At 45.3% G+C, this 144,179-nt stretch overlaps 3 protein-coding genes across 4 annotated transcripts; 2 read left to right on the top strand and 1 right to left on the bottom strand.

Moving 5' to 3' along the window:
• Nucleotides 1-24,657: 24,657 nt before the first annotated feature.
• LOC120995395 (myotubularin-related protein 9-like) lies at nucleotides 24,658-91,492 on the top strand. Of its 2 annotated transcripts, none has more exons than XM_040424567.1 (10): nucleotides 24,658-24,765; nucleotides 55,235-55,394; nucleotides 58,295-58,420; nucleotides 58,496-58,669; nucleotides 64,841-65,058; nucleotides 65,130-65,291; nucleotides 66,913-67,054; nucleotides 67,166-67,386; nucleotides 90,653-90,804; nucleotides 90,885-91,492. In XM_040424567.1, exons 1-10 carry the CDS (start codon nucleotides 24,662-24,664, stop codon nucleotides 90,971-90,973), a joined length of 1,548 nt encoding a protein of 515 aa, XP_040280501.1. In that variant the 5' UTR covers nucleotides 24,658-24,661; the 3' UTR covers nucleotides 90,974-91,492. The 2 variants fall into 2 exon arrangements, with proteins under 2 accessions (XP_040280501.1, XP_040280500.1); XM_040424566.1 differs by having other exon boundaries at nucleotides 24,664-25,012.
• A 1,230-nt stretch (nucleotides 91,493-92,722) lies between these two features.
• On the bottom strand, nucleotides 92,723-117,113 carry EIF3I (eukaryotic translation initiation factor 3 subunit I). Its single transcript, XM_040424564.1, has 11 exons — nucleotides 117,022-117,113; nucleotides 113,328-113,420; nucleotides 113,133-113,220; nucleotides 110,026-110,091; nucleotides 106,613-106,762; nucleotides 101,721-101,848; nucleotides 101,277-101,387; nucleotides 100,808-100,897; nucleotides 93,830-93,903; nucleotides 93,657-93,749; nucleotides 92,723-93,576 (listed from the first exon to the last, which is right to left on the bottom strand). Exons 1-11 carry the CDS (start codon nucleotides 117,022-117,024, stop codon nucleotides 93,495-93,497), a joined length of 978 nt encoding a protein of 325 aa, XP_040280498.1. The 5' UTR covers nucleotides 117,025-117,113; the 3' UTR covers nucleotides 92,723-93,494.
• A 7-nt stretch (nucleotides 117,114-117,120) lies between these two features.
• On the top strand, nucleotides 117,121-126,438 carry TMEM234 (transmembrane protein 234). Its single transcript, XM_040424565.1, has 5 exons — nucleotides 117,121-117,385; nucleotides 119,596-119,662; nucleotides 119,735-119,827; nucleotides 124,067-124,189; nucleotides 126,218-126,438. Exons 1-4 carry the CDS (start codon nucleotides 117,218-117,220, stop codon nucleotides 124,135-124,137), a joined length of 399 nt encoding a protein of 132 aa, XP_040280499.1. The 5' UTR covers nucleotides 117,121-117,217; the 3' UTR covers nucleotides 124,138-124,189; nucleotides 126,218-126,438.
• Nucleotides 126,439-144,179: the final 17,741 nt, after the last annotated feature.

The raw sequence follows: 144,179 nt of genomic DNA, 5'->3' as shown, positions 1-144,179 counted from the left end.
AGCCCGACCATTCAATGGGAGGCCCTAAAATGTGTTATTAGAGGTAGATGTATTCTGCATGCTTCTAGACTTAAGAAAATCAGAGCTGGGGAGATCAAAGCATTATTGCTGAAATTAGCGGGTCTGGAACAGAAACATAAGGGGTCATTGTCCAGTGAGGACTTCCAGGAGCTTTGCGACACTCGTAAAGCTCTCTGTAAGATAATTGATCAAAAATACCTGGGCGCTAGGGATAAGTTGCAGAAACTTTTCTACGGCCACGGGGATAAAAGTGGTAGATTGCTAGCGAGAATGCTGCGGCCCAAAACGAACGCCTCATATATTCCAGCCCTAAACCGTAGATCGGGGGGACGTATTCACGCAACTGGGGACATACTCCAGGAATTCCGCTCTTATTATGAGGAATTGTATAACCTGAGAGGGAAGTTTGCAGATATTTCCAATGATACCAAAATCAAAAAGATTAGAGACTACATGGCTGGTTTACTCGGTCCTAAATTGTCCTCTGAACATAGGGAAGAACTAGAGGGAGAGATAACGGAACTGGAGGTCCATAGAACGATCAAAGGATTAATAGTTGGCAAGAGTCCAGGCCCCGACGGCTTTACGCCTCGTTTCTACAAACAGTTTCTGGAAGAAATAGCCCCTCCCTTCACCAGATTGTGTAACTCCCTAACAGATGGCTCGTCTTTCCCACCCCAGGCACTAATGGCCCATATATGCGTTATACCAAAACCGGGGAAAGACCCGTTAACATGTAGCAACTATCGCCCTATATCCCTGATCAATGTTGATGTGAAGATATACGCAAAAATTCTTGCGGACAGAATGAAACCATTTATATCATCCTTGATTCATGTAGATCGGGCGGGCTTTGTCCCGGGGAGGGAAACGCGCGATAACACCATTCGATCTATGGCCATCATTAATAGAGCTAACAGATTGGGGTCGCCTTTGTGTCTTTTATCGATCGACGCAGAGAAAGCGTTTGATCGCGTGGACTGGTCCTTTCTGCACGAATCCTTGAAGGCGTTTGGGTTTGGCCCTAGCATGATTGATAGAATTTTGGCACTTTACCGCGACCCTAGCGCCCAGGTCCGAGTTAATGGATCTCTATCGACTCCTTTCCGTATCCATAATGGCACCAGACAAGGGTGCCCTCTCTCCCCTCTGTTGTACATTATGGTCATGGAATTTTTAGCTAGAGCTCTCAGGGCTAATGAGTCTATCAAAGGCCTTAAGATGGGAGACTTGGAGTCGAAAATAGCCATATACGCTGATGACCTCCTTATCTACTGCACAGACCCGCTAATTGGTTTCCCAAATATATTGAGGGAGTTCTCGACCTTCGGAGACCTCAGCAACTTTAAAGTTAATCTCCATAAGTCAGAGGTCCTTAATATCACCTTACCCCAAGACCTGGTTAACAATTTACAAGCCTCTTTTCCTTTCCGGTGGGCGCGTCGCCATATACAGTAGCTTACCTGGGTACGGCCATTCCCTCTGACTCGACAGATTTATTCCTCCTGAATTTTACTCCCCTTATTGAAGACATCAAAAAGGACTTGAAAAATTGGAAGGGGCTCCCACTATCCTGGTTGGGTAGGATCCATACGCTCAAAATGAATATTCTCCCTCGCATCCTATACCTCTTCCGCACTATCCCCATACCTCTTCCGGTCTCCTTCTTTAAAACCCTTAGATCTATGTTCCTTAAATTTATTTGGGTGGGCTCCTCTCCTAGGATAGGGATGAGATTTTTGGTGAGATGTAGATCAAGGGGGGGCGTGGGGGTCCCAGACCTGCCAAATTATCACAAAGCGTCCATCCTCTCATACATACTGGATTGGTTTCATAACGGACAATCTAAGAGGTGGATCCAGTTTGAGAAACACGAGGTTGGGTTCCCAACACATAACCTGCTCTGGATTTCTCGGTCTAAAAGACCCCCACGCCTCCCCCTCTTGACCTCGGGTGTTCTGAAGATTTGGGATAAAATCGCAATACCACTTGGTCTCACTCAATCCCCTAGTCCCCTAATCCCCCTTTTTAATAATCCTGATTTCCCTATGGGCATGAAGAGTAAGTCGTTTTTAGGTTTTGAGTTGGCAGGCAATCCTACTCTATCCTCAGTTATGGAGAAAGGATCTTTACGGCCGCTGTCCTTCTTTACGGAGAGTTTGTCGCAAGGGGCGTGGTTGCAGCACAATAGCATTAAAAATTACATATCCTCTCTAGGCCACAAGTCAGCCCTGGATAGGGATCTTACCTCTTTCGAATCATTGTGCACTCAAACATCCCCTCCTACACATTTAGTGTCTCTGGCTTACGGGCTACTCCAGGGGAAGGACGATGCCATCTCCACCTTACCCTATGTAAAGGTGTGGGAGAGAGAACTGGGGAAGACATTTCCTGTTGATCAGTGGGAGAAGGCATTTGAGCTTTCTTATAAGTCTTCTATTAGTTGCGGACTCCAGGAAAAGAATTTTAAAGTGTTATCTAGATGGTACAGGACCCCGGCCCTGCTGCATTCCTTCATTCCCACATGCCACAATACTTGTTGGAGATGTGGTAGTGAAGAGGGTAATATGTCCCATATTTGGTGTTTTTGCAAAAAAATTACACCTTTCTGGGAGGCCATTAATGACCTTTATGATTTGGTTTGTGGTAGTTCTACTAGGTGGACGCCAGAGGGTGCTTTACTCTCTATGTTCCCCGGCTCTACTTCCACCCTGAGAAAGGGCCTGTTGCGATTTTTTGCTCAGGCTGCTCGTCTGGTCATACCTAGGTTCTGGAAGTCCACATCTGCCCCTCTCCTTAGGGACTGGCTAATTACCTTTGAGAAAATCTATAGAATGGAGGAACTCTGGGCGGAGGACTTGGGCAATTCCACCAAATTCTTAAAAATCTGGACTCCCTGGATTTTGTTTAAGGGTTCTAGCGAATTTATCAATTGGCTGAACAGGGATGTTGCCAGTCCCTAAGGAGATTTTGGCTCCCTCCCTAGATCTTCACTACCCTATTCCCTTTTTCAGGATGCTAACCCCACCTGAAATGGGTATATTTTACTTTATTTATTTATTTATTTATTTATTTTAGACTGGCTCACTCCATTTGGAATCTATTACTCCGACTTTTGTCTTTCTATATCTATGGTCAGGACTTTTCTCCCCCTTCCCCCTCCTCTGTTTTTCTGTGTATGTCCTCGTCTTTGTCATCTGTTTATCTGTGTATGTATACCTCTGAGTGCTTACTCTTATGCGTCTGCTAACAGACTACGTTGCGGCACTTAAATGTAATGACTGACCTCTGGTTGTACCCTTCTATGCATATTATTGCTCTTTGTACCTTTGAACATTTGAGTGTATACTCTTATTTGTACACAGCCACGACTTGTCATCGAGCTGATTTTGTCTTTTGAGGTATTGTCCTTTTATGCTCTTTTCAATAAAAGAAATTGAACAACAGATAACAGAAAGACGGGAAAGAGGACGTCAATGAACAAGTAGGGAAACCCACAGAGCACAGACAGACAGACAGACAGACAGACATGGATCCCATGGGTCAGCAGCATGGGAGAGTGAGTACAAACAAGGAGCAGGACAAGACAACACACACCAGTAAAGCTGACCCAGAACTGAGGAAACCTCAGCCTTATATACAGGTTCCATGGGTGCAGCAGAGAAGCCACACCCATGGAGCAGACAGAGAGGATTAACTCCTAATAGACACACAGGGGAGTTAACCCATAAAGAACCACAAATGACACACAGGAACGGAGCTGCAGCGAGAGCATAGACAGAAGGTCACAGCCAGAGGTAACGACTGTGACAAGAATCTTTTTACCTTTCTTTATGAATCAAATGTAGTCAAGTGAATATAGTAATTGATTTGTCTACTCCATTCTACAGGTTATGGAGGGCTATTAGGTTTTGTGCTGATCCAACAGAGTTTACAGTATAACACCTGTAAAACGGTTTTTCAAAACCTTATCCACAAATATTTAAGGGTATACTGTACATTTTTCAAATTGCTAATTATGTAGCATTTTCTTGGATTTTCACTATTGGTTTCAAGGCAAAGGGGAAGATCCACAGCGATATCTGTGGCAAAATCCAAATGTAATGCATGTAGATTTTGAAGCTAATTCATTCCAGATTTCTGGTGGATTTCTGGTATAGTGCTGGCAGAGAGTCAGACCCCACCCTTAGAGATCCATTGCTTTGATACCAGCCACAGAGAATTACAAATGTGGTGATCAGTCTGGTTAAAGCAATTCACCAAGCGCAGCAGCCCCTTTCTTTTAGTTGTATGCAATCAATCTCTATTAGTATGGAACCCATTAAAGTGATCATATTTAGGATGGAATTTGGAATTGGAATTGGAACCATTCATTTTGTGAGGGATTCTCAAGATTTGCCTCCTTTTCTGGCTTGATAAATTTTTCCATCTATTATACATTTCTTGTTTCCATGGTTATGACCATCCTGCAATCCAGCACTGTCACGGTCCCTCCCATGACAGAGGTGAGAAGATCAGAGAGACTGGCGGCATGTGAGGTTATCTGACAGTCTCTCTGTTTTCTCCTTTCAGTGTTGTGTTTGGTAATGACCACACCTCTTTTCAGGTGCAGCTTGTAGTTATTACTGAGGCCCTATTTAGTTCTAATCCTCACTGCTTACCATTCGGTTGATATTTCCTGCTGGAGTTGGTTGAGCTGGTGTGTTGTTCCTTTTTGCTCTTCCATTCTGCTTTAAGCTAAGTGCATTTTGTCTTGCATTTTGTTGTTCGCTTGTGTGTGTTGCTGTCTAGGCCTCAGGGAGACGCTAGTTCCTTCATCTGGGAAGTAACCAGTAGTCTCATTCTCTGCCACCATTCCTAGGGCTTTCCAGGGTCTTCAGGGCCTAGGTTACGGTGTATGAGTATTTCCACCTTCAGGGTCTAATCATACTGGCAGGAGTCAGGGAGAGGTCTAGGGATTTCTAGGAGGTCACCATCCCTCTCCCTTAGCTTTGAGGCCTAGACTCCGGTCTATTCCTTCTGTGTGTCATTTGGTGTTATCCCCCCCCCCCATTACCCGTGACAAGCACACTGTAGGCAAAGCGTCAGCCTCTCCCTGGAAATGAGCAATGTATAATGTGAAGTAAAAATGAATGAATGAAGTCAGCAAAGGAAGCAATATAGACAATCACAATACATTAGTAAGTGCCTTGTATTAAAGGGCTTCTCCAGGAATTAAAAAAATGAAAATACTTAAATATTATTTTATAATAAATATATTCACAAATACCTTTCATTACTTATAATGGCTCGTTTTGTCTAGGGAGAAATCATTAGGAGAAATAAAATGGCCGCCGTCCTATCAGTACACACAAAACCTGTCCTAATCACACAGCAGCACAAGTTATTTCATAGCACTGAGTTAAAGAGCTGCCTCATTCTACTCTCTGCTCTGCTTGTCAGGAATCATGATCCTGAATACAGGTGAATCTCTGTGGGAATGGAGAAGATGAGGATGCATGAGAGGAGGGTAGGGTGTGGCTAAAGAGCAGCAGAACTTGTTTACAATCTCCATTACCACAGTCTGTCCTGTACGTCCTCTCTGTACTTCATGTCTCCTCATGAACTAAATTTCCTATTCAGCTAAATTTCGTATCATCTGTATTCAGGATCATAATCCCTGACAAGTAGAGAGGAGGAGGAGGCAGCTCTTTACCTCAGTGTTGTAAAGTAACTTGTCCTCATGTGTGATCAGGACAGGTTTTGTGTGAACTGATGGGACAGCGGCCATTTTGTTTCACCTGATGATTGCTACTCAGACAAAGAGAGCCATTATAAATAATGAAAGGTATTTTTAGAATATATTTATAATAAAGTAATATTTAAGTATTTTTATTTTCTTAATTCCTAAAGAACCCCTTTAACTTTTTCTACATGATAAATGCCATTTGCTGAAGTGAGACAACCCCTTCAACTTAAAGTTTTATATTCTAAGAAAATTAAACTTTACAGTAGTGCACATATTGTAGAAACACAGTAATATGGCAGCTACTTTCACAGGCAGGCATAATATAATTTTCACACATCTAATTTTCAGTGCCCCCAAAAGTGCTGGCCACAGCTCAAAGCTGCCCATCCAACATCATACCTGAACTTTTGAAGCTCATTTGTCATTTATCATGATATAAGCAGTACTACTGAATTTCTGATAGTACAGCCTGAAGAAAATTGGTACTGTACTGCCTCAAGTTAGTTGCAGGGTGGAAAACAATTGTAAGGAGGGGATGAGTATAGAGAAACTGAGATTCCAGGTTGTACGTTCTTACAGGAAATGCAAAAAAAAGAGATATGTTTTAGTGGGAAGTTAGTTTGCTGCATTTGTAAAGTGTCAACTGTGACTGAATAATCTTGAGGGAATCATTTATGCCCATACTACTGCTAAACATAGACTTAGAGCTGAACCCAGACATATCCCCATCTTCACCCCTCCGATTTCATGCTCCGATGCTCTCCCTTGTCCTGTGTTGAATCACGCAGGACAAGGGCTTTTTTGTTTATATTATTACACTGCTAGGCGGAGGCCTCCACCTAACAATGTTCCTGGTGACGTCACCAGCTCTGATGGGCGGGTTTTAGCGCTGCCTAGCCATTTTACAGCAGTCTCTAGGAGTCCCCATGGAAAGCCTGGTATGTCACTGGACCTCCAAAAATTGCCTTTGCCATGCACAATTCAGGGTAGGGCAAAGGAGAGCACCGGAGCATGAAATGCTCCGATGCTCATATCATGGGGGCCAGAGGGGTAAAGATGGGGATATGTGTGGGTTCAGGTCTGAACCCAGACAACCCTTTTAAGATACTGTAGATGGTGGCCATACCAAACATCAAGTTCAACCTAATTTATATGACAATAATTGTCAACTTAAAGGGTTGGCCAATTTCTGGCTACTCTTCATCAATGTGTTTGTAAGATGATTATCTGGCACTTACTAATATAGTCCACACCTAATGAGTCCTTTGTAAAGTCCTTGGAATGAATAAAGCCTCATTCACACATCAGTGTTTTGGTCAGTAATTTCCATCAGTGATTGTGAGCCAAAGCCAGGATTGGAGCCTCCACAGACATAAGGTATAAGGGAAAGATCTGCACCTGCTCTGTGTTTAGAGCTGCACCTGGTTTTGGCTCACAATCACTGATAAATAATCACTGACCAAAACACTGACAGGCATAACTCATGTGCCAGTTCTTTGTATTGATATTGATGTATTTATATAAGTAAATAGGGATGTGGAATAATATATGATTGTGATAATAGATTGCTCCATCTTTACATTTCCCAGGTTTTTTTTATAGGTCGTCCGGGATTAGAAAAACAATCTCTTTTTTTCATGAAACATTGCCACTCTTGTCCATGAGCTCTTTCTGTTATTGCAGCTAGTCTGACATAGCCCATCGACAAAAGTAGTGATGTGTCTGAAAAAAAATTTAGACTTAGGGCTCATGCACACGAACATATTTTCTTTCCGTGTCCATTATGTTTTTTTTGTGGATTGGATGAGTGCCCATTTATTTCAGTGGGTCTACAAAACTTGCGGACAGCACACCGTGTGCTGTCTACATCCGTATGTCCGTTCTGTAGCCCTGCAAAAAATATGGAGCATGTCCTATTCTTGTCCTTTTTGCGGACAAGGATAGGCATTGTTATATTGGATCCACAAAAAAACTGATGCAATACAGATGCCAAAAGGACGTCATCCGTATTTTTTGCGGATCAGTGTTTTGCGGACCGCAAAACACATACAGTTGTGTGAATGTAGCCTTATCCTAACATAGTAACATAGTTTATAAGGCTGAAAAAAGACATCTGTCCATCCAGTTTAGCCTGTTATCCTGCAAGTTGATCCAGAGGAAGGCAAAAAAAAAACTGTGAGGTAGAAGCCAATATTACCCCACTTTAGGGGAAAAAAAAATCTTCCCAACTGCAATCAGGCAATTAGAATAACTCCCTGGACCAACGACCCATCTCTAGTAGCTATAACCTGTAATATTATTACACTCCAGAAATACATCCAGGCCCCTCTTGAACTCTTTAAGTGAACTCACCATCACACCTCCTCAGGCAGAGAGTTCCATAGTCTTACTGCTTACAGTAAAGAATCCTCTTCTATGTTTGTGTACAAACCTTCTTTCCTCCAGACGCAGAGGATGTCCCCTCGTCACAGTCACAGTCCTGGGGATAAATAGATGATGGGAGAGATCTCTGTACTGACCCCTGATATATTTATACGTACACTAAACAAAAATATCAAGGCAACACTTTCGGTTTTGCTCCTATTTTGCGTGAGCTGAACTCAAAGATCTGAAACATTTTCTACATACACAAAAGACCCATTACTCTCAAATATTGTTCACAAATCTGTCGAAATCTGTGTTAGTGAGCACTTCTCCTTTGCGGAGATAATCCATCCCACCTCACAGGTGTGGCATATCAAGGTGCTGATTAGACAACATGAATATTGCACAGGTGTACCTTAGACTTCCCACAATAAAAGTCCACTCTGAAATGTGCAGTTTGATCACACAGCACAATGCCACAGATGTCGCAACATTTGAGGAAACGTGCAATTGGCATGCTGACTGCAAGAATGTCTACCAGAGCTCTTGCCCATGCAATAAATGTTCATTTCTCTACTATAAGCCGTCTCCAAAGGCGTTTCAGAGAATTTGGCAGTACATCCAACCGGCCTCACAACCGCAGACCACGTGTAACCACACCAGCCCAGGACCTCCACATCCAGCATGTTCACCTCCATGATTGTCTGAGACCAGTCACCCGGACAGCTGCAGCAACAATTGATTTGCATAACCAAAGAATTTCTGCACAAACTGTCAGAAACGTTTTAGAGAAGCTCATCTGCATGCTCGTCCTCCTCATCAGGGTCTGGACCTGACTGCAGTTCGTCGTCGTAGCCGACTTGAGTGGGCAAATTCTCACATTCAATGGCGTCTGGCTCGTTGGAGAGGCATTCTGTTCACAGATGAGTCCCGGTTTTCACTGTTCAGGGAAGATGGAAGACAGCGTATGTGGCATCCTGTGGGTGCGCGGTTTGCTGACATCAACATTATGGATCGAGTGGCCCATGGTGGCGGTGGGGTTATGGTACGGGCAGGCATATGTTATGGACAATGAACACAGGTGCATTTTATTGATGGCATTTTGAATGCACAGAGATACCGTGACAAGATCCTGAGGCCCATTGTTGTGCCATTTATCCAGGACCATCACCTCATGTTGCAGCATGATCTGTACACAAATCCTGGAAGCTGCTGAAAACATCCCAGTTTGGCATGGCCAGCATACTCACCGGACATGTCACCCATTGAGCATGTTTGGGATGCTCTGGATCGGCGTATACAACAGCATGTTCCAGTTCCTGCCAATATTCTGCAACTTCTCACAGCTATTAAAGAGGAGTGGACCAACATTTCACAGGCCACAGTCAACGACCTGATCAACTCTATGCGACTGAGATGTGTTGCACTGCGTGAGGCAAATGGTGGCCACACCAGATACTGACTGGTTTTCTGACCCCCACCCCCAGTAAGGCAAAACTGTGCACATTTCAGAGTGGTCTTTTATTGTGGGCAGTCTAAGGCACACCTGTGCAATATTCATGCTGTCTAATCAGCACCTTGATATGCCACACCTGTGAGGTGGGATGGAATATCTCGGCAAAGGAGAAGTGCTCACTAACACAGATTTGTGAACAATATGTAGGAGTAATGGGTCTTTTCTGTATGTAGAAAATGTTTCAGATCTTTGAGTTCAGCTCATGCAAAATGGGAGCAAAACCGAAAGTGTTGCCTTGATATTTTTGTTCAGTGTAGTTATTAGATCTCCCCTGGGTCGTCTTTTTTCTAAAGTGAATAAAACTAATTTTGATAATCTTTCAGGGTACTGTAGTTGCCCCATTCTAGTTATTAGGGATGTCCCGATACCATTTTTTTAAGACCGAGTACGAATACCGATACTTTTATTTAAGTACTCACCGATACCAATTATGGTGTGGTAATGTTTTTACTTCAAATTTAATTTAGTCTTAGGGGAGATTTATCAAACTTTGTATAAAGAAATAGCGGCGCAGTTGCTGATAGCAATGAAAAAAATTAAAGCTGGAATTTGGTTGCTATGGACAACTGCTTTACTTTTCCTTTGTACAAGGGTTAATAAATTAATAAATGGGCATATAACAGTGCTTCCCAACCAATGTGCCTCCAGCTGTTGCAAAACTACAACTCCCAGCATGCCCGCACAGCTTTTAGCTGTGCGGGCATGCTGGGGAGGTGTAGTTTTGCAACAGCTGGAGGCACACTGGTTGGGGATCACTATTATATGCCCATTGCCCCCCCACCACCACCTTATTTTATTATTCACTGTTTGTCTGTTTTAACATGAAATGGAGAGAAATTAACTGGATTTCTTCTCCATTTCATGCATCATACCCACCTGGCCTGATGTAATCCTTCCCATGCAGATGCACAGAGTACAGCCATGTGACCTCTCCGATATTCTTTACTTCATTACATATTTCCGGCATAAATCTGTGACAACCCCTTTAATGGCCAGCATAATGAAGGCGACTGAGTAGTCACAGACTGTATGAGTGCTCCCAGTCTGGTAGATCCTTGGTGACAACCACAGCAGCCAGCATCACAGCAGTCACAGGGGTTGTCACCCACTTTCCCTGAAGTTCTTAATGCCAGCTCCTCCCACTTCTGCTCTGGATGGCTCTGCTTATGAGAGGCGGCCATATTGGCTGTCACACAGCTTTCTCAGAATCAGATGTGGCTGGCAAACATAAGAATGGACTGCAGTACCTGGGCTCCGGCAGCTCCTGCCATCTCTCCACCTCCAGCCCAGCTTCTTGCAGTCCCCTGAGGATATTATCCAGAACCCCAGCCAGAGGCGGCCTCCTCCTGCCGCTGCCGAGCCAGCACGTCCCCAGGTGTATAATATCCACTGCCATCCCCACGCTGATCAGCTGGGAGCAGCACCACTGCCGACCGGAAGAGAAGATGGGACACACCGCTGCAGCCGCCGCCTGGAAGAAGATGGGACACCCCTCCGCCACCGCTGATCTGGGCCATGAGGTATCGGCCGTGGTATTTCCACAAGTACTCGTGCAAATGTCCGGTATCGGCCCCGATACCGATACTGGTATCGGTATCGGGACATCCCTACTAGTTATTACTTTAGTTGCCCTCCTCTGAACCCTCTCCAGCTCTGCTATGTCTGCCTTTTTCACAGGAGCCCAGAACTGTACACAGTACTCCAAGTGTGTGGTCTGACTAGTGATTTGTAAAGTGGCAGGACTATGTTCTCATCACAAGCATCTATGCCCCTTTTGATGCAACCCATTATCTTATTGGCCTTGGCAGCAGCTGCCTGACACTGGTTTCTACAGCTTAGTTTGCTGTTCACTAAAATTCCTAGGTCCTTTTCCATGTCAGTGTCACCCAGTGTTTTACCATTTAGCATGTACAGGTGACTTGCATTATTCCTTCCCATGTGCATAACCTTACATTTGTCGGTGTTAAACTTCATCTGCCACTTCTGTGCCCAAGCCTCCAATCTATCCAGACCCATCTGTAGCAGTATACTGTCCTCTTCAGTGTTAATTACTTTACACAGTTTAGCAACATCTGAAAAAAAATGATATTTTACTGTGCAAGCCTTCTACAAGATCATGAATAAATATATTGAAGAGAATAGGGCCCAATACTGACCCCTGAGGTACCCCACTAGTGACAGTGACCCAATCTGAGTGTGTACCATTAATAACCACCCTCTGTTTTCTATCACTGAGCCATTTACTTACCCACATACAGACATTTTCCCACAGTCCAAGCATTCCCATTTTATATACTAACCTTTCATGCGGTACAGTGTCAAATGCTTTGGAGAAGTCCAGATATACGACATCCATTGATTCGCCGCTGTCAAGTCTAGAACTTACCTCCTCATAGAAACTGATTAAATTAGTTTGGCATGACCGATCCCTCATGAAGCCATGCTGATATGGCATTATTTGCTTATTTTCCTTGAGGTACTCTAAGATGGCATCTCTAAGAAAACCTTCAAACAGTTTACCCACAACAGATGTTAAAATTACTGGCCTATAGTTTCCGGGCTCTGTTTTTGGACCCTTTTTAAATATTTGAACCACATTTGCTATGTGCCAAGCCTGTGTAACACTCCCCGTTAATATAGAGTCCTTAACCCCTTCACGACCGCAATCTGTATATATACGTGATAGCTGCACATACCCCGTGCAGCTACCACGTGTATAGACGTCATGGCAGCTCTTTAATCCAAGCGCTGCAAAGCGCTTGGATTAAAGCTTCTGCCCCTGTCCTGCTGCACGGACAGCATACAGTCTAGTAATGTCGGCAAGGGACCAATCAGAGTGGCCCCTTGCCGGCAATCGATCCGATTGGTTAGTCTGTGCAGACTAACGAATCGGATCGCGGCAGTGAAAAAATGCCGGTTTCAGGCTCTGATCTGCGCTCTACATATCAGAGCCTGAAATCAGGTAATGTGTCCTCTTGCCCCCCCCCCCCCCCCCCGATCTGTGCCCCCCATCTGTGCCCCTCATCTGTGCCCCTCCAAGCCTCCCCTTGTGTCCGCCTGCCGCTGAAGCTTATGCAGCACGCCAGACCTGCAGGGTATTGCGATAGTGAGGTCACGGTTATGGGCAATCGAGGGTTACTCACTTTTTGGAGGACCCTGGGCAGGCGTATAGCAGTGAAGGAGAGGTAGACACAAGTTCCTCTGGGGCACACTCTCTATGGAGGGACCTGGCCTGATGTTGTGTGAGGTGCCCGGGATGTTGCAGGTGTTTTGAGTGCCTGAGGCAAGGTCCCTTTAAGGATCGTGACACCAGTGCCTGTAATGGTGGCACACCGATTTGCAAGAGGATTAATGGAGTACACAGGTGGTAAACCAAATGTTGCTTTACTTTAGGAAACAGTCCAACTTTATACAGACAGTTGCAGTAGGTGATAATGATGCAGTCCTTTATAGTACAAATGCACAGCAGGTTTACCTCACAGCACAGCAGGTTTCAATCTTGCAAGATACTTGGAGGGTATACAGTTAATGCTTTGCAGTACAATGCTGCTCTATCCCCACAGCTATTCTAGCTGGCTGGATCCCAAGGCCCGGATGCCTAATTGCTGGCTTAAATCCTTGGTATATGAATTCCTTCCTCCAGTATTGGCACTTGCCAGGGGCGTAACTAGAAGTGACTGGGCCCCACAGCAAATATTTGTAAGGGCCCGCCCCCCCCCCAGCGCGCTTCGCACCTTCCTCCTCCTGTGTAAACCCCACTCCTTTGGCACAGTGTAGCGGTATACTGTATATTGTGGGGCACAGTGTAGCGGTATACTGTATATTGTGTGGCACAGTGGATGCAATATGTGTATAACAAACATATTTCACATGAAAACTTACAGTTACTTGACCCTTGGGGATCTCGGACACCACTTCCACACTTGGCCGGGGGCTCGGCGGAGCTGATGTTGTGCTTTATCCTAATGAGAAAGATTTCATAATAAGGATTTGGAGAAGGGGCAGTGGGGTCGCAGAGCAGGGAGAGGCTGGTGCTGCTACTAGGGGGTCATACCATGGGGGAGTAATAAAGCCCACCATAATGCCCCCCCCCCCCCAGTAGTAATAATTCTCCTTATAATGTGACAGTGCAAAAATACCCCCTTGTAATGCCCCCAGTTGAGCTAATGTCCCCATAGTGCCCCCATAATGTCCCAGTATAAAATACCCCTATATAGTGCCCCCAGTAAATGCCTCCATAGTGCTCCTCTCCCCCCTTCCTGCTAGTGCCCCCCATAATGTACCAGTATAAAATGCCCCATATATAGTGCCCCAGTAGATGCCCCTCAGTGTCCAGCCTCTGATAGGCTGCCGGCCTAGTGTCCCCCATAATGCCCCCTCATCATGTGCCAGTATCAAGTGCCTCTCTCCTCCCCCCCCCCACATGTCCCAGTATCATAGTGCCACCTCCCCCCCCACCACAAAAAAAGTGCCAGTATCAAGTGCCTCTCCCCCCCCCCATGTGCCAGTATCAGGTGCCAACCCCCCCTCCCCCCCAGGTGCCAGTATCAGGTGCCAACCCCTCTCCCCCCCATGTGCCAGTATCAGGTGCCTCTCTCCCCCCCCATGTGCCAGTATCAGGTGCCAACCCCCCCCCCCAGGTGCCAGTATCAGGTGCCAACCCCCCCTTCCCCCACCAGGTGCCAGTATCAGGTGCCAACCCCTCTCCCCCCCCCCCCATGTGCCAGTATCAGGTGCCTCTCTCTCCCCCCCAGGTGCCAGTATCAGGTGCCTCTCTCCCCCCCCCCATGTGCCAGTATCAGGTGCCAACCCCCCCTCCCCCCCAGGTGCCAGTATCAGGTGCCAACCCCTCTTCCCCCCCCCATGTGCCAGTATCAGGTGCCAACCCCTCTCCCCCCCCCCCATGTGCCAGTATCAGGTGCCTCTCTTTCCCCCCCCCCCTATGTGCCAGTATCAGATGCCAACCCCAGGTGCCAGTATCAGGTGCCAACCCCCCCTCCCCCCCAGGTGCCAGTATCAGGTGCCTCCCCCCATGTGCCAGTATTCTCCTTATAATGTGACAGTGCAAAAATACCCCCTTGTAATGCCCCCAGTTGAGCTAATGTCCCCATAGTGCCCCCATAATGTCCCAGCATAAAATACCCCTATATAGTGCCCCCAGTAAATGCCTCCATAGTGCTCCTCTCCCCCCTTCCTGCTAGTGCCCCCCATAATGTACCAGTATAAAATGCCCCATATATAGTGCCCCAGTAGATGCCCCTCAGTGTCTGGCCTCTGATAGGCTGCCGGCCTAGTGTCCCCCATAATGCCCCCTCATCATGTGCCAGTATCAAGTGCCTCTCTCCTCCCCCCCCCCACATGTCCCAGTATCATAGTGCCACCTCCCCCCCCCCCCACAAAAAAAGTGCCAGTATCAAGTGCCTCCCCCCCCCCCCATGTGCCAGTATCAGGTGCCAACCCCCCCTCCCCCCCAGGTGCCAGTATCAGGTGCCAACCCCTCTCCCCCCCATGTGCCAGTATCAGGTGCCTCTCTCCCCCCCCCATGTGCCAGTATCAGGTGCCAACCCCCCCCCCCAGGTGCCAGTATCAGGTGCCAACCCCCCCTTCCCCCACCAGGTGCCAGTATCAGGTGCCAACCCCTCTCCCCCCCCATGTGCCAGTATCAGGTGCCTCTCTCCCCCCCCATGTGCCAGTATCAGGTGCCAACCCCCCCTCCCCCCCAGGTGCCAGTATCAGGTGCCAACCCCTCTCCCCCCCCCCCATGTGCCAGTATCAGGTGCCAACCCCTCTCCCCCCCCATGTGCCAGTATCAGGTGCCTCTCTCCCCCCCCATGTGCCAGTATCAGGTGCCAACCCCCCCTCCCCCCCATGTGCCAGTATCAGGTGCCAACCCCTCTCCCCCCCCATGTGCCAGTATCAGGTGCCTCTCTTCCCCCCCCCCCCATGTGCCAGTATCAGATGCCAACCCCCCCTCCCCCCCAGGTGCCAGTATCAGGTGCCAACCCCTCTCCCCCCCCCAGGTGCCAGTATCAGGTGCCTCCCCCCCCCATGTGCCAGTATCAGGTGCCAACCCCCCCTCCCCCCCAGGTGCCAGTATCAGGTGCCAGTATCAGGTGCCTCCCCCCATGTGCCAGTATCAAGTCCCCCCCGCTCCCCCCATGGTATTAAAAAAATATATATAAACACTTCTACTTACCTCCATGTCAGCGATGCGATGCAGCCTCTTCCTGTGTCCCGCTCTGTATTGTGTCCGCCCTGTATGTCCATATATGGAGTTAGTGCTTATATTTCAGAAAAGGTTTCTGCTGGGATTCGAACCCCCGACCTTCTGTATCAGAGGCAAAGCATCTAACCACTAGACCATAGGAAAGACCTTGCTGCTGACTGAAAAAATTTGAGACTTCTACTGTTATAGCTGGTTAAGTGTACAGCTATACACATAACAGCTGCTCATATATAGAGATATAGCAGAGCTGAGTGTGCTGGGATAGCTGTCATATAGAGATATAGCAGTGCTGGGTGTGTTGGGGCAGCTGTAATTTTTTTCAGTCAGTTGTAATGCAGCCTTTATGGTTGTGAGGGTTAATGCTTTGCCTCTGATAAGACTTTGGAGGTTGTGGGTTCGAATCCCAGACACATCAGAAGACTTTAGGAGACAAGAAAGATTAGATCATATTAGCGAGGGAGCCTGGTCAGCTGCTGTGAAGGGGCCCTGAACAGTTAAGACATCGATAGAACTTGAAAATAAACTGTCACACACGCTGCCGACGCCGGGCCCCCTTGGCAGCCCGGGCCCCGAAGCAGCTGCTTCCCCGGTAGTTACGCCACTGGCACTTGCTTTAACTATTACAGTACCTTTGCTTATGAGCTGGATTCTCTGCTGGATTAAATAGATGACTGCAGGTTTCTCCCAGGAGGTGCCCTCCTACTACTGGGGTGTCTTCTGAGCTAACTGCGGCTCACTTGATATACAGGCAGGCTAGAGTTCTTTACTAGCCTCCTTGTCGTAGCTAGCAGCCAGGGCTATCAAGCTGCATGTCAGGAGGAGGCCCTCAGCATATCTCTGGCTGGTACCTTCTCACTTCTGTCTCCACAGACTCCTGACTATGATCTAACTCCTCCCTGTCTGGGCCTGAACATTTATACTAGGGGCTCTCTATCTCCCTCTAGTGTCTAGGATGCCTAACTACACCCTAATAGGCCTGCTATGCATGACACAGGGGAAACATTGCATATAAAAGCACATAGAAAATACATTAAAGTACATAGTTAAATATAATATTACTGTCTCTTGTGAGCAGAAGTAACACGTGAACCAATTGACCCTTGTGTAGTGCCCACGCCTACCTAGTGGGACACTACACTTATCTCCTGCCTCCTGCCCTGATGCGGTCTGTCCCCTCCCCACCCCATACATTTCTCCTGCCCCCATTTCGTGATGCATCACCTCCCTCAATGCTGGCCGTGACCCCCACCCCTTTACAGCGCTGCCCCCATGCCGTGCAGTCCCCCTGCTGTGTGTGATGACGGCGGCTCCATTCCTGAGCCGCCGCCATCAGCAGAGAGTGTCAGCTCTATGCTGACACTCTGCTGTAACCCCATAGATGCGGCGGCAGTGGCATCCATGGGGTCAATAGAGGGAGGGGGCTCCCTCTCTCCACCATCGGGGCTGGCAACCGGACGCTTTGCAAAAGCGTCCGCTGTTGCCACCTACAGGGCATCTGATTGTATTATACTTTGCAATGCAAGAGCATTGCAAAGTATAGTATAGCCATCAGCCCCACTGGATCTTCAAGATCCAAGAGGGACTTGATAAAAAAGTGAAAATAATAAAAGTAAAAATAAATAAATAAATAAAATTGTAAAATTAAAAATTAAAAATTTTCCTATAAAAAATGAAAAAAAAAAAAAAACTACACATATTAGGTATCACCGCGTCCGTAACGACCGTCTCTATAAATATATCACATGATAGACCCCGTCCGATAAACACCATAAAAAATAAAAAATAAAAACTGTGTAAAAAAAGCAATTTTTGTCACCTTACATCACAAAAAGTGCAACAGCAAGCGATCAAAAAGGCTTATGACCCCCAAAATAGTACCAATCAAACCGTTACCCCATCCCACAAAAAATTATACCCTATTTAAGACAATCTCCCAAAAAATAAAAAAGCTATGGCTCTCAGACTATGGAGACACTAAAACATCATTTTTTTGGTTTCAGAAATGCTATTATTGTGTAAAACTTAAATAAATAAGAAAAAGTATACATATTAGGTATTGCCACGTCCGTAACGATCTGCTCTATAAAACTGCCACATGACCTAACCCCTCAGATAAACGCTGTAAAAATAAATAAATAAAAACTGTTCCAAAAGAGCCAATTTTTTGGTCACCTTGCCCCATAAAGTGTAATAATGAATGATCCAAACATCCTATGTTCCACAAAAATGGTACCAATAAAAACCTCAACTCTTTCTGCAAAAAACGAGCCCCTGCACAAGACGATCGGCAGAAAAATTAAAAACCTATGGCGTTCAGAAAATGGACACACAAAAACATAATTTATTTTTCAAAATTGCTTTATTATGTAAAACTGAAACAAACAAACAAAGAAAGTAGACATATTTGATATCATTGCGTCCGTAACAACCTGTTCTATAAAAATAGCACATGATCTACACTGTCAGATGAATCTTGTAAAAAAAAATATATATATATGCCAAAACAGCCATTTTTCAGTTACCTTGCCTCACAAAAAACTTTATATAAATATAGAGCAATTAAAAATCATATGTACCCCAAAATAGTACCAATAAAACTGGCACCTTATCCCCTAGTTTCCAAAATAGGGTCACTTTTTCTACTGTAAGGGTGCATCAGGGGGGCTTTAAATGGGACATGGCATCTAAAACCAGTTTAGCAAAATCTGCCTTCCAAAAACCATACGGCGTTCCTTTCCTTCTGTGCCCTGCCGTGCGCCCTTACATCAGTTTACGACCACATGTGGGGTGTTTCTATAAACCGCAGAATCAGGGTAATAAATGTTGAGTTTTGTTTGGCTGTTAACCCTCAATGTGTTGAAGAAAAAAATGTAATAAAATGGAAAATCTGCCAAAAAAGGGAAATTTAGAAATTTCATCTCCATTTTCTTTTAATTCTTGTGGAACACCTAAAGGGTTAACAAGGTTTGTAAAATCAGTTTTGAGTAACTTGAGGGGTGTAGTTTCTACAATGGGGTCATTTATAGGGGGGTTTCCACTATGTAAGCCCCACAAAGTGACTTCAGACCTGAACTGGTCCTTAAAAAGTGGGTTTTGCAAATGTTCTTAAAAATTTTAAGAATTGCTTCTAAACTTCTAAGCCTTCTAACGTCCTAAAAAAATAAAATGCCAACATAAAGTAGACATATGGGAAATGTTAAGTAGTAAATATTTTATTAGGTATGACTTTGTTTTAGAAGCAGAGAAATTTAAATTTTGAAAATTGTGAATTTTTCTATTTTTTTTTATAAATTTGGGATTTTTTCATAAATAAAGGTGAAATATATTACCTCAAATTTATGAATATCATGAAGTACAATATGTCACGAGAAAACAATCTCAGAATGGCTTGGATAAATAAAAGTGTTCCAAAGCAATTACCACATAAAGTACTCAGTGCTCAGCTGGATGCAGGAGAGCGAGTCATGTGATGCTGGCCATGTCACATGACTCCTACTCTTCACTATTTAACAGGCAGCCTGCTGGCCACAGGTTGCCTGTGATTAAGGTCCTTTACCTAGTGTAATCTTCTGTGTGATTTCCTCTGGTTTAGGTATTGTGCAAGCGCAAGTAGGCAGGGACAGAGGCGTGGGTGGCAGTCAGGGGTGCACTTCTCCCTACCCCCCGTGCGTGACAGAATCACAGGCCCTATCTCACCATGGACCCTCTGAAAAGTCTCAGTGATCACGTCCAGAACCTTGCTCAGATTGTCCAGGAGTTGGGGGAAAGGTTACTAGAGCAAGAATCTGCTCGAAACCTATCTGTCCCTAATCCGTCCACACTACAAGCGGAGCCCCATGTTAAGTTGCCAGATCGGTTTTCTGGGGACCGCAAAGGTTTTTTGGCTTTTAAAGAAAGTTGTAAACTGTATTTTCGTTTGCGCCCTCATTCTTCTGGTTCAGAACAACAAAAAGTAGGAATTATTATTTCCTTATTACAAGGCGACCCACAGGATTGGGCATTTTAATTGCCTCCCGACTCTCCATGTCTTAGGTCTGTTAATGCATTTTTTCAGGCTCTTGGGGTTCTGTATGATGAATCGGACAAAGCGACCGTAGCGGAGAACCAGCTAAAGTCCCTTGTGTAGGGTGACCGGCTGGTAAAGGATTATTGTACTCAGTTCAGAAAGTGGTGCGTTCCCTCTGGTTGGAAAGAACCTGCTCTCAAAAGCCAGTTTAGGTCAGGCCTGTCGGAAAACCTCAAAGACATGCTAGTGTGTTATCCTTGTCCTGAGACCTTGGAACAAACCATGACTCTTGCTGTGAGACTGGACAGATGCATTAGGGAGAGACAGCGGGAGCATCTTTTTTTTTTTTTTCACAGGTTGTGTCCAAACCAGAGATCTGTCCTTTGGGGGTCAAGTCAGAGACTCTGACTGATGAACTGATGCAGCTCGGGATGACCAAAAGAGACCAACGCCGATGACGGGGTACATGTTTTTACTGTGGCGATTCCGATCATTGGATCCGACACAGTCCCAAGGTTACTTCTTCCGGAAGATCACCCAAATCTGAGGGATCAAATGACAAGGTACTCCCCGGGGTGGTAAGAAAGAAGTTACTAGTACCTATTATTATTTCTTTGGGGTCCTACAAGGGTTCAGGAAATGCCTTTATTGATTGATCTCAAGTTTGCTGTTCATGTGGGGATACCTATTTTAGCCCTGCCTAGCCCTATTTACATTGTAGCCATTGATTCTATTCCTTTGTTGGGTGGAACGGTCAAGTGTTGTACTCCCGAAATAACCTTGACCATAGGGGCATGTCATACGGAGAATTGCTCTTTTCTGATTTTGGAACATTTGCCCGTAGAAGTGATTTTAGGTATGCCTTGGCTCCAATTACATAATCCTGTTATCAATTGGACCATTGGGGAGGTTGAAAGATGGGGTCCAAAATGTAACTCCTGTTTACATATTGTTCAAGCGGGAGTCTCTGCTGAAAATAAGACCTTACCTCCATTTATTGAGGAACATTTTGATGTTTTCTCCACATCTGACCTGGAGAGTCTTCCACCCCATAGACCATACGACTGCGCTATTGACTTAGTGGCAAGGTCTAGGTTTCCTAAGGGCCGAATATATAACTTGTCTGGTCCAGAACGTAATTCCATGAAGGAATATATTAAGGAAAGCCTAAGTAAAGGGCACATTAGACCCTCTGTGTCCCCTATGGGGGCGTTTTTTTTTTTGTTAAAAAAAAGGACAGAAGCCTCAGACCCTGTATCGACTATCGAGAATTGAACAAGATCACTATTAAAAATCAATATTCCCTTCCATTAATTCCAGATTTATTCAATCAGGTTCTGGGGGCGTCTTGGTTTTCTAAACTTGATTTGAGAGGGGCATATAATTTAATTCGAATTAAGGAAGGGGATGAGTGGAAAACTGCTTTTAATACACCTGAGGGACACTTTGAATACTCAGTCATGCCTTTTGGGCTCAGTAATGCTCCGGCAGTTTTTCAAAATTTCATGAATGACATATTCAGAGAACTTATCAGTATATTTATGATTGTATATCTTGATGATATTTAGATTTTTTCTTTGAGTTGGGATTCCCATGTTACTCATATCAAACAAGTGCTCGAAATTCTAAGAAAAAATTTGAGAAATTTATTTTTGTGGTACAAGAAATTTTGTATCTAGGGTATGTCCTTACTCCACACTCATTTAAGATGGATCCGGGAAAGGTACAGGCTATTCAAGACTGGGTGAGGCCATCTTTCCTTAAAGCATTACAGCGCTTCCTAGGGTTCTCCAACTATTATCGTAAATTTATTTTAAAAAAATCGGTAATTGCTAGACCCTTAACCGACCTAACTAAGAAGGGGGCGGATCTTGTTAACTGGCCTGTGGAGGCCATAGACGCCTTCGAAACCCTTAAGAAGTGTTTTGGGAACGCCCCCAATCTTGATTCAGCCGGATCAGGAGAAACCTTTTGTGGTGGAGGTTGATGCTTCTGAGGATGGGGTGGGGGCAGTTCTTTCTCAGGGACCCTCGGACCTCACTAACCTAAGACCCTGTGCATTCTTTTCACGTAGGTTCTCTCCCATTGAGAGGCAGTTCGACATTGGAAATCGTGAATTGCTGGTCATTAAGTGGGCATTTGAGGAGTGGAGACATAGTATCACTGTTCTTACTGACCATAAAAATTTATTATTTCTCGATTCCGCTAAACGTCTTAATCCTCGGCAAGCTAGATGGGCATTATTCTTCACGCGATTTAACTTCTCTATTACTTTCAGGCCAGGAAGTAAGAATGTGAAGGCAGATGCTTTGTCTCAAAGCTTTTGTGCGTTTCAACCTCCAGACATTTCTCCTGAACCCATTTTGCCGGCAAACATCATTGTGGCATCAGTATCATCGGATCTTACTTCTGATATTGAGGCAGCACAACACCTAGCTCCTGCACAGACACCCGCAGATAAGTTATTTGTTCCAGGGCACTTCCACCTCCGACTTTTGGGTGAGTGCGATAATTCTGTTTTATGTGGTCATCCCAGTATTTATGCCACCAGAGAACTCACGTCCAGATACTACTGGTGGCCCACGTTATGTCAGTTCGTATGTGTCTGCTTGCGAGGTATGTGCCAGGTCCAAGACTCCCAGAACACGTCCAGCTGGTAAATTGCGACCACTACCCATTCCTAGTAGACCCTGGTCACATATTTCAATGGATTTTATTACTGACTTGCCACCCTCTGAGGGTAAGTCAGTGGTGTGGGTAGTGGTCGATAGGTTTAGTAAAACGGAAGGGTTGAATCAGGCTGTTGAACAATTTTTAGGTGTTACATCTCTGATAATCAGCAGTTGTGGGCGAGATATCTTCCTTTGGCAGAGTTCGCCCCTAATAACTGTGTGAACTCTTCCACTGGAGTATCTCCGTTTTCTGTAACTTAGGTTTCCATCCTCAATTTAATTCTTGTTCTTCTGTTTCCTCACTTAACCCTGAGGCTGATAGTGTTATTTCAGAGCTGTGCACACTCTGGGCTCAGGTTCAGAAAATTAAGGCTAATAGGAAGCGTTCTAAGGGGGTGGATTCTACAGTTGGCGAGAAGGTTTGGTTGTCCACCAAAAATCTGTCGTCAAAGGTGTCTTCTAGGAAGTTTGCGCCGCGATTTGTTGGACCATATGAAATTGTCAACATTATTAATCCTGTATCATTTAGGTTAAAGCTGCTGAACTCGTTTCGTATTCACAACGTGTTCCACAAATCCTTGCTTAAGAAATATATTTCGCCCGTAGTTCCTTCACAGGGATTCCCTTCTCTGGTAGAGGTGGACGGACAAAATGAATATATCATATCTAAGATCTTGGATGTCAGGAAAATTTGAAATTCATTTCAATACCTTGTCCATTGGAAGGGTTATGGACCAGAGGAGAGGTCCTGGGTGCCGGTGAATAGGATGCATGCTACCAGGTTGATAAATAAAATTCCATCTTGCTCATCCAGAGAAACCATCTCCAGTGACTTTGGGTCCGGTGGCCCCCTGTAGAAGGGGGGTACTGTCACAGGACGCCGACGAGGCGCTCCTTCTCCTCAGCGTCGCCGGTGCCCTGCAGTGAGATCAGAGCGAGGACACGTCCTCGTCTCCAGAGTAACAAGGAGCGGGGAGGACCCGGCCGCGCACGTCTCTCCAGCGTGGCTAGCGTCCTCCGCTCCCATAGTAACAGGGCTAAGTCTGAGCACCGAGCTGAGCACTCGGCACTCAGCTGGATGCAGGAGAGCGAGTCATATGATGCTGGCCACGTCACATGACTCCTAATTTTCACTATTTAACAGGCAGCCTGCTGGCCACAGGTTGCCTGTGATTAAGGTCCTTTAACTAGTGTAATCTTCTATGTGATTTCCTCTGGTTTAGGTATTGACTCTCGTCTCATGTATTGACTTGTCCTCGTCTGCTCCTTGTGTATTGTGGTATCTCCTGGTATTGACTCCCGGCTCGTGTTTTGACTCTTCCGTGCCCGATCCTTGTATCTTGCTGCTACTCCTGGCTCATGTTTCACTCGCTTTGCCTGCTCCTTGGTTCTGCTGTGACTTCCTGGTGTTGACTTCTGCTACCTGGACTTTTCTGTATTGTCTGTCTTGTTTGTCCTTTCCGCACTTACGTAAGTTATGGACCGCCACCCAGTTGCGCTCCGTTATCTAGGACGGGTAAGTGCAAGTACAGTAGGCAGGGACAGAGGCGTGGGTGGCAGTCAGGGGTGCACTTTTCCCTACCCCCCCCCCCCCCCCCCACCCTGCGTGACACCTGCTTACTGGAGCTGACATTCCCCTGACTGGCAAAGGAAGGGTTCGGCTGCAGCAGTGCTCTCCCTGAATTGACATCCCCCTCATCTGCCAGCCTTGCAAACTTGTTGGGGTGTGTCAGATCAGGGCTAGCCTCCCTGGCACTCTTCCCTCTACCCTCTAACTGTTACCCAGCTAGCTACCTCACTTTCCTGAGCCTTATCCTAATGCCAGAGAAAACACTTTATGTTCCATCTTTCACTGACAATTTCAGCATCGGACTAATTGAAGTGTAAAGCTCTCATTCTTTGCACTAGCAGATGTGTTGCACCAGTTTATGTGGGTCACTTTCTACAGCAATGTCATGTACATAAGTGGTGATTATACGGCAATGTCTATAGGAATAGGAGAGGGTTAACTTGTAAATGTTTTTAACATTTGTGTCAAGAAAACCTCAACTTCCTTCTTGCAACCAGTAACTTTCCACACTCTTCAGCTCTGCAGCGGTAACAGGTAGTTGCATAGTTTTAGTGAAATATGTCATTAAGAGCTGGCAAGGGATGTGGTGTCACTTCATTTTTGGCTTTGGTCTTTATTTCTTGCCATCTGCTGCTCTGGAGAGGACATCAGTTAGATCACTGGTAAATAGTATATAGACATAGCTGTACAGTTATAGGCACCTCTTCAGGACATGGAGCTCTCACATCTTGTACAGAGTTCACAAGTGGAGAATGTACGTATGTGCTGCCCCCTAATCCCTCCAGTGACCGGGACCCTGTGCGTCAGCAGCCATCACTTAATACTCTCTGCCAAACCTGTAGAGGGCACAAAACAGGAAAAGTGTGAACTATGGCTTCTGCATTGTGCTGTGGACTCAGTGGAGAAGAGGTAAAAGTGCCATGACACACTGCTATATGGGCGGAAAATCTGGGCATTTGGTGTTTATAATACTATAATATTTTTTCGACTCTAAATTATAAATGTCATATATTGCTACATCAAAAATTCCTTCGTTAGATCATTGAGAAGTACCTGTCTTTTTATTCTATTTATTATGTTCTTTCATGTTGAAATTATATATATATATATATATATACTGACAAGATTCCACGGCACGTCCAAGAAAAGAGCACGTTTATTTCACCAGAAAAAACAGCAACGTTTCAATCCACTCAGTGGGATCTTTCTCAAGCAGTGATGATAACAGAAATGGTGCTCAAATATAGGTATATATACACACACCCACATAATAATTGATTAACAAGAGCAATTAATACAAAAGTATAAATAAAAAGTGATACATCATAAGAATAAATATATACACATAATTGCTAGTGTATATAGAACATGATGCAAAAGCAAGTGTAAAAACTCCAATCATCTAATGCAATTATATAGTATAAAAGTGCAATCAATCATAAAGTGCAATCATTGGCAGATTAAAAACATATGTGGATCCACCTGTGATATCAATTAAACATCACAAGACCAGCAAATCCCATATAGTTAGTATTAACTATATCGGATTCGCTGGTCTTGTGATGCTTTAGCCCCATTTTTCCTTTTTTTATTTTATTTATAGTCTAATGGGCATTATGTATATCCGTGCTCCCTGGCGGGAGGTTTGGTATTGATGCCTGTAAAATAAAGATGGGGGTTGTGATGCCTAGACTCCTTTAATGGTCTATTCTTACTTGCTTTTATCCCTCACTTATTATTACTTTCATATATATTGAATTACTTGAATATATATTAAATACTTTGTAGAATGGGTATACAACACACACCCAATGAGATAGAACTTATAATTATATGTGCTTCCGATTGTTTGTCGAAAACTTATGTACATGTCAGCGTAGTAAAATAGATATAGTTGATACATTGTAATCGTATATACAAGATTTCTATTTTTCTATTTTTGAGATATTTTACCATTAAGCTGGGGCCATAGACTGTGACGTGACGTTTTTCCTGGTCACGTGACAGTGAGCGTCTTTTGATGTTGCCTAGTGATGGTATTTGACACACTGGGACCTTCGTGATACGCCGGCGGGGGTTGCGCCTTGTACGCTTGATCACATGATCCATTGCTGCTGATGTCAGCGGATCATGTGATCGGACGTCATTGTGGATATGCGCAATGTGATTCAGTAGATGCTCAAGCCGTGAGGTTTCTCCATGCTGATTAGTGTTTATACACTTTATCTATATCGCACACTGATGTTTTTAATTGACATCACAAGTGGATCCACATATGTTTTTAATCTGCCAATGATTGCACTTTATGATTGATTGCCCTTTTTATACTATATAATTGCATTAGATGATTGGAGTTTTTACACTTGCTTTTGCATCATGTTCTATGTACACTAGCAATTATATGTATATATTTATTCTTATGATGTATAACTTTTTATTTATACTTTTGTATTAATTGCTCTTGTTAATCAATTATTATGTGGGTGTGTATATATACCTATATTTGAGCACCATTTCTGTTATCATCACTGATAGAGAAAGATCCCACTGAGTGGATTAAAACGTTGCTGTTTTTTCTGGTGAAATAAACGTACACTTTTCTTAGACGTGCCGTGGAATCTTGTCAGTTTATGTAAGTAGGTTGGGTGGATCGCCCCCACAGCCACTGGCACCCAAAATACTTTTTTTAGGGCTCGTTCACACGACCGTTCCGTTTTTTGCGGTCCGCAAATTGCGGATCCGCAAAAAACGTAAGCCGCCCGTGTGCCTTCCGCAATTTGTGGAACGGAACAGGAGGCCCATTTAAAGAAATCCCTATTCTTGTCCGCAAAATGGAAAAGAATAGGACAGGACTCATAATTTTTGCGGGGCCACGGAACGGAGCAATGGATGCGGACAGCATACAGAGTGCTGTCCGCATCTTTTGCGGACCCATTGAAATGAATGTTTCCGGACCGTATGCGGAACGCATAAAACGGCACGTATACGGAACGCAAAATACATTCATGTGAACGATCCCTTACTTTGTTCTTTTTTGCTGTGCTGCCACTTTTTTGGTATATGTAGCCACGTACGATAAAGCGGAGAAACAGGTACGTGAGATCCTTCAGAGACACTGGCCTATCTTACAGTCAGATCCTGACATTGGTGAGTTAGTGTCAGACCGTCCCCCTATCACATATCGGCGTAGTTCCAACATACGCGATCGTCTGGTTCACAGTACATACCAACACCCAACACCTGATACATGGCTAAAAAATACACTTACTGGGACCTTTCCATGTGGAGCATGTGTGATCTGTGGCAATATTATGAAAGGGACATTCTTCACTAGTCATGTGACCAAGGAAAGATTCTCCTTCAGATCTTTCATCAGATGCACATCAGTGGGAGTTGTGTATTTATTGACTTGCCAATGCGGTGTGCAGTATGTGGGTAAGACCAAACGTGAACTGAGGAGACGCATTGGTGAACACGTACTCGACATCAAAAATAAGCGTGACACATCTGTGGCACGCCATGTTTGTGACCATCATGGCGGTAATCCAGATGTGCTTAAGGTTCAGGGGATTGAATACATTGTGACATCCATTCACGGAGGGGACATTGATGTGCTGTTGCTCCGTAAAGAAACCGAATGGATCTTTAAGTTAGATACGGTACACCCTAAGGGTTTAAATGAGGCAGTCTCATTTTCCTGCTTTATTTAGGAGATTATGGGATGGCAGATATGGTCCTGAGGTGTATCACTCCATCACTTTGTCATTAATATAGATTCTGGTCGTGATATATGCAGTATGTGTCTTTAAATCTGACATCATCCCGTAACATGTATGGGGTGGTATACTCCACGTTAGGTGTCTTCTCCATTATATATGGCTGTTTACCTGATTATTACATTGTGTCACTTCTTTTACATAGGCTTCCTCTATATATCCTGATTAACTCATTACAGCGATGTCACTCGATATTATATACCGCATATGATTGTTCCCCCATATATTTGAGCACACTTGCGCTCCTCCCCGAGAGTGTATTACGATCTATTGTGCGACGGCCACGTCAGGGAGCGTGTCAGAGGACGCGCCTCCTTCCCTGATTGGTGACTGACGCCGGCACATACCTTCTGGGGGCGGGTGTTAGATTATTTATATCTGGCGTGTGTTTGGCCGCACACGGCCATCACAGCGCCGATGTATGCACACTACAGTGCGGCAGCTTCACTCATACCTGACACTGTTACAAATTACGTTCGCTCCTGATGACACATGACACATAAAAGTTGAGAGATTGGTTGAGTCATTAATCGCTCAATAGATAGGGCAGCTTAAACAAGTGATATTCTACTCACACGGGCTGTCTGGCTTTGATCGTATTGAAGCGTTACATACTGCTCACTTAGGCCCCTTTCAAAATGCATTACAATGTTTTGCACTCGTGCGGAAAAATCGCGGGTGTTCCCGTAATGCACCCGCACATTTTCCCGCAACGCCCGTGTGAAAGGGGCCTTATCAGGGTAGCGCTAACAGGGTGCACCAGGACCCATTAGGCCTCTTTCACACGCCCGTTGCGGAAAAATGTGCGGGTGCGTTGCGGGAACACCCGCGATTTTTCCGCGCGAGTGCAAAACATTGTAAAACGTTTTGCACTCGCGTGAGAAAAATCGCGCGTGTTTGGTACCCAAACCCGAACTTCTTCACAGAAGTTCGGGCTTGGGATCGGTGTTCTGTAAATAGTATTATTTTCCCTTCATTTAACTCACCTTAATCCACTTGCTCGCGATGCGGGCATCTCCGTCTGACTCTTTTACTGTATAGGACCTGTGGAGAGCATTAACTATAGTTTAAGGACCTGGGATGACGTCACTCTGGTCATCACATGGTACGTCACATGATCTTTTACCATGGTGAATCACCATGGTAAAAGATCATGTGACGTACCATGTGATGACCGGAGTGACGTCATCCCAGGTCCTTAAACTATAGTTAATGCTCTCCACAGGTCCTATACAGTAAAAGAGTCAGACGGAGATGCAGGGCATTGCGAGCAAGTGGATTAAGGTGAGTTAAATGATTTTTTATTTTTTTTAACCCCTCCAGCGCTGTTTTACTATGCATTCTGTATTCAGAATGCTATTATTTTCCCTTATAACCATGTTATAAGGGAAAATAATAAGGTTCGGGTCTCCATCCCGATCGTCTCCTAGCAACTGTGCGTGAAAATCGCACCGCATCCGCACTTGCTTGCGGATGCTTGCGATTTTCACGCAACCCCATTCATTTCTATGGGGCCTGCGTTACGTGAAAAACGCACAAAGAGGAGCATGCTGCGATTTTCACGCAACGCAAAAGTGATGCGTGAAAATCACCGCTCGTGTGCACAGCCCCATAGAAATGAATGGGTCAGTATTCAGTGCGGGTGCAATGCGTTCACCTCCCGCATCGCATCCGCGCGGAATACTCGCTCGTGTGAAAGGGGCCTAATAGCTGCTTTAACCATGCTGACCATCCACTGTATAGCTCAACACACAGAGCATCAGGAATTGCCAAGTGGATTAGATCTGCAGTGTTAGTCCCTGTACTTAGTGCCGTATTATCATTATCCTGTAGTTACAGGCTACACTTTCATCAGTGTGTTCCAACACTGAGTGTTAGCCTGATACACAGGTTACTAGTCAGGCCTTCAGTGTCGGACGGTTTATTACCTGATCCCTCTCCGCACTTCTGATTCCCTGTATGCCTGATTTTATCTATTACCCTATTTATTGACTCTAATAAAAACTTTATTATTTTCACATTTAACGTTCTATCAGGCTGAGATTTAATATTTCCATTGAACGTGCACCGCCATATCTACCTTATACTGTGAATTGATATTATATATATAAAATTCTAAACTGAATAGAAGTTTTAGAAAGTTTCCAAGATTTCACTCTAAATGCTATTATATAATTAAATATATGCTATTAAATAATTACACTGAAACATCTACAGTCACACACAATCAATGCATCCTGATCACCAGCAAAACTAATAAAATATAAACATACGTTTTAGTGACAAAAAGGCATAACAGGCCATAACAGCATGTGCTGACCAAGGGATAATACATGGGTATACGCTGTATTATGATGTAGATTACATACAGCACATCACGCCTGTATACCTGTAAGAATATGAATGATAAATACATTAAACTAATATAGTAATGGTGCATGTTTATTATTAGTAATATCTGGATGATTTTTTTATTTTAACTATTAAGTGACAGCTGCAGTCCACAAGCTTGTATTAATCCTAATGTATTCCTTGGAACTGCAGCTGTGCCGCACCAGTTAAAATCGATTTGAAGCAGTGCAAAAAGTCAGCAGTGAAGACCAGGCCTTAGTATGTCAATGTCAATTCACTATACCTTTTAGCTAACTCTGGAATCCTCCACTACCTTATAGCACAACTAGAAATTCGATTGAAAAAGGAGAATTCGACTTTAAATGAGCCAATTTTCATTTTTTTGTTTCTTCCTCCATTGTACTTCCTCGTGTTACTATTCAATATTTCATACAATGCAGTGGGAAGCCGGAATTTTCTTTTTTTTAATGGGTTTTAGGGGTTTTGTATTTATGGTTGGTAAAAATGACCTGTATTCTGCGGGTCAGTACAATTACATATATACAAATTGTATATAGTTCTGGTTATGTTTTAGGCTACTTTCACACTCGCGTTTTGTGCGGATCTGTCACGGACGGATCCGTTCAGATAATACAACCATCTGTATCCACTCAGAACGGATCCATTTGTATTATCTGTAACATAGCCAAGACGTCTTGAACACTGGAGTCAATGGAGGACGGATCCGTTTTCTATTGTGCCAGATTGTGTCAGTGAAAACGGATCCGACCCCATTCACTTACATTGTGTGCCAGGACAGATCCATTTAGCTCAGTTTCATCAGACGGACACCAAAACTCTGCAAGACGGAACAGAGGCAAACTGATGCATTCTGAGCGGATCCTTTTCCATTCAGAATGCATTAGAGCAAAACTGATCCGTTTTGGACCGCTTGTGAGAGCCCTGAACGGATCTCACAAATGGAAAGCCAAAACGCCAGTGTGAAAGTAGCCTAAATCAAACAAGTAAAAGATGAGAAAAAAAATACTTTGCATTGCCATATTCGTCCGCCTGACGATCTATGGAGCTGTATGAGAGCTGTTGTTTTTATTAATATTATTTTTTATGTATGTGTCACAAACTTATCTGTCCGGGCTCCAGCGGCGAGATTAATGCAACGGACGGTCAAGTCATTAAAGTCACTTTCAATGCAGTTTTTGTAAATCAAATAGGGCAAATAAAGTTGGTAGGCATGCAATTTTGTTGGTTGACTCCTATTCTTTAGTACAATCGTTTGCGGCACACAGTTCGTGACGCCAATTGATTGCAACGGACGGGTTAAGCGTTTGGGGTATCCCTTACCCTTTAAGAGGTTTTTACAATTATATGTCCCTCTAACAGAGTAAGCTGTCGTGATGCCAGTTGCCTTCCAGCAACAGAAGTGCAAAGCTCCTTTTAAGTTAGGTGTTGGTACCCAGGTGTAGGATTGCCAGGGTGGTGTAGAAGTGGCCACAGTATCCCTCAAGAGGTTGTGTTGCACGTGTCACGGTGCTCCTTACCTGGATATGGTTGGATCCCAGACGTGGCCGTCCAAAGCAGTGCCAAAGAGTAGTTAACTTGAATAGTGTAGAAATAAAGTTGAGTCTAGACTTGGTTGTATGGAAGATAATCCAAACAATCCACAGAACTTGTCTTGGTTCCCAACAGGTTTTAGCAGGACTTTGGCAGGCAAACAACTTCTGCAAAACAAACCTCTCTGCTGAATCTGTAGTGTACTCTCTCAGCTCTGCTATGTTAGCAATATTAAATAGGAATGCTTTCCTTTCTGCTTGATGCTGTAGTTCAAAGTCTGTCTCTCACTGTGATCCTAGGAACTTCTTGGCCTGGCTGGCTATTAGGGTGAGCTCAGTCCCACAGGGACGAGCATCTGCGTTTCTCCCTACAGCAGAGAGTACCTCAAGCTCACTTATGCTTGGGTGTGCACAACCTCCAGTGATAAGGCTGGTGTAGGACTAACAGTACCTGTCCAGACAGGGCCAAGCCTACTGCCTTCCCCTAGCAGGGTGTGAGGGATACCACCCCTTGTGCCCACTTGACGTCAACTACGTCGAGCTCACGAGACGCGGTATGGTCCCTGGTTACCAAGACGTGACGTTACGCCCTCTTGGAGGAGCATGTAAGGTCAGCTTGGTACAGTTTACACAGACACCTCTTGTCCACGCGGGCACAGAGAGGCAAAAAGCTGAGAGAGCCTTTTCATTGCCACAGTGAAACAGCGCTTTCTCAGACAGGGTAATCAGCTTCTCGTTTGATATAAGCCCGGTCCGCTAACGGGATTATAGGGTGAGAAACCAACCCGCGGTAGCTTATGACTATATAAGAATATATACAGTGGTCTGAGGTTACAAATACAGGTAATATGGTACAAACAGGATTACACAAAGTTCAAGTCAGTTACCGGGTAGATGAATGTTCCTTTGGGTTATGATTAGTCCTTGCTGTATTCACATAGAGTCCAAACATGGTACCGTTATTTGGTTTCTGTGGGGAGATATGTATAGCTCTCTTCCCTGGCATCCCACCACCAAACTAAGACCATGGGCATGTTTATTGTAACCACCGGGACACAAATATGAATCCGATTTGCGCCTGCGATGGCCGGACGATTCATAATTCCTTTTAAATCGCTGGTTCCATGCTGTCTGCTACATTTGATTGAACTCGGGAAGGGCTTAGACCCCCTGCAGGGAGGTTTTCCTGCAGGATCCATGCTGTCTGAATGGGGTGTGAAATTGTAAACAAAGGTGGCCTGCAAGAAGTTCTCTGCCATATGGCTGGGGCTTTGAAACAGGGCCCTCCTGTGGAGCTCACTACCTCTGCTGCCTTTCAGCAAATGGTGGGTGTGGGGACATGGCTGACAGTAAATATTAATCCATATTCCTCGCACCTCCCCCTTTTAGAGGGCACTAGGGGCAGCACATTCCTGTGTTTCCCCGTGCGCCAATCTGCACCCCCTCTGGTGGCGAATGGCAAAGTGGTACGGCTGGAGCGCAAGGCTTCCGCGTACCCACCTCTCATTCATTCCTGTCCAATGAAGTGATCCTGACGGAGCATGACACCGAGGCCACAATTACTGGCGTCAGGCGGTACTATAAATGGCCGTGTGAAGTCGGCTGCTTGTAGTACCGGGAAGCTGGAAAGGGCGTCCTTTAGCGCCAGGAAGGCCGTCTCACAGTCGTTTGTCCAATCAACGGCGGAGGGCAACTTTTTCCTGGTGTGGTCCATCAGGGGCCTCGCCAGGCGACTATAGTGGCGCGCGAACCCCCTATAGTACCCGGCTGTGCCCAGGAAGGACATCACCTGGTGCTTGTCCTGGGGGGTGAGCCAGTATGCGCTGGCATCCACTCTCCCAGGCTCCGGTTCCAAAGCTTCCCCGCCTGCCTGGGGCTCCTCGCCCAGCTGGCACTTTCCTGGCGTAAGGGTCAGGCCTGCCTGGCAGATCTGCCTGAGCATCTGTGCAGATGCTCTCAGGGATCCTCCCATGTAGGACCGAAGACGGCAATGACCTCCAGGTACGCGGCCGCGTACCATTCAAGTCCGTTAAGCAGCTTGACCATTAACTTAGAAGTGGCAGGGGCATACTCTATGCCCAACGGCATCTTGGTGGATGCCGCCCTTCCAGGCGTTTTGGTTAACAGTTCCCAGAAGGGGCGGCATTCTGGGAGGGCCCCTGCCTCCCGCTCATGATGCGCCTGCATCAGGTTCATGTGGAAGGCCTTCTGCCTTACCTGGGCGTGGTCCAGAGTGACCAGGTACATCCTGGCATTGAGCCGCTAGTGCGCGAGGTACGGGCCCTTCCAGGCCGTCTGAAGCTTATCCTGAGGTACGGGAACCAACATCCACGCTTGCTGACCCATCTGGTGGGTCCTTTCACAAGCCATCTGGTCGTACCCCCGCTTCTGGACGGTCTGGGCCTGCCCCATACTGTTGTGCATCAACCGCGACAAGGCCTGCACCTTTTCCTGGAAGCGCACGACACACTCGATGACCGATACCCCAGGAGTGGCTAGGTCTCCCATCCAGGCCTCTGACTTAGTGGCCCCCAGGTATCTGGCCATCGGAATCTTGCGCGCAATCCACAAAAACTCTGCCCTGAATGGATAAAGTACCACAAATTGTCGATCCCTAGGCCATGCCTCTGGTGATCCCGGCTAGACCGTTTCCCGGCACAACCATCCTTGGTCACAGACCGCCCTCTGGAGGTCTGAGTCCAAGGGAGGCCGTGCCACCTGCTCCTTGAGATTTTTCAAGCTGGCGCTAGCCCCTAATGCCACCTGAAACCCCTGATGGGACGTGATCAGAATAGATGAGACTGCCACGCCCCCTGTCAGTCCTACTAACTGCTGGTCCCTAGGCCACTCCTCCGGTGAGCCCTGCTGGACCGTTACCCGGCACAGCCGTCCTTGGTCCCAGACCACCCGCTCGAGGTCTGAGTCTGAGGGAGGCAGTGCCGCTTGCTCCTTGAGAGCGTCCAGGCTGGCATCAGCCACTAACACCACCTGAAAACCCTGACCAGACGTCGCCAGAATAGACGAGACTACCATGTCCTCTGTCAGATCCCTGGGACCTGTCTCCTAGCCTCCATCTGACTCGGCAGCCACTGGGTCGGAAGGGGGAAAGCTATCAGACTCCTGAGGGGCCCCAGCACACCCACTGCGCGTGACAGCAGCTATGGCCGCTGCCACCGCTAGTAGTGCCTGCTTTCCCTTGACTTCCGACCAATTAGCCAGTCCAGATGGACTAACCTGGCCCTCTGACATCCCAGTTGTGGAGGAACCCTTCACTGAGACTTTATCTGGCAGCCCTACTTGTCCTGGGACAGCCCTGACCTCATTTGCATCCTCCTCCCCCGCAGCTGTCTGCCCCCTGCTTGTCCCCTCAGTAGCCACACCTGAGGACAACCGGTCCCAGCATGCTTGCTGGCCACACCCTGGGGCCTCAGCACAGCTGGCGTGAATGACCACCTCCCCCTTGAGGGGAGAGGCACACATTACATCCCCCACCCCCACATCCCCATCAACAGGCATGTTATGAACAATAAAAGTATCAACAGGGGTGGACATGACATCACATTCTGGGGGATCAGACCTCGGGGTGTCAGCGGCCACGTACTTAGACACAAGCCGTCCAAGGTCCGTCCCCAGCTAAACACTGGCAGGGATTATTAAGGATACCTCCACCTCCCTTACTCCTCAACTGGCGCCCAAGTCCAAATAGACCTTGGCGACGGGCAGCGCCAGTTCTACTCCTCCAATCCCGGAGACAGTAAGGGATCTCCTGGGCAATAAATCATGGGCCTGGCCCACGGTGACCGGTTGAAAATTGTCAAGGGACCTCCCACCACCCACACACAACACAGTGGACGGTTTCCGGGTTGATGACTAGGACGGGTCCCTAGGGCGCTGGGGACACATGGCTTTGACGTGTCCTGGCTGCTTACACAGTGTGGGGTTCCCACACTGACATGGAAAGTGTAGCAGGGGCTGGTGCCCACTTGGGCCCAGGGGCAGGGGTAGCAGGTGCAGTGTGCTTCTTACCCCCTCTCCAGCCGACTGGTTTTCGGGCCTCTGAAGTCCTGTTGTCGGTGTATTCATTGGCCAGGGCTGCTGTTGCGGAGGCCCTCTTCGGCTTCCGGTCGCGGAGGTACTGCTGTAGATCCTCCAGGCAATTCCACAAGAACTGCTCTGTAGCGATGAGCTCCTTCAGCTGCTGGACGGTGGTGAGCTCCAATCCTGTGGTCCATTGGTCGACCGCTCTCAGCAAGGCCCGAATGTGATCTGCCCAGCTTTGGGTAGAACCCTGCTGCAAACTCCTGAGCTTTTTCCGGTGTGTCTCAGGGGTCAAGTTGTACTGCCAGACCAGAGCCTGTTTGATGTCCTCATAGCTCAGGATGGTCTCGCTGGGCAGGTACCCAAAGATTTCAAGGGCTTTTCCCCTGAGACGTGGCGTGAGGAATCTGACCCACTGTTCCTCTGGCAGCTGGTACTGCTGGCAGGCCGTCTCAAACGTCAGCAAGAAAGTGTCCAAGTCCCCATCTTTGTCCAGCAGGGAAAAGTCCTCCGCCAGCAGTTTGGGAATCTGGATCTCTGGAGACTCACATCGGGCTAGAGAAGGCTGCTGGAGTTGGAGCTGGAGCACTCGCAGCTGATGCTCATGCTCGGCCTGCTCGCGTCGTTCTGCAGCCGCTGCTTGCTCGCGTTGTTCTGCAGCTTGCTCGTGTTGTTCTGCAGATTGCTCACAATGTTCTCGTTCTGCAGCCTCTGTTCGTTCGCGATGTTCTGCAGCTGCCTTAAGGATCTCGTAGGAAGCCTGGTCTCTAGCCTAGAGTCGGTCTAGCGCAGCCTGTAGGAGAGCAGCCGAGCCTGCCTGGCTGGGGGGATGGGCAGGTGGAGTGAGGCCCACTGGGGACCTTACCTCCGGCAACTGGCTCCTTGGGGAGCTTGGGCTGTGCTCCCCCTCGCCTTGAATAAAGTCACCTTCCACCTTCTCTCGGCCCCCTATCTTGACTGCGTCCTCTCCGCCACCATTCATAGCATCGGCCATCTCCCTAGCCTTGCTTCTTGTGTAACTGGCCATCACTGCAACTGATGATCACTGACACAGACTGCACACTTTGCTGCCACCAATATGTGAGAGATACCACCCCTCGTGCCCACTTTACGTCAACTACATCAAGCTCACGAGACGCGGTATGGTCCCTGGTTACCAAGAAGTGACGTTACGCCCTCCTGGAGGAGCATGTAAGGTCAGCTTGGTACAGTTTACACAGACACCGCCTGTCCACGCGGGCACAGAGAGGCAACAAGCTGAGAGAGCCTTTTCACTGCCACAGTGAAACAGCTCTTTCTCAGCCCAGGTAATCTGCCACCAGCTTCTCGTTTGATATAAGCCTGTCTGCTAACGGGATTATATAGGGTGAGAAACCAACCCGCAGTAGCTTATAACTAGGCCGAAACACAGACGTGGGGATTCGTGATCGAGATACAAGACAGCACAAGATTTAATTATATATTTAATCACCTTAAGGGCACACTAGATAACACAATATACGCTAAGAATAACAGGATTACACAGAGTTCAAGTCAGTAACCGGGTAGATGAATGTTCCTTTGGGTTATGATTAGTCCTTTGCTGTATTCACATGGAGGGCAGTGATGTCAGCTGGTTGCAGGTCCCTCTAAACACATGGCACGATGTGACCCTCCTTCAGAGAAAATACATGCCCGCTTGCCTTTCACCAGCCTTTTAAACTGTAGCCGGCCCCTCCTCTGGGAAGAGTCCACTCCCCCTCTTCTGGGCTGGCATTAAAGGACCCACAAAACCCTTTAGGGTTCATAGCTCCAGACCAGAATGTCACAGGGGGATGATTCTGGAACCAACAGATCCGTCTGGGTTCCAGCTACAGTCCAAACATAGTACCGTTATTTGGTTTCCCTGGCATCCCACCACCAAACTAAGACCGTGGGCATGTTCATCGTGGCCACCGGGACACAAATATGTATCCGGTTTGTGCCTGCGATGGCCGGGCAAGAAGTTCTCTGCCATATGGCTGGGGCTTTGAAGCAGGGTCCTCCTGTGGAGCTCACTACCTCTGCTACCTTTCAGAAAATGGTGGGTTTGGGGACATGGCTGACAGTAAATATTAATACATATTCCTCACACAGGGGTTAAGTCAGACAAACTCCTCACACAACCTCTCCCCATGAAGGGGTTGGGTAGAATGACCTACTCACTACCTAAACTCCTCCCTCTCTAGAGAGGGCTGGAATGGAACTAGAAGGTTTCACTCCAGGGAAACTAACCTTGCCAATGCTGCCGCCATCTGCTGGTAGACCAGGCAATTACCAGTTTCATAAATGTATATGCACATTATTAGGAGATAACAAGAGGTACATTAGGTAATAATTTAGCACATAGGAGACAGTAGCAAAGTGTCAAAAAGAAGTGGCAATGACACTCCGGGACATTACACTCCGGGACATTACAAAAACACTTCTGTCAAAGTAGAACTCCTAGCATGGTCTAGGAATACTTTGTCCCAGAGATATACTGTGCCAGACATGCACTCCCAAAGATGTACAGTGCTGATATATTTGTTCATATACTAGCAGACAAGATGCCAAAAATAATTTCAGACACCAGACCCCAAAATGAATCCAGATCCCAAAATAAATGACCCCAGATCAGACTCCAAAACTTCAGACTGCAAACCAGACACCAGACCAAACTGAAAAACAACACATTCAGACCCCAGTCCAGAGCCCTCACTCTCTGGTTCTCTTCACTCACTGCGCAGAACATCCTAAAACTAAGAATGTGTGGAGGGAATTTAGAGAACATATAGGGCAGGCTGCAAATTGGAAAATCCACCACTACAGAGAAAAATGAAGCATTGCACAATACCCACTGTAATTAATAGACTGTAAATGGAAATCATGAAAGTGCTGGATCCTCCAAAGACAGAAGTGCCCTTATTACACTCTATTTTCTGGCTAAACAAGGTACCACACTCTTATTTTGGGGGCCCACCATACAGATATGTAATGACCCAGAGTGGGTATTACCACCTCCTTTGTACCCCCACTATGTTGGTTGGTGTATCCTGTGTCATTTCTGATATTTAATGTCATTTCCTGCAATGTGTGTATATGAATTTCCTTGCAAATGTTATGTTAACATGTAATGTGCATGTTCACCAGCAGGTGGCAGCAACATCAGCTGTGTGTTAGTTTCCCTGGAGAGGAACCTTCTAGTTCCCTTCCAGCCCTCTCTAAAGAGGGAGGAGTTAGTTAGTGTGCAGTCTAGCCTACCCCCTCCTGGGGAAAGGTTGTGTGTTGGCTAGCAGAGCACCATCTCCTCTGCTAGGCCGAGAGGCCCAACCTCTGAAGTCTACATGGTTGCTTATCCCCTCCTGGGCTTGCATTGCCTTCATCCAAGCTGAAGCTAGAGCTTGAGGTACTCAAAGCCAGGACAAGAAGTTCCTAGGATTAAAGTAAGAGACAAACTACAGACAGCTAAACTAAGTTCCAGCAGAAGAGAAAAAGTTCCTATTTACTCCAGCTAGCATAGCAGATCTGAGATTGCTGCAGAGAAGCGTTTACCTGCCATTTAAGCCAATACCTGCTGATGACCAAGATAAAGTTTGATAACTGGATTACCGTTTATGTTACTGCTCTGCTCTGCTAGGCTGAGAGGCCCAGCCTCTGAAGTCTACATGGTTGCTTGTCCACTCCTGGGCTTGCATTGCCTTCATCCAAGCTGAAGCTAGAGCTCGAGGTACTCAAAGCCAGGACAAGAAGTTCCTAGGATTAAAGTAAGAGACAGACTACAGACAGCAAAACTAAGTTCCAGTAGAAGAGGAAAAGTTCCTATTTACTCCAGCTAGCATAGCAGAGCTGAGATTATTGCAGAGAAGCGTTTGCCTGCCATTTAAGCCAATACTTGCCGATAACCAAGATAAAGTTTGGAAACTGTTTGGATTACTGTTTATGCCAAGTAAAGCTGTGTTTAATGTTACTATAAGTCTGGACTCCATTTATTCTACTTATTCATCATCCAAGTTCAACTACCCTTTTTGCACTGCTTCGGACCACTTCACGTCTGGGATCCAAGGATATCCAGGTAGGAGCGCAGTGACATGTGTATACAACATCTACAGTGACATTGTAGGCCACTCTACAACACTCTGGCAATCCTACCCTGGGTACAAACACTACCATCTACAAAGGGGACTCCATGTCCTCATTGCTGAACCTCAACTGGCGTCACGTTTACTTGCTCTATAAGAGGGACATATTTTGTGGATACCCCAGACGCCCTGATAGTGGGCCCGTTGCAGATATATTCAAATATTACCTGCTCACACAGCAGCGAGATGCTACCAGATGATTGAATATGCAGCAACTTTGAGAAGGTAGGTCATAGGGAAAAGAGAATACTGGCTAGTTTTCCTCCATACCTAGAAGTCATCTCAGCTCTGATCGTGTCTATAATAATAAACTGGGGGATTTCTTTAACCCCTTAAGCAGGGGCGTAGCTAGAAATGCATGGGCCCCATAGCAAAAAAAAATTATGGCCCCCCCGTGCCATCCACAGATCCCCCTCCCCTAAATAGTGCCATCAACAGATCCCCCTCCCCTAAATAGTGCCATCCACAGATCCCCCCTTCCCTAAATAGTGCCATCCACAGATCCCCCTCCCCTAAATAGTACCATCCACCGATCCCCCTCCCCTAAATAGTACCATCCACAGATCCCCCTCCCCTAAATAGTGCCATCCACAGATCCCCCTCCCCTAAACAGTGCCATCCACAGATCCCCCTCCCCTAAACAGTGCCATCCACATATCCCCCTCCCCTAAATAGTGCCATCCACAGATCCCCCTCCCCTAAATAGTGCCATCCACAGATCCCCCTCTCCTAAACAGTGCCATCCACATATCCCCCTCCCCTAAATAGTGCCATCCACAGATCCCCCTCCCCTAAACAGTGCCATCCACAGATCCCCCTCCCCTAAACAGTGCCATCCACAGATCCCCCTCCCCTAAATAGTGCCATCCACAGATCCCCCTCCCCTAAATAGTGCCATCCACAGATCCCCCTCCCCTAAACAGTGCCATCCACATATCCCCCTCCCCTAAATAGTGTCGTCAACAGATCCCCCTCCCCTAAATAGTGCCATCCACAGATCCCCGCTCCCCTAAACAGTGCCATCCACAGATCCCCCTCCCCTAAACAGTGCCATCCACATATCCCCCTTCCCTAAACAGTGCCATCCACAGATCCCCCCTCCCCTAAAGTGCCATCCACAGATCTCCCTCCCCTAAATAGTGCCATCCACAGATCCCCCTCTCCTAAACAGTGCCATCCACAGATCCCTCTCCCCTAAACAGTGCCATCCACAGATCCCCCTCCCCTAAATAGTACCATCCACAGATCCCCCTCCCCTAAATAGTGCCATCCACAGATTCCCCCTCCCCTAAACAGTGCCATCCACAGATCCCCCTCCCCTAAACAGTGCCATCCACATATCCCCCTCCCCTAAACAGTGCCATCCACAGATCCCCCTCCCCTAAATAGTGCCATCCACAGATCCCCCCTCCCCTAAACAGTGCCATCCACAGATCTCCCTCCCCTAAATAGTGCCATCCACAGATCCCCCTCCCCTAAACAGTAACATCCACAGATCCCCTCCCCGACGCTCACATGAGTACATTTATAAACTAATCAGTAACTTTAACTTTAATCATTGACATTGCTGATCTCTTTACTGGGATATCTTACTCTGTCTTAGCTCCGGTAACAGCAGGCAGTGCGGGAGGGCGGCGCTCACTCACTGACGTCACGCGCCTGCTCCTCCCACTAGGCGGCGCAGGCGCATGACGTCAGTGAGTGAGCGCCGCCCTCCCGCACTGCCTGCTGTTACCGGAGCTAAGACAGAGTAAGATATCCCAGTAAAGATATCAGCAATGTTAATGATTAAAGTTAAAGTAGTTAGTTACTAATTAGTTTATAAATATACTCCTGTGAGCGGCGTGGCCCTTGTATATTCTAACCCCCAGGCAAGCGTCCCTGTCACCATGGGAACGCCTGGGGGTTAGAATATACCATCGGATTTCAGTTTTTACGATCTCACTGAGCTTGTGAAAACTCAGATCCGATGGTATATTCTAACCCCCAGGCAAGCGTCCCCGTCACCATGGGAACGCCTGGGGGTTATAATATACCATCGGATCTTCTGAGTTACTCAGTGGCCTGGCTGGAGCCTCCCCAGCCACTGTGTCGGCCCGCCCTGCGTGCGCCCTGCTCCAGTCCTGACTCCTCCCCAGCCAGGCCCGAGCCGCGGACCACCCACGCCCCGCCCACTACACTAGTCTAGTATAGTGGGCGGGCGGTTCGCGGCTTGGGCCTGGCTGCCTGTGTGTGGTGTGTATGTAAATAAAAAAATAAATATATAAAAAAAATAAAAATAAACAGAAGGCGGCCCGGGCGGGCCCCCAGTGGCGTAGGGCCCCATAGCCACTGCTATGGTTGCTATGGCGATCCCTACGCCACTGCATCGGGCCATTTTTCACCTTTCTGCCCAGACCATTTTAGCAAATCTGACATGTGTCACTTTATGTGGAAATAACTTTAAAATGCTTTTACTTTCATTTTTATTTATAAAAAAATACCAAATTTACCAAAAACTTGGAAAAATTAGCAAATTTCCACATTTCTCTACTTTTATAATATATAGTAATACCTCCAAAAATAGTTATTACTTTACATTCCCCATATGTCTACTTCATGTTTGGATCATTTTGAAAATGACATTTTATTTTTTGGGGACGTTAGAAGGCTTAGAAGTTTGGAAGCAAATCTTAAAATTTTTAAGAACATTTCCAAACCCCAATTTTTTCAGGACCAAGTATTGAGGCACTCAGGTTGAGATTTTTGCAATTCAAGTGAGGTTTATTTCATAATCTCTGCATTATCCATTTGCCCATGGTATATATAAGCGTCAACAACAAAATATTTCTGACCAGACGTTTCGGTGGACCTTCATCAGTGGTCATGTTATCTGAGTGGTGGGTAGTGGTATTCTGGGGCGCTGCATCGTTAGCCGGCGCATGCGCAATAGTTACTGTGATGCCATACAAGGAATGGGCATCGCAGTGCGCCAAAGGAATGAGTGCGCCGGCGCGGGATATCGGCAGCATAACAAGTTAGTACAAAGGCGGTCAGAGGGAAAGGATGGGCGAGCAGAGGGTAGGAAGGGGCGGGGGGACGCAATGAGAAGGCTGAGCAAGCAGGGCACCTAAGAGAGTAACGCCGCCCTGGGCACTTGCGAGCCCTCATTTGCATATCTTATAAAGATCGTTTTTGAGGGTTCTATAAGTCCAGGATTGATGCCAGAGGTAACGTTTTTATTAACTGTAAGCATGCTAGGGAGCTGTGGGAAGTGTTAAAAAAGTGAAATGCTGGTGACAGACTCCCTTTAAATCTGGAATATCTCCAATTTGAATTGGTTGTGACTCAGAAATGACACACCATAACTGAGGAGAACTTGAAAGATTCTTTGACCATACAGGAATTTGACGTATATTTATTGAACTGCTCCACTTGTTTAGAAAAATTCAAAAAAGAACAGGAATTGACAAAGAGACGAAAATGGTTGAGAGATTAAGAAGACTATAGGAGAGGGAATATATATACATGGCAAGATCTAAGAGGCCAAAAACGTTCTCCCACTCAAGGAAATATGAATGTCAAGAGAGCCACAGTAAACACACGTTCCAAACAATCACCTTCAATTGATATAGGATCAACACAAGAATCGCACTTAGATGAGCCTTTTTTAGGACCAACTTTGGAACTAAAAGGACCAGACGAGGTGGACAGAGACAACATAGATGGAGGAAAACAGCGAGAACAGCGATCTCAGAAAAGTCGGACGGCACAAAAGAGACAATAGCTGGGGTAAATATGTCTTCTATTGAACTGACCAGTATACAACTTGATGTATTAAGTAAGGGCTTGTCTTTTTACCCAACAACTGGGACTGATTGGTTCCAGCTTGAATTGGACCTACAACGTCTATTTTGCAATATCAAATTGAAGGTTTGGTTTGCTGATGGTTATACTGATAAGGGGATTGATTGACAGCTGAGTGAACTCACTCTTGGTAAGGTTGATTTACGTGCCAAGAGTAACTTCACTCCACAATTAAATTGTCCTGTGATAGATAATTATATCAATGCAGTGAGGTCAGATATTGAAATTTTAAAACAATCTGTATATGGTAAAGCTTTTCAACACCCTAATATGAGAACTGCTGAGTTATGTGCCATTGAGGAGCTGTGTGGCAGCGGCGACCTCACTATCAAGCCTGCTGATAAGGAGGGAGCCGTTGGTGTTATGGATACTGAATGGTACATATCTGAGATTTATAGACAACTAGAGGACCAGGAGGTATATAGACGTTTGAATAGTGATCCGTAGTTTGACATATTAAGAAAAATTACGAACACATTGGATTTGGCTAAAGTAGCTGGAAATATCGATGACTACTCGTTGTATGCTTTTCTTCTTGATACACAAATCCTTGAATAATCCTCCAGGAAGGCCTATAGTGTCTGGTAGAGAATCAGTTTTTTCCAATATTGCAATTTTTTTGGACAGGGTTTTGCGAAGTTTTGCCATTTCATCCATATCTTTTGTACGAGATACAGGCGACTTTTTGAATACAATTGTGAATGTGAAAATTGGTTCTAATGTGATGCTGGCATCTTTTGATGTGACTAGCCTCTACACCTCTATCAACCATGATAGGGGTGTGGAGGCTATTCGAAGATGTCTGGCTCATACCAATTATACTGAAGGAATTTATTATAGATCTCTTGAACATAGTTTTGAGATACAATTACTTTGCTTTCAGGGATGAATACTTTCTCCAGCTACATGGATCCGCGATGGGTTCAAATGTGTCACCAACATACGCTAATGTCTTTATGTCAGACGGGCCTGCAAAAGTTCTCTCGGGCGTGTCTTTCTTCTCCCTGGCACGGAGCGCTTCCAATCAGCGCGCCCCGCTCTTAGCCAGGCAGAAGAAGCTCCAGTTCTCGCGAGTTTTGCGAGAACTGGAGCGATTTCATCCATCCTGAGCCGGCGCCATCTTGGATTCCCGCGGCGAGCATTGGAGCAGCGTCGGAAGCGGCGGCTCAGAATGGATGAAATCGCTCCAGTTCTCGCGAGAAGCTTCTTCTTCCTGGCTAAGAGCGGAGAGGTGCTGATTGGATGCGCTCCGTGCCAGGGAGAAGAAAGACACGCCCGGGAGAACTTTTGCAGGCCCGCCCAGTTGAGCCGAATGGCTCATTAGCATAGAAGGTGGGAAATATTGTGGGGGGCACCACGGACAAACGGGGGCACTGAGTGCAAAATGAAGAACTGAATAAGCACCACCGGGGGCCGGCAAGTAAGGGTATATCTTTACTTGCATTTTCAGGTGAAAGGTCCTCTTTAAAGATAATACAAACTGATCCGTTCTGAACGGATGCAGACGGTTGTATTATCTCTACGGATCCGTCTGTGCAGATCCATGATGGATCCGCTCCAAACGTGAGTGTGAAAGTAGCCTAAATCATGTGACTAGTTTGTAAGGGTATTTATATTCACTTGTGTCACTATTACTGTGGCAGGCGCAGCACTATGAAGTGCCTTTTGCGCTGTGGCATTAGAAGAATTTTGATATCTCTAACTTTTTAGTCCAACCAGACTGTTTGTTACTCTGTAATTCTTCTAGCACCGTTCTATGTAAACATTAGGTTTAAAGAGCACACCAAATGTGTGAAATAACTTCTTTATTAACTTCAACTTTTCTTCATATACACTGCCTGTCCAAAACAAAAAGTCGCCACCTGGATTTAACTAAGCAAATAGTTATGAGCCTCCTATTGGATAATTACTGCATGGGCAATTATCTTTCAGCTGGCAACAAGTTATTTAACCCCAACTGTTACAATGAGTTGCTTCTCATTTCTTAAACAACCATGTCAAAAGACACATCTCGTGGTCGTGGAAAAGATGTTAGTCTGTTTGAGAAGGGTCAAATCATTGGCATGCATCAAGCAGAGAAAACATCTAAGGAGATTGCAGAAACTACTAAAATTGGGTTAAGAACTGTCCAACACATTATTAAAAACTGAAAGGATAGTGGGGAACCATCGTATTAGAGGAAGAAATGTGGCGGGGGAAAAATCCTGAATGATCGTGATCGGCGATCACTTAAACGTTTGGTGAAATCAAATAGAAGAAAAACAACAGTAACATAGAAACATAGAAACATAGAATGTGTCGGCAGATAAGAACCATTTGGCCCATCTAGTCTGCCCAATATACTGAATACTATGGATAGCCCCCGGCCCTATCTTATATGAAGGATGGCCTTATGCCTATCCCATGCATGGGATACTCAGGGCTATGTTTAATAGTGAAAGTAAGGGCTATGTTTAATAGTGAAAGTAAGAGCATTTCCACACGCACAATGCGAAGGAACTCAAGGGATTGGGACTGAACAGCTGTGTAGCCGTAAGAAAAACACTAATCAGTGAGGCAAACCAGAAAAAAAGGCTTCAATTTGCTAGGGAGCATAAAGATTGGACTCTGGAGCAATGGAAGAAAGTCATGTGGTCTGAGTCCAGATTTACCCTGTTCCAGAGTGATGGGCGCATCAGGGTAAGAAGAGAAGCAGATGAAGTGATGCACCCATCATGCCTAGTGCCTACTGTACAAGCCTGTGGGGGTAGTGATATGATCTGGGGTTGCTGCAGTTGGTCAGGTCTAAGTTCAGCAACAGTATGTGCTCCAAGAATGAGGTCAGCTGACTACCTGAACATACTGAGTCCAGACCTTAACCCCATTGAGAATCTTTGGGATGTGCTGGAGAAGGTTTTGCGCAGCGGTCAGACTCTACCATCATCAATGCAAGATCTTGGTGAAAAATTAATGCAACACTGGATGGAAATAAATCTTGTGACATTGCAGAAGCTTATCGAAACAATGCCACAGTGAATGTGTACTGTAATCAAAGCTAAAGGCTTTTTTTGGTGGCGACTTTTTTTTGGGACAGGCAGTGTATAACACTGCCGCCTCTGCAGCAGATAGTCCATGTACAAAACACGTGTTGAATAAAGTATCACAAATGGTGGTATGCATAAGATGGTGGTTCAACTGTGCAATCTTGTCATTCAACATAAAATGGTGGATATATTTCTCTCTTCAGTATCTGTACTTTCACTTTAAGTTATTTAAGCACTTTATGATCTCTTTGAGAGGTATATCTGAGGTTAACCAATAGTTCTACTTGCTCAACTTGGTTTGCAGTTTGCTCTATACAATTGCTTATGATCTGGTATAAGCAGTTCGCAGTTTGTATGTAATTTGTATGGAATTTAAATTTGGATTGTGAACTTTGTAGTTTGCAATTGAATTTGGTGGAACTGTAAGTAAACACACATATAACTGGTTCAGTATACAGTTCTAATCACTATATTAACAGTAAGAACATTATATAACGGTTTTAAATACCTATTTTGTCCTCTCTGCTTCCATAAAACACAGCTCTTAGTGGAGTGTGTGTCTGTTCAGTTCCTCTCTCTGGTAAATAATGATTCCAGCAGCTCCTGCTAGGGGAATTTCCCACACAGACTGTGTGTGAGGCTGGCTGTGATTGGTCAAAACTCCTGCTGTGTGTGAGGCTGGCTGTGATTGGTCAAGACTCCTTCCCAGCAACAACAGTTTAACTCTATGCTTTCTGTTGTTTCTGCTGTCATTGAGCTCATCTTACATTATATAATGAATCTTAAAGGCATATTATCTTTTCTGCTTCTGTGGACACATTATATATAAAAGTTATATGAAATCCAAACATAAAGTCACAGTAAATAACTATGCTTTTGTTTTAACTTATAAACACAGGAACTGTATTAAGGTCATGGGTGTAGGAACCCCCAAAAATCTGGGGGGGACAGCATTTTTGCTCGCCGGGTATATTCTTATTCAGTAAACTGAGAGTTGTTTATATCGTTAAATTTTAAGTGTGTGTGTGTGTGTGTGAACCCCCCCCCACACACACACACTTACAGTTCTGAAGACTCAGGGGTGCTGGCTGGCTTGGCCGGGCAGAAGGAGTGTGGGAGACTGTGAGGCCTTTTTCTCCAAGCTGCTCCGGATCAGTGCTCTGGGCAGCTGGGCTCCGGGCTGGAAGTGGGCACAATAAGGAAAAAATATGCTTCATTACACCTCAGGTCAGACCACCAATCAGAACCCAATGTTAATCAGACCTCAGCTAACAGGCCCAATAAGATCCCCAATGTTAATAAGACCTCAGATCACACCTCAGCTCAGACCCCAATATGAATGACCCCTAATCAGACCTCAGATAAGAGCCCCAGTGCCTCTCATCAGCCCCCCAGTGCCTCTCATCAGTCAGTAATAACAGCCCCCCCAATCATGTGCCAGTAATAACAGACCCCCCAATCATGTGCCAGTAATAACAGCCCCCCCAATCATGTGCCAGTAATAACAGCCCCCCCAATCATGTGCCAGTAATAACAGCCCCCCAATCATGTGCCAGTAATAACAGCCCCCCCAATCATGTGCCAGTAATAACAGCCCCCCAATCATGTGCCAGTAATAACAGCCCCCCCAATCATGTGCCAGTAATAACAGCCCCCCAATCATGTGCCAGTAATAGCCCCCACAATCATGTGCCAGTAATAACAGCCCCCCAATCATGTGCCAGTAATAACAGCCCCCCCAATCATGTGCCAGTAATAACAGCCCCCCCAATCATGTGCCAGTAATAGCCCCCCCAATCATGTGCCAGTAATAACAGCCCCCCCAATCATGTGCCAGTAATAACAGCCCCCCCAATCATGTGCCAGTAATAACAGGCCCCCCAATCATGTGCCAGTAATAACAGGCCCCCCAATCATGTGCCAGTAATAGGCCCCCCAATCATGTGCAAGTAATAGCCCCCCAATCATGTGCCAGTAATAGCCCCCCCAATCAAGTGCCAGTAATAGCCCCCCCAATCAAGTGCCAGTAATAGCCCCCCCAATCATGTGCCAGTAATAGCCCCCCCCATCAAGTGCCAGTAATAGCCCCCCTGTGGCGAAACCAACCTCGCCAGTTGGGTTTTGGAGGGGCCTGGCTGCTGGCCTCTTGCCCCAGGATTATGGGCCCTCTCATCAGCCAGGCCTCTTTTGTTTACAAAGGACTTCCACTTAACTTTTGATCCGCTGGAGGTATTTGTGTGATTTTTGGAAGTGTTTATGTTTGATGTATGCTGAGTTTAAATATGTAATTTTTATGGAGATGGAATGTATGGTTTTAAAGTTACAGTGTATGTTTAAAAACTGTATTTTTACTGTCTGTGATAGTTATGTTAATCCATAATTATATCACAGACAGAAGGGAGGATTTTGTGTATTTGGGTGGTGATTCCTGTCCTGTTGTTCCCACATGTGTATTGGTGATTTCCCTTTGTCTTGAGAGATAATTGGATTACTCCTCGGGTGTCTCCAGGGCAGAGAGGAGGAAATCATGATGCATTGTGGGGATGTATTGTTCTGTGTATCCTGCAGTGCTGCATATCTGTCCTGTTTCCCAGTCTTCCTTCTGGTCCCCTAGGGGCGTGTACACCAGATGGGCTGGGTTGTATTATACCTCCCTGTGGGCGGACCTGTATTTGCAACAACTGTAATAAAAACCAGGCTGGGTGTGCCAGCATCTTAGACCACTGCTTGACCCTCAACACGGAGCCTTGTCTCGTTATTGGGGGGATCCACTGTATGCTGTTAGAGACTGATTGCCAGGAGTGTAAGCTGATTCCTGTTCGTCTGCTAGCAGCTATTCGTGAGGTTCCAGTTTGGAGTGCTATTTTGTATCCAGTTCGGGAGTTTGGTGTTCTGCAGTAGCTGTGCCTGTCTCTCAGAAAGGGGCATATCGCCTAAACGGATTTTAACCCCTTGTCTGCTGAAACGGACCGTTACATTGGTGGCAAGCAGCGGGATCGTTCCTACAGCCAGAAGGACAGTGTAACGGTCTGTTTCAGCAGACAAGGGGTTAAAATCCGTTCAGGCGATATGCCCCTTTCTGAGAGACAGGCCCAGCTACTGCAGAACACCAAACTCCCGAACTGGATAGAAAATAGCACTCCAAACTGGAACCTCACGAATAGCTGCTAGCAGACGAACAGGAATCAGCTTACACTCCTGGCAATCAGTCTCTAACATTATACAGCGGATCCCCCCAATAACGAGACAAGGCTCCGTGTTGAGGGTCAAGCAGTGGTCTGACTGTACTTCAAGTACAGCCTCTTTTATTCATAAACCACAAACATAGTACTGCCCACAGGGTTTTGAAATACAACCAATCAGTAATTTACAACACATACAATGTAAGTACAGCAACCAATCGTTCACGCCCCCAGAGGACCAGAAGAGAGACTGCGACACAGGACAGATACAACATATCCCCACAATGCATCATGGTTTCCTCCTCTCTGTCCTGGAGACAACCGAGGAGTAATCCAATTATCTCTCAGGACAAAGGGAAATCGCCAATACACATGTGAGAACAACAGGACAGACATCACCATTTAAACACACAATGGGACAATGGAAACACACCCAGCATATTCCTCCCCTCTGTCTATCCACTCAACTATCTCCCAAGCTGACAAGCTATACTTATTATAAATTGTTACAACTTTGTGAGTTTACATTGTCCATACATATAACTTACATCAATTTAAACAGTATAACTTGGGGACAAACCTATCCAAAATTCACTTGAATAGGTTCAGGGGTTTAAAAGTTAGTAAAAGTATCTTTGTGAACAAATGAGGCCTGGCTGATGAGAGGGCCCATAATCCTGGGGCAAGAGGCCAGCAGCCAGGCCCCTCCAAAACCCAGTGGCGAGGTTGGTTTCGCCACAGACAGCTACAGGAAACACCATTTCTTTGGATTTTACAACTTAAGGGCAACGCATGTCTCAGTACAGCGACCCTAAAAGCACCAGGATGGAACCAGCAGTGGAGTACAGATACTCTGTTGAGGAATTTGACCGTATGATGTGGTTGCGGCTGAACTTCTTCGGACCCAATCCAGCTGAGAAATCCATGAAGTTTGTGAGGAGTCTAGTGTTCAAGACCCTACTATACCGGGCAGAAGGTGACGGTCAGCTGCCATGTTGGGTGGACCTCCATCGGAAGTTACAGTTGCGGGACAGAGAGAGCTCAGTCTCCTCTCCCCAGCGGCAGAGTGTCCAGCAGGGAATTGGGAGCCCAGTCTCCATTCCCCAGCGGCAGTGTGAATTGCAGGGAATTGGGAGCCCAGTCTCCATTCCCCAGCGGCAGGCTGAGTTACAGGGGGCAGAGGTAGTTGTTCCTGCCCCCCAGCAGCAGAGTGATATGCCGGGAAGGCAGTGTGAAGTGCAGGGAGAGGAGAGCAGCGTCCTCCCTCCCCAGCAGCAGGCTGAGTTACAGGGGGCAGAGGTAGTTGTTCCTGCCCCCCAGCAGCAGAGTGATATGCCGGGAAGGCAGTGTGAAGAGCAGGGAGAGGAGAGCAGCGTCCTCCCTCCCCAGCGGCAGGCTGAGTTACAGGGGGCAGAGGTAGTTGTTCCTGCCCCCCAGCAGCAGCATGATTTTTTGGGAATTGGGAGCCCAGTCTCCATTCCCCAGCAGCCGAGTGATGTACAGGGAATTGGGAGCCCAGTCTCCATTCCCCAGCGGCCGTGTGATTTATTGGGAATTGGGAGCCCAGTCTCTATTCCCCAGCGGCAGGCGGAGTTACAGGGGGCAGAGACAGTCGGTCCTGTCCCCCAGCGGCAGAGTGTCCAGCAGGAAATAGAGAGCCCAGTCTCCTTTCCCCAGCAGCAGGACACTGTATTGGGAGCGGAGACGGTCGGTCGCCCTCCCAGCGGCTGGAAGTATGTATGGGAGAGGAGCTCGTTACCCCCTCTCCCCAGCGGCAGCTTAACGCACCAGGGGGAGACAGTAAGCCCCACAACAGTGTAGATGGGACCGTGGTCTCTGCACTTACAGCACAGGGGGTAGAGACAGTCGGTCTCCCCCTCCAACAACCAGGGCAGAGTACCGCTGATACCTGCCCACAAAGCAACCTCCACCCCAAGCCAGGGAGCAACACAGAGACCGGGAATACCAGCTACCAACATAGCCTTGGTGGACTCACTGGACAGAGACAGGCTACCAAATCCAACAGGTCCAGTATTGGGTTGTGGGTGGACTGCCAGACTAACTCAGGTACTGACCCTGAGGTCAGGTACCTGGTTAGTCTTCCCTGGGAGGGGGAGATGTGTGGCAAAACCAACCTCGCCACTGGGTTTTGGAGGGGCCTGGCTGCTGGCCTCTTGCCCCAGGATTATGGGCCCTCTCATCAGCCAGGCCTCATTTGTTCACAAAGGACTTCCACTTAACTTTTGATCCGCTGGAGGGATTTGTGTGATTTTTGGAAGTGTTTATGTTTGATGTATGCTGAGTTTAAATATGTAATTTTTATGGAGATGGAATGTATGGTTTTAAAGTTACAGTGTATGTTTAAAAACTGTATTTTTACTGTTTGTGATAGTTATGTTAATCCATAATTATATCACAGACAGAAGGGAGGATTTTGTGTATTTGGGTGGTGATTCCTGTCCTGTTGTTCCCACATGTGTATTGGTGATTTCCCTTTGTCTTGAGAGATAATTGGATTACTCCTCGGGTGTCTCCAGGGCAGAGAGGAGGAAACCATGATGCATTGTGGGGATGTATTGTTCTGTGTATCCTGCAGTGCTGCATATCTGTCCTGTGTCCCAGTCTTCCTTCTGGTCCCCTAGGGGCATGTACACCAGATGGGCTGGGTTGTTTTATACCTCCCTGTGGACGGACCTGTATTTGCAACAACTGTAATAAAAACCAGGCTGGGTGTGCCAGCATCTTAGACCACTGCTTGACCCTCAACACGGAGCCTTGTCTCGTTATTGGGGGGATCCACTGTATGCTGTTAGAGACTGATTGCCAGGAGTGTAAGCTGATTCCTGTTCGTCTGCTAGCAGCTATTCGTGAGGTTCCAGTTTGGAGTGCTATTTTGTATCCAGTTCGGGAGTTTGGTGTTCTGCAGTAGCTGTGCCTGTCTCTCAGAAAGGGGCATATCGCCTAAACGGATTTAACCCCTTGTCTGCTGAAACGGACCGTTACACCCCCCAATCAAGTGCCAGTAATAGCCCCCCCAATCAAGTTCCAGTAATAGCCCCCCCAATCAAGTGCCAGTAATAGCCCCCCCAATCAAGTGCCAGTAATAGCCCCCACAATCAAGTGCCAGTAATAGCCCCCTTAATCAAGTGCCAGTAATAGCCCCCCCAATCATGTGCCAGTAATAGCCCCCCCAATCATGTGCCAGTAATAGCCCCCCAATCAAGTGCCAGTAATAGCCCCCCCAATCAAGTGCCAGTAATAGCCCCCCCAATCAAGTGCCAGTAATAGCCCCCCCAATCAAGTGCCAGTAATAGCCCCCCAATCAAGTGCCGGTAATAGCCCCCCCAATCAAGTGCCAGTAATAGCCCCCCCAATCAAGTGCCAGTAATAACACCCAAACAAGTGCCAGTAATAGCCCCCCCCCAATCAAGTGCCAGTAAAACAAAGTATTGTATATATAAAAAAATAAAAATTAACACTTATACTTACCTCTTTAGAGCGATGCGATGCAGGCCTCTTCCGGCCTGTCACTGTGTCCCGACTCCAGCGCTGTACGGCTCAGGCGGCGCGATGCCGTCATCGCGCCGCCTACGCCGGCCTCTAATCGGCTGCCGGCCTAGTAGTGCCGGCAGCCTATCAGAGGAACAGGAAAGGGACACACCTCCATGCCCTGCTCCTCCGCACAGCCTTCTGTTTGTATCGCTGTCCTGAGGACGGCGATACAAACAGAAACAGATCACCATGGAGATGAGCGCTTCGCTTCCACAATGGAAGCGCTCATCTCAGTGCCTGCCCCGCCGCCGCCGCACACATTGTCCCACTGCCGCTGGGGGGGATTTGACCATACCTGTCCCCCCCGCATTATTTCCTGGGGGGGATCCGTCCCCCCCCGCTTCCTGCGACCATGATTAAGGTTATTGGCAGGTCTGGCCGTATAAACACACATGCTATATTAGCAACTTAGGACAGGTCTTAGCTGGCCAGCTACAATTACTTTGCTTGACAAAGTCTTCATTGTGTGGGATGGAACGTTGCCTTGGGAATAAATTGGGTCACAATTTTTTCACCATTTTGGAGTGCTGCCTCATTTTTTGGAGAAATATAGAACTCTATATATATTCATATAAAGCCCTAACTACTTTTTTTTTTTTACCAAAACAAAAATGAAAAATTTGCCTAAAAAATTTGCACAAATAATCCCAGGGTGCTGATCAGGCAGGTACGCACTGAACATCACTTGGCGGTCACAGCACACAGAATAAGTGGTGCAAAGCTGGAAAATGGTAAAAAAAACAAAAAAAATAACAAAAAAAATAACAAAAAAAGTGCACGTACCAAATGGCATCCGTAAAAAAAAGGACGGGAGTGGGGGGGGGCGGGAAAGGGCAGGGAAGGAGGATGGTTTAGGGATCTGGAACAGCAAAGGAAAAAAAAAATGTGTAGCTATTCCAGATGTTCTTCTTCTTTTCTTCTTTCTTGCACCACAAGTCACAAGCAGCACAGAAAGGCACAGAACCTCTCTGCATGCAGTCACCAGCTAGAATGGCTGCATGCAGGGAAGTTATGCCTCTTCCTGTGCAGCTATAGTGCTGCCTTTGGCTGGAGCGTTGTTCCAGCTAATAGAAGCGCTGGCAGGGGACCCAAAACACTGGTGTCCCCTGCCTGACCTAGAAGGAGACTTGACTTGTTCAGCACCGGTCACCTCCACATGACACCCCCCGCCCTCCCCTGCAGCTCGTATCGAAGCCGGAGCTGCGATGCGCATGTGTAAGGAATCCGGCCAATAGCAGTGATCGGGCTGCAGGGGGAGTTTCAGCACCATGCTGCCCTTACCTGGCATGGCTGCCTGCCGGTAAGAGCAGGCATGGTGCCGCGATTACCCCCCGATCCTTCCCCAGAGCCCCGCAGACCTTGCGCCGTACATGTACGGCGCTGGCCATTAAGTTACGTCTGGTTGCGCCATACATGTACAGCGCTGGGCGTTAAGGGGTTAATCATCTATCCAGGTTTTTTTTATATGAACATAGGCTGGTTGAGGTGCTGCACATTGAATATATGTATGTAGTCCGGTAAGTCTACTGTATGTGCTACTTGCGCACGGGGTACTTGCGCAGTACTTGCGCAGGGGGTGGGAGACTATGGGCCAACCTTGCTCAGTGGCCCACCGGGGAGGGGTTTACCTGTACCCCTGTGGGTTCACCCTTTAACAAGTAATTCTTCTATAGTGTTCACAACATCGGCATGTTGAAGAGCAAGGAAAGCGGCAAAGATGGAGAATTAAGATCAAGCTCTGGAACTGTCACTCTGAAGTGTAAGGACTTGCGGGTTATTGACTTGGAAATACCTGATATGGAAGAAACATTTAATGTTGCCCGCTCTATCCAGGTCAGTAACAATGTAACAGCATGTGATTACTCTATAATCTGATGTGGTGTAGCTACCCTCACCTACTGTGTCCTTCCTCCATACCTTGTAGATTGTTAGGCTACTTTCACACTTGCGTTGTTCTTTTCCGGCATAGAGTTCCGTCACAGGGGCTCTATACCGGAAAATAACTGATCAGGTATGTCCCCATGCATTCTGAATGGAGAGTAATCCGTTCAGTTTGCATCAGGATGTCTTCAGTTCAGTCGTTTTGACTGATCAGGCAAAAGAGAAAACCGTAGCATGCTACGGTTTTATCTCCGGCTAAAAAAACTGAAGACTTGCCTGAATGCCTGATCAGGCATTTTTTCCCATAGGAATGTATTAGTGCCGGATCCGGCATTCAGAATACCGGAATGCCGGATCCGTCCTTCCGGTATGCGCATGCGCAGACTGAAAAAAAGGTGAAAAAATAAATGCCGGATCCGTTTTTGCCGGATGCCACCGGAAAGACGGATCCGGCATTTCAATGCATTTTTTCGACTGATCAGGCATTTTTAAGACTGATCAGGATCCTGATCAGTCTTACTAATGCCATCAGTTAGCATACATTTTGCCTGATCCGGCAGGCAGTTCCGGCGACGGAACTGCTTGCCGGATCTCTCTGCCGCAAGTGTGAAAGTAGCCTAAGCCCTCACGGGCAGGGCCCTCTCTCCTTCTGTACCAGTCTGTAACTCGTCTTGTTCATGCTTGGTGCAATTGTCTGTATCATGTATGTGCACCCCTTATTATATGCACAGCGCCATGGAATGAATGGTGCTTTAATAATAAATAATAATAATAATCCATGAGCCTACCCCAATACAGAAAAAAAGACACAGCTTTCTTAGTATCATTTCGCCACCTTTGACCCACCAGGGCTGTATTTATGACAAGGCACATGTGGACAAAGTGGCAGGAAGGAGGGGTGGCACTTTTGTAATATAGCTCATTAGAGAAAGATGCTTCCTTCTCCTGTTACTGAAGGATCAGTTAACATAGAGGTCTGTGGGGAGGGGGAGAAGGAGGGAGGCTGCTGCAGTCAGACACAGAGACATTTCAATGCATTTGTCATATGGATCAGGATCCTGATCCGTCTGACAAATGGCATCAGTTTGCATACGTTTTGACGGATCCGGCAGGCAGTTCCGGCAACGGAACTGCCTGCTGGAATCCTCTGCCACAAGTGTGAAAGTACCCTAAGTTGCCCATATCTCTAATGGATTTTCTGCTACTGTTGCGTCGCAGTCAAAGCATGTCGCATGTTGCAGTGCAACACCATAGACTGCCATTATAAAAATTGTCGCGCGACATTGGTGCAACAAAATGTCGCGTGACAAATGTCGTTGTGTAGACCTAGCCTTACTCCGGTATTGAGATCCTCTGCCAGATCTCAATACCGGAATTAACAACGCAAGTGTGTAAGTAGCCTTATATGGTCGCTAAGTCCTGATTCTTGTATTTTCTGTATTTCCAGGCCACACCCGCACAGCACATAGACACAATGAAGTAAGGGTGGGTTCACACTAGCGTTAGGGATTCCGTTATGGCTTTCCGTTATAACATGGTTATAACGGAAAATAAGGCATTCCGTTTGCTTTCCGTCCTAATAGAAGTCTATGGGAAAGCATAACTGATCCGTCTGGGTCCCGTTATGCAAGACAGAAAACAAAGTGGACTTACTTCTTGCATAATGGGACCCAGACGGATCCCTTTTGATTCCCATAGACTTCTATTAGGATGGAGAGCAAATGGAATTCCTTTTAAAGGCTTCCATTTTGCATTCCGTCATAATACAAGTCTATGGGCAGAAGAACGGATCCGTTCTTCCGTCTTATGGATTCTGTTATTTTCCGTCATAACCACGTTATAACGGAAATCCATAACGGAATCCCTAACACTAGTGTTAACCCACCCTAAATGGTGCAATTGACACCTCTGCTCTTCCCCATGGACTGTTGGTCCATGCAGAAAATATCATATGGGAAGATTTATCAAAACTGGTGTCCATAGCAACCAGTCACATTCCATCTTTCATTTTTCAGTGCTCCTTTGGAAAATGAAAGGTGGAATCTGATTGGTTTCTATGGTCGACTAAGCCAGTTCTACTTTACACCAGTTTTGATAAATCTCCACTATGGTGTACAACAATTTGTCCTTTTTTTTTTTATCTGAAACTCATTCATTCAAAACTATCAGGTGCACCTAAGCGCTCACAATTATCAACGTCTGAATCAGTTACAGGAACCTTAATACGATAAAATTACAAAAAAAATGACAGCTCTGTACCACATTGAACTAGTAAGGACCCCTAATACAGTTATTAAACCTGATCACACTAGAATCTAGATAATAATAACTTCCGGCCAAATTAGGGCTCATGCACATGACCATATGTATTTTGCAAAAAACGTATCCACAAAAAATACAGATGACATCCGTATTTTGCAGAACAGAACAGTTGGCCCCTAATAGAACAGTACTATCTTTGTCCGTAATGCGGACAATAATGGGACAGGTTCTATTTTTTTCGCGGAACAGACATATGAAAATGGAATGCACTCGGAGTAACTTTCATTGTATTTTTTGCAGACCAATTGAAATGAATGTTTCCGCATATTGTCTGCAAAAAAAACAGAAAGGACACAGAAAGAAAATATGTTCGTGTGCATGAGCCCTTAGAATGTGCAAGAAACTGAAAGGTTGATCGTGGTAAATTAGAGACTAGTGACAGGCAGATGAAAATAGATAGAAATTTGTGTCCATGATGGTACGTTCAGTGGCACAAAATGGGCCGGATGAATTGTGGTCACAGGAAATGGAGGCCGGCAGCAGTAGAGGGATGTAATGATAATAAGGATGCTATTATTTTACGTCTCCAGGCTCTCTCCACGCTGGATAACATCTCTCTCAGCTACCCATTCTTCTTCAGGCCAACAAGGTGCAAGTTAGGAGAAGGATGGTCGAGAGATACCATGGAAACGTTTTATCACAAGCTCAAAGCCCAGGTGACTTCATTATACGGTAATGTCTTCTACAAATTGTAACTGCCAGATTCGTGACATCGATGTGTGTCTTCCTAGGCAGATGCTTGGAGACTAAGCCATGTGAATGAAAACTTTAAGGTTTGCCCCAGTTATCCAGAGAAGATTATTGTCCCTGTATCCTGTTCTGATTACTCTCTGAAGCGCTCTGCAGCTTTCAGGCAAGGCCGTCGATTCCCTGTACTGAGTTACTACCATCCAAGAAGCAGAACGGTATGTTATGGAGGCACTGTATAATCTGTCTGCAGTGTAAAGCTCTTACTGTCCTTCTACCCTCATTTTTTGGGACATGCTAGAATCGAATCCTTTTTGAATGAGATTTAGCAGAAAAGATGATATTGGATTGAACTGAGTAGCATATTAGCATGCTATACAATTTACTCACATGCTATGATCCCGGTGGGTCCGATTTCTCCTCCTCTATAGGCCATGCAGTGCACCTCTGATCTCTTTCCCAAAAGATATGAAAACTGTAGGGGTCATTTACCTACAGAAATTTGCCTATTTTTGACGTATTTCTGGCACAGATCACGAAGCAAAGGTTATTTGTGCCACAGTCTGCAACCTTTCCCCGCTCACGCCAGGTCTAAAAAAGGGAGTGTGGCATGGGCGGGGAAGGGGGTGGACCCGTTTCATTTATCATTTTCTATGCCTGTTTTAGGCATAGAAAATAGTTTAAAATTAAGCCAGCCTAGATATAGACAGGCGGTGGATGCGCTGAAGTTATGTAGAGGCTGGTACCTCTTCATAAGTTTGGTGGATCCACCACCAGCACACAGTCTAAAATGCCAGTCTTAATAAATGACCCCCTGTGTCCCTATTGCCACCTACTAGCCACTCTCCATAAGGCGAAATAGTGCCCCCCGGATCCTGACAAAGGCTTCTCACCCAGTTAAAGAGGTTGTTTTACAGGCTAGAGCAGCGCTAAAGCCTGCCCATTAGTACCGGTAACGTCACCGGGCTCGCTCACTGCTAGGTGGAAGACTCTGCCTAGCAGAGACCCGGTACGTCACCGGATCTAATGAAAAAGCCCTTTCCCTGCGCAATACGTACACTCATTTGTGGATTTTGTTGTGGACCCACAGTGTGGTTTACAGCAAAATCTGCAACAGTACGGTACATGTGGATTTTGTATTCCCCACTGATGTAAATTGGGAGAATTCACAACAAATCTGTGCTCATTCTGAAACTGAAATTGATATGCTGTAGATTAAAAAAAATCTCTGCAACCTATGGATGAGATCTCCTACACCTGTATTGTATTCCGCGGCAGATTTTTGAGGTGCAAATCTGTAACATTTCTGTGTCATGTGAATTTACCCTTATCTGGACATTCGGCTTTGGCTTATTTAACCACCTCAGCCCCCATAGCTTAAACACCCTTAATGACCAGGCCACTTTTTACACTTCTGACCTACCCTACTTTCACCGTTTATTGCTCGGTCATGCAACTTACCACCCAAATTAATTTTACCTCCTTTTCTTCTCACTAATAGAGCTTGCATTTGGTGGTATTTCATTGCTGCTGACATTTTTACTTTTTTTGTTATTAATCGAAATTTAACGATTTTTTAGCAAAAAAATGACATTTTTCACTTTCAGTTATAAAATTTTGCAAAAAAAACGAGATCCATATATAAAATTTTCTCTAAATTTATTGTTCTACATGTCTTTGATAAAAAAAAATGTTTGGGTAAAAAAAAAATGGTTTGGGTAAAAGTTATAGCGTTTACAAACTATGGTACAAAAATGTGAATTTCCGCTTTTGAAGCAGCTCTGACTTTCTGAGCACCTGTCATGTTTCCTGAGGTTCTACAATGCCAAGACAGTACAAACACCCCACAAATGACCCCATTTCGGAAAGTAGACACCCTAAGGTATTCGCTGATGGGCATAGTGAGTTCATAGAACTTTTTATTTTTTGTCACAAGTTAGCGGAAAATGATGATTTTTCTTTTTGATTTTTTTTTTCTTACAAAGTCTCATATTCCACTAACTTGTGACAAAAAATAAAAACTTCTATGAACTCACTATGCCCATCAGCGAATACCTTGGGGTGTCTTCTTTCCAAAATGGGGTCACTTGTGGGGTAGTTATACTGCCCTGGCATTCTAGGGGCCCTAATGTGAGGTAAGTAGTTTGAAATCAAAATCTGTAAAAAATGGCTGGTGAAATCCGAAAGGTGCTCTTTGGAATGTGGGCCCCCCTTGCCCACCTAGGCTGCAAAAAAGTGTCACACATGTGGTATCTCCGTACTCAGGAGAAGTTGGGCAATGTGTTTTGGGGTGTCATTTTACATATACCCATGCTGGGTGAGATAAATATCTTGGTCAAAGGCCAACTTTGTATAAAAAAATGGGAAAAGTTGTCTTTTGCCAAGATATTTCTCTCACCCAGCATGGGTATATGTAAAAAGACACCCCAAACACATTCGCCAACTTCTCCTGAGTACGGCGATACCACATGTGTGACACTTTTTTGCAGCCTAGGTGGGCAAAGGGGCCCACATTCCAAAGAGCACCTTTTGGATTTCACCGGCCATTTTTTGCAGATTTTGATTTCAAACTACTTACCACACATTAGGGCCCCTAGAATGCCAGGGCAGTATAACTACCCCACAAGTGACCCCATTTTGGAAAGAAGACACCCCAAGGTATTCCGTGAGGGGCATGGTGAGTTCCTAGAATTTTTTATTTTTTGTCACAAGTTAGCGGAAAATGTTTTTTTTTTTTTTTTTTCTTACAAAGTCTCATATTCCACTAACTTGTGACAAAAAATAAAAACTTCCATGAACTCACTATGCCCATCACGAAATACCTGGGGGTTTCTTCTTTCCAAAATGGGGTCACTTGTGGGGTAGTTATACTGCCCTGGCATTTTAGGGGCCCGAATGCGTGAGAAGTAGTTTGAAATCAAAATCTGTAAAAAATGGCCGGTGAAATCCGAAAGGTGCTCTTTGGAATGTGGGCCCCTTTGCCCACCTAGGCTGCAAAAAAGTGTCACACATCTGGTATCCCCGTACTCAGGAGAAGTTGGGCAATGTGTTTTGGGGTGTCAATTTACATGCTGGGTAAGATAAATATCTCGGTCAAATGCCAACTTTGTATAAAAAAATGGGAAAAGTTGTCTTTTGCCAAGATATTTCTCTCACCCAGCATGGGTATATGTAAAAAGACACCCCAAAACACATTGCCCAACTTCTCCTGAGTACGGGGATACCAGATGTGTGACACTTTTTTGCAGCCTAGGTGGGCAAAAGGGCCCACATTCCAAAGAGCACCTTTCAGATTTCACTGGCCATTTTTTACAGATTTTGATTTCAAACCACTTCTCACGCATTCGGCCCCTAAAATGCCAGGGCAGTATAACTACCCCACAAGTGACCCCATTTTGGAAAGAAGACACCCCAAGGTATTTCGTGATGGGCACTATGAGTTCATGGAAGTTTTTATTTTTTGTCACAAGTTAGTGGAATATGAGACTTTGTAAGAAAAAAAAATATATATATAAAATCATCATTTTCCACTAACTTGTGACAAAAAATAAAAAATTCTAGGAACTCGCCATGCCCCTCACGGAATACCTTGGGGTGTCTTCTTTCCAAAATGGGGTCACTTGTGGGGTAGTTATACTGCCCTGGCATTCTAGGGGCCCTAATGTGTGGTAAATAGGTAAATGACCTGTGAAATCCGAAAGGTGCTCTTTGGAATGTGGGCCCCTTTGCCCACCTAGGCTGCAAAAAAGTGTCACACATGTGGTATCGCCGTATTCAGGAGAAGTTGGGCAATGTGTTTTGGGGTGTCTTTTTACATATACTCATGCTGGGTGAGAGAAATATCTTGGCAAAAGACAACTTTTCCCATTTTTTTATACAAAGTTGGCATTTGACCGAGATATTTATCTCACCCAGCATGGGTATATGTAAATTGACACCCCAAAACACATTGCCCAACTTCTCCTGAGTACGGGGATACCAGATGTGTGACACTTTTTTGCAGCCTAGGTGTGCAAAGGGGCCCACATTCCTTTTATGGGGGCATTTTTAGACATTTGGATCCCAGACTTCTTCTCACGCTTTAGGGCCCCTAAAAAGCCAGGGCAGTATAAATACCCCACATGTGACTCCATTTTGGAAAGAAGACACCCCAAGGTATTCAATGAGGGGCATGGCGAGTTCATAGAAATTATTTTTTTTGGCACAAGTTAACGGAAATTGATTTATTTATTTTTTTCCTCACAAAGTCTCCCTTTCCGCTAACTTGGGACAAAAATTTCAATCTTTCATGGACTCAATATGCCCCTCAGCGAATACCTTGGGGTGTCTTCTTTCCGAAATGGGGTCACATGTGGGGTATTTATACTGCCCTGGCATTCTAGGGGCCCTAAAGCGTGAGAAGAAGTCTGGAATCTAAATGTCTAAAAAATTTTACGCATTTGGATTCTGTGAGGGGTATGGTGAGTTCATGTGAGATTTTATTTTTTGACACAAGTTAGTGGAATATGAGACTTTGTAAGAAAAAAAATAATAATTTCCGCTAACTTGGGCCAAAAAAATGTCTGAATGGAGCCTTACAGGGGGGTGATCAATGACAGGGGGGTGATCAATGACAGGGGGGTGATCAGGGAGTCTATATGGGGTGATCACCCCCCTGTCATTGATCATCCCCCTGTAAGGCTCCATTCAGACGTCCGTATGTGTTTTGCGGATCCGATCCATGTATCAGTGGATCCGTAAAAATCATACGGACGTCTGAATGGAGCCTTACAGGGGGGTGATCAATGACAGGGGGGTGATCAATGACAGGGGGGTGATCAATGACAGGGGGGTGATCAGGGAGTCTATATGGGGTGATCACCCCCCTGTCATTGATCACCCCCCTATAAGGCTCCATTCAGATGTCCGTATGTGTTTTGCGGATCCGATCCATGTATCAGTGGATCCGTAAAAATCACACGGACATCTGAATGCAGCCTTACAGGGGGGTGATCAATGACAGGGGGGTGATCAATGACAGGGGGGTGATCAGGGAGTCTATATGGGGTGATCACCCGCCTGTCATTGATCACCCCCCTATAAGGCTCCATTCAGATGTCCGTATGTGTTTTGCGGCTCCGATCCATGTATCAATGGATCCGTAAAAATCATACGGACATCTGAATGCAGCCTTACAGGGGGGTGATCAATGACAGGGGGGTGATCAATGACAGGGGGGGTGATCAGGGAGTCTATATGGGGTGATCACCCCCCTGTCATTGATCACCCCCCTATAAGGCTCCATTCAGATGTCCGTATGTGTTTTGCGGATCCGATCCATGTATCCGTGGATCCGTAAAAATCATACGGACATCTGAATGCAGCCTTACAGGGGGGTGATCAATGACAGGGGGGGTGATCAATGACAGGGGGGTGATCAGGGAGTCTATATGGGGTGATCACCCCCCTGTAAGGCTCCATTCAGATGTCCGTATGTGTTTTGCGGATCCGATCCATGTATCAGTGGATCCGTAAAAATCATACGGACGTCTGAATGGAGCCTTACAAGGGGGTGATCAATGACAGGGGGGTGATCAGGGAGTCTATATGGGGTGATCACCCCCCTGTAAGGCTCCATTCAGACGTCTGTATGTGTTTTGCGGATTCGATCCATGTATCCGTGGATCCGTAAAAAACATACGGACATCTGAATGCAGCCTTACAGGGGGGTGATCAATGACAGGGGGGTGATCAATGACAGGGGGGTGATCAGGGAGTCTATATGGGGTGATCACCTCCGTCATTGATCACCCCCCTGTAAGGCTCCATTCAGACATCCATATGCGTTTTGCGGATCCGATCCATGTATCAGTGGATCCGTAAAAATCATACGGACGTCTGAATGGAGCCTTACAGGGGGGTGATCAATGACAGGGGGGTGATCAATGACAGGGGGGTGATCAGGGAGTCTATATGGGGTGATCAAGGGTGATCAGGGGTGATCAGGGGTGAATAAGGGGTTAATAAGTGACGGGGGGGGTGTAGTTATCAAAACAGCGTCTAATATACCTGTTAGGGGTTAAAAAAAATTGCATCTCCAGCCTGCCAGCGAACGATCGCCGCTGGCAGGCTGGAGATCCACTCGCTTACCTTCCGATCCTGTGAACGCGCGCGCCTGTGTGCGCGCGTTCACAGGAAATCTCGCGTCTCGCGAGATGACGCATATATGCGTGACTGTGCGCAGGGCTGCCGCCTCTGGAACGCGATCCTGCGTTAGGCGGTCCGGAGGCGGTTAAAATGAATGTAATTTATTTCTAAAAAATTTTAAAAAATCCTTAAAATGTCTGTTTTGACCATGCATAGCTTGTGCCACATGCTCTTTCCTATTATATACCCTCTGTATGACTCAGGTTTTGCTGCGATCTGCTCAGCCTCTGGTTGGTCCTAACCAGCATTGTTCTGGAGATGATGAGATGTTGCTCGATGCTGCACTAATGGGAAACTTGCGCGGATTTATTATCGATATTCGCACTGAGCAGGAAGCTAAGCAAGCAAGAAGTTCAGGAGGTGGCACAGAAAACAAGAAAAGATATCCCAAATGGAGTGTGCTCCATCGCCCATTAGTAAGGTGAGTAGCAGTGATGCAGTCTTTTTCTTAGGGAGCGAGCTTTTATGACTATCCAATTCCGATATTTCTAGGGGACAGGCCTTACAGAGCAGCCTGATGCGCTTGGTTGGGACCTGCTATGACACCTACCTGGGAAGGAATCTTTGGCTTAGCAAGCTGCAAGCTTCACAGTGGCTGTCGCATATCAAGGAAGCTCTAAGTACGGCAGGCCTGGCTGCTGAATGCATTGAAAGGTAACATAGTAACATAGTACATAAGGCTGAAAAAAGACATCTGTCCATCCAGTTCGGCCTGTCATCCTGCAAGTTGATCCAGAGGAAGGCAAAAAAAAAATGTGAGGTAGAAGCCAATTTTCCCCACTTTAGGGGAATAAAAAGTTCCTTCCCGACTCCAATCAGGCAATCAGAATAACTCCCTGGATGAACGACTCATCTCTAGGAGCTATAGCCTGTAATATTATTACCCTCCAGAAATACATACAGGCCCCTCTTGAACTCTTTTAGTGAACTCACCATCACCACCTCCTTAGGCAGGGAGTTCCATAGTCTCACTGCTCTTACCATAAAGAATCCTCTTCCATGTTTGTGTACAAACCTTCTTTCCTCCAGACGCAGAGGATGTCCCCTTGTCACAGTCACAGTCCTGGGGATAAATAGATGATGGGAGAGATCTCTGTACTGTCCCCTGATATATTTATACATAGTAATTAGATCTCCCCTCAGTCATCTTTTTTCTAAAGTGAATAACCCTAATTTTGATAATCTTTCAGGGTACTGTACTACACCCATTCCAGTTATTACTTTAGTTGCCCTCCTCTGAACCCTCTCCAGCTCTGCCTTGTTCACAAGAACCCAGAACTGTACACAGTACTCCATGTGTGGTCTGACTAATGATTTGTAAAGTGGTAGGACTATGTTCTTATCACGGGCATCTAAGGTGTGCCGAGAATTAAAGTATATGCTTATTTACATTTAGTCATAGACTACTGATTGCCTTATCTTACCATGTGTTTTTTTCTGACTAAGCCTAAAACTTAACTTTTATTGCTTCTTTTATTTTATTATTCCTATCTGACCATAATTTTTAAGTTATTTTTAAGTTATATCAGGTGTTCCCCTATTTTATTGCTGTGTTACATTTGTTGCTTCCTGATCTGGTAGCTGCGCGCTAGCTCCAGATTTTTCCCGGACGGTAGTTATTCTTTTCTATGTATTGCACTTAATGGGTACACCTAATGTTTAAAATCACCTCATGCACTGCCCCTCGACATGTTTCGCCAGCTACCTGGCGTCTTCAGGGGATCGGGCAGTGTGAATTAAAGTATAAATCAATTATAGCAATTTTGGTGCTGAGAGAACAGAGACCGTTTTGGCTAAGTTTACATGACCAAAATACGTGGGAGCAAAAACAGTATGAGATCAGTATGCCGACCTGCCTCCATGAACAGTGAGCTACTGGCAGCGGAAACTACCAAAAACGAGCCAAATACAACCATCTATTTTAGCCCTTCCCTTCCCCATTTTTTTTTAATGGGAAATGCAGCTAAAATACAGTTGAAAGAAGTAACAACACTTCTCAAGCTTACAGCAGCATAAAAAGACATGTTCAAGTCGCGTTTTTCCCATTTATATTAATGGGAAGCTGTTGGGGCATTTTTTACAGTGTATTAGATACCACATATTTTAGCCGTGTGAACACAGCCTTAATTTAAACTGGGTATGGCAGTCTTAATGAAAATATGCCAGACTTTATTGAAGTATGTGACAAAACAAACACGTTAATAAGTAGGGGGTCAAAAACAAATGAAAGTGTATAATATGTATATTTTACTCAAAAATCCCTTTTTATGTGCAGGGAAGGTACTTGTGTACTTATACATGGGGAAGAAGGGGCAAACAATACGTTGTTGGTGACATCCCTGGCACAACTTATTTTGTCTCCTGATTGCCGTACAATGGTTGGCTTCCAAGACCTAATTGAGCGTGAATGGCTACAGGTAGCACCCACATACTTGTTTCTACATTCTACAGACAGGTAGTGCCCATGGAATTTATCATTTTTATATTATTTGGTTATTGCTCAGTTTGTTTTATTCCTATTTTCATAGGCTGGTCATCCATTTCAGCTACGTTGTGCTCGATCCGGGTGGGCACAGGGCCGTCTTCAACAAGAATCCCCCAACTTTCTCCTATTCTTGGACTGTTGCTGGCAGCTCACACATCAGTTTCCCATGGCAATGGAATTTAACGAGAAATTTTTATGGACACTTGCAACCCATGCCTACAGCTCAGAGTATGGGACCTTCTTATGCAACCACGAAAAGGAAAGGCAAGTCAAATACACAATACAGTAAAATCAGAGTGTAAATGCTTAACCCCTTCAGGACCAGGCCAATTTTCACCTTTCGAAGAGCCATAACTTTTTTATTTCTCCATTCACATAGCTGTATGCGAGACAAGTTGTATATTTTTTTTATGGTACCATTCAATATACCCTATCTAATCTACTGTAGCAGGGATGGACTAGCCATCTGACAATTCTGGCAAATGCAAGATGGGCTGGTGCCGGAATGGGCCACATGCTCCAAGGGCATCAATAGGCCAAAACATCCGGGGCTTGGACCCCGGATGTTTTGGCCAGTGGCTACTGCAGATACAACTGTATCACAGTCCTCAGAATGATGATACAGTTGAATAGTGTGATGTGGCGTGGGAACCAATGATTGCTGGCCTTGCCATTTACACTCATAGGTCACAGACCACGAGGATGGAAACCTATGAGGCAGCGCAGGCAGTCGCAAAGTGATTACATCATCACAATTGTCTTGGCCGGATCATAGGGGGTCACAATGATGTCATCACACCAGGAAAGACTTCATAGCGATCACATGTGCTGGGATGCAGGCAACTCAGGCTGCAAGCCAGAAGAGGCCTGTGGCCTGCTTCACATACTCAAGCATGGAATGGGACTCGGTAGAGTATTTTTTTTCTGTCACTTCCACGGCAATATGGGGGGCAGTACAACTACAGAAGATACTACAGGGGGACACTATAACTGCTGGGAGCACTACAGGAGGACATAAGTACTGGGGCAATACAGGGGGCATTATAACTACTGGGGCCATTACATGGGGACATTATAACTACTGGGGCCACTACATGGAGACATTATAACTACTGGGGCCATTACATGGGGACATTATAACTACTGGGGCCACTACATGGGGACATTATAACTACTACAGACACTGCATGTGAACATTATAATAACTGGGGGCACTACAGGAGGACATAAGTACTGGGGCAATACAGGCGTCATTATAACTACTGGGGCCATTACATGGGGACATTATAACTACTGGGGCCACTACATGGAGACATTATAACTACTGGGGCCACTACATGGAGACATTATAACTACTGCAGACACTGCATGTGGACATTATAATAACTGGGGGCACTACAGGGGAATATAAGTACTAGGGCTATATCGGGGGACATTATACTCATTGGGGCACTACAGGGGCACATTATAAGTACTGGGGCAAGGGAGGGAATATTTTTCACCCCTGTTTTTAGTAGAAAGATCCCATCGGGTCCCAGGTGAAAAATCAATTCCTGGGAGACAACCACGGACACTCCTCGCTAAAATGTTGGTTTCAAGGGACAGAGATACGGTACTAAGAAGGGCGAGGGAATGTCCCCCCGTTTTATATGATGGAAATAGACTGGCCTTTTTCCCAGACTTCTCAAAAGATGTCCAAGAAAAGAGACGCTCGTTTATTACTGTTAAAAAGAGGTTAAGAGAAAGAGATATCAAGTATTCACTTGTTTTCCCAGCTAAACTCCGGATTATTTTTAAGGATACAACTTTTTTTTTTGATACGCTGGATAAGGCCGCAGACTGGCTTGAACGAAATGATATAAGATCTAACTGTTTAAGGCCTTGATGGGAATATCAGTTGGTAAATGGCGATCTATACTTTTCTCTTTCCTTGTTTAATTTAGCGAGGAGGGGCCGAGTGGGGGTGGGGGGGTGTGGGGGAGGGATGGTCATAGGTGAGAGATCTGCTGCAATATGTGGTGGATTATTTGGATTGGGGGGTTGGGAATGGGCTGCGATGTGTCTAGTGTGGGGAGGGGAGGGGAGGGAAATGTTTTTGTTTTTTTTTAAATTGCTGATTCCCTTACATCCCACCAGCAGCACAGATGGGGTTAACTGCCCCCCGTGGACTGGTAGGACCGGCGGAATTTTTAATGAGCCCAAAGAATAACCAATAGAAGAACTCCAGCTCCCTTAAAGGGAGGGGTTCGCCCCCCAGCCCAGCGTGTTTTTTTCTGTCCTTTAGACAGGTGGACTGGCGAAGCTCTCCCTCTCTGGGAGTTTGGAGACCATTATTCTAATGTTCCAGATTGGTCTCCTTTTTTTGTCCATTACATCTAGCTCTCTTTCTAACCTGCGCTTATTCTTTCATTCCCCCATTCAGCTGCTGAACTTAGCAATTTTTGGGGGCGATGTGTCCTCTACTTACTGAGTTTTCCCCTCCTGGATGCCTCGGCTCGCTCAGACTTCGGCATGGCATGGGCGCCGCCATGACCGGAAGTGACGCGCTGCCTGCTGCGGCGTCACTTCCGGTCTTTCGGCTGATGTCGTTTTTTATTTCTACTTAAAGCAAACTAATTCCTGCCAGCCGGGGGGTTGTTTTTCAGGAGGGATGGGCGTTGTAAAGGCAGTTAAGATGTATTCCTTTACCACACTAATGTTTAAAGACGTACAGCTGTTACTCTGACTCCTGGGGGAGTGCTAGTGGCTGGGCCCCTCCCCTGGGTGGAGCTGTCCCCTTCTTAAGCTCCCTGACAGCTTCAGTCTGTCTCTGGCTGCGCTGCTTTAACAAGCTAGCTCCAGAGTCTCCTGTGTTCAGTGAGAGTTGTCTAATATCTGAATTCCATTCAGCCTCTATTTTTCAAAGTGCTTGACTTTTCTCCTCTGGTTCGTGCCGCTAATCAATGTCTTTTACTCCCTTTGTTTTTTTTTCAAATTTAAATTTTATTGAGATTTTTCCGGTACAACCAAAATAGAGACAAATGCACATTCAAAAAATGTTATCAATTTAAACATAATGTCCACAGAATTGTGTTGGGTATACACCCGTTATCACATAGCTTAGCTCATGGAAGAATATGAGTGAGACATATCTAAATGGACATGTAAGATTTCAGTAACATTTAGACAGACAAGACATTAGACAAGGGATTAGGGGGGAGGAAAGGAGGGGAAAGGGTATAATTTCTGCTAAAGCGGTTAAACTTGCGCATCACGAAATGTGTCTGAGGAACGAAAGACTTCCCAGGGGCCCCAAGTCTGTACATAGCGTGTGGTGTCTGAGGGCGTAATACAAATGAGATCTTCCAACCTCTGATACAAGGCAATTTCGTCAAACCACTCCTCAGGCGAGGGGGGAGAAGAAGATTTCCAATGTCTGGGAATCACTGCCTTTGCTGCCTGAACCATATATTTTAGAAGGGATTTTTTATATGCCGGAACGTTCAGGACACTGTCGAATAACAGAAGGGCTTCTGGAGAGTTTTGGATAGGGACACCCGTGATCTCTTTAATCATTCTATGAACGAAGTTCCAAAAGGGCCTTAAGCCGCTACAGTTCCACCATATATGGATCATCGTGCCTTCCTCATTCAGACATCTCCAACAACGATCCGACACCGTCGGGAACCATTTATGGAGTAGTGCTGGTACTCGGTACCATCTGGATATAATTTTGTAGCTCGTTTCCTGAGCTTTGGCCGAAACCGTTGATTTGTGTGTTAGAAGGAAGCATCTGTTCCACTGGGCTGGAGTATAATGATTCCCCAGTTCTCGCTCCCAGGCTTGACAATATGGGGGAAGGCATGAGGATCGCTGGTGTATCAGAAGTTTGTATACTGAGGATATGGGGTGTGAAGTCACTGAGGAGGAGATACACATCCGCTCAAACTCAGTGAGTTTTCTGTTCAGAGTATGAGTTCTACTTAGAGAGGCGTAGAAGTGTTGAAGCTGCATGTGTTCAAAGGAGTTGCGGGTTAGTGGAGCCTCTAAAATTTGGGATAGGGGTTTTAGTGTGGGGCCAGAGAGAACTTGGCAAAACCTGATCGGTCGGAATCTTGAGCTTTGTAGAAAATGTTTAGAAGAGTGTCCTGGGGGGAATCTAGGATGATCCGTGACTGGCACCAGAGGGCCTTTAGGGTCAATCAGTGAGGATGGGCGACCAATGGATGCTAAAGTTGCAAGGGTATGGTGAGCAGTGAAGGACAAATGTGACAATGTTTGGCGTGGAGAGCCCACTAGCCATGGGAGGATTGATACCGCACACGTAGAAGTATCTTTTGTAATTTGCACCCACGCCTTGGGGGAATCGGTACATGTCAAGTCCAACAGTCGGGCATATGCTGCAGAGTGATAGTATAGTCTACAATCTGGAAGACCTACTCCTCCCGTTTCCTTGGTGCGGGTCATTATTTCCCATTTTATCCGCGGTCGACCAGGGGCCCATACGAATTGTGTGAAGCACCTACGGAGCTGGGACCAGAAAGTGGACGGTATGTGAAGGGGAATAGTTTGTAAAAGGTACAATAGTTTTGGTAAAAGGGTCATCTTTATAATACTAATCCTTCCAAACCAGGAAAATTCTCGTTTACGCCATCCATCTAAATCTTTTTGAAACTGTACTAGGAGGGGCGCAAAGTTCAATTTATGAAGATGTGAGAGGTCTGCTGTTATTTTAATCCCCAGATACGTTATGCCTTTAGATGGCCAGGCAAAGGGAAAAGAAGCCTTAAGAGCAGGGGTCAGTTCGCTCGGTAAAGTGACGTCTAGGGCCTCTGACTTGGACATATTAATCTTGAAATTGGACCAGGTACCAAATTGAGCTACCTCCCGAAGTAAGGACGGTAAGGAGATACGAGGATTGGTTATGTAGAGCAGGAGATCGTCAGCAAATGCCGCACATTTATATTCTCGTGATCCGATCTTTATTCCTGTTATATCTGGATTGGCACGAATAGAAGCCAGCAGGTGTTCCATAACCAGAACGTATAATAAGGGGGATAATGGGCATCCCTGCCGTGTCCCATTATGAATTGGGAAGGGGGGGGAAAGGGTACCATTTACTTTGACTCTAGCGGTGGGATGTTGGTATAATGTCAGGATTTTTGACAGGAATGTTGGGCCTAGACCTATATGTGAAAGGGTCTCATGGATGGCATTCCAAGATATCCGATCAAAGGCCTTTTCTGCGTCTAGGGAAAGCACCATAAGGGGGGTCTTTTTGGATTTAGCATAATGGATAATGTCTAGGGTTTTGAGAGTGTTGTCCCGGGCCTCCCTCCCCGGCACAAACCCAACCTGATCAGCAGAAACCAGGGAAGGCAAATAAGCATTCAATCTGTTCGCCATTAATTTGGCGAATATCTTGAGATCCACGTTTAAAAGGGAGATAGGACGATAACTGGCACATAGGTGCGGGTCCTTTCCTGGTTTCGGAATGACCGTAATATGCGCCTCCGTGGTCTGCGCCGGGAAGGGGACCCCAGGAGACACTCCATTGAAAACCTGGAGCATAATAGGGGATAGATTAGAGGAAAAGGCCTTGTAAAACCTAGCCGTGAACCCGTCAGGGCCTGGGCTCTTGCCACCCGGGAGTGACTTAAGTACCGTATGGAGTTCGGTGTCTGTGAATGGGGCCTCCATAGTGGCAGAATCAAGCGCAGAAAGTTTGGGGAGCAAGAGAGGTCGGTCGGGGTGTTTGCCCACCATTTGAGGGGAAGGCTGGGGCAGGTTGTAGAGCTTCGAGTAAAAAGAGTGGAAAGTAGTCGCAATATCAGCGGATGTGTGGATCATACGATCTTGGGCATTTTTGATAGCGGGAATATGGGAGGCTGCTAGTCTTCCCTTTAGAGCTCTTGCCAGCATACGACCACTTTTATTCCCGTATTCGTAGAATTTACTCCTGCAAACTTGTACCATACGTTTGTAGGATACATCTAGGAGACGTTTAGCTTCCATACGTGCATTTTGGAGATCATGTAGGGTTTGCAGGGTAAGTGCTCGTTTGTGGGCAAGTTCCAGGGAGGTGACTCTTTGCAGAGCAAGTTTAAGTGAATGAGCTTTCTCCTTCTTGAGACGGGCGCCATGCTTAATGAGTACACCTCGAAGAACACACTTCAAGGCCTCCCATCGGATCGGAATTGAGGTAGAATCTTCCTTATGATCTGATAAGAAATTTGTTATACTGCTAGCAAGGTCAGCAGCGCACCCCGCGTCAAGAAGGAGACTCTCATTTAATCGCCATGTCCATTCCTGCCTAGAGAGAAAGGGCAAATTCAAGGAGCAGTATATGGGAGCGTGGTCCGACCAGAGGATATTTCCTATTTGTGTGGAGTCAAGCCAGGATAGGGCCGACTGCTGGATAAGGATATGATCAATACGACTATATGAGCCATGGGGGGCAGAATAAAAGGTGTAATCCTTGTCAACTGGGTGCTGGATCCTCCAGGCATCTCGCAATTGTAGTTGGAGCAGTGCCCGTTTTACCTTTTTAATGGTGGGATATGTAAGAGAGGCACGTCCAGTCGAATTGTCAAGTGTCGGGTCAAGTGTCAAGTTAAGGTCACCACATAAGATAGTTGTCCCCCTAAGTATCGGTATGACGTTATCAATGAGGTTTACAATGAAGGAGGCTTGATTTTGATTAGGGGCATATACATTAAGGAAGGTTAATTCCTGGCCTCCAATAAGTAATGTGAGGGCCAAATATCTTGCATCTGGGTCGGCAGTACACCCCAGCACTTGGTGGGGTAAAGACTTATGGATCGCTATGGCAACTCCTTTGGTCTTATTCACCGCATTGTTTGCAAAGTGCCAGGTGGTGTAGTGTCGATGTCGTATGTTCGGGGCGCTACCCTCCTTAAAATGCGTTTCCTGGAAACAGACAATATGTACCTTTTGACGATGGAAGTGATGAAGTACCTGGGCCCTTTTTTCGGGAGTGTTGAGGCCTTTCGCGTTGAATGATGCAATCTTCAGAGACCCCATTGCTGTGGGAGGTGGGGGGAAGGAGAAAAACACAAGGGAGGCACGGGGAGACAATCAACAACAAGAAAAAAACAAAAATAGAAGAACAACAGATAGAAGTAGTCAAACAGGTGAGTAACCCTGAGAAAGGGGAGAATAGAGTGGTTTTATGTGACCCGAAGGTCCAAAGAGGCTGTCGCCTGGGGGGGAGGGACCCCAAGGGAAAGACTCTGCTTATTTGGGGGAAAAAGTGTCAGCCGGACAGGAGCTGACCCCCCACAACACCAGTGAATGCAGATGGGAACTTAAAAGCACCAGCAAGTTTAAAGCACAAAAACAGATAAAGAGAATGGGCAAACAGCTAAAAGCCAATAAAAAAAAAACATTCGGCATATTAGAGCTTTAGTAGACCCAGGCAGGTACAACAGGGAGTCCCTCAGGTGGTAAGGCGAGGTGAGGATCTGCGACCAGAGTATTCCGATCCTTTCTGGCGCCGTCCTCTTGAGGCCTGAGCCAAAGAATTGGGAGGTTTTTCAGCATGCAATGGACGTTGTCGCCCTCTCGCCTCAGAGGTAGGCTGGAGGAGGGAAGGCCAGGGTCCCAATTCAACCGGTGGCAAGTCCAGCTGCTGTAGAAAGTGGGGAAGATCTGTAGGGTCCCGCAAAGTGACAACTTGCTCTTTAGGGCCTGCAAGCAGGGCAAAAGGAAAGCCCCAACGGTAGGGGATGCTGCGCTCTTTGAGGAGGTGTAACACTGGGCGTAAGGCAGCACGCTGGGCCAGGGTGTGGCGGGATAAGTCCTGCAGCAAGATGAAGGGGACACCGTCGTAAGACAGAGACGACATCTGTCGGGCCTTGAGTAGGATCTGATCTTTGATGGCGTAAAAGTGGACTCTGCAGATGACGTCCCTTGGTTTTGAGGGGTCAGGATTGGGAGGCCTCAATGCCCTATGAGCTCGGTCAATCTCGATGCTGGAGCTTGGCGGACGTCCCAGAAGATCATTGAAGATTTTTACAATGGTAGATAAAAGAGCCGCCTGCGTTATTGCCTCAGGCAAGCCTCTAATCCGAATATTATTGCGACGGCTCCTGTTTTCGACATCATCCAGATGGTATTGCAAGGCGTGTATCTGTGCATCGTGGGATTGTAGTTTGTCTTTCAATACCTGCACATCTGCAGACAAGGAATCATGTTCCTGCTGAACAGTGTCCACCTTTGTATCAATCAAGGCCATCTCAGAGCGTACTTGTGTGAATTCCTTTTTACATTCTTGTAAAATATTAGCTGCAAAACTAGAAAGATCTGCCTTGGTGGGAAGTGAGCACATCAGATTGCGCAAGTCCGCCATGGTAGGAGGCCGAGAGTCCTCGTCAGGTGGAGGAGCGCGCGACATAGAACCCTGGGGCAAAGGTAAAGAGCCTTCTGAGATTGATGCTGCAGGGTTAGCCAGGGCCTGTGTGCCTGAGGAGGCGCCGCCATCATGGCGTGGGTGGGATCCGTCCCATGATGAGCCCGTGGACCAGTGTGGGGAGTTTGCTGGGGACGGCTCAGGAGAGTGAATAGAAGAAAGCTCCCGCAGCACGTACTGGGAGGAGGCCGCAGCCTGTGGTAAATTTGAGGCCTTCTCATTAACCCCTTCAGGTTGCCCCCGGTGAGAGTTATCCCTCTGTGGCTGGGGGTGCCCCATAAAGCTGGCTGGGGCATCTGACCAGGGGGATCTAGCGGGAGATCCCACCCCTGGGCTCAGTGAAGCTGCGGGCGAGGTGGGGGTTCTAGGGCCCCAGACAACAGGGTGAGGGGTCAGCTGAGGAGTCTTCTGTAGCGGGGGGAACTCCTCCTCACTAACCTGTATCGCCGGGTCGCAGGGAGACATCATGGCAGCTGCCAGGTCTCCCCCCTGGGCTGAGGATGTCGGCTCAGCGTGCGCTCCAGGGTCCTCTCCTTCCTGGGCATGCGGCGTCTGGGCTCGGTCAGGGCTGCTGCTTAGGGTCGGCACCGACGCAGATCGGGCTCTCCGTCGATCCGGTGGGTGCGACCGCTGATTCAGATTTTCAGCTTCCCGCTCGGCTGTCTCTGTGAGCGGAGTTTCCTCAGGGCCGGCGGCGCCATCTTGGAAGCGCTTGGCGCGCTCATTCATACCGGGTCCCGTCGTCGCAGGTTGCCTGGCAAAGAGCCTGGGAATGTCTCCCTGTGAGGATGCCAGAGGGGCTAGAGAGCGGGTCTTGCCTTTCTTAGGGACTTTGCCCATCTTTAAAAGGTTGCTGGCGGTGGATTAACTCCGGTGCTGTGGAGGAGCTCGCAGCACACACGTCCTCACTCCTGCATGGCTGGCCACGCCCCCCCTCCCTTTGTTTTTTAATTCAGGGATGTTTTAATTTTCTTCTTTCGTTTCAGCTATGGCTTCTCCTAGAGAGTCAGACCAGCAACGGAAGTCTGCGGCCAAGAGGAAACACCTGGCCTGTTATGATTGCAACACGCCTCTTGACGAGAGTTGCCCCTATTCCAGGTGCGACAGCTGCCGTTCTGGCACCGCTACAGAACCGTCTATGCAGGATATGTACCAGTGGGCTAAGACGTACGTGGACGAATCCATCAAGGGTGTCGTACGCCTTCTAAATGAAAGGTTACCGGTTCCCTCTCAGACTCCAATGGAAGTTGTCGCCCCCACTGACAGACCTATGCCCCTTTCTGTGGGGTCATCTTCCTCGGATGAGGAGGAATCAACTTCATGTTTCTTTCCACCTGAAAAGACACAGAAGCTACTAAAGTCCATCAGGTCGGGGGACCATGATGTCGACATAGGGGAGTCTTCCGATCCCGCCTGCCGGACTCAGCGGGTCTTTAAGGCAGATGAGACCCTTCTTTCTGTGATGCGCACAGAATGGAAAAAGCCAGAAAAAGGCTCAGTCCTCACCTGGAAATTTAAGTTAATGTTTCCGATGGCTAAACCCTTAGTGGAATCATGGGGTTCCATACCTAAGGTGGACATGGCGATAGCCAAACTGTCCAGGCGCACTCTGGTTCCTGCAGACGATGGGTCTAGTCTGCAGGACCCTCTAGATAGGAGGGCAGAGTGCACCCTAAGAAGGGGTTACTCGGCGGCCGCAGCTTCGGCCTCAACCTCCATTGCGGCCACACAGGTCTCTTCTTTCCTTAGAGCCAGGCTGAACCAAATCCAAACGGATGTCGACCAGAGTGTCTCCTGAGACGACATCCTGGCCGCTTTCAAATCCGTCAATCTGGCCATGGATTTCCTGTGTGACATGTCCCAGCAATAGCTGAAATTGGCAGCCAAAACAATGGCTGCTAGGAGACCTCTGTGGCTAAAGCCCTGGAATGCCGACAATGCTTCCAAATATAACCTCTGTGGGCTTCCTTTCGAACCAAACCGCTTATTCGGTTCAGAATTAGACTCAATTATGGAGGGTCTCTCGGATAAAAAGGGAAAAAGTCTCCACCAACAGCCCTTTCGGGGCAGGGGTAGACAAGCTTGAGGGGGCCGACCAGGACAGCAGGCTGGACGTAGAGACTGGGGGGGACCGTCTAGAAAGTTCTCTAGACGCTCCCGTAAACCCACCAGGGAGGCAAAGCCCTCCTGACTATGGGCCTCTCAGAGGCTCTTGGATAAACCCTGCTACCCCTGTTGTTACGCCTCTAGATTTTCCCGTACCCCTCCCTCACCTCCCTGTAGGGGGGCGTCTTTCCTTTTTCAAACACGTATGGGCCCAGGAAGTCTCAGATCCCTGGGTCCAAAGCATAGTAGCTACGGGCTATTCCATAGACCTCGTTTCTCTCCCCCCAGAAAAATTCATCGCCACGCGCAGTTTTTTGCCGGCCAGACAAAGGATCCTAGAGTCCTATATCCAGGACTACATTTCCAAGGGAGCCCTGGAGGAGGTACCGGCAGGGGAGAGGGGTCTAGGGATTTATTCTCCAGTATTCCTGGTACCCAAAAAGACAGGAGATCTCCGGATGATCATAGATTTGAGATTCCTCAATCGTTTCGTAAGGAGAACCAGGTTCCGTATGGAAACCATAAGGTCAGTCAGCCACCTCCTCAGTCCTTGGGACGTGATGGCTACTCTGGACCTCAAGGATGCTTACCTCCACATCCCGATCCATCCCTCCTCACGGAAATTTCTCTGGATCGCGGTCCAGATTTCAGGAGTGTGCAGGCACTATCAATTTGCCGCCCTCCCCTTCGGAATCTCATCTGCCCCCCTTATCTTCACCAAGGTGGTAGTATCGGTGGTAGCAGCTCTGAGACTCCAGGGACTGACCATTGTCCCTTACCTGGACGATTGGCTCCTTCTAGCCTCTTCAGTCCCTTTACTTTCCCATCATCTTCGTGTCGCAATTTCCTTTCTGCTCCGCTTAGGCTGGATTATCAACTGGCAGAAGTCGAACGTGAGCCCTTCAACTTCTATCCATTATCTAGGATTCGTAGTCGACTCTCTGGAGATGTCCCTCCAGTTGACGCCAGAAAGAGGAGCGCGGATTCAGGACCTGGCAAGGTTCCTTTACGTACCACGACGAGTCTCCATACGGACCCTCATGAAGATGTTTGGGCTCATGTCAGCGGCTGCGGATGCAGTCCCTTGGGCTTTATGGCACCTCCGACCTCTTCAGTCGGAGGTCTTAAACAAATGGAACGGCAGCCCGGCGGGGCTAGATTCCCTGTGCTCCCTATCCAACCAAACCCGGAATTCCCTCAGATGGTGGTTCCATCTACCAGCAGGGAAGTCTATGACCCAACCAGTTTGGCTCATATTGACTACGGACGCGTCCCTTGTAGGCTGGGGCGCCCATTTAGACGGATCCCCACTTCGGGGATCTTGGTCTCCTCAGGAGCGGCATCTTTCCTCAAATCTCCGCGAGATGCGTGCTATCCGGCTAGCCCTCCTTCACTTCGCCCCTCAGATTCGGGGCAAAGCTGTGAAAGTCCAGTCAGACAACATGACTGCCGTGCTTTACATAAACAAGCAGGGAGGCACAAGATCCTTACCCCTTCTTTCAGAAATTGGGGTAATTCTATGGTGGGCAGAGCTGAACCTATCCCATCTATCTGCCACTCATATTCGAGGCTCCCTCAACTTCATTGCGGATCGCCTAAGTCGCGGCTTACCGACCATGGAGTGGTCACTGCACCCGGAGATCTTCAAGCAGCTAGTCCTCAAATGGGGTATGCTAGAAGTGGATCTTATGGCAACCAGGTTCAATGCCAAGGTACAGAGGTTCTGTTCCCTATACAGGGAGGACAACCCCCTGGCAATAGATGCTCTGACAATACCGTGGAGGTTCAGGCTGGCTTACATCTTCCCTCCCTTTTCCATGATTCCGAGGGTATTGATGAAAATCCGTCAGGATCAGGCCTCGGTAATAGCCATCATACCATTCATTCAGATGAGTCGGGGACAATATTGGAAACTCCCCCCGGAGCAGACCCTGGTGTCGTGGGACACGCATCTCTGCCCAGATCTGCACAGATTCAACCTGACAGCCTGGAGGTTGATCAGTCCCTTCCCAGAGTGGATGGGCTCTCTGAGTCGGTCCTGAGAACTTTGTCGCATTCTAGAGCAGAGTCTACCAAAAAGGCCTACTCCCGGATCATGAGGATCTTCACCTCATGGTGTAGTTCCAACCAGGTGGCGTCTGCAGATCCGCCCCTCTCTGCGATCTTACAATTCCTCCAGGATGGGTTGGAAAGAGGTCTCTCCCCTTCTACCCTGAAGGTCCAGGTTTTTGCCATCTCGGCCTGTCTCGACAGGCCATATTCTCGGGACCCGCTCATCAAACGCTTTCTTAAGGGAGCAGAAAGATTGAAGCCTACGATACTGAAACCCGTTCCCCAATGGGACTTATCAGTAGTTCTCAAGGGGTTAGCATCTCCCTCCTTTGAACCTTTGGAGGAGGCAAGCTTTAAATTTCTAACACTCAAGGTGGTCTTTCTTCTGGCTATTACCTCAGCCAAAAGAATTTCGGAGCTACAAGCTTTCTCCGCTTTATACCCATACATCATTTTCTTACAGGACAGAGTCCTTTTAAAATTTCTACCTTATTTTAGACCTAAGGTTCCAACTTTTCAAAATATCAATCAGGTAATTTCTCTACCTGTATTATTCTCCGCCTCCTCCTCTGATGTTCCAGTCCGACATCCACTGGACATATCGAGATGCCTCCCAGATCTATGTGGATAGATCCAGAGAATTCAGGATAGATGAGAACCTCTTCATCCTGTTTGCCGGTAAGTCTAAAGGCCGCAAGGCGTCTAAAACTACTAGTAGTCGCTGGATCAAGGAAGCCATTAGGGAAGCTTTCACCTCCCAATCCTTAGATCCTCCGGAGTTTGTGAGGGCCCATTCTACTAGGGCCGTAGCTACCTCTGTCGCGGAGAGAAGACTTCTCCCCCTAGAGTTGATCTGTAAGGCGGCTTCCTGGAGCTCTGAATCAACCTTCATCTCTCATTATAGAATAGATGCTAAGGTAGCAGAGTTTTCGGCTTTTGGTCAGACAGTTCTTACTTCTGCCGGGCATGAGGACCCTCCCTAGGGGATTCTTCTTGCTATCTCCCCATCTGTGCTGCTGGTGGGACGTAAAGGAATAGTTAATTTCTAACGATAATTTGTTTTCCCTTAGTCCCAACAGCAGCACACAAATTTTCCCGCCCTAAGTACCTTTTCTTGGTATAAACACGCTGGGCTGGGGGGAGAACCCCTCCCTTTAAGGGAGCTGGAGTTCTTCTATTGGTTATTCTTTGGGCTCATTAAAAATTCCGCCGGTCCTACCAGTCCACGGGGGGCAGTTAACCCCATCTGTGCTGCTGTTGGGACTAAGGGAAAACAAACTATCGTTAGAAATTAACGATTATAATGTCAATCAGAATTCTTACCTGGAATGTTAGGGGTCTGGGGGATAGAAGAAAGAGACAAGCGGTTTTTGATTTGATGCGTACACATCTCCCAGCAATCGTATGTTTGTTAGAAACACATCTTTCCAGGGAAACCTCCAGGATGGTCACCAGGGGATGGGCTGCGCACACGTACCACTCTACCTTCTCTAGCTATTCTAGGGGAGTGACTGTTTTTATTCATAGAACGATCGACTTCATGTGCGAGGCATCCTCTGTTGACCACCAGGGGAGATTTTTCTTCCTATACTGTAAGCTGGTGGGGAAGATGTGTATTCTAGCCTTTGTTTATATTTTCTCTTTCTCAGTACTCAATTCTCTGTTAACATTTATGGATAAATCGCCAGAATGCCCTACATTGATTATTGGAGACTTTAACTGTGTTATCAATCCTGCGGTAGATAGGGTCTCTATGGGTGTCGAGGGAGACACCTCTGCTGAGGGGTCCCCCTTGGCACGTTTTTGTTCTAAGGCAGAGTTCGAGGATGTTTGGGGAACTCTGGGACAGGGGAGAAGGGTTTTCTCATGCATCAGTAAATCAGGTAGTTCTATGTTCAGAATAGACCATGCCCTGATTAATAAAAAATATCTGGGACATGTAAAACGAATGAAGTACGAGACCAGGTCATTCTCGGACCACCTACCCTTATCTCTCAAATTTTGTTTGACCCACGACAAATATATAGGGAGGCCCCCATTTAGACTAAACCCCTCTTGGTTATCAGTAATAAAGAATCATGATATAATACAAAAGGAAATTAACCGATTTTGGGATATTAATTATAGCTCAACTAAAATCCAAGTAGTATGGGATGCCTTTAAGGCCTATATGAGGGGAATAATGGTCAGCAACATCGCAAACCTGAGAAAGGAGTACGGGAAAAATGAGAAAAATTTTAAAGAATTAGCGTCTTTAGCTACACAATCCTTTTATATAAATAAGACAGAGGAAAATAGGGAAAATATGCAGAACACTACACAAGCATACTCCAATTTTCTCTTGGAGAAGGCCCAACAGAGCCTATTCTTTAAGGGTCAAAAATATTTCACAGAGTCAGGGCGGCCAGGGAAACTTCTATCCAGAGTGATCTGGAATCCAAAAAAAACCTAGACAACATCCGATTGGCTAATGGTAGGATGGTAAGTGGACAAAATTCCATAGAGAAGGTTTTCCTTGATTACTTCTCAGATCTATATAGTGCTGACTCTAGGATTACGGATGAAATGATGGATTCCTATCTCGACGGTATTGTTTTTCCTACTATTACCTTGGCTCAGAAGAGGGTACTTGAGGTCGGCTTCTCTACTCAGGAGCTTGAAGGGGCAATTAAATTATGATCGGGCAACTCCACCCCCGAATCAGACGGACTCCCATATGAATTTTAAAGTAAATACAAGGAAGTCATTTTCCCTAGATTGTTGGGGGTCTTTGCTGAATCGGTGGAGGAGGGGAACCTACCGGACTCAATGATGGAAGCAGTAATAATACTAATTCCAAAAAAAAGGTAAGGACCCCATAGATTTGGGATCCTATAGACCGATTTCACTGTTGAATGCGGATGTAAAGCTCCTGGCAAGGATTTTGGCCACAAGACTCTCTGGGGTTATCTCCTCCATTGTCCACCCGGACCAGATTCCTGTGGAGGGTTCTGGCCAGGATGGGCTTTGGGGAGAGATTCATAAATATGATTAAACTATTGTATAGATCCCCTACGGCTAAGTTGAGTCTTAATGGGAGCCTTACTACTAGTTTTGATTTAAATAGAGGTACTCGCCAGGGCTGCCCATTATCCCCACTCTTATTCGATATTTATATTGAGCCTTTAGCTCTGGCTATTAGACAGGATGATCAAATTAAAGGATTTGGAACACTAGGAGTGGGAGATCGCATCTCCCTGTACACGGACGATGTTCTTTTTTTCATTGAGAATACAGAAATAATTCTCCCTAGAATTATCCGAAGGGTTAAACTATTTGGTGAGGTATCTGGCCTAGATATAAACTGGTCGAAGACCATCTTGATGCCAATAGACCTGTTATCTGAAAAGGAGTCTTTGATAACTCAGTTGGATGTTGTCGACACCTTCCAATACTTGGGTATGATGATATCACCCAAGGTTGATAACTTTGTACAACTGAATCTGATTCCATTGATAACGAAAATTAGGGCAAAAATAGGGATTTGGTTGAGACTCCCTCTATCTAGAGCTGACCGAGTCTCATTGGTCAAGATGCTGATTCTACCTCAATTCCTCTATGTTCTTAGGAATGCACCTACTTGGATAGAGGATAAATATTTTAAACCTATGGAAAGAATAATTAATGACTTAGTTTGGGGAAGAAAACGAGTGAGACTCAAACTGGAATACCTATACAAACCATTGGAGCATGGGGGTTTAAATCTCCCCTACTTCAAAGGCTATTTCATTGCTGCTCAGCTATGGATGTGTTATAAATGGCAAAACAGTACACTTTTAAGCAGCCTAGTAAGGGGGGGGGGGGGGGAATTGTACTAATTATATTGAGTTTGTACTCTGTTTTTGTGTATCTGTTTTATATACCAATAAAGATATATAAAAAAAAAAATAATAAGTACTGGGGCAATACAGGGTGGCCTTGTTGCTACTGGGGGCCTTTAGGGGGCCTCATTACTACTATCAGCTCTTAAGGGGGACTTACTACTTATTCACATAGCTGGGGAGCTTTATCACTCCTGAGGGCACTGTGGGGCATTATTACTACTGGTGGTAGTGTGTGGGGCAGTATTATTATCGGGCACAATATGGAGGTAGTGGAGGTAGCACTATCACTGTAGGGGATACTATTAGTAATGAGGGCACTCTGGGAGAGAATTATAATTGGTGGGACATTTGGATTTTGGAGCACTATTAGTATGCAGGGGACTATCTGTATGGTGCTGTTATTTCTTCAGTATAGTATTGGGGGGGGGGGGGGGGGCAAGCGGATAACACTGTTGGGACATGGGGATGATGGAAAAGTGAGGAATCTAAGATATTTGTGTGGCAAACTCTGCAGAGATCAGACGTGGCTGAAAGAGGGTCGCTTTTTAGTGCATTTTATAGAAGGAGAATGAACAGCAATTTCTAATACAAATCATTGGGGGACACTGGAAACCATGGGTATCGGCTGCTGCAACTAAGAAGCAATACACTAAGGAAAAAAGATTGACTCCTCCTCTGCAGGACATATCTAGTCAAAGTGTACTGAGCTAATCAGTTTCAACTTAGAAAGCAGACAGATATCTGGGTCTCCAGATCTGTTCCACCTAAACTGTTTAGTTTCTAGTTAGGTATTTTTCTTTCTTCCAGGTTTATAGAAACAGAGAGATTTGTCCCTCCCTACCTCCACTGTCAGACACAGGAAAAGTGCTGAAGAAGTCATACTGTCTACCCTTGCTTACCGATGGCTGAACCACGAACAGGACAGTTCTAGTTGCCCTGTTCCCCTTGAAGTGCCCAACCACTCCCTACCATCACTGGCCCCAAGCCTTTTCTCGCGTAGTGTGTGTAGCGAAGTCATAGAGGACAGGCCCATAATCTAATTAGCACCTGACTGGCCTTCCTTTTACAAAACTTTTTGGCACCATACTTGATGAGATTATTAACTCTTAATAATTCTGACGCATCATATGCCAGCAGAATTTGTTATTAAGACTGGGGAAAGACATGATAGTCTTAATACATTCCAACCCTTGAGAACAGTTCCCTCACTCAGTTCCAGTCTTCTTCAAACATGGAATTTTTTCTCCCTCTTGCTATCTTCACCAGAAGCCCTCAGGAATTTATGCCCTCCACATAAATTCTTCCAATCTTTGCAGTGGTGTCTCCATTCTCCTCTAATCCACTAGTTCACTGGTTTAATTCGATCTCAGATGCCAGCCATCTGGGTTGGAGCCGCACATTTGTTTTCCCTCAAACAAACCAGGACCGTGAAACCTCTGGAATGTACTGCTGCCCAGCAAAACTTTAGTCACAGGCGGCACACATTCTAAAACCATTAAGAAATCAGCAGCTCTGTCCTCCTGGACAGGAAATCCTGTCTAGGCAATAACTGACGTCAACATTCTCACCTCAGTTACAAACCAATGGTTTCCTATATTTTTCACAAGGTATCGGGGTCATTTATTAACAGTTGTACACACAACCACTTATTTGCAATTTTCATATGTCCCTGTGACAATATTTGTTGCACTGGCGTTTCTACACCACGTACGACACAAAGGAATGTTGAGGGAGAAACCTAATAAATGACCCTCGTGTTTTCATAACCACGATCCCATGGAAGTCTTGACATTGAAATTCTTGAGCTCTGTTCTCATCCCAAACTGCTTTCCCCTTGGATATTTTAGAAGATCTAGGCACAAGGAATTACTGTCCTAATGGCCTAAGATCTTAAGATGTGTCGAGACGTCCCTGGCATTCAGTCATTGTTACCTCATCCCTGACTCCCTTTGGCTCCCTCCAGCTCTTTTAGATCTGCTCTGAGGTCCTCCTTTTCTCCTCATTTTATGGTACAATTAGCTAGCCTTTTTTTGGTCCAGGTCAACCAGACCATGACCTAGACAAGATTTCTATAAAATAAAATAAAGTATAACAAGATGGTACTCTTGAAACTTCAATTATGTGTCTTTTTTTTAATGAAAATAAAGGCCTTTGTAAACATGTTCTTTTTATATATTTTTCGGTCAATACTTTCTTTTTTCTTTCAAAAGCGTAGTAAAGGATTTGAGCCTGCAATTCTCTGTTCCTCTATACAACACACTGAAATACTAAAAGGATTTTCCAAGTGTTTAATGCTGATGGAGTATCCTTAAAGGGGTGGTCTTCTTTTTACTATTGATGACCTATCCTCAGGATAGGTCATCAATATCAGTTCGGCAGGGGGTTTGAAAAGAAAGCAGCGCTGCCTTCTTTGCTCTGTTTACCTGCTTGCTGCAGAAACTGCAATGGTGATCAGGTGTAATTACAACTATGTTGCCCCATTCACTTCTATGGAACTCTTCTCTGTTCAAGTTAACACTACAGAGCCATCCCATAGAAGTGAATAGGGACGACATACTTGTAATTACGATAAAACAATTAAATGCAGTAGAATAAATTGCAGGTAAGAAATAATCGACAGATGGAAATATTCGACAGATAAAAAATAATCGACAGATGGAAATATTCGACAGATAAAAAATATTCGACTGATAAAAATATATTCGACAGATAAAAAGATAAGAATATATTCGGTTGACCAACTAAAATTCGATAGTCCAATATATTTATCTTTGATCCAGAGATTGTGAATATCCAAAAGACTTAAAATCAAATCGAATAGATTTATCGATATTAACGAGACTACAGTCTTGTGCTGAAAGATTGTTCAATTTGTCGCGGCGGCGTCCCGCCTAAGCAACTTAGGTAGCGGTGACTCGCTACTAAATAGCTTACAAGCAAATATAGTCCATTACCTTTATATCGACCAAATGTTCGTCCGAAATAATCACAAGAGCCTTCAAGTGTACTCACTCCCAGGATATGCCTTTAGATGTTTGTAGCAATATTCAGTCAGGAGATTAAAGCCGGCTCTTTGTTCGGTTGTGGTCGTTGTTAATAAGGTAAGTCCTTCAGTACAAAGATGGGGTGTAGCACCAGACGCGTTTCGGGGTCCAACCCCTTCTTCAGTGGTATGCTTCACCCCATACAAAACCCCTCTTTTATACTGAATGTTCCATGCTTAAACTGAACTCAATTGGATCGTCATATCCTGCTTGTCAATTCACTCAGGTGTTCTTCATTAAATCACAATCACAGAGTAAAATGTCTTAGAGGAAAACCAAAAAGTGATTTTGCTGTCTTTTGCAATTCATCATATTACTGCAATTTCATCCGATTGTATATTACAAATTCCTGCATTCATTACTGCAAAAAACGCATCTAGGCACCCTGCGTTTTTGGTGCGGTATCTATGCGTTTTTTGCGTTTTCACTTAAACAAAGGCGCAAATTGCCCATCTTAACACACTAACAATAGTTAAAACAATAAGAACAATAAGAAATACCACTAAAAGTCTTGGTTACGACTTTAAGGGGGAAATATGTGACAGATTGATTATCCAACCAAAGTGACTAGCAGTGAATGAGTTAAAATGCACAAATATGCTAAAACTAACAATTTAAATGAATGTTGATAAAAATGTTGATAAAACTGTGTATATTAATACGAGGGTTGTGTTATGATGGGCACCCGCGTCTAGAGGAAAAACCGACCGTAATGTAAACAGTCGGTTAAACGTCGAAACGTCGGTGCCCACCAACTACTTATAAAAATCCAAAGAGTTCAAACTCTGCATTGAGTCCTCTTGGTATCAGGGTGTCAAATTCAAAAATTTGCTTAGTTTCAAGTCTCGACATCCTTTCTATGTGGTTGCCTCCTCTCCATTCTTTCTCCACTTTATCAATAGCTAAAAACCTCAAGCCTGAGGGATCCTGATTATGTGTAATTTTAAACATAAATAAATAGAATGTCCGTGTAAATTATTATATATTAGGTAGAACTAAAAGATCCCTAAAAAAACATATTTCGGAACATATAAGTAACATACGGAAAGGATTTGAGAACCATTCGCTATCATACCACTTTAAAATTACACATAATCAGGATCCCTCAGGCTTGAGGTTTTTAGCTATTGATAAAGTGGAGAAAGAATGGAGAGGAGGCAACCACATAGAAAGGATGTCGAGACTTGAAACTAAGCGAATTTTTGAATTTGACACCCTGATACCAAGAGGACTCAATGCAGAGTTTGAACTCTTTGGATTTTTATAAGTAGTTGGTGGGCACCGACGTTTCGACGTTTAACCGACTGTTTACATTACGGTCTGTTTTTCCTCTAGACGCGGGTGCCCATCATAACACAACCCTCGTATTAATATACACAGTTTTATCAACATTTTTATCAACATTCATTTAAATTGTTAGTTTTAGCATATTTGTGCATTTTAACTCATTCACTGCTAGTCACTTTGGTTGGATAATCAATCTGTCACATATTTCCCCCTTAAAGTCGTAACCAAGACTTTTAGTGGTATTTCTTATTGTTCTTATTGTTTTAACTATTGTTAGTGTGTTAAGATGGGCAATTTGCGCCTTTGTTTAAGTGAAAACGCAAAAAACGCATAGATACCGCACCAAAAAACGCAGGGTGCCTAGATGCGTTTTTTGCAGTAATGAATGCAGGAATTTGTAATATACAATCGGATGAAATTGCAGTTATATGATGAATTGCAAAAGACAGCAAAATCACTTTTTGGTTTTCCTCTAAGACATTTTACTCTGTGATTGTGATTTAATGAAGAACACCTGAGTGAATTGACAAGCAGGATATGACGATCCAATTGAGTTCAGTTTAAGCATGGAACATTCAGTATAAAAGAGGGGTTTTGTATGGGGTGAAGCATACCACTGAAGAAGGGGTTGGACCCCGAAACGCGTCTGGTGCTACACCCCATCTTTGTACTGAAGGACTTACCTTATTAACAACGACCACAACCGAACAAAGAGCCGGCTTTAATCTCCTGACTGAATATTGCTACAAACATCTAAAGGCATATCCTGGGAGTGAGTACACTTGAAGGCTCTTGTGATTATTTCGGACGAACATTTGGTCGATATAAAGGTAATGGACTATATTTGCTTGTAAGCTATTTAGTAGCGAGTCACCGCTACCTACGTTGCTTAGGCGGGACGCCGCCACGACAAATTGAACAATCTTTCAGCACAAGACTGTAGTTTCGTTAAAATCAAATCGAATAGATTTATCGATATTAAGTCTTTTGGATATTCACAATCTCTGGATCAAAGATAAATATATTGGACTATCGAATTTTAGTTGGTCAACCGAATATATTCTTATCTTTTTATCTGTCGAATATATTTTTATCGGTCGAATATTTTTTATCTGTCGAATATTTCCATCTGTCGATTATTTCTTACCTGCAATTTATTCTACTGCATTTAATTGTTTTATCGATTATATTATTCATAATTGTTTTATCGATTATATCATTAATAAAGCCCATCATTGTTTCAATATATGGTCACAGCTTTCCTTGAGTGCCCTGTTTATCTTTATATAATCTTGTTCCCTTATATTGAGTGAGTGGTCTCAATATACAGGAGCACCTGGTGTCATTTAGGTGTTCCTAGTGCGACATCTTATCTATTTATTGCATACTTGCAATTACACCTGCTCACCACAGCAATTGCTGCATCAAGCAGGTAAACAGAGCAGAGAAGGCAGCGCTGCTTTCTCTTTACACAGCTGATTGGTGGGGATGCCAGGAGTCAGACCCTCGCCGATCTGATATTGACGACCTATCCTGAGGATAGGACATCAATAGTAAAAACGCGGACAACCTTTTTAAGATTGATCAGATACTGATGACCTGTGGTTGACCGACACCCAGCACCCCTGCAGATCAGCTGTTTGAAGAGGTAGAGGTACTGCAGTGAGTGTTGCAGCCTCCTTGAAGCTAAGCACATAAGCGGCCATAACTAAAAACATAAGCGGCCATTTATCACTTCTGGTTTTCTTTCTGTCAGTTTTAAGTCTGACTTTGCTTTGTGTGCCTGTATCAAATTTCTGAAATGGTGCACCTTAACAATATATATGCAGTAAACACCAGGGGGTTGCCTAGCATAGGGTGCAACTTTTGCATTAGTCCCAATGAGCCATAATCTAGGTCTAATCTCACTTTTTGAAAAGTGGCGAGGAATACTAGATGTTGCACAAAACAATGCAATCGCCATAATTTACGATTTTTCTTTTTCTCATTAAATGTTTTATTAAAGTTTTCATTATAACAGATGCAATTCAAGCTCTGTATTACATACATAAAGTCGAGTATCAGGAGGGCTTACCCGATGCACTAAGCATAAAACATAGTGGTCCACACAACCTTGTGGAACCAAACATTAAATACATTAAAAACATAAGAAACCGTTAGAAAAAAAGAGTAAAAGAAAAGAAAAAAAAGGAGCATGGAAAGAGAAAAGACATTGGACAATAGGAGGGGAGGAAAGGATTGAGGGAGGGGAAGAGTAGGGGAAGACTTGAAGCTGAGGGATGTGGAGTTTACAATTGAACAAGGTTTCCAAGGAACGAAACGTGTCCCACGTGCCCCAGGTCTTCAAGTATCGGGAGACGTCCAAGGGTGTCACGCTTATAAGGTCTTCCATTCTCTGGTATGGAGCAATCTCCTCAACCCATTCCTCCAGAGTGGGAGGAGAGGTGGATTTCCAATGTCATGGAATTACCGCCTTAATCATGTATTTCAGAAGGGAGTTCTTGTAGGCAGGGATATTCAGGTCAAGCACAAATAAAAGAGCTTCAGGAAAATTCTGGATGGGAAAGCCCGTTGCCTCCCCAATTATCCTGTGTGCAAGGTTCCAGAAGGGGCGCGATTTGCGACTTTAAGCCACAAAACTGACATGTTACTTGATAAATGTCCTCCATAGTGCATAAAATAGAGCAGTACCATTTATGTAACCGCAAATTTTACCAACAAGTTGCCTCTTTTTTTGTTTACTGTTATTAAAATACGTTTTTCATTAGGAATATCTACAAAGTTCGAGAAAAGACTCATTCACTTTGGGGTAGTCTCAACAGCTTCAGACAGCGAAAAAGTCTTACAAATCCAGTTTATGAAAGAAACCCATTAGCCATTTGGCCATCAGTGGCACCACAAAGTATACAACTATGGGAGGGTGAGTACAAACAAATAATGTGGTATATTTGGGCAGATCCATGACAAAACCTTTACTCACTATTCTGCTTGAATTTACAGGGTTTTTTCTCAGATACTTAATGCCCAAAGAACATAAAGAGATGTCCTGGCAGCGAACATGGGAGCTTGTTGGTGAAGATCCCTACTAAATTGCTTTGTTAGACTAGTCAAAAAGCTTGTCAACAAATGGCATGAAAAAGATGAAAACTGCTATTTTTGAACTTCAGACATTGACTTTCCAATGTAAAATTCAAATGGACCAAAAAAAGAAAAAAAACGCACAGACTGTTCAGATTTTACTTTCATTTTCCATTTCAGAGAAGCCTCCATAAAACTATGACTATGAAGTGTCTCTGCTAAGAGTGGACATGTATATAAAGCTGGTGGCACTAGAACAAGTTATTTAACACTGCCAACCTTCTGAATCGTGTTTTTGGTCACTGTTGGCTTCCCAGATGTTGTACACATATGTACCTGGCAGAAAGCACCTGGGAAGGCACTTGAAAACACATGTGAATAGTGAATTATTGGAGAACTGGCAGCCTCTGGTGGCAGAACTAAGGCTACTTTCAGACTCGCGTTTGGTGCGGATCTGCACAAACGCATCCATTCAGATAATACAACCGTCTGCATCCGTTCAGAACGGATCAGTTTGTATTATCTTTAACATAGCCAAAACGGATCCGTCTTGAACAACATTGAAAGTCAATGGGGGACGGATCCGTTTTCTATTGTGCCATATTGTGTCAGTGAAAACAGATCCGTCCCCATTGACTTACATTGTGTGTTAGGACGGATCCGTTTGGCTCAGTTTCGTTAGACGGACACCAAAACGCTGCAAGCAGCGCTTTGGTGTCCGCCTCCAAAGCGGAATGGAGACGGAACGGAGGCAAACTGATGCATTCTGAGCGGATCCTTATCCATTCAGAATGCATTAAGGGCAAAACTGATCCGTTTTGGACCTCTTGTAAGATCCCTGAACGGATCTCACAAATGGAAACCAAAACGCCAGTGTGAAAATAGCCTAATACTTTGAAGAGGTGGAAACACAGCTCCATTCTTAGTGCAGTGGCTATGCTGGGTTACTGCAGCTCAGCTCCCATTCAACTGACTAGAACCCAGAGAGCGGACCCATGGAGCTGCCGAGTGTCAGAACTACATAATTAAATATTGATGGCTTAGGCCTCATGCACGCGGCCGTTTCCCGGCTGTGCCCGTATTGCAGCCCAAAAACAGCGATTCCGCAATATGCTGGCACTGAATGGGTCCACAATCCGGAAGATGCGGAACGTAGGCATGAAACCTCATGGAAGCACTACGGAGTGCTTCCATGGGGTTTCTCTCTGTACCTCCACACCACAAAAAAATAGAACATGTTTGTGGTGTGGACCGATCACGGACCTATTCAAGTTGAATGGGTCTGGAACAGTCTACTTGAATGAATCTGGAACCAAGTAGACTGCAATGGCAATAATTCCTACTTGGTTTCAGTTAGTTTCTGAGACCACATGGAAAGGTGAGTTTTTGAGATCTGTTCACATGTGGCAGTGTTGTACGGTAGCCTCTATTGTCGTGGTGCTGTGCCTGTGGGTTGGTGTGGCCCAGTGCCATGGTGGGCTTAGCCGGACAGCAAGGGTGTTCTTGGGTTGTTTTGCGCCAATTTAGAGTAGGGAACCACTCAAAAGAGGCCACCTTGATGTGGGGAGTGGGATTAGGAGTTTTGAAATGGGCAGCGATAGGGGAGCCTCTATATAACTAGCTGGGTGTTGTTAAAGGCGGTGCTGGAGCAGTGGTACTGGTTGGATACAGGAAGTGATACATATGGGACAGAAACAAAGCAGAGTGATTTTTGTACATCTGTTATACACCATAGAAATCCTGGAAAACCCCAAGTGAAGTAAGGTAAGCCTTTTTATTGCTAATATCCAAAAATAATTTATCAACATCTTATTTATTTCCTTTTATTATGACCATGGATCACTACTGTGTATACAGCCATACCCTAGCTTTGAGCTCCATGGACGAAGATACTCACATAAATATTAATGGTTACATATGTTTGCACCTTTCTAAGCAGTTATTGCCCAGAGCCAATGGCAACATTTAAAGAAGGATTACGTAACATGGTGTGAGCATTTTATGTCCTTATAACCCCATTTTACAGGAGTGTAAAGCCCCTTTAATGCATTCATATTAAAGGGGTTATCTAATTCAGAAAGAAACCGAACACAGGGGATCCGCCGTCTATAAAGTGATCATTATTTACCTGGCAGATCCCTTGCCGCCGCACCAGTTCTCCTGGCTAGGATCTGTTTACCCGGCTGCAGTGGTGATATCATGTCAACAACACTTGACCTCTGCTGGAAATCACTTGCCTCAGTGGTTCACTGAAGAGGCCAGAGATTGGCTGCAGTAGTGACATGCTGACCTGACATCACTGCTGGAGCGAAGCAAATAGATCCTGGCCAGCAGAACATGAGCAGTGGCATTGGATCTGCCAGGTAAGTAATTCTCACTTCTTTATGACAGACAGGTCCCGTGTTTACCAACATCCTCCTGGAACTGAACAACCCCTTTAAATTAATGTGCTTTGTCCGGTTTTCAAATTGCATTTGGTTTTGATGGAATTTCTTCACGCGTATTCTGAACAGCCAGAAAGCTGCCATAAGCTCAATATTCAAACTCAAAATCGAAATATTGCTGGTCAAAGTAATGTATTCTGACATATCCGTCCTCTCCGCCGCTGCTGTAGCTGTAGAAAGATGGAAAGAAAACTGATCACAATTATGTTACAAATTGATTTACTCAAAGATTGCAAAAAACTGCACTCACCTTCTGCCATCAGGGTGGAATACTAAACTGTTGATGGGTCCAAAATGGCCCTTCACTCTTCCAAATTCCTCCTCAACGCCAACATGGAAAAATCTAGACGTACCAGAAAGTTATTAGGTAACGAATCTATTAAGTAACCATCCCCTGAATAAGATCATAACAAACTTGCTTACCTTGCCTCAAATTTACCAATCCTGGTGGATGTTGTTGTCACTTCCATGGCTTCCTGTCCTCCTCCCAAAACAACCTGTACAACCGGTAATGAAAGAAGTCCAAGGATTAATAAAGGTCTAAAAGGGACCTTGTCATGAGGGCAGAATCCTTATATGTATAATATAACTAGAACATATATAACACAATAGCTATATAGATTTGTATTATGGCAAGAAAAAAGCAGCTAAGTAAAGAAAAACGAGTGGCCATAATTACTTTAAGAAATGATGGTCAGTCAGTCAGCCGAAAAATTGGGAAAACTTTGAAAGTAAGGGCTATTTGACCATGAAGGAGAGTGATGGGTGCTGCGCCAGATGACCTGGCCTCCACAGTCACCGGACCTGAACCCAATCGAGATGGTTTGGGGTAAGCTGGACCGCAGAGTGAAGGCAAAAGGGCCAACAAGTGCTAAGCATCTCTGGGAACTCCTTCAAGACTGTTGGAAGACCATTTCAGGGGACTACCTCTTGAAGCTCATCAAGAGAATGCCAAGAGTGTGCAAAGCAGTAATCAAAGCAAAAGGTGGCTACTTTGAAGAACCTAGAATATGACATATTTTCAGTTGTTTCACACTTGTTTGTTATGTATATAATTCCACATGTGTTAATTCATAGTTTTGATGCCTTCATAGTCATGAAAATAAAGAAAACTCTTTGAATGAGAAGGTGTGTCCAAACTTTTGGTCTGTACTGTATATATATATGTTACATTTTTAGCCAGTGTTCACTGCAGTGAATTTTTATACTACAGTTTTTGCACGCACGCACGATCTGTGTGCGAGCGTGCGTACTGCAGAGCACCGATCAGTAGTGTGCTCAGTAGCATCTGCACATTTTTTATTTTTTTTTGGTGTGGAAAAAAAAAAGACCTGCAGTTAGTGATAGTTCGTTAGATATATATATATATATATATATATATATATATATAAAAATTTCAGTTAGTGTCAGTTTAAGTTTTTGCACGAATGCACCATCTGCGTACATGCATTCTGCAACCACTGAGCACCGATTAGTAGTGTCCGTTACTGAACGCGTCTACTCAGTGTTTTTTTTGTTGCAGAAAATACTTTTTTGTGCAGAAAAGACTTTTTTTGTGCAGAAAAGTTTAATTTTTTTACAACTTTTCTTCTAAATTTAATTTCAAATTTATTACAAGCCCCTTCATGTGTGAAAACAATACATACACACCCCTCACATTAAATAAAGGTTTACACATTTCACCTGTCACACCCCAATAAAATAAAAATGGCCCGTCCATCCCAACGACTATAGTCAGCTGAAGAGCCATACACCATGTTTGCCTCAGATACTGAGACTGCTAGCGAGGGAGAAGAGGATGCCACTTACCTCTACCCCCTCATCATCATCCGCTGATGAGGGACCCTCTAGAAGGCGCCCCAGGGTAGCAGCCCCCCAGAGTGACCCATATGGACCCCACCCAATGATGATTATCAGTCCCAAAGTCTAGAGTTTGTGGGAAACTCTGGAATCCAAAATTGACTGCATGGGCTTCACAGAAATTGATTTTTTCAAAATCTTTTTCAGTGAAGATTTAGTAAATTTTATAGTGGCCCAGCAGTTTATTACCCAGAACCACACATCGCCATTCGCAAGACCCCTTGGTTGGACCCCAGTTACAGCAGCAGAAATTTAAATCTTCTGGGGGCTTCTGCTGCATATGGGGCTTGTTAAAAAAAACAGAAATAAAACAGTATTGGAGTGCGGATGTCTTGTACCACACTCCAATATTCAGTAATTCCATGGCCCGGAATAGATTTGATTCTGAAGTTTTTGCATTACAACGATAATGCACAGTGTCCGCCCCAAAATGACCCAACATTTGATCAGCTTTTTAAAATTAGGCCTGTCCTTGACCACTTCAGCACCAAGTTTGCTGAAGTGTACACCCCAGAACAAATTATCTGTCCCTGGTACATTTCAAGGGGAGGGCAAGATTCTGTCAGTACCTGCCTAGCAAGCAAGCAAGGGATGGCCTAAAAATGTATAAAAACTCTGTGAGAGTAACTCCGGGTACACGTATAGGTTTCGGGTTTATGAAGGAAAAGACTCCTGGATTGAACCCCCAGAATGCCCCCCGTCCTAGGAGTTAGTGGGAAGATGTGGGTGCAGTAAGTCCCACTGCTGGATAAGGGTTACCACCTCTATGTGGATAACTATTATACCAGCATACCCCTATTCATGTGCCCAACTACCAGAGGTACTGTGGCTTGCGGCACAATACGCAAAAATCTGAGATGCCTCCCTAGAGGCCTGGAAAGGCAACCACTGAGAAAAGTGGTACAAAAAGCTTGCCGTACACATTGTACAGACGGCAATGTACAATGCGTACGTGCTATTTAAGTCTAGCGGACACATAGGAACATTTCTTCACTTTCAAGAAGTAGTGATCAAGGCCCTAATTCTTCTAAACCAAGCATTGGAGGGCCCCAGTACTTCTGCAAGTTAAGGTGCTCGAGTTGTACCAGGGCAACATTTCCCAGCTGAAGTCCCCCAGACAGGAAGAATGGGAAGGACCCAAAAAAGATGCAGAGTGTTCAAAAAGGGGTATTAGGACAGACACCATTTACCACTGAAAAACCTGCCCTGTGCATGAAGGAGTGTTTTAAAATATACCACTCAACCATGGAGTATTAATTTAATTTCATCCTTTATGCTCCCTGTAATATTTCCACTTTATATCTCTGATTTAGTCCACCTCGCTTGCATATCCACTTTCCGAAAACCACTACATATTTTTTTCTGTGAGACAACCGTTAGGTCAAAAGTGACCTTTCCACACCTTAAAATGATCGTACAGGGGTGCACTTTCCAAAAAGGGGTCACTTCTCTGAGGTTTTTAATTTCTGGGGACCTCAGGAATTTTTTTAATGCGACATGGCACCTAAAATACATGTCTGCCAAAAATCACATTTAGCTGTTTGCCTGCTGTGCGCCCATACAGCAAGCTACAAGCACATTTGGGGTGCATTTTCTCCTTTAACCCACTTGTGAAAGTGAAAAATTGGGGTCTGCTAGTAATTTTCTTTTTTACAAATGTGTGCTTTCAAATGCTTTCACAAGTGTTTCTGTCTTCTGTGAGACACCTGTTTGCTGAAAAGTATCCTTTCCATCACTTAAAATGTTCGTATGGGGGTGCTCTTTCTGAAATGGCGTCACTTCTTGGGGTTTTTCATTTCTGGGGACCTCAGGAATTTATTTAATGCGACATAGCACTTAAAATCCATGTCTGCCAATTCAGGTCAGCAAAATCCATATTTAGCTGTTTGACTCTAGAGCCCTGCTATGCGCCCATACATAATTTTTTGAGCACATATGGGGTGTTGGCGTATTTGGGGGGAAATGGGGAACAAAATGTGGGGTGCATTTTGTCCTGTTACCCCTTGTGAAAGTGAAAAATGTGGGTGTAAAGCAACTTTTTCTGGAGAAAATTGTAAGTTTTCATTTTCACAGCCAAGCATTTACTAATTCTGTGAAACGCCTGATGGGTCAAAGTGCTCACTACACACCTTGAAATATTCCTTGAGGGGTGTAGTTTCCGGAATGGTGTCACTTTTCAGGGGTTTCCACTGTAGGGCCACCTCAGGGTGTCTTCATATGCAACATAGCTCAAAATTATCATTCCAGCTAAATCCGCTCTCCAAAAGCCATATGGTGCCCCTTCCACTCTGAAGCCTGCTGTGCGCCCATACATCAGTTTTTGAGCACACATGGTTTGTTTCTGTAAACTCCAGAATCAAGGTAATAGATTTTGAGTTTTGTTTGGCTGTTAACCCTTGATGTGTTGTAGAAAAAATAGACAAAAATTTAAAATCTGCTAAAAATTTTGAAATTTCATTCCAATTTTCATTAAATTCTCATGGGGCACCTAAAGGGTTAATAAAGTTTCTAAAATAAGTTTTGAATAGCTTGAGGGGTGTAGTTTCTAAAATGGGGTGATTTATGGGTGGTTTCTAATATGTAAGCCCCAGAAAGTGACTTCATAACTGAACTGGTCCTGAAAAATTGGGGTTTGGAAAATGTTCTTCAAAATTTTAAGATTTACTTCTAAACTTCTAAGCCTTCTAACGTCTCAAAAAAATAAGATATCATTTTCAAAATGATCCAAACTTGAAGTAGACATATGGAGAATGTAAAGTAATAACTATTTTTGGAGGTATTACTACTTATTATAAAAGTAGAGAAATTGAAATTTGCTAATTTTTCAAAACTTTTGGTAAATTTTGTATTTACTATTTTATTTTCTAAGTACAAAATAATCATATTTTGACTCAATTTACCACTGTCATGAAGTACAATATGTGACGAGAAAAGAATCTCAGAATGGCCTGGATAAGTAAAAGCATTTTAAAGTTATTACCACATAAAGTGACAAATGTCAGATTTGCAAAAAAATGGCCTGGGCAGGAAGGTGAAAACTGGCCCGGGGTAGAAAGGGTTAAAGGGGTTGTGCATATTTGAGGGGGGGTGCACCCTGCTCCTTTTATCCTCAGCCTATGCTGCTCTGCTGCACTCCCAGGATGTTGACCACTTCACATCTGGGCCATTTGCCCCCTTCCTAATTGGCCTAATTTTTCAAATCTGACATGTGTCACTTTATGTGGTAATAACTTTGGAACACTTTTACTTATCCAAACCATTCTGAGACGGTTTTCTCGTGACACATTGTACTTCATTTCAGTGGTAAATATGAGTCAATATATTTAACATTTATAAAATAATCCAAAATTTTAATTTCTCTGCTTTTAAAACAGAAAGTGATACCTCATAAAATATTTATTAGGCTTCGTTCACATCACCGTTCAGCCTTTCCGTTCTCCTGCTCCGTTTGGCTCAGTTATGTCCCTTCTCCGTCCTTTCCGTTCTCCTGCTCCTAAACGGAGCAGGAGAACGGAAAGGCCGAATGGTGATGTGAACGAAGCATTACTTAACATTCCCCATATGTCTACTTTATGTTGGAATCATTTTGTAAATGTAATTTTATTTTTTAGGACGTTAGAAGGCTTAGAAGTTTAGAAGCAATTCTTAAAGTTTTTAAGAAAATTTCCAAAACCTACTTTTTAAGGACCAGTTCAGGTCTGAAGTCACTTTGTGGGGCTTAGATAGTGGATACCCCCATAAATGACCCCATTGTAGAAACTACACCCCTCAAGTTACTCAAAACTGATTTTTACAAACTTTGTTAACCCTTTAGGTGTTCCACAAGAATTAAAGGAAAATAGAGCTCAAATTTAACTGATGCACCCTTACAGTAGAAACTCCCAAAACGTTGCCCTGCCCATTTTGGAAACTAGTCGATAAGGTGCCAGTTTTATTGGTACTATTTTGGGGTACATATGATTTTTAAGTGCTCTATAGAGCAGGTTGTTACGGACGCAATGATATCAAATATGTCTACTTTCTTTGTTTCAGTTTTACATAATAAAGCATTTTTGAGAAAAAAATCGTTTTTGTTTCTCCATTTTCTGAACGGCTTTTTTGAAAATTTTCTGCCAATCGTCTTGTGCAGGAGCTCGTTTTTTTGCAGGAAGAGTTGACGTTTTTATTGGTACAATTTTTGGGTACACATGATTTTTTGATCATTTATAATTACACTTTATGGGGCAAGGTGACCAAAAAATGTGTTGTTTTAGCACAGTTTTTATTTATTTATTTTTACAGCGTTGACCTGAGGAGTTAGGTCATGGGACAGTTTTATAGAGCAGATAGTTAACTAATATGTATACTTTTTTATTTTATTTTTATTTTTTTTAGTTTTACACAATAATAGCATTTTGGAAATCAAAAAAATTATGTTTTAGTGTCTCCAAAGTCTGAGAGTCATAGCTTTTTTATTTTTTGACCAATTGTCTTATTTAGGGTCTCATTTTTTGCTGGATGAGGTGACGGTTTTATTGGTACCATTTTGTGGGACATACGCCTTTTTGATCACTTGGAGTTGCACTTTTTGTGATGTAAGGTGACAAAAAAGGCTTTTTTTGACACAGTTTTTGTTTAATTTTTTTATGCCGTTTATCGGACGGTGTGGATCATGTGTGATATATTTATAGAGCCGGTCGTTACGGACGCAGCAATACCAAATATGTCTATTTTATTTTATTTTTTTCTAAAAAAAATTAATTAACTTAACTGGGGAATTTTTTTTTTTTTTTTACATGTGAAACCTTTTTATTTTTAAAACACTTTATTTATTTTTTATTTTACACTTTGCGTCCCCCATAAGGCCATACAAGACCTCTGGGGGACATTTAACTTAACTCCCCCCCCACACACTATTGATTTCTCCTGTAACTGGGGCCCCAGTTACAGGGGAAATACACCCCCCAGAGAGGCTGTACAGCAGAATACAACGCTGTACAGCCTCAGTGCAGGACTGATCGAGGTCTATGGAAGACTCGACAGCTCCTGCACTCTCCCGGCTCCGGCGGTCACATGACCACCAGGCCACGACAGGAAGCGCATAGCGATCTAGAAGGCAGGGACACCTGGGAACTGTGCCTGCCTTCCCTCTGGGTTGCCCTGCTGTCACTGACAGCGGGCCCCACGATTGGCGTGCAGCTACCATGTCTGAATGGACGTTCCAGAACGTCCATTCAGAGATAAACATCCACCCATAGGACGTTTATATCCTATGGGAGGATGTGTAGTGCTTAACTTCCATTTTGAGACGTGTGCAGTCAATTGCTTGCCACAGAGATGACCTACTCCCCTTGCGTTACGTATGAAAATGGAAGTTTACATCCTGAGAGGGCAGCGGAGAAGCTGAGGCTGGGGAGAGAAGGAGCAGGGAGCCAGTGTCAGGAAGCAGGTAAGTATGCTTCCCTTTGCAGGTCTGCCCAAGAGGGAGGGCTTGCCGACCCCTCTTCCCCCCCCCAAAAAAAAAAGTGCACAACCCCTTTAAGCATGAACCTTTTTACTTACATGATCATAGATTGGAGACAGTGCTGCAGAATTTACTGGTCTCTCTGTACGAAATGTTTTCTGATGTTGTAGTGTTGAGCAGTCAAAGAGCTGCAAAGAAAAACACAGATTAATCACATACACTATACAATATCCATAGCAATGTATGTAACATGCCAACGAGGAACAAAACTGCCATCAGACAAAGACTCTTCTGTATGTATAGCGCCCTACAGCATTACAAAACAATAAAAAATCCTGAAAAAAAACTATGTAAGCCCATCAAGTTGTACCCGTCATACCTTTCGTGCATGTAGCCCAAGTTCTACTTTCCATTTTATTTCATCAGAATGAGTTGCCCTGTGGCCATAAAAACTCCACATAAAAATCTCCTGACCACAGTTTTCTTTTACATATTCACAAGAATCAAACATCTATTGCCATGCACAACGAGACAAGCTATTTCATGACTGCCTATCAAGTGCCTCACCTTGGCACTGCAGTCTTTGGATGCAGTGATGAACATGGTCATATCTCTGGAGGTCTGAATATCATTGATCTGCTTGGAGTGCTCCTTGATACTGTTCACAATCTCTCCAGACTAAAGAAAACAAAGGGTTAAAAAGCTTGCAAAGAATTCCTATACAGTCAACGTTTTTTTCTTTGTTACATTTACACAGAAAAGAGAAATGTGCAATGTTCTATACAGAGTATAAAATACTTTCTTGCATGGAAAAAAAGACAGACAGAAGTCTAAGGAGTTCTTTTATCAAACTGGTGTAAAGTAGAACTGGCTTAGTCGCTCATAGCAACCAATCAGATGCCACCTTTCATTTTGGACAGCTCCTTTGTAAAATGAAAGGGGGAATCGCATTGGTTGCTATGGGCACCAGTTTGATAAATAAGTCTTTGGTGGAAATGACTTGCCGCACACCTTTGCACTATATTGGTTCAGCTCTCCATTTTCATGTCCAGCGATGATGTACTCTCCTAGGGGTCCCCATACAGCACTAGTTATCTTTGACTCACTGCAGTTAATCTTCATGTAAGGCTCGTTGTCCTCTGCAAAAAGCATTTAATCAGTAACTGGTCACAGTTATGTATATGTTTGGAATATGAATATTTAAAGCGGCTCTGTCACTCAGATCAACCCTATCCTAACATGCATATAGCCTGGTAGGGTTGATGACGCTGATTAAAATCATGCTCGTCTTATCTGTCGGTGGTATCATTGAGGATAAAAATTAGCTTTTAGAATTATGCAAATGAACTATTGGAGCACCAGGAGGCAGGCTTATGCAGTTAGAGCACAGCTCCAGCGACGCCTTTGGTGCTCCATAATGATGCCCTCCTGCTTTTCATCACACCCCTCTGCCTTTAGATTGACAGCGCTAGACCGCACACGTGTATAGAACGGCGTATTCGCAAAACATTTTCGGCTTCATCCCGACGAGCAAAGATGTTATACGCCATTCTGGACATGAGTGGGGTCTAGCGCTATTCAATCTAAAGGCAGGGGGGTGTGATGACAAGCAGAGGGGCATCACTATGGAGCAACGGGGGCGTCGCTGAAGCAGTGCACAAACCGCATAAGCCCACCTCCTGGTGCTCGAATAGTTAACTTGCATAATTTTAAGTGTTAACTTTTTTCCGCAACGACTACTAACAGACATAAGACAGGTATCGTTTTAATCAGCGTCATCAACCCTACCAGGCTATATGCCACGTAGGGTAGGGTTGATCTGAGTGACAGAGCCACTTTAAAGGTAGGCTCATCTTTAAACACTGCCACAGTTAACATTTATATATATATATATATTATATATATATATATATATAGTGCATTTAAAAGGAGTTCTCCAGGATTAACAAAAGGCTTTTTTTCCCCAGAAACCACAACTGTCCATGGGTTGTGTCTAATACTCCAGGACATCCAGACGGAACCCATGGACAAGTGTGGCACTGTTTCTAGGGGGAAAAAAGTTGATTGTTTTTTTTATAATAATAATCCTAGACAACGCCTTTAAAGAGGACCTTTCATGGGTCCAGACATTATATAATAAGTAGCACGTTATGTAGGGCATAAGGCAAGGATCTAATAGCGCTTACTATTTTTCCTGGTTCGCCCGATGTGCCCGATAAATTCTCCCACCTTGTATGCTAACTAATAGCATCGGTACAGGGAGGAGGAGACGCCAGGGTTTCTCAAAGGGCGTCTCCTTCTCCCTGGCTGTAGTGCTGTCCAATCACAGGGGAGAGCGTCACAGCCAGGGAAAAAAAAATCACCTTCTCCCTGGCTGGGACGCTCTCCTTTGTGGTTGGACCGCGCTACAGCCAGGGAGAAGGAGACGCCCATTAAGAAACCCTGGCGTCTCCTCCTCCCTGTACCGATGCTATTAATTAGCATACAAGGTGGGAGAATTTAACAGGGGCACATCGGGCAAACGGAGCGGCGCCCAGAAAAAATAGTAAGCGCTATTAGATCCCTGCTTTATGCCTTACATAACGTGCTACTTATTATATAATGTCTGGACCCATGAAAGGTCCTCTTTAAGAATAAAGGTATGGTTTGGGAAAAATATACACTGCTTTCAAAGTCGTCATCCCCCAATATAAAAAAAAGCCTCTAAAAACATATGAATAAGCAGCCCTATACCTATATGTCATGTAAAAAAAAATATTTTGGTAGCCCCAACAAATTAAAAAAAGTTATGGCCTTTAAACAAACATGTCTGCTAAATCACAAAATAGTGTCTGGTCATTAAAAGGTCACTAACTTTGCAAAACTTTTCATGTTATATATATATATACATGCATATAACATGTCCCCTAAGAAGCCATAGAAGGCCACTGGGGCACATCTAGGGTGCTGCCAGGCTACCAGGTTTGGTTGAAATTCATGAATTTCTTACATACAGACGTTTCATTAGTTACAAGTGCAGTCACTGAGATTGTATACTGCAATTTAGAAAGAAACACTAAGGCTAGGTCTACACGACGACAATAAGTCACAGCAATGTCGCACGACAATTTTTATAATGATAGTCTATGGCAGGGGTACTCAACTTGCGGACCGCGGTCCAAATACGGACTGCGGCCGCCAGTTGTCCGGACCCCGGCCATCCTTCAGAGCGCTCCTCCTCCTGCACACTGTACCGTGCAGGAGGAGGAGCTTACCGGCGCACTTCCTCCTGTCCCACTCCCAGAGCGCTGAGCGCAGTGAGACATGTAGCGCTCTTCCTCCTGCACACTCTGGTACATGCAGGAGGAGGAGCTTCCCGGCGCACTTCCTCCTTCCCAGGGGCGCAGTGAGAGACGGCTCCCTCCACATGCAGGCACCAGCGCTTTCATCCGGCACCTGCCCGTGGAGGGAGCTTTCTCCCTCAGTGCGCTCACAGGTCCCTCCTCCCCTGCAGCAGCGGCAGCAGTGGGTGGCCAGACGTCCGGTTTTAGGCCTCCCTGTGGCTGACTGAGGGGAAGAGAAGCACCCCGGCTGCCCCCAGCTTACCTTCCATCCAGAAACTAAGTTCTTTCCTCTCCTCTCCTCCCCCGTGTTTTTTTCAGCCGATGGTGGGGGCGTGGCTTCACTGGCATGGGGGCGTGGCTTTGTGGTTTGGGTCATTGTGGGAGTGGTTTGGGCCGGTCCGGCTTTCTAGGGTGAAGCCAGTGGCCACCCTAGGCAGCACGTAAGGGAGCTTCAAGCTCCAAAGGACACTTACGTGCTGCTGGAGAGGGGAGGGACATCACCACTGCCACCAATGAAATAAAGTCACATTTGGGAAGGAAGGGGGGCGTGGAGAGGGCTACAGAGAGGCGGGAACACGTCACTGACTGCAGGAAAGGACTCCAGTCAGTGTCGTGTTCCCACCTCTCCTGGGCCATCTTCTTTAGGTAACCAGATTAAATAAAATGATTAAGCCCCATCAAACCATGATAGTTTTGTTCCGCATCCAATTCCCATTATTGGGGCATTGGATGCGGACCCCTTAGTTTCAATGGAGCGGAAAAAGATGCAGACAGCACACAGTGTGCTGTCTGCATCTCTTGTGGCCCCATTGTAATTAAGGGGCCGCATCCAATCCCCCAATAATGGGAATTGGATGCGGAACAAAACTATCATATGTCTGTTCTGTGGCTTGGGTTGCCACCCGGCCAGTAGTTCACCAGCAAGGCTGGTATTTTAGTTCCCTTGCCGGTGCCAGAATTTTCCTGTAAGGACTGTTAGGGTACTTTCACACTTGCGGCAGGACGGATCCGACAGGCTGTTCACCCTGTCAGATCCGTCCTGCCGCTATTTCGCCGGACTGCCACTCCCCATTGACTATAGCGGGAGTGGAGCTACGGCGCAGCATGGCAGTGCACGGCGTGAGGCCGCCAGATGAAAAAGTCGGACATGTAGTACTTTTAGTCTGGCGGCCTCTCACCGTGCTGCGCCGTAGCTCTGCCCCCATCCCCATTATAGTCGATGGGCACAGAGCAGCGGCACGACGAAGTAGTGGCAAGATGGATCTGACAGGGTGAGCAGCCTGTCGGATCCGTCCTGCTGCAAGTGTGAAAGTACCCTTACTAATGAGCGCTTCCATCATGGAACGCCCATTAGTACAGCCTTTACCTCCACCGCTACTTGTGCTAGTAAAAAAATAAATAAAATTACGGTACCTCCACCTCCATTTGCTCACGCTGTGGAGAACACTCCCTGCTGACTAGAAGCTCAGGACAGGACCTACAAGACGTCATCACGTTGGAGCACCGGTCCTGAGCTTGCAGTCAGCAGCGTATGTTCACCGCAGCCAGGTGAATGCTAATTTTTTTTTTGCAAAAGCAGAGAAGGGGGGCACTAATGGGGACATTATTCTTACTGGGGGCATTATTCTTACTGGCCACTAATGTGGCCATTACTAATTCTGGGACTTACCCGGGGCGCTCCACTATAACTTCAGAGCGCCCCACGCGCATGGATCACATGATCGCATGGCATCTTTACTGTTGGCGTTCAGCTCGGACCTTCACCTGACTGCAGACCCAGGTATGTGGACCTTTAATAAAACTAGTTGAGTACCCCTGGTCTATGGTGTCGCAACGTGACATGCTGTGACTGCGACAGTGGCAGAAAAATCCATCTCAAATGGATTTTTTGCGACTGTCGCGTCGCAGTATGTCGCAGTGCGACACCATTGTCGCGCGACATTGGTGCGACAAATGTCATCGCGTAGACCTAGCCTAAGGGCCTAAAAACACCCTTAAAATGCCAACCAAAACAAAATGCAGTGTTTGTAGGGCATTTTATAACTTCCTATTGTGTGTATCATCTAGTTGTAGTATTGTAGGGGGGTTTTAGAAAAAAAAAAAAAAAGTGTGGTTTTTAAAATATATACAGTGTGAAACCACCCTTTTTGATTTAGCATTTTTTCACAGGAACTGGAGCATCTCTAGGAGTCCCAGTTACAGGAAACAAACGGCCCCTATGGTGACATCAGAAAGTGGCAGAGCTGATCTGTGCCTCTGCTATATTGGGAGACAGCCAGCGATCGTGTGAATACTGGGGCAAATACATGCATGCTTTGTATACGCATGTATACACGGCAGCCATTAATCACCAGTGAAAGGGGGGGTGACAGCCCTCCGCTTATGAGTACAGTAGGCTATGATTGTGAGTGTGCTGTATCCTATCTTAGGCTCACAATATTTTTGTGCCATTTTAGCTAACAGTGCAGTGGACATAAAAAAAAAGAATACTGCATTATTTTTGCTGTTCTATACAAATCTCACATTTTGCATTAGAGAGGATTCCCACCCAAAATTAACTGAACGGACATTTATACTCACGAATCTGAGATGGATCCCTTATGTCAAAGAAGTTGACAAAGCACTGGTAACCCATCTGCTTGTCTGTTGAAAACATTATGATATTTCCGCCAAAGTCAAATCCACAGGTTCTGACAGCTGAGTTTGTCTCCAGCAGAGCTAGCTGCTTTCCTAGAAGTCCAGAGAAAACGGTGAAGACAACCATAAAAACAGAAAATGCCGAAAACATACTAGAATAGTAAAGAACTGCTATAAAATGTAGGGTGAGGTGCACTGTAAGAGTGTTTTCTATAAAGATAAAAGTCCCATATCTTCAAAACATGGTTTTTAAACAGCAATGTGCTCCATTTTTCACACCTATGTAGTTTTTATTCACTTGCTTATTGGAGTTGAACCATCCCAAAAGACAAAGGCCGACATTTAGGTCTCTTTCACACGGGCGTCATGTACACTTTCAATGAGAGGCCGGCCACTGGATCTTCGGAGTTCTTCTGCGCAAGCGCGGCCCATAGATGCGGCAGGCTAGAGGTGGCCGTATCAATGGTAAACGGTGGGAATTTTTAAATGAAATATATTTAGAAAAATGTTCACTGGGAGAAAAATATTTAAATAAACTATGATCAATAAGATGGGAATACCCCTTTAAGGGAAACAGGCCATGACTTAAGTGCCCTTTACACGGGCCGAGAATTGCACAGATTATTGCTAACGAGCATTCATAGTAACGTTCACTAGCGATGATCGGGCGGTGGAAACGTACCACTGATTACCCGATGAATGAGCGTAACGTTCGTTCATCAGGTAATCCGATCATTTGTGCGCTTGGAGAAATTATACAAAAGTCTTTGTCCCTTTAGCAATCTGATTTTTCACTAGTTCGGGCTCATTCAGATGACCCTTGTTCTCAGATTGAACACTGACCCACTATTGTTGACCATCAATCTGTGCTGAGAAAATTGCAGCATGCAACACTTGGGTCCAATTTTCACAAAAGACTCAAGTGAATGGGTGCATCATAAAAACAGACTATACACTGACACAGTGGAGAGATTTATCAAAACTGGTGTAAGGGAAAACTGGCAAAGGTTACTTTCACATATGCGCTTTCCTCTATCGAGATCCGTCATAGGCTCTCAATAGCGGAAGAAAACACTTCCGTTTTCTCCCTATTCATTGTCAATGGGGACAAAACTGAACTGGATGAAATGGAGTGCACCAGAATGCATTCCGTTCCATTGCGTCCCTATCGCGGACAGAATAACGTTGCAAGCAGCGTTTTTCTGTCCGCGATGTGGTGCAGAGCAAGACGGATCTGTCATGACACACAATGCAAGTCAATGGTGACACAAAAGAAAATGGATCCGTCCCCCATTGAATTACACTGGATCCGTCTTGGCTATTTTAGACATAATACAACCGGATCCGTTCAGAACAGATGCAGACGGTTGTATTATTATGACGGAAGCGTTTTTACTGATCCATGACGGATCCAGCAAAAACGCTGGTGTGAAAGTAGCCTAGAGCAACCAATCAGATTCCCCTTTCATCTGCTCTGAAAAATGTAAGGTGGAATCTGATTGGTTGTAAAGGCCAACTAAGTCCGTTTTCCTTTACACCAGTATGATAAATCTCTCTGTGTGCAGTCCCAATTAAAAAAAAGTTTTCCTTTAGACGGATGATAACACCCACACTTCTGACTTTTTGATTTTGCTGCCTGGTTTTGCTACAAGATTCTAAAGACTTTAATACAAATGTCAAAATAATGACAGCCGGGCATGTGGGTCTTGGTGGAAGAGAAAGGACAGAATGTCTATAAACTAATAGCAAAGAAAACAGCAGTGAAAAAGAGGGAGAAGAGCCTCAGTAAAAGTGCCCATACACTTTAGGCAACTGTCAGCCAGACCACCACTCATCTAATGTGTAAGGGGCAGCCTGACTATACCCAATCGTCAGATATCAGGGGTCATACACTTTAGGCAACTGTGAGCCAGACCACCACTCATCTAATGTGTAAGGGGCGGCCTGACTATACCCAATCGTCAGATATCAGGGGTCATACACTTTAGGCAACTGTGAGCCAGACCACCACTCATCTAATGTGTAAGGGGCGGCCTGAACATACCCAATCGTCAGATATCAGGGCCCCCGCACTTTCACTATCTGTCGGCCAATAAATCATTCAGCTGACAGCTATCTCGCCGAACTCTCCCATACAAGTCTGGTTCGTCTGAACATGAATATGTATTCAACGGGGAGAGAGGAGAAAGCCGATGCCAGACATTTCTAGTGGTGGCTTATCTCCCAGGAGAACAAAGGGATCAGGCAAAAAGATTCACTTCACCCTAGTCCTCTCTCTGTTGGCAGTACCCCATACTCATTAGCCGGCCGGACTCTACGCTCTCTGCCGGTTCGGCCTACAATACAGCCAAGGGGGCCCCGAAGGGTTGGGCATGTTAAATTTCTACTTGCCCAATCCTTTTGTTCTCATTGGAGATAAGCTGCTGCCAAATCCCCTTTTCCTACTGAGACCACATGGAAGAAATGTTCATACATGTAGATTGTAAGCCCTCACGGGCAGGGCCCTCTCTCCTTCTGTACCAGTTTTTAACTTGTCTTGTTTATGCTTAGTGCAAGTGTATGTATTGTGTATGTACACCCCTAAATGCCGCTTTAATAATAATAAATAGTAATAATAATAATGCACCAAACGGCTATCTAAGGCTACTTTCACACTAGCGTTGTTTAAACTGCCCGCCGGATCCGGAAAAACGTGTGAAAACGGTTTACATTCTAATCCTGATCAGGATTTTGATCACAATGGAAAAATGCATTGGAAAAAACGGATCCGCCATTTATGGACTTTAACTTTTTTTTCACATTTTTCGGGTTTAACATGCAAAAGCCGGATCCGGTTTGACTGAACACACGGCGCCGGATCCGGCGTTAAAGCAAGTCAATGGGAAAAAGACTGGATCCGGCGTTCAGTCAAAGTGTTCAGGATTTTTGGCCGGAGGTAAAAATACAACATGCTACGGTTTTCTGAAAAGCCTGATCAGTCAAAAAGACTGAACTGAAGACATCCTGATGCATCCTGAACTGATTACTCTCCATTCAGAATGCATGGGGATAAAACTGATCAGTTCTTTTCCGGATTTGAGCCCCTAGGACGGAACTCAGCGCCGGAAAAGAAAAACGCTAGTGTGAAAGTACCCTAAATTGTATCTTAAAAGGGAGACTGGAGATTTATCAAACTAGAGTAAAGGGAAGAAGGAGTAGTTGCCTAAAGAGCCACTGATCCACTTTTTCTTTGCTCTTGTTATGATAAATCTCCTCCAATATTCACAGTTTAGAATCCACTTTTATTTAAATGTAATAGATCAAAAAATAGAAGAACATACAAAGTAAAATCACAATTGAGATTATTTTTAACTTACCGGTTTCACAGTCCCATAACCTACAGGAGTTATCGGCTGATCCAGAAAGCACATGTCGCGTGTCCCCTGCGCACTCGGGTTAAGGATGATGACATGCAAAGATCAGCGTTAGATTACTATGAAATCCTGGGCCTAACTGGACTGGTGAAACCATCTCCAGGTCCATCTGATGAGCAGCAGCATCTTTTACACAATCAAGGGAATTATATAACAGGCTGCACTCCCTAAACTCTCTGTGTGTAAAAGAGAACGAAGGCAACAAGGAGCGGATGGTGAAAGAGACATCCACAGGCCATATGGAGTGGAGACAGCCACTGGATCATTCTAAACAAGCAGCTGAGGCAATAGGTGGCACTGAGGATCGGTACTGACAACTCTACAGCTCACAGTTAGTAAGGTTATTTATCAGTCTATATTAGTTTACCCCCCCAAAAAAATCTCAGGATAGGTCATTAATATCAAATCGGCGGGGTCTGACACCGGCATCCCCTGCGTCCAATGAGGATGCCGGTAATTGGTTTGAATGCGCTCAGCCTCGCTGAAGAGACTGAGAACATTCAAACTGCAATTCTTATTCTGGCCACCAGGTGGCAGGCCAACATGAGAAATAAGCAGCTCTCAGTAATATGTCCAGCTTAAAGGGTTTCTATCACTTCGTTTCACCTATTGAGCTTTCAGACACTAGCGATCCGCTAGTGTCTGCTTTATCTAACCATCCTAATATAAGAGCTTATTGTCCTGCCGTTTAGCTAAAAAAATAACTTATATAGATATGCAAATGAGCCTCTAGGTGCTATGGGGGCGTGATTAGCACCTAGAGGCTCCGTCTACCTTAACAAACTGCCGCCGCCCAGCGCGTCCCTCCAGCCCGCCCATCTCCAGCTGAAGCGATCCTCTCCGTGCGCGTCTCTGTTCTGCGCATGCGCAGTGAATGTCTGATCGCTTCCCTGCTCAGACATCTCCACTGCGCCTGTTCCTCGGAGCACTATGACGTCATCGGCGCAGGCGCAGTGGAGATGTCTGAGCAGGGAAGCGATCAGACATTCACTGCGCATGCGCCGAATACGAGGAGCATCGCATTCCGGAGGAGATGGGCGGGCTGGAGGGACGCGCTGGGCGGCGGCAGTTTGTTAAGGTAGACGGAGCCTCTAGGTGCTAATCACGCCCCCATAGCACCTAGAGGCTCATTTGCATATCTATATAAGTTATTTTTTTAGCTAAACGGCAGGACAATAAGCTCTTATATTAGGATGGTTAGATAAAGCAGACACTAGCGGATCGCTAGTGTCTGAAAGCTAAATAGGTGAAACGAAGTGATAGAAACCCTTTAAAAAGATGATTGTTCAAAATAAAAAAAATAGAAAATGCATTTTATATGCTCATATATGAGCTTCACAATCATAAAAAAAAGGAAAAAAAAAAAACTTTAAAAAGTTTAAATCACCCCCCTTTCCGTATAATAAAAAAATAAATACCTGAATAACAAAAATATAAACATCATGGGTATCACCGCGACTGAAAACACCAGTTCTGTTGAAATATAAAAATATTTTTCCAATACAGCGAATGGTGTAACGGAAAAAAAGGGTCAAAATGGCCAAATTTGCCATTTTTTCATTGCTTCTCTTACCCAAAAAAATGTAATAAAATGTGATCAAAACGTCACACAATTTCAAAGTTTAAGTTTCCTTTTACATTATTTAGACATAAAAAACCTATACATAAGAGGTATCGTTGTAATTGTACTGACCCAGAGAATGAAGGGCATTGGTTAGTTTTGCCGCAAACTGAACGCCATGCGAACAGAACCCGTAAAACGATAGGGTAATTATTTTTCAATTCCACCCCATTTGGAATTTTTTTTACTGCTTCCCAATACATTGCATGCCATAATTTATGGTGGCATTAGAAAGTACAACTTGTCCCACAAAAATTAAGCCCTCATACGACAGCTATGTGAACGGAAATAAAAAAAGTTATGGCTCAAGGAAATAGGGAAGAAAAATGAAACAGCAAAAAGTAAAAAACCTCCGGTATCCATGGGTTAATCAACCAACAAATCTTGAAATATGTCAATAAATCCTAACAGACTGATAAAGTTAGAAACAAAGAAATAAAAAGAAAAAAATCCTACATCTCTCTGACATCTCCAACAAGTGGGATCCAATAACTAAAACATGTTGTGTAGTTTAAAGGGATTTTCCACATTATTCTTTTTATTATGGAAACAGCCTGGGCCCTGATAAAACTATAAAAACACTTGCATTCACCTTAGTGCTTTTATTATTTTATCAGGGCCCAAGCTATTTCCATTAACAGGGCACTGGAACCGGAGAGTACAGTGTAACTAATTGTCCACAGCTTGGAAAGGGTGTTTTATGACTCCTTAGCAGTAATCTTTTTGATAACTGGATGGATGTTGGATATGACTGTGTATAGGCCATACATTTATATCACAAAACACCTTCATATACACTCCTACAATTCTGCTACCTAGTAAAAGACATTCTAAAACTAGAAATGTTATTTTTGACCATTAGTCACTGAGGCTACTTTCACACTAGCTGGATCCGGCAGGGTTCAGCAAAAACTCTTCCGTTACTGATAATGCAACCATCTGCATCCGTTATGAACAGATCCGGTTGTATTTTCTTCAACATAGCCAAGAGGGATCCGTCATGAACTCCATTCAAAGTCAATAGGGGAGGGATCCGTTTTCTATTGTGTCAGAGAAAACGCATGCTGCGCTTTGCTTTCCGTCCTGAGATGCGGAGCAAGATGGATCCGTCCTTATTCACTTGCATTGTGGGTCATGGCGGATCCATCTTGCTCCGCATCTCAGGACAGAAAGCAAACCGCAGCTTGCGTTTTCTCTTACTGCGGTTTGCTCTCCGGTATGAGAACGGAATGCATTTTGGAGCACTCTGTTCTGTTCAGTTACATTTTGTCCCCACTGACAATGAATAGGGACAAAACTGAAGTGTTTTTTTTCCCGTATTGAGACCCTATGACGGATCTCAATACCGGAAAACATTAACGCTAGTGTGAAAGTAGCCTAAATCTGTGCAAGTGCTGAATCCAACTAAAGTCGTAATCAAAAAGGATACAGTCAACATCCACACACCAGACCGCTCCTGTGTGACCATTGTAGGTACCCAGGCGTTCTCCATTCACAGAGTAAAAAGCATTAACCACCTAGGGACAAAGATCATTGAAAATATGAAGGTTTATAAAGCAGCATACATAGAAGACAGTGACATCTCCCCAAAACTTCATCCAACTGACAGAAGAACTCGACTTACTGGATCTTTTGCAACTGTGAAAAGCAGGTCTCCATCTCGGTTGTACTTGATTTCGGTAATGGAGCGCTCATGGCCCTGAAGCAGGATGGGTCTCTTAAAGACAAAAACATATTTTAATGGACAAGTTTGACATACAGCTACTACAACTGATAGCACCATTTTCATATAACCTTGTAAAAATAAAAGTTTGTGTAATAGGTTTTATTTCCCATTTTGCAATTCATATAAAAAGATGGAGGCACCAGACGTTATCGTTTCTAAAGCTGGCCAAATACATATCAGCCAAACATGATTTCGGTGGGTGCAGGCACCGGAGGTGTGCACGGAGGGGTTACTAATGTGTATGGGCAGCCTCAGTGTACTCAGAACCTCTTCCATTATCAGTATGCAGCAGGCATCTCTCCTCCTAATGTGAAACACACCACACCTCAGGGCTCGTTCACACCACCATATGGCTTTTTCAGTGCTTTGCGGGCTGTTTTTCCGTTTTTTTTTTTTCCCAGTAATGTTTCCGATACAGTTCCTTTTTTTCCGTATGGCATATACAGTATACAGTAATTACATAGAAAAAATTGGGCTGGGCATAACATTTTCAATAGATGGTTCCGCAAAAACGGAACGGATACGAAGGACATACGGAGTACATTCCGTGTGTGTTCCGTTTTTTTTTTGCGGACCCATTGACTTGAATGGAGCCACGGAACGTGATTTGCAGGCAATAATAGGACATGTTCTATCTTTGAACGGAAATACGGAAACGGAATGCATACGAAGTACATTCTGTTTTTTTCGCGGAAACATTGAAATGAATGGTTCCGTATACGGACCATATACGGAACGCAGAAAACTGCCTATATACAGAATGCAAAAAAAAAACTTGTGCGAAACTCTACCCACCCACAGTAGCTGCATGATTTTGGAGGTGATAATTTGCAGTCATGGGTGGGTAGGGTTTTGGCTGCATGTGGCAGAGGCATAGTGTCTGTAAAGGGGAAACCCAGGCTGTTACGGAAGGAGCTTCTCCCTACACTAAGGCTACTTTCACACTTGCGGCAGGACGGATCCGACATGCTGTTCACCATGTCAGATCCGTCCTTCCGCTATTTCGCCGTGCCGCCGCTCTGTCCACATTGTCTATAATGGGGACGGGGGCTGAGCTCCGGCGCACGGCAAAAGCCGCCGGACTAAAAAGTTGGACATGCAGGACTTTTAGTCCGGCGGCTTTCGCCGTGCTGCGCCGGAGCTCCGCTCCCGTCAATGGGGACGGAGCGGCGGTCCGGCGAAATAGCGGAAGGACGGATCCGACATGGTTTACAGCATGTCGGATACGTCCTGCCGCAAGTGTGAAAGTACCCTAAGACTTCTTATACATTAGTAGTGTTGAGCGAACTTCTGTTTTAAGTTCGGCGTCTAAAGTTCGGCTTCCGGTTAGCGGAGGATCCCGATATGGATTCCGAATTCCGTTGTGGTCCGTGGTAGCGGAATCAATAATGGCCGATTATTGATTTCGCTACCACGGACCACAACGGATTTCGGAATCCATATCTGCATCCTCCGCTAACCGGAAGCCGAACTTTAGACGCCGAACTTAAAACAGAAGTTCGCTCAAGACTATACATTAGCATTAGGCTTGTCCGGTAGGCTGTCCTGGAAGGGGAACAGCCTGCTAGATCCGTACTAACGCTTATAGCGGCAGAACACATGCAGAGTGGCGGCCAGACAAAAACTGCAGCAGCAGCACACGTGGGCAAGCGTTAGTACGGATCTGGCAGGCTGTTCCCCTGATGGACAAGCGCAATGCTAATGTGAAAGAAGCCTTAGGCCTCCTGCACACGAATGTGTGCGCCCCGTGGCTGTGCTGCAGCCCGCAAAATGTGGGCCGCAATGCACGAACAACGTCCGTGGGGCAGCCGCAGCGGATCGCGGACCCATTCACTTTAATGGGTCCGCAATCTGTCCGTTCCGCAAAAAGATAGGACATGTTCTATCTTTTTGCGAAACGGAAGTACGGGATGAAGCCCCACGGAAGCACTCCGTGGTGCTTCCGTAGGGTTCCATTCCGTGCTTTCGTTCCGCATCTCCGGGTCCATTGAAGTGAATGGGTCTGCATCCGTGATGCGGAATGGTAACGGAACGGTGTCCGTGTATTGCGGATCCGCAATATGGCCACGGAGCGCACACGTTCGTGTGTAGGAGGCCTTAGTCATCTTATGTCCACAAAGTGAAGAATTGTTACGTACTATTAGTCCAATTCTTGATATGACCGACTATACGTCTCTTTACGTCTGTCACTAACCAGCTTTAAACCTGCACCATCTCCTTTTTTTTGGCACAGTGCCAGGCACAGGTGTCCCATGCCCTAATGACAGACACCTGCTCTAACATTTATGATCGGGGAAACTTCTGATTCTGGCTGTTTCAATCCTTAGATGCTGCGGTCAAGAGCGACCACAGCATCTAAGTGGTTTCTGTCACCCTTTAGCACCCTGTGAATTTGATTGCGGGGTGCTTATGCCTTTACATGGCAGCCAGGGTTCCAAGCCTTCAGTGTATGCCCATTAGGCAGTGCAAGAGGCATAATCTAATAGACTGTATTAATTTCCTACTGACAGAATAATTCACTGTAGTACAGTGTGTTATGTAAGCATCAGACAAATGCATGTCAAAGTCCCCTTGTGGGTCTATTAAGTGGTAAAAAATAAGATTTAAAAAAAATACACCTTTCTCCCTGAAAAAGTAAAAAAAAAATAAAACAGCATATTTGGAATTACTACATCCTTAAAGGGAACCTGTCACCTCAAAAATGCATCTACACCCACCTCATAGTAGCCCGCAGCCTGTTAATAATCATGTTTCATCCTGTTGTCCGATGGCGCATAAGTTTAAAAAACAGTTTTATTCTCCATCAGCGCTATAGTTCCAGTCAGCTTGAAGTCAAGGGGGCAGCGGCAAGTTGCTGAAATCCTATAACAACTAATAATCCCACCAGGGTTGAGCAAACCAGATTCTTTTAAACCTTTATGGGCGCCGTCCTACTGTAACATGTATGGCCTCCGCTGAGGTATTTCCGACGTTTCAGCAAATATCGCAAGACTTACTTCGTCTTGCCTCTATCACGTCACTTTTTTTTATTCGCATAAATTACTGTATCAAAATACTAAGCTAAACTCGGCTTCGTGCCTGACTGACGAAGCAGAGTTCAGCTGTACTTTGATACAGTAATGCATGCGAATAAACAAAGTTACACGTGACAGAGGCGAGATGAAGCAAGTACGTCGGAGAGACCCCCGCAGAGACCATACATTTTACAGTAGGATGGCGCCCATATTCTTAAAAGAATCAGACACAGCAATCAGAAGCGGATTCGCTCAACCCTAGATCCCACCTATAAAGCTAGATCCCCAACATGACCAGATTACGGATACAGTACTTGAACGAGTTGTCAATGACTGCTCTGAAAAGTGAACCCCAATAATAGAACAGGGTGTGGTATCATCTTCACAGGATGATGGCGTCTTCAGAATTACAGATGCGCATGTAGTGGACTTGTATTCTGTAGCGCCATGGCTCAGGGAGAGGTAATTACTAGGGAGAACTAAGGCTGGGACAAATCTGATACATAAGGACCGGGGGAAAGTCCTAAACCGCATCAAAACCGCAAAGATAAACGCACACAACGTTTCCGCTCTCTCACCATTATGAACAAGGCTGCCGGCTGTCCTCAGGCGCGTGTAGAAAGGACCCGGAAGTGGGAATGATAGAGTTCTTACTTCCGGTGTTCTGTGGGGCTTGCGCCGGAAGTGCTGTCAGTACAGCGTAGCAGTGGGAACACTGTGCATGGATCCTTGCCGCAGTACTGCTAGTGCATCGCCTGTGGGCTCTAGTGCCCCATGTCTCCATCCGCAGGCCATGTGTGCTCTCTTCTGTTTGTGTCCGTACTCTGGGGGGTCACCAACCCCTTCCTGAGAAGAGGAGCAGAGGGGGTGGAACGTGTGAGAGTGGAAGGGAGAGTACGGAGGCTGCTGTATGAAGCAACGTTCCTGATATCTAACTACAGGGTAGTTGTAAAACCTCTTACAGGCAGAAATAACAATAAGGTGTCTCCTTAAAGGGGCAGCTTTAAAGGGCACCTGTCAGCAGATTTGTACCTATAACACTGGCAGACCTGTTACATGTGCGCATGACAGCTGAAGACATCTGTGTTGGTCCCATGTTCATATGTGCCCGCATTGCTGAGAAAAGTTATGTTTTAATATATGCAAATGAGCCCATAGGAGCAATGGGGGCGTTGCTGTTACACCGGCGCCCCCTCTGCAGGGCCAGGCAGACGTGATCACATTTTCACTGCCTGGTCCTGTCCATCAAAGTGTAGAGGGAGCGGCAGTTGCAGAGAGCTGAGATTTAAGGTGCAATTGAACCGCCCCCGATGCTCCTCAAGGCTTATTTACATAGATTTAAAAAAAAATCTCAGCAATGCTCACACATATTAACATGGGTCCAACGCAGATGCCTTCAGCTGCTAAGCCCTCATAGGTACAAAAATGCTGATAGATGTCCTTTACAAAAGTTTTCACCAGCCCCATCTCCCTGCCAGGGCTCTGGAGGAGAGGATACTTACCTGCTCCCCACCTCTGGGTTTCGTCTCTTTCGGGTTCTCCGTGGTTTAGTTTCCTGCTTGTCTACTTCCAGAGTGGATGGGGGTTGTGTACCGCCACAGACTTCATAGTCTATCATACTAAGGTCTCATGCACATGACCGTATGTATTTTGCAGTCCGCAAAAAAATACAGGGGACATCCGTGTGCATTCCGTATTTTGCAGAACGGAACAGCCGGCCCCTAATAGAACAGTACTATCCTTGTCCGTAACGCAGACAATAATAGGCCATGTTCTATTTTTTTGGCGGAACGGAATGCACACAGAATACCTTCTGTTTTTTTTGCAGACCCATTGAAATGAATGGTTCTGTATACGGTCCGCAAAAAAACCCGGAACGGATACGGAATGAAAATACGTTCGTGTGCATGAGGCCTAATAGAGACTATGCATCCTTCAGCGTTATTAACTTTGAATAGAGCAGGAGGGTTCTGGTCCATTAACACCCCCTACTAACTGGGTCTTGTGGCTGGGGAGGGCACAATGCACGGTAATGGTGATTGGCTCTTCCAGGAGCAAGAAAACCTACTGATAGCACCCCTGTAGCCACAGAGAGTGTATGCCTCTGATCATTGCTTGCCAGTTATTCTCCAAAAAGTTGTGTAACTCTGTGAAGGCATTACTACTCATATTAGGGGGGATGCCTTGATGATAACAGGGTTATGGACAACCCCTTTAAATGGGTATTCCCATCACATACAATGGGGGCATATCGCTAGGATATGCCCCCATTGTCTGATAGGTGCAGGTCCTACCTCTGGGATCCGCACCTACAACGAGGGGAGAGCTGTGACTGGAGGACCCCAGGATCCGTCCACCACCAAGCGCTGCTCCCATAGAAGTGAATGGGAGCGCATTGCACATGCGCGGCCCCTGCTCCCATTCATTTGTATGGGGCAGACGGAAATAGCCAAGCCAGCACTTGGCTATTTTTGGCGGCCTCATAGAAATAAATGGAGGACGCATGCGCAGTGCGCCCTCCGTTCATTTCCCCGCTCCATTCTCATTGTAGGTACGGGTCCCTATCAGACAGTGGGGGCATATCCTAGCGATATGCCCCTATTGTGTGTGATGGTAAAACCCCTTTAATGGAAGGATGAGATCTGCAGAAATGCTGCTATATAGCGCGGATTAATATGTGTGTGGTTTTTCTGCGGTTTTGGTGCAGATTTCATGCTCTCACTTTGTGTTTCACAAGCAGGCCTCCTGCAAGAATGTGCCTTGAAAAGTGGGCTGCTCAAAGGGTGATGTCCTCCAGCCGATCTGAGATCGTGTGTGGTGAGATGAAATTCACTGGTGGTGCTGATTTTAAATCCACAGCATGATTTCACCCTTTGCTGGATTTGGCTGTGGCTTTGTCATAGAACAGTGGTGAAATTCCACTGCAGAATATCTGCCAATTGTGACCATATTGTTTGATTGGTTTCTATGGGCATTTCTCTGCGGCTGTTTTGAAGTGTCCCCCAGAGTGGCAGTGATAACAGTGAACTTGGCAGAGTGTATAGTAATCGCTGGGGTCCAAATATTCTTGTGGGTACGTCATGTCAGGAATTTACTGAGCAATATTAGATTGTAATTGATATATAGTCATGTATACTCTTCTTTTATTTCAGTATGTGGTCCCATTTTTGCTGAACCAGGGAGGATCCGTGGTTTTTTACCTTACGTTGGCCTCAGCAGGTAGGTCATAGAACATGTTCTGCACCATCTTCAGCACAGGATTACCACAAGCTTACTTCTACTGCTTTGCAGATCTGTCGCTGGTCGTACCTGTCTGTAATTCTCTTGCACTGGTGTTTACAGCGGTGACTGGAAAGCTACTTGGAGAGGACATAGGAGGAAAGGGTGAGTTACTGGAGCCATTTCTGTGGCACTACTGGTTCTGCATAGACAAACCAGTCAGAATCAGAAAATGCTATTGCATCATACAGTGTTTTATACCGTGTTTTATTTCCTGCATTTTTTTGCAAGTTTTTATTCAGTCTTAGGCCCCTTTCACACGGGCGAGTATTCCCGCCGGATGCGATGCGTGAGTTGAACGCATTGCACCCGCACTGAATCCCGACCCATTCATTTCTATGGGGCTGTTCACATGAGCGGTGATTTTCACGCATCACTTGTGCGTTGCGTGAAAATCGCAGCATGCTCTATTTTGTGCGTTTTTCACGTAACGCAGGCACCATAGAAATGAATGGGGTTGCGTGAAAATCGCAAGCATCCGCAAGCAAGTGCGGATGCGGTGCGATTTTTCACGCACGGTTGCTAGGAGACGATCGGGATGGAGACCCGATCATTATTATTTTCCCTTATAACATGGTTATAAGGGAAAATAATAGCATTCTGAATACAGAATGCATAGTAAAATAGCGCTGGAGGGGTTAAAAAAATAAAATAAAAATTTAACTCACCTTAATCCACTTGATCACGCAGCCGGCATCGCTTCTGTCTTCTTTCTTTGCTGTGTGCAGGAACAGGACCTGTGGTGACGTCACTCCGGTCATCACATGATCTTTTACCATGGTGATGGATCATGTGACGGACCATGTGATGACTGGAGTGACGTCACCACAGGTCCTTTTCCTGCACACAGCAAAGAAAGAAGACAGAAGCGATGCTGGCTGCGCGATCAAGTGGATTAAGGTGAGTTAAATTATTTTTTATTATTTTTTAACCCCTCCAGTGCTATTTTACTATGCATTCTGTATTCAGAATGCTATTATTTTCCCTTATAACCATGTTATAAGGGAAAATAATACAATCTACAGAACACCGATCCCAAGCCCGAACTTCTGTAAAGAAGTTTGGGTTTGGGCACCAAACATGCGTGATTTTTCTCACGGGCATGCAAAACGCATTACAATGTTTTGCACTCGCACGGAAAAATTGTGCATGTTCCCGCAACGTACCCGCACCTTTTCCTGCAACGCCCGTCTGAAAGAGGCCTTAGGGTGCATTCACACGACCGTATGCAATTAGCATCCGTTTTTTTTTCTTTGCGGATCCATTGTAACAATGCCCATCCTTGTCTGCAAAATTGACAAGAATAGGACACATTCTACCTTTTTTGCAAGGCTGCGAAACGGACATAAGGATGTGAACAGCACGTATGTGTGCTGTCCGCTTTCTTTGCGGACCCGTTGAGATGAATGGGTCCACAGCCTATCTGCAAAAAATGTGGATCGGATGCAGACCAAAAATACGGTCATGTGAATGGGCCCTTAGGGCTCATGCACATGGCCATAGAGGTTTTTGCGGTCCGCAAAACACGGATACCGTCCATGTGCGTTACGCATTTTGCGGAACTGACCGTCCGCTCCTTCATAGAACTCTCCTATACTTGTCTGTAATGCGGACAAGAACAGGACAGGTTTTATTTTTTTGCGGGTGCCGTGGAATGAACATACGGATGAGGACAGCACACGGTGTGCTGTCTGCATCTTTTGCAGCCCCATTGAAGTGAATGGGTCCTCATCCAACTGTCCAAAGAAAATCGGATCCGGACTAAAATAACGGTCGCGTGCATGAGCTCTTAACGTGATTAAAGTTGAGGTAGAGGTATCAAAACTGGTGTAAAGGAAACTTGACTGATCCTTTAAATCCTTTAATTCCTCCTTTCCAAAGGAGCTGTGAAAAATAAAAGATGGAATCTGATTGGTTGCTATAAGCAACTGAGCCATTTTTCCTTTACACCACTTTTGATACCAGAATTATGGATTAGTTTATTGTTCTTGTGCAGTTCATTGTGGTTCATTGTCTTGTGATAGCAGTATTAGTACAGTGGTGTAGCGTAGGTTGCCAGCACCCGGGGCAAGTCAAGTATTGCACCCCCCCAACTGTGGCCACGCCCCTTTTATTTTGCGGATAGTGCAGTAGAGGTCACCTGCAGTCCTATGTAACACCACATATAACACAGTGATAACTCTCTGAGTGCAGATAATGTAGTAGATGGGTGTGAGCCCCCAGAATTCAGAACAGTGTGACCTGAAGTCTGGGGCCGGACTGCTGCAGTGTGGGCCAAATTCTATAGCCAACCTTCCCCAACCCTACTGTAAACAGATATGTGGATGGATATTTCATACATCGCTACAAAATATACAGTAGATACAGAACCACATACCTCATCCATCCAGTGACGTCTCCTGTGATGTAGACTTTCCTCAGCGTCTTCATTCGGAGATAAGACCGCTATGACACCTTCTTTCAGCCGCGTCTCATCTCTGCAGAGTTTCACAGCAAAAAAAAATTAGATTCCTTATTTTACTATCGTCCTGCCCCTCCTGATGCCTCAACACCGTCATCCTGCTGCTACCTCCAATACTGTGGTAGAGCCGGACAGATAGTTCCCCATAATATCATGCTCCCAAACTGTCCTCCATGGTAATAGCGTTCCCAACTCCAGTCCTCAGGGACCACCTGCCGGTCATGTGTTCAGAATTTCCTTAGTATTGAGCAGGTGATACAATTAGTGTCAGTGCATCAGGTCTTATCACAGGTATTCATTCTGTGGGATATTCTTACATCATGACCGGTAGGTGGGTCCTGAGGACACTGCCCCACAGTACCTCCAATAGCATCCCCATTAATATGTGCTAAATAAAAATGCCCCCATAGGCCCCTAATAGAAATAAGGCCTCCTATAGTGCCCCCAGCAGTAACAAGACCCCTCTATTATTATAATGGCCCTCTCTTTATTACTATCATTATTATTATTAATATAATGACACCCTCTGTAGTATTATTATTATTATTATTATTGGCCCTCTGTATTATTATTATTATTGCCCCCTATGTATTACTATCATTATTATTAATATAATGACCCCCTCTGTATTATTATTATTGCCCCCTCTGTATTATTATTATTATTGCCCCCTCTGTATTATTATTATTATGGCCCCCTCTGTACTATTATTATTATAATGGCCCCCTATGTATTACTATCATTATTATTAATATAATGACCCCCTCTGTATTATTATTATTATTATTATTATTATTGCCCCCTCTGTATTATTATTAATATGGACCCCTTTGTATTATTATGGCCCCCTCTGTACTATTATTATTATTATTATTATTATTATAATGGCCCCCTCTGTATTACTATCATTATTATTAATATAATGACCCCTCTGTATTATTATTATTATGGCCCCCTCTGTACTATTATTATTATAATGGCCCCCTATGTATTACTATCATTATTATTAATATAATGACCCCCTCTGTATTATTATTATTATTGCCCCCTCTGTATTATTATTAATATGGACCCCTTTGTATTATTATTATGGCCCCCTCTGTACTAATAATAATAATAATAAAATGGCCCCCTCTGTATTACTATCATTATTATTAATATAATGACCCCCTTTGTATTATTATTATTATTATGGCCCCCTCTGTACTATTATTATTATAATGGCCCCCTCTGTATTATTATTCTAATGGCCCCCTCTTTATTAGCATTGTCATATACAATGGCCCACATTTTTTCTACATAATTGCCTCCTTGGTATGCTTCCTCTTTTGTGGTATTGATAATGCCCCCCTCCTCCATAGTGCTGCCTGCCTTAGGATACTTACATAAAATAAAATCAATACTCACCTCTCTTCCTCACTCCATCACTGCTTCTGGCCTGAGTTCGCGCGTCCCGGCGCAGGCGGTCACAAACACATCACTGTGGCCTCCTGCGCCACGTCATCACATCATTTCGCGAGACTCGGCGCAGGAGGTCACAGTGAGGTAATCGCGATCTCCTGCGCCGCTATACTGCCTCATAGGCTTCAGCCCTGGTGGCCTGAAGCCTATGAGGCAGAATGGAGGGGACGGGAGCCAAAGGCTCCCATGGCCTTTATTGAAATGCCTGCTGCCCGGCGCCCCCTGCAATTTGTCGCCCGGGGCAACCCCCCCCCCCACCACACTACACCCCTGACTTAGTATATGGTGAAACTGAAAATCTGTCACAGGAGGTCTGGATAAAGGGGATGTGAGGTCTTTTGCAGAGGTTTCACTGTGTTTATTATACTATTTCTTTTCATTCTTATGTTAGTTTTTATGTCTCCTTTTACTATTTTCAATAGGAGCTGTTCTTGGGTTGCTTCTTACTACGTTGGGTATTTCAATCTGTGTGGGAAGTTCTGTCAGTGACTGAGGCAAATGAGTTTGAGTGGAAGGCATGTAAAGAAGCCGGCTATGTACAGAAGGTATTGCTGCCATGATATTAAAGAGAATCTATCACCCGTTTTTGCCTCTATCTGAGGCAGCATAAACTTGTGCCCTATACCCTGAGCAAAACACTGGGTCACTTACTTGAACTGATCTAGTTGTTTTGCTAAAATCTGTATTGAACAGCTCCAGCACAAGCCGATCACTGGAGTCCACTTACTACAGAGCATGCGCCTGGGAAGTCCTCATTCATGAGCTTTCTGGCTAAGGCCTCATGCACACGAACGTATGTATTTTGCGGTCTGCAAAAAACGGATCCGCTAAAAATACGGATTACATCGGTGTGCATTCCATATTTTGCAGAACGGAACAGCTGGCCCCTAATAGAACAGCACTATCCTTGTCTGTAATGCGGACAATAATAGGACATGTTCTATTTGCGGAACGAACATACAGGAAACGGCATGCACACGGAGTAACTTCAGTTTTTTTTGCAGACCCATTGAAATGAATGGTTCCGTATACGGTCCGCAAAAAAAACAGAACGGACACGGAAAGAAAATACGTTTGTGTGCATGAGGCCTAAGCCTCACCCCCGCTCCTCTTTTCTTAGCTGCGGACTGTAAAAAGACGAAAAATATCACTCAGCGGAGGGGGCATGGAGGGCCGAGAGCTCATGAGTGAGGATTTTATGGCACATGCTCTGTATTCAGCAGATTGCAGCACTCTGCTCACACTGGAGTTACAAATTTTAGCAAAACGACTGGATCAGTCCAAACAACTGACCAAGTGTTTTGCTCAGAGTATCTCTCACTAGTTAAAGGGGTTGTCCGGGTTCATAGCTGAACCCGGACATACCTCCATTTTCACCCAGGCAGCCACCCTGACTTGAGCATCGGAGCAGTTCATACTCTGATGCTCTCCTTTGCCCTGCGCATTTTCCGGAGTTCCGGTGACAAACCAGGCTCTCCATGGGCTGCCAGGAAGCCCGGTGACGTCACCGGCATTGATGGGCGGGATTTAGCGATTCCCTAGCCAGTAAAATGGCCAGGGAAGCGCTAAAGCACGCCCATCAGAGCCCGTGATATCACCGAACACACTGCCGGGAGGAAGCTTCTGCACGGCAGTGTGTTATTGTAAACAAAAGAACCCTTGCCCTGCGCGATCTAGCGCAGGGAAAGGGAGCGCATCGGAGCATGAGATGCTCCGATGTTAACTTCAGGGGGTCTGCGTGGGTGAAAATATGGGTATGTCCAGGTTCAGCTCTGAACCCAGACAACCCCTTTAAAGGTGTTGTGTTATCTCAGACTTTTATGGCATATAACTAGGATCTGCCGTAAAAGTCATATACGTGTGGGTCCCACCTCTGAGACCCGCACCTATCTCAAGAACAGGTCCCCGAAAGTGAAGGAGAGCGCTGCGCGTGCATGACAATTTCTATGGGAGTTCTGCAAATAGCCAAGCGAACGTGCTCAGCTATTTTCAATTGTCCCATTGAAATGCATGGCGAGTGCACTGCGCAAACGCAGCCACTACTCCATTCACTTCTATGGGACTGCACGAGATAGCCAAGCCAGCGCTCAGCTATTTTCAGCAGTCCCATAGAAATAAATATGGGGGGGGCTGTGCATGCAGGACTACCCTCCACTCACTTCGGGGTTCCTGTTCTGGAGGTAGGTCCAGGTCTCAGAGGTATCATCTCCTGGTACATAATACCTTATAAATAGCCATAGTTACAGAGAAAATTATAACATTCAAGGATTTAACAGAGAAGCCACTGTACTAACTTGAGCAGTGAGTGTGTATTTCTTACAGTTCCGTGGGCATATTCTATAGAATTTTGTTCGTGCAGACCTGGGATCATGATAGTCTCTCCCTGTAACAGTCCCTGTTACCACTCTGACAAGGGCTTCCCCGCTTCTTGGGGGCTAAACCCTTGTCTCCACCTGTGTGACCCTATTTTTTGTGATATGTGTCTTGACTCTGTGATTCTTGGTTATATTTGGAATGGAGACAGATTCTCATTAATCAAGAAAAATGATATATACATCTTCTCTTTACTTTAGATCAGTCAAGTGTCTGGATTATGAAAGTAACTAGATTGTGAATCTGTTATTTTTTATGAGAAAAAGAGTCTCCTGGAGATGTTGGGATACAGTGAAGCTCTAGTTGAATGTCAGTGTGATATTATGTCCACAGATGCAATGTAGTGCCTTCTATACAGAACACTGTGTAAGACAATGTTATATAAAATATTTTTCTAATAAAACTGTAAAATTAACGTCAATTACAGCCTATTCATTTTATAGTAATCAAAATGAACTGTCATTTTTGAAGGGACTCGAATAGGCACAGACGAATGGCGAGTAACTTTATTTGTGGATAATTTGTTCCACCAGTATCAGGTACACTGACGAGCAAAAGGGTAACAATGTTTTGAACTTTTGACTTTCAGGCTCCATATCTCACCATCCACTACAACTTACAACGTGAGACTGACATTATTTTATAGACAGTCATCTAGGCTATCTCATACATAAACTGCACTTGCAACTATTTAGCATATAATTAGTTATGCAGATTCTTGTCATGTAACTGCATTGTTACTGTTTTGCTCCAGGTGGTGGAACAATCTTTTTCTTCTTGTATACTACAAATTACAACCTATTCTCACATTCCCTAATAGCTCAGTGTGTTATTAGGTTGATTCCCAAGTGAAAGGTCACTGGTTCAAATCGAGGAGCAGCCATGAAGATGATTTCCCAAGAAAAGAGAAACAGCATCATCCAACTCATCAATAGCGGTATCTCGGGCAAGAAAATTGCCAAAGTGCATCATGTGAGTGCCATGACAGCTGGAAGAATACGAAATGAAGTCCATCCATCCATTCCAAAGCCAAGAGGTGGACGTCCAGGCAAAATATCGGAGGCAACCAGTCGGCTCATCACAGGGTCTATCAGTTCTGGTGCGAAAAGGACGACATAGTGTTCCAGCAGGTCAACGACCTGAAGCATACATCGAGATTGGCGAAGAAATGACTCAATGACAATGAAGTAGAGGTGCTGGATTGGCCCCCACAGTACCCAGACCTCAACCTAATCATACACTTGTGGGTAGAGTTGAAGGAAAAGCTGTATTCGTACCCAAGTGAGTTGACCAGTATGCACTCACACTGGTAACGTGTAGAAGAGACCTGAGAACAGATTTTGGTCAAGACATCCTTGAATCTGATCGAGAGCATGCTGAGAAGGATTCAGGCAGTGTTGAAAGCCAAAAGTGGACTTGCAAAATACTAACAAAATAATAAAAATTAAAACTGTTGAAATGCAGTTACATGACAAGCTGTAGTGGATGGTGAGATATGGAGCCTGAAAGTCAAAAGTTCAAAATATTCACCAATCCTGACCTTCTATGCCCTCCTGAAGGTACACAAAAAGAAGATACCTATACCAGGGAGGCCAATAGTGTCTGGAAATGACAGCCTGACACAAGGGATAAGCAATTACATGGATCAAGTATTAAGGCCATTTGTCACATCACTACCCTCATACATAAGACACAAAGGATCTGCTTTTAAAAATCAATGATATGTCTTTTCCCCAGAATATACTTTTGGCTAGCCTAGATGTTGAGTCCCTGTATAGCAATATACAACACTCACTGGGATTAAATGCAGTCAAATATTTTTTAGACACAAAAAGTTTCACTTTTCATCAACACAACTCTTTTGTTCTATTACTATTGGAATTTATTTTGGAGCACAATTATTTCACCTTTCAAGAAAGGTTTTATAGACAGATCAAGGGGACCGCAATGGGAATGGCTTGCGCACCGTCTTACGCAAATATTTTTTTAGGGTGGTGGGAAAATCACATTGTCTTCACGGAGGAGATGTCGTCATATACCTGCCACATAGAATATTGGGGCAAGTATATAGACTACATTGTCATCCTGTGGAAAGGAAATTGTTCACTTTTTCAGGAATTTGTTCAAGTTTTAAATAACAATCACATCTGCATGAAGTATACATATATGATACAGGAAAATGAAATATCTTTCCTGGAGCTAAAAATTAAAAAACTGGAAGATGGTAGTTTAAGCACTGATATATACAGAAAATCAACATCGACAAATGGTTATCTCCACTGGACAAGCTAGCATCCCCCTCCGTTAAAGAGAGGGATACCAACAGGACAATATTTAAAGAGGACCTTTCACCAGAATAAAACATCTAAACTAACTATACAGACATGTAGAGCGGCTCCCAGGGATCCCCCTGCACTTACTGTTATACCTGGGCGCCGCTCCGTTCTCCCGGTATAGGCTCCGGTATCTTCATAGTTAGGCTCCACCCAGGGGAACCTCCAGGCTTCTCATCTGCCATGCTGTAGCGCTGGCCAATCACAGCGCTCAGCTCATAGCCTTAGGGGGAAAAAAACCCTCTCAGGCTATGAGCTGAGCGCTGCGATTGGCCAGCGCTACAGCATGGGAGAATGAGACGCCGTCAGGGTCCCCTGGGTGGAGCCTAATTATGAAGATACCGGAGGCTATAACGGGAGAACGGAGCGGCGCCCAGGTGTAACAGTAAGTGCAGGGGGATCCCTGGGCGCCGCTCTACATGTCTGTATAGTTAGTTTAGATGTTTTATTCTGGTGAAAGGTCCTCTTTAAGAGCACTTCGAAATTGCTCAAATGAGGAATCTTTCTTTCAAGAAAGTAGAGCATTATTTGCTAGAGTTCGAGAACGAGGCTATTCTATACAGTCATTGAAAAAGGCCTTTAACAGGGCCAAAACAACAAAACGTGAGGATCTTTTAGATTCCAAAATAACTGAAAAGGAAACTAAAATCAGGTGCATTGAAACCTATGATGGGTATATGAAAGAAATGCATACCATTCTGAAAAGACATTGGCATATTTTGCAATCAGATAAGGAACTGAAAACAGTTCTTGGCCCAGGCCCAAGTATAACCTATACAAGAGGTCCAAACTTAAAGGACTTACTGTTACATAGTCACCATTTGGAAAAAATTATACCTCTACAAAAACTGTCACGAGGGTGTCAAGAGCCACGCCTGACTCCATTATACCCGGGGTCAGGAAGTCGCAGCGGGTTGCTGCACGCTCTATTTAGAAAGATAGTGCTGTTTCTTTATGGTAGCTTTCTGGGTTTGCCTTGCAACCCTTTTTGGCTCACTCAGGGATTCGTAGCTTCTCCTCCTCAGCTGTTTCTTGTCCAGCAATCCCAACCTCCTTATATTCCCATCTCCCACTTCTCTGGTTGCCAGATATAGAGCTTCCTGCCTGGACTTCTATACTGACCCACTGGAGCTGTGTAGCTGTGTTCCCTGGTTGTTGTTCCAGAACGTTACCCTCCGGATCCCTGTTGGGCCTTTGTGGTCTGCTGTTGTCGCCCACCTGGGATTATATGTTTGTCTGTATTGTCTGTCCTCTCCTTAGTGTTTTCCTCTTAGTGTCAGTGGTGCGGACTAGTGATCCCACCGCCCCGTTCACTACATAGGGCTCATCTTAGGGAAAGCCAGGGTTTAGGCACGTGATCGGCGTACGGGTGAGGAACCCGTCTAGGGACGTCAGGGCAGTCAGGTGCCAGCCGCAAGGTGAGTCAGGGGTCACCACCTTTCCCTCTCCCTTGGACAGGGCCTTCACATTTCCCTCCCTCTGCGTGACGCCGGTCATTACATTATATCTGGCCCTTATTTTGTGTAGGTAAAAAAAAAAAAAAATTTTTTTTCTTTCTACCTACTTAGAATCCAGTATGGATCCAATTGCTGCTTTGTCAAAGCAACTTCAAGGCCTGTCTTTGGAGGTGGCAGGATTGAAGGCGTCGGTCCTCCAGCAACAACAGCAATTGCAACAGACCGCAAGCCCAGCGGTTGCTACAGGTAACCAGGTTGTTGCGGAACCCAAGGTTGCTTTTCCTGACAGATTTTCTGGGGGAAGGGACGAATTTGTGACGTTCCGTGTGGCCTGTAAATTATATTTTAAGCTGCGCCCTTACTTCTCTGGTAATGAAGAACAGCGGGTGGGGGTTGTTATTTCCCTGCTGCAGGGGGGCCCGCAATCCTGGGCGTTCTCTTTACCCACTGATTCCCAGACTCTCCGGTCAGTGGATTAATTTTTTGGGGCCTTGGGTCTCATATATGACGACCCTGACCGAGTCGCACTGGCTGAATCAAAATTACGGAGACTCCTACAGGAAGAGCGGCCAGTAGAGGAGTATTGCTCAGAGTTCCGTAGGTGGGCTACGGATACCCAGTGGAACGACCCGGCTCTCAGGAGTCAGTTCTGCTCTGGGTTATCCGAAAGGATTAAGGATGCGCTTGCGCTGTATGAGACTCCTTGTTCCCTTGATGCGGTCATGTCCCTTTCTATCAGAATACATAGACGTCTTAGGGACAGATTGAAAAATCCGGAGCAATTGGTAACCCCTCCCAAGCAGCAGTTAGTCTGTACGAACTTAGACGAGCCTATGCAGCTAGGAGGAACTACTCGTCAGGTCCGTCCTCCTGAGGCTCGCCGTAGGCGTGGGGTTTGTTTTTTCTGTGGGGAGAGGGGTCATTTTATTAATGTCTGTCCTTCCTTCCTCAAAAACAAAAGACCGTCGGAAAACTACTAACCCCAGGCTGTGTGGAGGATGTCAGCCGGGGAGTATACGTTTCCTCTATACGTACATCGCAATTTGTGTTGCCAGCGGTTGTTGTTTTTGGCGTTAAGACGGAGACTATTTATTTTTTTCTAGACAGTGGAGCAGGAGTAAATTTGATAGATGCCCATTTTGCCCACACTATGGGTTTGTCTCTCTGTACGCTACAGAGACCTATTCCCATATTCGCTATTGATTCTGCTCCTCTGTCTCAGAGAAACCTCACTCACATTGTCCATAACTTACACCTTCGGATAGGGGACCACCATAACGAGTTGCTTTCATGTTATGTTCTGGAGGGGCTTCCCACTCCGGTGGTGTTGGGTCTTCCCTGGTTGGTAGCGCACAATCCAGTGGTGGATTGGCAGGCTAGGGAGATATTGGAGTGGAGTGAGCATTGCAGAGAAAATTGCTTAAATAGCAATTGCTTAGTCGCCTCCATAGCTACCCTACCTACGTTTGTTTCGGACTTTGAGGACGTTTTTTCTGAAAAGGGTTGTCAGAAGTTACCACCTCACCGTCCTTATGATTGCCCGGTTAACCTGATTCCACGTGCAAAATTACCCAAGACCAGGTTATATAATCTTTCAGGTCCGGAGAGACAAGCCATGAAAGATTATATCTCTGAGAGCTTGGCTAAGGGACACATCAGACCCTCTTCGTCACCCGTGGCTGCAGGGTTTTTCTTTGTTAAAAAGAAAGATGGGGGCCTGCGTCCTTGCCTAGCTTTTCGCGAATTAACCCGGATAACTATCCGAGACCCATACCCTCTTCCTCTCATTCCTGACCTGTTTAATCAGATTGCGGGTGCTAGGTGGTTCTCCAAACTTGATCTTAGGGGGGCCTACAATCTGATTCGTATCAAGGAAGGGGATGAGTGGAAGACAGCTTTTAACACCCCTGAGGGGCATTATGAAAATCTAGTCATGCCTTTCGGTCTGACCAATGCTCCTGCTGTCTTCCAACATTTCGTTAATGACATTTTTAGTCATCTTATCGGCAGGTTTGTGGTGATATACCTAGATGATATTTTAATTTATTCGTCTGATCTGAAAACACATGAGGTGCATGTCAGACAGGTACTGCAGGTCCTACGGACGAATAAATTATATGCTAAAATTGAAAAGTGTGTCTTCGCCGTTCAGGAAATACAGTTCCTAGGTTATTTATTATCTGCTTCAGGTTTCCGTATGGATCCTAGGAAGGTCCAGGCAATTTTAGATTGGGATCTTCCTGAGAACCTCAAAGCACTGCAACGGTTCTTGGGCTTCGCAAATTTCTATAGAAAATTCATAAAAAATTATTCGGTGATTGTAAAACCCCTTACTGACATGACTAGGAAGGGGACTGATTTTTCTAAATGGTCTGACCCCGCTAAAATTGCTTTTTCCTCTCTAAAAGAGAGGTTTACCTCGGCACCTGTACTAATCCAACCTGATGTCTCCCAGCCTTTTATTGTTGAAGTCGATGCGTCAGAGGTGGGAGTGGGGGCTGTGCTGTCTCAGGGTCCGTCTCCTGGCAAATGGCGTCCTTGTGCTTTCTTTTCTAAAAAACTATCTGCAGCAGAAAAGAACTATGATATTGGCAATGGGGAACTATTGGCTATTAAACTAGCGTTTGAAGAATGGCGTCACTTTTTAGAGGGGGCAATCCACCCCGTCACTGTGATTACGGACCACAAAAACCTTCTGTACCTCGAATCAGCTAAGCGTCTCACCCCTAGACAAGCTAGGTGGTCGCTATTTTTTTACCAGGTTTAACTTAGGTAATAACAAAAAATACCAAGGCAGATGCATTATCTCGTTGTTTCCCTGGAGGGGGTAATGTGAGTGATCCGGTACCCATTCTACAAAGAGGAGTGGTTGTCTCTGCGGTACACTCTGTTCTGGAGGGGAAGGTGTTAGAGGCCCAGGGGGACGCCCCGGTCTCTTGCCCCTCAGAGAAATAGTTTGTACCGTCGAACCTGCGTCTCGAATTATTAAAGGAACATCATAATTCGGCACTTGCTGGGCACCCGGGTAGTAAAGCAACCTTGGAGCTATTGTCTCGTCGTTTTTGGTGGCCAAGGTTGCGTCAGGATGTAATGGATTTTGTGTCTTCTTGTTCTACTTGTGCGCGCGCGAAAGTCTCTCATACACGTCCTGCAGGGTCTTTATTGCCACTTGTCATTCCCAATAGGCCATGGACACATCTGTCAATGGATTTTATCACTGACTTACCTTTGTCTGCGGGTAAAACAGTTATCTTGGTAGTAGTGGACAGGTTTAGCAAAATGGTACACTTCATTGCGTTACCCGCACTACCTAGTGCTAAGACTCTTGCTCAGGTATTCATCAGTGAAATCGTGAAGCTTCACGGGGTCCCTTCCGATGTTGTTTCGGATCGGGGAACCCAGTTTATTTCTAAATTTTGGAAAGCTTTTTGTTCCCGTTTGGGGGTACACTTGTCCTTTTCCTCAGCTTTCCATCCTCAGTCGAATGGACAGACTGAGCGTACCAACCAAAACCTTGAGACATATCTAAGATGTTTTGTGTCTGAAAACCAAGAGGTGTGGTCATCATATTTACCGTTAGCCGAGTTTGCCATAAATAATCGCCATAAGGAATCTACTGGTAAGTCACCATTTCTTGGTGCATATGGTTTTCATCCCCAATTCTGTACTTTCAAAGAGGGGGGGTCTTCTGGGGTTCCCAAAGAGGAACGGTTTTTGTCATCTCTTTCGTCTGTATGGCAGAAGGTGCAAGCTAACTTGAAAAATATGGGAGGTAAATATAAATGCATGGCTGATAAGAGACGGTCGCCAGGTCCGGACCTAGGAGTGAATGACTATGTGTGGTTGTCTACTAGGAATATTAAATTAAAGGTTCCCTCTTGGAAACTGGGTCCTAGGTTCATTGGCCCTTATAAAATAGTAGCCATCATTAACCACGTGGCTTTTCGCCTGGAGCTACCTCAGACTTTTAAAATCCATAACGTCTTCCATAAGTCGTTACTCAAGAAGTATGTTCCACCTCTAGAACCGTCACCGCTGCCACCCCCTCCTGTTGTTGTGGATGGTAATCTAGAGTTTCAAATATCCAAAATTGTTGATTCTTGTCGGGTCCGCCGCTCTCTTCAATATCTGGTGCATTGGAGGGGTTACGGTCCCGAGGAAAGAATGTGGGTTCCAGCGTCTGAGGTAAACGCCGACAGGTTAGTTCGGGCTTTTCATGCCTCTCATCCTGAGAGACCTAGTCCTGAGTGTCCGGAGGCCCCTCGTAGAGAGGGGGGTACTGTCACGAGGGTGTCAAGAGCCACGCCTGACTCCATTATACCCGGGGTCAGGAAGTCGCAGCGGGTGGCTGCGCACTCTATTTAGAAAGATAGTGCTGTTTCTTTATGGTAGCTTTCTGGGTTTGCCTTGCAACCCTTTTTGGCTCACTCAGGGATCCGTAGCTTCTCCTCCTCAGCTGTTCCTTGTCCAGCAATCCCAACCTCCTTATATTCCCATCTCCCACTTCTCTGGTTGCCAGATATAGAGCTTCCTGCCTGGACTTCTATACTGACCCACTGGAGCTGTGTAGCTGTGTTCCCTGGTTGTTGTTCCAGAACGTTACCCTCCGGATCCCTATTGGGCCTTTGTGGTCTGCTGTTGTCGCCCACCTGGGATTATATGTTTGTCTGTATTGTCTGTCCTCTCCTTGGTGTTTTCCTCTTAGTGTCAGCGGTGCGGACTAGTGATCCCACCGCCCCGTTCACTACATAGGGCTCATCTTAGGGAAAGCCAGGGTTTAGGCACGTGATCGGCGTACGGGTGAGGAACCCGTCTAGGGACGTCAGGGCAGTCAGGTGCCAGCCGCAAGGTGAGTCAGGGGTCCCCACCTTTCCCTCTCCCTTGGACAGGGCCTTCCCATTTCCCTTCCTCTGCGTGACGCCGGTCATTACAAAAACAGAGGGAAAGTATGAGAGGATCAACACCCTGTGGGGACTGTTCCTTTTGTAAATTAATTCTTAAAGGATAACTGTCATCAGTGATGGCCAATTCGCATTGTTCGGCCGCGAACATATGCGGGATGCCATCTTTTTTCACAAGTCCGGCGAGGCACAGGTAAGCCCTTACCTGTGCCGCGAGCCGGTCTGAAAACAAATGCGGTCACCGGGAGCAGGCAGTTCCGAGAACAGCCCGATGAAGGCCCCCCGGTGGCTGTTCTCGGAACTGCCTGCTCCCGCTGACCGCACTTGTTTTCAGGCCAGCTCGCGCACAGGCACAGGTAAGGGCTTACCTGTGCCTCGCCGGAGTTGTGAAAAAAGATGGCAGCGGGCAAACAATGCGAACTGGCCATCACTAACTGTCATATTTTCACTCAAAAATAAATTTTCATATATGCTTTTTTTGCTGTGGTGATAATCCATAATCACTAATTATTGTGTTCACATACCACTTGTTTAAAGGGAACCTGTCACCGGGATTTTGGGTATAGAGCTGAGGACATGTGTTGCTAGATCGCCGCTAGCACATCTGCAATACCCAGTCCCCATAGCTCTGTGTGCTTTTATTGTGTAAAAAAAACTATTTGATACATATGCAAATTAACATAAAAGAGTCATATCTTACTTGTGTGACCAGAGAAGAGTCATATTTTCAAGCTCTGACTCATCTCAGATTAATTTGCATATGTATCAAATCGGTTTTTTTACACAATAAAAGCACACAGAGCTATGGGGACTGGATATTGTGGATATGCTAGTAGCCATCTAGCAACCCATGTCCTCAGCTCTATACACAAAATCCCAGTGACAGGTTTAGGGCTCTTTCACACTTGCGTTCTTGTCTTCCGGCATAGAGTTCCGTCGTCGGGGCTCTATGCCGGAAGAATCCTGATCAGGATTATCCTAATGCATTCTGAATGGAGAGAAATCCGTTCAGGATGCATCAGGATGTCTTCAGTTCCGGAACGGAACGTTTTTTGGCCGGAGAAAATACCGCAGCATGCTGCGCTTTTTGCTCCGGCCAAAAATCTGGAGAACTTGCCGCAAGGCCGGATCCGGAATTAATGCCCATTCAAAGGCATTGATCCGGATCCGGCCTTAAGCTAAACGTCGTTTCGGCGCATTGCCGGAGCCGACATTTAGCTTTTTCAGAGTGGTTACCATGGCTGCCAAGACGCTAAAGTCCTGGCAGCCATGGTAAAGTGTAGCGGGGAGCGGGGGAGCAGCATACTTACCGTCCGTGCGGCTCCCGGGCGCTCCAGAGTGACGTCAGGGCGCCCCAAGCGCATGGATCATGTGATCACATGGATCACGTCATCCATGCGCATGGGGCGCTCTGACGTCACTCTGGAGCGCCCCGGGAGCCGCACGGACTGTAAGTATACCGCTCCCCCGCTCCCCGCTCCTACTATGGCAACCAGGACTTTAATAGCGTCCTGGGTGCCATAGTAACACTGAACGCATTTGGAAGACGGTTCCGTCTTCAAATGCTTTCAGTACACTTGCGTTTTTCCGGATCCGGCGTGTAATTCCGGCAAGTGGAGTACACGCCGGATCCGGACAACGCAAGTGTGAAAGAGGCCTTAATAAGATTCCATCCATAGAAACCGCTCCTCACAAGACTTCTTTCTGACTATCTTCTCAAGGTGGCCGTCGATGCCCTTACCCTGAGGCTAAGACCTCCCTCCCTAACTACCCAGAATTAATTTGGCTCATCTCAGGAACGCGCAGCCTCACCCCAACCAATCGGCTTTCTCCAGACTTAAACATGTCCTCTTCCTCCTGAGTAGTTGATTCTAATAGCGAATTTTTTATCGCAAATATTCTAATCGCTAATTTTTAGCGCGAATATCGGCACTATCCCGGTCTAACGGGAGCGCGCACACAGCGTTCGGAACTGCCCACTACTTCGTCCTCCGTCTTCTGTATATAGAAGATAGGAGACGGAGGACACCTAGCAACCCTGTTTTAGCAGCACCACTGAAATGTCTGGGGGAGGAAAGAACATGCTGCAATTACTAGGCAATTCAATACCTATACAAAAGTATTAAAGGGAACCTGTCACCTGGATTTTGGGTATAGAGCTGCGGACATGGGTTGCTAGATGGCCACTAGCACATCCGCAATACCCAGTCCCCATAGCTCTGTGTGCTTTTATTGTGTAAAAAAAACTATTTGATAGATATGCCAATTAACCTGAGATGAGTCCTGTAGGTGAGATGAGTCAGGGACTGGATATTGTGGATGTACTAGCGGCCATCTAGCAACCCATGTCCTTAGCGCTATACACAAAATCCCGGTGACAGGTTCCCTTTAACTAGTAAACTTAGTCAGACCAATCCAATTACATAAAAAAAAAAATATGACAGTTACCCTTTAAGACAAAGTGTTTTGTAAACCCTAATGATGGAAAAAGATGTAAAACCCAGAGGGTAATCTATATTGCAAAATAAAGTTGCCACAAATTATATGTAGGTAAAACCACACAAGAGCTAAGACAGCGGATATCAGATCATCTAAGTGCTATTGAAACAAAAAAGGATACATCAATTGCAAGACATGTAAAATATTTTCATGAAAACAATCCCCATAATTTTAAATTCTGGGGAATTGAAAAGGGAAATCTTTGCCCGAGAGGAGGAAATCTGGATAAAAAACTTCTACAAAATGAGGTTCGCTGGATTTGCTAACTGAATACGATAAGTCCTACAGGTTTGAACAAGGGTTTCTCTTACCCAGCTGTTATATAGGAGAATTCATAGGTAATAATAAATATGACTATATTATTGCTAGTTTGGATACTCCAAAAATAAAAAGCTCTAAAATTGCAAAGCCTTCTAAAAACCTATATAAATATCAGACAGATAAAAATAAGGGAATTTATTGATATAGTAGGAATCACAATAATTTAAGCTTCCACCCTTAATTGATATTAGGAGGACACATACACTGCTCAAAAAAATAAAGGGAACACTTAAACAACACAATGTAACTCCAAGTCAATCACACTTCTGTGAAATCAAACTGTCCACTTAGGAAGCAACACTGAGTCACAATCAATTTCACATGCTGTTGTGCAAATGGGATAGACAACAGGTGGACATTATAGGCAATTAGCAAGACACCCCCAATAAAGGAGTGGTTCTGCAGGTGGTGACCACAGACCACTTCTCAGTTCCTATGCTTCCTGGCTGATGTTTTGGTCACTTTTGAATGCTGGCGGTGCTTTCACTCTAGTGGTAGCATGAGACGGAGTCTACAACCCACACAAGTGGCTCAGGTAGTGCAGCTTATCCAGGATGGCACATCAATGCGAGCTGTGGCAAGAAGGTTTGCTGTGTCTGTCAGCGTAGTGTCCAGAGCATGGAGGCGCTACCAGGAGACAGGCCAGTACATCAGGAGACGTGGAGGAGGCCGTAGGAGGGTAACAACCCAGCAGCAGGACCGCTACCTCCGCCTTTGTGCAAGGAGGAACAGGAGGAGCACTGCCAGAGCCCTGCAAAATGACCTCCAGCAGGCCACAAATGTGCATGTGTCTGCTCAAACGGTCAGAAACAGACTCCATGAGGGTGATATGAGAGCCCGACGTCCACAGGTGGGGGTTGTGCTTACAGCCCAACACCGTGCAGGACGTTTGGCATTTGCCAGAGAACACCAAGATTGGCAAATTTGCCACTGGCGCCCTGTGCTCTTCACAGCTGAAAGCAGGTTCACACTGAGCACATGTGGAGAACGTTCTGCTGCCTGCAACATCCTCCAGCATGACCGGTTTGGCATTGGGTCAGTAATGGTGTGGGGTGGCATTTCTTTAGAGGGCCGCACAGCCCTCCATGTGCTCGCCAGAGGTAGCCTGACTGCCATTAGGTACCGAGATGAGATCCTCAGACCCTTTGTGAGACCATATGCTGGTGCGGTTGGCCCTGGGTTCCTCCTAATGCAAGACAATGCTAGACGTCATGTGGCTGAAGTGTGTCAGCAGTTCCTGCAAGACGAAGGCATTGATGCTATGGACTGGCCTGCCCGATCCCCAAACCTGAATCCAATTGAGCACATCTGGGACATCATGTCTCGCTCTATCCACCAACGTCACGTTGCACCACAGACTGTCCAGGAGTTGGCAGATGCTTTAGTCCAGGTCTGGGAGGAGATCCCTCAGGAGACCGTCCGCCACCTCATCACGAGCATGCACAGGAGTTGTAGGGAGGTCATACAGGCACGTGGAGGCCACACACACTACTGAGCCTCATTTTGACTTGTTTTAAGGACATTACATCAAAGTTGGATCAGCCTGTAGGGTGTTTTTCCACTTTAAATTTTTCAACCCATGGAGGTCTGGATTTGGAGTCACACTCAAAATTAATTTCCATTTTTTAATTTTTGTGTGATTTTGTTGTCAGCACATTCAACTATGTAAAGAACAAAGTATTTCAGAAGAATATTTATTTCAGATCTAGGATGTGTTATTTTTGTCTTCCCTTTATTTTTTTGAGCAGTGTATGTAAAAATACAGTGAATTGATAAACTATTGACAGAAAATAAGAAAGAGTGAATATAAGGTACCGTATATACCCGGTAATAATTCTCATGATTATTTTTATGGACAGTATTATTATTAGTTTTATAATAATTCCTAGGGATAAAATACATTATTTTTATAATAAACCTTAGGGTAAAAACATAATCTGTATTCAATAAAAACTAATGTCTCAAATATCAGAAATGAATATAGGGTTAAAAAGATATAAGTCTATGTATATACAGTATATAGGATAACAGGAATGGATAGATTAGGAACTAAGTCCAAAGACATGAATAGATAAGGAAAAACAGACAAAGACAGAGTACATGCGCATAGTATTAGTCCCAGAATGGATCCTATGTTCTTTCTCTAAGTCCAAAGACATGAATAGATAAGGAAAAAGACAAAGACAGAGTACATGCGCATAGTATTAGAGAAAGAACATAGCGATCCATTCTGGGACTAAGTCCAAAGACATGCGCAAAAAGCAGACAAGAAAATACAACAAAGACCTGATACATGCGCTGTAACATAGCAAGGATCCCGTTTCCCTCAAAGTTCTAATGCAAGCGCAAGGTAGGAAAGCTGATAGGCTAGGAACATAAAAGCTGGCGCTTCTGATAGGAACAGACACAGAGCGATCTGTCTCTGAAATACTTTGCTTTGCTGTCAATATAAACAGGAAACGCTCCTAATGCACAACAGTGAAGCAGGAGGGTTTTCCTCCTCCATAAAGATATGAGAACTTGAGCGCTCGTGTTAGATGCTTCTAACCCCTGAAAACGCTACATAAGTGGCGAAACATGTCGGGGGAGCCTCTGTTTTGTTCTTTTAAATAAAAAGCACATGAGTGATCTACAAGGGAACGTACTGCAAAAGCTCCCTAAAGAAGATTGATAGAATATGAGACTAAGGCTACTTTCACACTGGCGTTTTGGCTTTCCGTTTGTGAGAACCGTTCAGGGCTCTCCACAAGAGATCCGAAACGGATCAGTTTTGCCCTAATGCATTCTGAATGGGAAAGGATCCGCCTCAGAATGCATCAGTTTGCCTACGATCAGTCACCATTCCGCTCTGGAAGCGGACACCAAAACGTTGCCTGCAGCATATTTCTGTCCGTCCTGGGATACGGAGTGAGACGGATCCGTCCAGACACACAATGTAGGTCAATAGGGACGGATCAGTTTTCTCTGTCACAATCTGGCACAATAGAAAACGAATCCGTCCCCCATTGACTTTCAATGGTGTTTAGGACGGATCCGTCATGGCTATAGAAGACATAATACAACCTGATCCATTTATTACGGATGCATGCGGTTGTATTGTTGTAACGGAAGCGTTTTTGCAGATCCATGACGGATCTGCAAAAAACGCTAGTGTGAAAGTAGCCTAACACTCTATTATAGATACATTGGTATTAACTTATGATTCAGGAAGTGTCTATTTGCAACAGATACTAATGTTGCAAATGAAAATAACAAACAATAAAGTGATCTGATTAGGCTACCTTTACACCTGCGTTCGGGTGTCCGCTCGTGCGCTCCGTTTGAAGGGGCTCACAAGCGGCCCCGAATGCAGCCGTCCAGCCCTAATGCATTCTCAGTGGACGCGGATCCGCTCAGAATGCATCCGTCTGCCAGCGTTCAGCCTCCGCTCAGCAGGCGGACACCTGAACGCAGCTTGCAGCGTTCGGGTGTCCGCCTGGCCGTGCGGAGGCAAGCAGATCCGTCCAGACTTACAATGTAAGTCAATGGGGACGGATCCGTTTGAAGATGACACTATATGGCTCAATCTTCAAACGGATCCGCCCCCATTGACTTTCAATGTAAAGTCTGGACGGATCCGTTCAGACTACTTTCACACTTAGAAATTTTTCTAAGTTATAATGCAGACGGATCCGTTCTGAACGGATGCAAACGTCTGCATTATAGGAGCGGATCCGTCTGATGGAACATCAGACGGACCCGCTCCGAACGCAAGTGTGAAAGAGGCCTTAGAAAGTTAATACAGGCACACTAGTAAGAAATAGATATCTTTCTGTGTATATGATCTATATGAATAATCTAAAATAATTCACACAAAAAAACTCCTAATATAAAAACAGAGATAGTGTAAAAGAAAACACATCTACTGTTTATACACAGAACTGATATACCACTATGTATAGTAGCCAGTAGTGTTGATCGAGCACCAAAGTGCTCGGGTGCTCTGACCGAACACATCGGGATGCACCCAAGTATAATGGAAGTCAATGGGAGAACCCGAGCATTAACCTCTTACGGACACAGGGCACAGGTACGCAGCGGGCGGTGATCGGAACATCATTCAGCAGGCACTCTGTGACAATGCCGAGGGGGTCCTGTGCCCCCCCCCGTATCAGCAATTGCAGCAAACCACAGGTCAATTCAGACCTGCGGTTTTCTGCGTTTCCGGGTCATTCGGGTCTCCGGTGACCGATAACCCGGAATAGGATGGTGATCGGTGGTGTGATAATACACCACCAATCACCATCCTTAGATCCTGAGAGATGGCGATGACATCACCTCTCAGGATCGCTTCCTATTGGCTGGACGGGCAGGTGGGGGTTAACTTCCCCCAGCTGTGCTCTCCTCCTCCACACTGCTTCCGTGGAGAGAGGAGATAGGAGCCCGTCGTCCATCAGTGAGCCCATCATCCCCACATGAGCCACCAAAATTCGCAGGGACAGGTTTTAGGGAAAGATTAGATTAGGGTGTCTGGGGTCCACAGCACACTCAGCTAGGGCCCTAGACCCCCCAGGGGTAATGCGCACACACACACACACACATTTTTTGGGGAGCAAGTGCTTTTTTTTTTTTGTGCATGCGCTGACTGTGGCCGGCACTCTTAGCGTCCGGCCACTGTTAGCGCATCGCCCACTCCACCGCTGATCAGCTTCAGACCGCATTTCACATTTTTGAGGCTTTCATTTTTTTTCATTTAGGTTTATTAATTTTTTCTGTTACGGACACGCACACTAAATAAAGTTTTACACACACGCACAGACACACTCCCCTATGGCCCGTCAGACGTTCTTGGCCGAGGAGGCATACGCCCCCTGCTTGCCTCCGACTCCGAGAGCCCCAGTGAGGACGAGGATAACCCTACTTTTCTCTTGTCATCCGCGTCCTCCTCATCATCTAGTGATATAGATGAGCCCCCAAGGCGGCGGAGACGCCGCCAGGCGGAGCAAGGGGACCCCCATGCCAGGGACCCTGTGGCCCACACTAGTATGAGCCGCCCTGGGGCTCGTACTAGTTTTCTGGCCCACCAGATAAGTCCACCTGAGCCCCCTACCGGTGAACTTGTCTGGTGTACCCCAGAGGATTTTGAGCCCGTGACTCCTGACTTTGTTGGCCAACCAGCAATCCAGATTCCCACAATGGGCTTCACTGAATATGTGTCACGGCCAGTGGTTAGTTTTGTGACACTTTCCTTCACTTGGTTGCCCGTGGCAACGTGTGGTGTTGTGTGCGTGTGGTGGCAGTGTCTCAGCCCTATGGCTGATCCCCAGGAGTGATTGCCACGCATGCTGTTGCCCGCGGCAACAGGTGAAGTGTGTTTGTTTATGTGTGTTTTCCCCTTTAACCACTTAAGGACCACAGGTTTATACCCCCCTAAAGACCAGGCCCTTTTTTACAAATCGGCACTACACTACTTTCACCGTTTATTGCTCGGTCATGCAACTTACCACCCAAATGAATTTTACCTCCTTTTCTTCTCACTAATAGAGCTTTCATTTGGTGGTATTTCATTGCTGCTGACATTTTTACTTTTTTTGTTATTAATCGAAATTTAACGATTTTTTTGCAAAAAAATGACATTTTTCACTTTCAGTTGTAAAATTTTGCAAAAAAAACGAGATCCATATAGAAATTTTGCTCTAAATTTATAGTTCTACATGTCTTTGATAAAAAAAAAATGTTTGGGTAAAAAAAAAATGGTTTGGGTAAAAGTTATAGCGTTTACAAACTATGGTACAAAAATGTGAATTTCCGCTTTTTGAAGCAGCTCTGACTTTCTGAGCACCTGTCATGTTTCCTGAGGTTCTACAATGGCCAGACAGTACAAACACCCCACAAATGACCCCATTTCGGAAAGTACACACCCTAAGGTATTCGCTGATGGGCATAGTGAGTTCATAGAACTTTTTATTTTTTGTCACAAGTTAGCGGAAAATGATGATTTTTTTTTTTTTTTTTTTTTTCTTACAAAGTCTCATATTCCACTAACTTGTGACAAAAAATAAAAACTTCTATGAACTCACTATGCCCATCACGAAATACCTTGGGGTCTCTTCTTTCCAAAATGGGGTCACTTGTGGGGTAGTTATACTGCCCTGGCATTCTAGGGGCCCAAATGTGTGGTAAGGAGTTTGAAATCAAATTCTGTAAAAAATGACCTGTGAAATCCGAAAGGTGCTCTTTGGAATATGGGCCCCTTTGCCCACCTAGGCTGCAAAAAAGTGTCACACATCTGGTATCTCTGTATTCAGGAGAAGTTGAGGAATGTGTTTTGGGGTGTCTTTTTACATATACCCATGCTGGGTGGGATAAATATCTTGGTCAAATGCCAACTTTGTATAAAAAAATGGGAAAAGTTGTCTTTTGCCAAGATATTTCTCTCACCCAGCATGGGTATATGTAAAATGACACCCCAAAACACATTCCCCACCTTCTCCTGAGTACGGCAATACCAGATGTGTGACACTTTTTTGCAGCCTAGGTGGGCAAAGGGGCCCATATTCCAAAGAGCACCTTTCGGATTTCACAGGTCATTTGTTACAGAATTTGATTTCAAACTCCTTACCACACATTCGGGCCCCTAGAATGCCAGGGCAGTATAACTACCCCACAAGT

Source organism: Bufo bufo, chromosome 3 (assembly GCF_905171765.1).
Source record: "Bufo bufo chromosome 3, aBufBuf1.1, whole genome shotgun sequence".
NCBI classification, from domain to species: domain Eukaryota; kingdom Metazoa; phylum Chordata; class Amphibia; order Anura; family Bufonidae; genus Bufo; species Bufo bufo.
The sequence above is the reverse complement of the archived record's forward strand: the minus strand, read 5'-3'. Positions and strand labels throughout refer to the sequence as shown.

Bases quoted from the DNA above. Each gene is read 5' to 3' on its own strand.
- LOC120995395 (XM_040424566.1), top strand. From the start codon at position 24,816: ATGGAGCTCTCACATCTTGTACAGAGTTCACAAGTGGAGAATGTACGT. The intron at 55,395-58,294 runs GTCAGTAACAAT...TTACGTCTCCAG, and splicing joins ATGTTGCCCGCTCTATCCAG to GCTCTCTCCACGCTGGATAA. The intron at 67,055-67,165 runs GTAGCACCCACA...CTATTTTCATAG, and splicing joins TTGAGCGTGAATGGCTACAG to GCTGGTCATCCATTTCAGCT.
- EIF3I (XM_040424564.1), bottom strand. The intron at 113,221-113,327 runs GTAAGTCGAGTT...CTTTGTCCCTAG, and splicing joins TCACAGTTGCAAAAGATCCA to GTGGTTAATGCTTTTTACTC. The intron at 101,849-106,612 runs GTGAGTATAAAT...TGCTTTTTGCAG, and splicing joins AAGGGATCCATCTCAGATTC to AGGACAACGAGCCTTACATG.
- TMEM234 (XM_040424565.1), top strand. From the start codon at position 117,218: ATGTCTCCATCCGCAGGCCATGTGTGCTCTCTTCTGTTTGTGTCCGTA. The intron at 119,663-119,734 runs GTAGGTCATAGA...ACTGCTTTGCAG, and splicing joins CCTTACGTTGGCCTCAGCAG to ATCTGTCGCTGGTCGTACCT. The intron at 119,828-124,066 runs GTGAGTTACTGG...TATTTTCAATAG, and splicing joins AGAGGACATAGGAGGAAAGG to GAGCTGTTCTTGGGTTGCTT.